The 144,179-nt window shown below is 44.0% G+C and overlaps 1 protein-coding gene across 1 annotated transcript; it reads left to right on the top strand.

Annotated features, from left to right (window-relative positions):
* The first annotated feature begins 91,104 nt into the window (after window positions 1–91,104).
* On the top strand, window positions 91,105–142,399 carry CYC1 (cytochrome c1). The gene is made up of 7 exons (XM_069220903.1): window positions 91,105–91,259; window positions 101,224–101,414; window positions 120,317–120,443; window positions 126,666–126,823; window positions 128,683–128,843; window positions 139,550–139,650; window positions 141,930–142,399. Exons 1-7 carry the CDS (start codon window positions 91,161–91,163, stop codon window positions 142,032–142,034), a joined length of 942 nt encoding a protein of 313 aa, XP_069077004.1. The 5' UTR covers window positions 91,105–91,160; the 3' UTR covers window positions 142,035–142,399.
* The last annotated feature ends 1,780 nt before the right edge of the window (window positions 142,400–144,179 follow it).

The raw sequence follows: 144,179 nt of genomic DNA, 5'->3' as shown, positions 1-144,179 counted from the left end.
AGGCTGATGAAGACAAAATATTTAATTCCAAAACACATTTAAAGTTGATAGCAAAACAATAATTCAAGATGAGCTGGGAGACTTGCTGCTGTGGGTATGTCTTTTGTGGCACAGGGCATGTGATGATTTGAATGTTACTTCATTAGTAAGATGGAGGCATTTAATATTAATAAACATTTCATAGTATTTCTACTGGTAGCCTTGCCAGGCATGCTTGGGTGGTAAATACTGATAATCCTACGTAGGGTGGACATGGCATAATATTAACACATGTTGTAATTACAGTACAGTGAGGAACTACACTAGCAGCTCAGGAGGACTTTCATTGGGCAGAAGTAGCTCTTACTGCAGAAAACGTTCTGAGCCCTGATTTGGGGTTGGCTCGCGACTTCACCCTGAGAAGACGTGTGATTGCTGCTTGAGAAGGGTTTCACCCCCTCAACCAGTAGCCCTGTGTCTTACACCCACTGACTGTGTGTTGTAATATATGTTTCCTCTAATTGTATCCCTCTGGGTGCAGCAATGAAATATCTCTGTGCACCACACCAAAGGGTGTGTGCACCACAGACATGAATTCAAGGTCAGTAGTGCTGGGATGAGTCATTTGCATTTCAGGCCACATCTCACAGTGTATCTAGTCTGTGGCTGATCCCAACCATAACTCCTGGTTGTAAGAAAGGCATTAGATGACCATGAGGCCTGATGTAGCCAATATAACAGAGCACCCTGCAGCTGAGAGCATGGGCACCAGCAGGCATCTCCCTCTGCTTCCTTCTCCTCACTTAAGAAACCCCCTCCCTATGGACTTCTGACTTCTGTGCCCCTGAGCTAAACAGCTTGTTTACACAGCCTGACTCCCCTCAGAGGACTGCGGTAAGATAGCGCATTGTGTTCTGGTGTAGAGGTGGATGAGCTATGGAAAGCTCATGCCACGATGAGCTATGCTTCCTTATGCTTTCTGTCTGCCAATAACCGCTAACCTCATGCACCAAGAATTAAGAACAAAGCATAACTTTGGTGGATCAGAAGACCTGGACTCAATCCCAGCTCTCCTATTTCACCAAATTGTGTGATTCTACCCAAATATGTTATTTATTGAGCCGCCTTTTTTTCATTGTGACACATGAGATGAGTCCTGGATGTGTGCTGTACACAATTCTATTGTGTTTTCATTTAACAGAGTATAATAGTGCTCTGGAGTTGGGCAAGCCACTGAAAGCTCGAGCCAGGCTCGAGTCGTACTAAGGAGGAAATCTTCTGTGTGTTAAAGAAATACACTCTCCTGAAGTTGTTATTTACTTTTAGAATGGAGCTCCAAGGGTGGCCCTTCTCAGCAGTAGGCGCTACGGTAACCTACCTGTCTTCTCACCCCCTTTTGCTAGACATTTAGGGCTCCTCGCCTCAGGAGTTGGTGGGGGGTAGAAAGGGAAAGTTCAGGAAATAGCCCCAGGCTATTTGTGTGGAGGGGTGTTACAGAGAGCCTCTGTTTCAAGCTCCCAGAAGCCCCCGCCCCCTACATATTCCCACCTCCATGGTAACTGCACAGCTTGACCCACTTCACGGAGGGGATGTCTGACCCCCCCTTCCTTCCCAGCTGGATTCCTCGAGCTTCTTGGCAGTGCAGACACCAAACCACACATTAGTTTGCACGCACCAGACTTCCTAGAAGACGTGGGCTACAAACAGTGGCTCTCCTAGTCTCTGAAGCGCATCATGAAAGACTCTAGGCGCTTCCGGCAAGCAGGATGAGTGCATCCTAGAGGGGACATAGGGTGTAACTATTATATGAGGTAGAGAAACAGTTAGCTTTCCTTCTATGATCTCAGCAGCATGAGTCACACATGCTATAGTGTCCCGCTCGTTGGTGCCTGAGGGTTGCACCGGGGTACGGGTTTTAAGCAGGTGACCTTGACTCTGAGTATCAGGTCATCAGGCTGGCTCAGTGTTTGCTATCTCAATAGAAAATCCAGGTCAAACCATATTTACACATCACCCCACAACATCAGTACACATACAACACACCTCCTATCCACATAAAACTTCTCCAAACTTTACAGTTTTTTTTGTTCCCACAATGGCAGATCCTTTCAAGTTATCCTGAGAAATTCTGTTCTATCACCTAACTTCAACACAAAGAGGTTAGTTTAAACCTACTATACCCACAAACACATAGAATGGCACTCAAACCACGTAATTAGCAATGACACCTTAACATCAGACAAGCATTTGAAGCTGACCAATGGACAACTATACACCCCAATAGAAAGAAACAACCCACAGTCTCCTTCAGCACACATCCCATGCCATAATATTCATATTTTATGTGTGATATCTTTACTGTATTTTCTAATAAAGGGTAAAATGAAAACGAGTCACAGGTCCTGCTATGAAGATCATCACAGTGTCCAACAGATTTGTGGTCTCCATCCAGCAGCCTAAGGCCGACCTATCTGTTTTAGTTGGGTACACCTCGTCCCTCATTGGGAAGATCTCAGACTCACTCCCCTAACATCATTGACTAAGCTGCACCCCTGCATGAACATCAGGGCAACTAGGCAGAGCAGTGCATGAGTTACTCAGGGAGGTGGTGTGGGGCAGAGATAAAGTACTCAATGAAGTTTACAAAGTGGTGTGAGGCAGAGATAAAGTACGCTATGAAATATACAAGGTGGTGTAAGGCAGAGAGATAGAACTCAATGAACTGTCCAACAAAAAATAAATCATTGCCCTGCGAGTGGTTTGACTTGAAAAGAAAAGGTGCTTTAATCATGGTACATAGCAAAATACTGCACATGGCACAAAAAGGGCAACATACCACACACAATTACCATGGGACAAAATGTAGGCTACTCCCCGATTCTTATCAGTACAACAATGATTTGAAATACATTACTGTGCCAAGTGCATGTGTGCTTCAACTTTCACATTAAGACTGCAGAGACACCAACAATAATGCTGCCGTTATATGGTTTCACTGAGGTGTGGATGTCCTGATGTCTGTTGATGTTATTTTGGTCCTCACAATCTTAGATGCACACCAAAGTCTTGAACCCTGGTCCTCTCCCACTACCCGTTGCTGGTGGATGGACTGCTCCAGCTTGTGTGCTTCCTCACACAAAGCCCCCAGGAAGCAGCAACACTGTCCTGTCTTGGCCCCGCTGACTTCTGTGCTGTCCTGATAGTGTGGTTGTGTGCTGATGGGCGTCTCCAGTTCGGAAGAGTTGGGGCTGTGAGGGGACAGGTAAGCAGAGTCAGCACTTCCCTTCACCTTCCAGGGGAGGAAGGACAATCTTACTTTTTAGCTCTTAGATCAAGCTTACCACCCAAACAAATAGGGAGCCCATCCCAAGTCGCATCTGAGACCTCATTGGTGGTTTAAACTACAAGAGCTGAATGTGGTTGTGGTTTTCTTTAGAGTCACGCTGTCGCTGAAAGCAGTTATGATTTTACTTTGTGCCTGACAGTTAGAGGTTCCTCTTCTTCATCTGTTTCCTTCATTGTCATGTTTTCCATCCTCAGTTGCCTGATTCATTTCTCTTGTGGACTGATCAAAGGGTGACAAATGTCCCACACACAAGAACTCATTTGGTGAACAAGTTCCCGCACTTGTCAGCACGTCAGAGCCTTAATAAGTAAACTTACAAGGGGACGCATTTAGGTCGACAAACCTTTGGACCACGTTTGGGAACTAACCAGTACGAAATATTTTCTTGGCATCACCAATCAATAGATCAATAAACAATCAATAATAACAATTACTAATCAATAAACATTTAATAAGAATTAATTATCGAACACACCATGACTTCTCAGTCACGAATAACAATACCAGTTTAGTCAAAAGTTAAGATATTTATTTCCCTATTGGTTACAATCTCACATCATGTCTATTAATCTCATTAGCAATAAACCACGCCAAAACAATCCTAATTAGTAATCAAAGCACAACTTAATCAATGCATCGGCTATATTCATTCAGTATTTAGGCACATCATTTATATGAAGCAACTCAGCAGAGTCTCATTAATACTTGATTCAACAAAGCAAGAACTCAGTCATTTGTCTCTTTACACAAGATATTAGTGAACGCCTTAACTAACCTCAAATTAGCATTAGCATGTTGGGCTTCTTGCAAAACATTTTAGTGAACACAAATTTAGAAAACTTCTATACTAAGGCCTCTATCAAAATTGCAGTTGGTACCTAGAAAAAAAAGGCAAAGAGACAATCACAATTAGCATCAGATAGTTACCAATCCAACGGATCAACAAGCAGCGTCAGTCTTCGTCCTCAGGACATCAGTTGATTCACCATCAGCAGAGATAGGATGGGGCAAAATCTCAAGATAGCATAGCTAAGGAATGATCGCTTCCCTCTGATGGAGGTGAAGTAAGTATCAGGCAAGAATGGGGTAGAGGATGGTTTACAGTGACAGGACAATTAAACTAATATATGGCAACTGGCAAAAGATATTCTAGCAAAAGTCTCATAGCAAAGAGAATGACAAATGGCAATGGGAAAAGTCAAAGTTAAAGTGTAAGTGTGATCCCGCTTTCCTCGGGTTACGCCGTTAAATCAAAACTGTCTAACTATTCCCTAATTCCTCATTGGATAAAGTTTGGTGCATTATTATCTCTGTCCAATAATTCGGTAAGCACCTTACTAGAAGTTTCCACAGTTTACAGTTCCCATGTCACGGACTGGTCCATGTTATTGACGTCTCCAACGGTTGGAATGTCAGGTAGAGAATGTTACACTTTGCGCTCCAGTCAGTGTCTCCATTGTCTTCTCCTAGTAGAGTAACCTTGCACCTGTTACAAATTACACTGTTGCATCTAGCAAGAACATCGCCTTGAGCAAGCCGGTTCTCATGAGAAAGAATTTACTACGGCTACACACATATAGCTCTTGGAAAAATACAGCTTCGTGTCCTTCAGGAAAACAGCACATTACACGTTAGAAAATACAATTCAATATGAGGCCAGGCAGTTAGGCCCAAACCTGCGCTAAGCTAAGGCCCTCGTTGTTGAATAAAGTAAACTCTTAACACATAACTCTAATTATGATATACTACTACAAATTGAAACATTATTGCATAAAACTTTGAATTAATAAGCCTTTTCATTAGTCTTCGTGTACATTGGTAGCCACTCCCCGTGAGCACATTTCAAACGTGTGCATTATCTTCTATGTTAACACATTTTCTATGCAGCTTCATTACACAATATTTTGCAAGATTACGTAATTAATATTGCTTTTAAAAGACACACTCCCACACACTCCAGAGTGCAGTGCAAGAGGACCAGGGTCATGAGATCACACCACACAGCCTGATAGTGCAATTCCATCCCTGGCTACATTGGGTCAAAATCCATTGATGCCTGCACAGCTCTTCACTGCCCTCTTCCTCCAGGAAGGCTTTACACTGTGCAGGTATCCTCCTTCCCTCAAAGTGGTTCAAAGCAGCTTCTTCAGCAGGATGCATAATGTCTAGGTTACATTGCCCAGGGGACATGGCAGTAACAGCCTCCAAACCTGGAGTACATAAGTCTATATAGGTCTCCCCAGGCCCTATTGAATCAGACATTTTGGCACCTTGACTTGGGATTTCACCTCAGCATTTATCCTGTTTCCAGGTGCAGAGTTGTAACTTTAGTGCATTTCTGCTTCTGACAAGAACATCTTTTAGGAGACTTGACACTTTAGAAAGATTCCTCAGCCACCTTTCTTAGATCTTCAGATTGGGCAGTAATTGCGGTGAAGCTATGTGTTTCTGCTAAAGGTTGTAAAGGAATGGCACAAAAGGAGAGGGGTCTTCACTATCTGGATTCTACAAAAACCTCTGGGAGAAGAGTGTAGCAGGAAAGGGGCACTCCCTGAATCTCACATGGGGCTGCAGAGTACACCCTCCACCCCTATGAACTTGGAATGGGCCTATTGCATTCCTACTGATACATATCTCTTTGTGATGGACCCATCAACTTCATATTGTCAGCCATAAACATATAAAAATCCCAAAATGGATTACCTCTACCAGTATGCAGCACAGACATACTCCAGGCCAGCTCTGCTTGGGCTACACAAAGCAACTATACCTGCGTCGATCCTATACCCTATTAATGGAGGAAGCACCCTGTTGGAAGGAAATGGCAGAACATTTAAAGCAGGAGAAGTTGGTAGGGAATGTAAAAGGCAGCAGGGAAAAAAGCCTGTTTCATCTGTTACCATCATTTGTTGTCATCACTACTAGTTGTCTCTGTCCCGGACAGATGAGAACAGCTGCTCACTCTTGGTTGGTTACCTATCATTTCACAGAGGATCTCAGTGCAGACACATGGGTGGTCATTCTGACCCCGGCGGTCCAAGACCGCCGGGGCCAGGGTCGGCGGGAGCACCGCCGACAGGCCGGCGGTGCCCCGCAGGGCATTCTGACTGCGGCGGTTTGGCCGCGGTCAGATGCGGAAAACCGTCAGTCTCCCGCCGGTTTTCCGCTGCCCATCAGAATCCTCCATGGCGGCGGAGCGCGCTCCGCCGCCATGGGGATTCTGACAGCCCATACCGCCATCCTGTTCCTGGCGGGTCTCCCGCCAGGAACCGGATGGCGGTATGTGTTGTCGTGGGGCCCCCGTAAGAGGGCCCCACTTTGTATTTCAGTGTCTGCATTGCAGACACTGAAATACGCGACGGGTGCCACTGCACCCGTCGCACCTTCCCACTCCGCCGGCTCAATTCTGAGCCGGCGTCCTCGTGGGAAGGGACTTTTGCACTGGGCTGGCGGGCGGCCTTTTGGCGGTCGCCCGCCAGCCCAGTGCAAAAGCCAAAATACCCTCAGCGGTCTTTCAACCGCGGAGCAGTATTTTGGTGGCGGAAGTCTGGCGGGCGGCCTCCGCCGCCCGCCAGACTCAGAATGACCCCCATGATTCTTGCGTGTGCTGAGGTGAAAAAAGAAATTATGCTAGGCGAACTGATGGTAGGGAAGCAGTCACTACTGAACCATGGAGGTGGTCACATCTCTCCCAACATGAGGCATGATTGTCACTGGCCACTATAGCATTGCAGGTGGGGGAGAGGCCCGGCATTGGTTCTCAGACACGCTCTCTAAGCTAAAAGCAGATAAGTAGAATATCTAATGTCCTCGTCATTACAGCCAGGAACCCTACAGGCCACGTCAACTCTCCCCGACCCACAGTTCAACAAAACCCAAAGGTCTCCTAGAGAAAAATCCAACGCGGTCCCTTCCGTCAAAGAGACAGAGACAAACCACAATTTGCTGTCAAGGTTCAATATCCTCATTGCATGGGATGTTGATACAACACCAACTAAGGATAAACTATGTCCCACCAGTTCTCTATCACGTCTCATCCTGTAATCAATGTTCTATATTTAGGCCAATAGTATTTCAGGATATGTGGTAGACACTTCTGGCTGCTGCAGGGAGTTGCTCGTCCATATTAAGGGGAAGAGAAGCAGGCAGTACTTATAGTCTGTATATGGTGAAACAATTTTTTTTTCTTGTTTCACATCAAGGTGTTTAGCATAACTTTTGCAATAGACAGAATTCTATTTCGAACAGATCACTACCCCCTTAGTTACCTGGAATCATCTTATTTGCCACACAGAACTATCCTTATGGTCCTGTAATGTTAATGGCCTTACCAGTTATAGCCACTGAAAGATGGTATTGAATTATCTGGTCTCAAAAAAGCCGGATGCGGTAATGCTGCGGGAATCTAACCTATCCATCATGGAGGCCAACAAACCCTATCGTCGCTGGGTTGGAATGGTGGTATCAGCATCAGCCCGAACATCCTTCCAAATGCATCTGGTGCATCTACATTGCCTTACAGAAAACCAGGATAACATTTTTTCCGCACAACTCTACTGATAAAATTGTGAAAAAACTTGGTGTGACCCCCAACAACAAATTTGTCTTTGCCAAGCTAGCATGTCAAGACCATTCCTATATTTCTGGCCCAAGTAATGGCCAAAACATGGACATAGCAGATTTTGTGGCCAAATTTAAAAGAGTGCTCACTGAAAAGATAGTGGTTTTCTATGGAATCTAATTGCCAACCACTCTATTAGATGCATGGAGGCTCCTACGTCCTATTTCTTTCATGTCCTTATGGGACAGAGACCCAGATTGATTACTTTCTAGCATCCATAGAGACCCTCCCCAAAATCATGAAATGTGAGAGTGTAATTCAATGCATCTCGGATCATGCACTGGACCTTTAGTTATAGGTACCCAGTAATAAAACTTTGAGAATAGATACACCACAATTCAAATTCCCCAATGAAAAATAGAAACTAGTAGAGTATTTCAAAGGATACCAAACACTAAACAAGCATTCTGTGATGTCCTATCATGCCTGCTGGGCTTCAGGGAATAAGGGTGAATACTGATGAGGGATTCTGCTCCAGTGCAGAAAACTGCCACAGTGAGAGAACACCCACTGGAATCAGAAACCACTGCACTCTCCTGACAATCTTGCATGGATTCCACAGATGCAGCTCTCCAGACTCTTGTGATGGAAAATATACGCTTAACACCATTCTTACAGAGCAAGCGGAGAAAACAGCTCAATTAAGGGCAGCCATATTGACCATTGAGAAAAGGCTGGACATCTATTAGCTTTTCAACTGAAGCAAGATGCAGCTAAATCCAACATTCCTGTCATCTACAATGTCTCCAATGTCCTGACAACCAATCCTAGAGAACTCGCAGAAGTGTTTGCCTCTTTTTATGCAATTTTATACATGGCTGAAGTCTCTGCAGCTGTTACTGCTGAGAAGTGATTTCTGGATGATCTACACCTTCCTACACCTTCCAAAACACACAGGAAGATTGACTAACACTTGTAATGGAACTCTCAGACGAAGAAGTTGCGGACGTTATCTAAAAGATGCTAACGACTGCATAGCAACAACTTCAATCATGGTGGCTGCTCTTTGCTGAGCTCCGCTACTATGTTCCTGTTTTATTCAACCCTGGCTATAGCACAGAGGCTCTGGCAATGTGGTTGTTTCACCACAGACCCACTGCCTTTCCACATCTCGCTGAAGCAAACTGTAGAGACCCGGGTTACCTGAAGGTGTACACAAGCCATTGGCCCTGTGATGACAGCGTGGCTGTAGGATACATGGACGACGGAGCATCAGAGCCAGGCAACTTCTAAGAGCAGCGCTGCTGGAGCTGGCTGTTGTGAGAAGACCTGACCCCCACCATGGGCTGTTGGTCGGGTCCTGGGGAGGAGAAACCTGCGGTTTGACATGGCCCTACAACAAAGAGAGAAATGTGGAGGAGATGCTGCCAGGCCTAAGCCATGCTGAGGATGAGGTCAGAGAGGAAAGTAAATAGCATGGCATCGTAGACCTGGTGAACAGATAATTCAAATCCCCCACTTACTGTCCACCCATGTGTATGCAGGGGACTGGCGCTTGGGGCCACGCAGGCCTAGCGGCCACCTATTTTTGTGATAGGGACACAGGAAATGGTGACAGGCTCTGAGTCCCCCATGAGGAACTCGTGAGAGTGGCCAAGTAGAAAGACCCTTTCTCATTTGGGAGTAAAGTGTGGACCTTTTTTGTTGGGGAGCTGTTGGCGCTGGCAGGATATCTAGTCGCTGCAACAGAGGAGCAGTGACACCTATGATTTGCTGGGGGTGTCTCCATGGCCTCTTCATTTCTCCTGGCTTGTAGCCTCCCCTAGCTGAGATCAAAGGCAGACCCAGTCATGGGTGCTGAGGCTGGTGGAGGAGGTTGTTCTACCACTGGGTTGAAGGCAGATGGCATCACTAAACCAGGCCCTTTTGACCAAGGAAGAGCTGAAAAGGAAAGAGGGTTCATAATACTGGTCTGCCATCTAGGGGCCCCGTGTCTATGATCAGATGTCTCTACTGCACACAAGACATCGAGGTGAGAGAAGAGCATGCAATGCAGGGCCCAATATGCTGGTGACTTAAGTTGTCCTGCTGTCCTTTCCAGCTTGTCCATGCCTTCACTTAGTGATGTACCTTAGTAATAAATCCCTTTTGACTTACTCTGCCTGCCTCCTATGCCCATGCCAGAAGAACTCATAAGCAACAGAGATCAGCGCCATTGGAGGAGGGTGAAGACCCAGTTGTGCACTGCCCTAGATCAACGCTGTTGCTCTCCACCAATGATCATCCAAAAAAAAGAAAACTAGTGTTTGAGACCCCGATCCAGTTAGAACCCAATTTGTTCTAGGAGAGGGTGAAAATTCTGGTACCTCAAATAGATTGAACCATCCCGCTGACAACACACATCTAAAAGACTTGAAGCACAATGAGGAAAGACAAAAATCTAAGGACAAAGTCCTCATAAGAATGCATCAACAAATTCCCTACACTTATTACTGTCCCAGACAAGGAACCTCATGTCAACGTCTGGGCAGTGCGCGCTCTACGGGCGACTGGAATGCAAAGACCCAGCACGTATGAGATGACGCAATTCATGCATTATGTTGATATGCTGTTGTTTAACCTTTTGCATTGCAGAGTTCAATCCTGAAAACTTATTTTTAAGGTGCTTATAAATACTGTTCATTTGCAATGTATTGCTGCAGGCTTTCAGAGTGTGTCAGGGTGTGGTCCCCTTCTAGGGCCTTCTAGAAGCTTTCCCTGCAGCATGCCTGGGTGTGGTTGTGGGCTGGGCCAAGACTCTATAAAAGGGAGCCAGCCCAGCTCCACGTGCTCACTATTCAGAGGTCCCGGTGCAGAGCAGCAGCAACTTCCTGAGCTCCTGTTCCGGTGTCCTACTTTGATTTTCCAGGCCTCGCCCTTTCACTCAGCTAGGTGATTCTTGATTTGGGCGGTAAGACAGAGGTCGGGCTGGGCCCCCGACTCCGTATCAACGATGCTCGAATTCTTGGGGCCTAATTCTTCGTGCTAAAATCTTTTGATTCTTGTGTGTGTGAAAGTGCGCTTGATGTTTATTGGGCATTCACATGCTTACATTGGAGTCGGCTTAACGCGCAATTCTTTACTTGTGTTAAATTCATGTTACTCATTGTGCGTTAGCATTTCCAGGCATTCATATGGTGACATTCGAATCGGCAAGACGCACAATACTCTTCCTCGTGTTTTAACTCTTGACATTCATTGTGCGCTACCAATTTTTGCCATTTTTATGGTGGCATTCGAATCGGCAAGACGCGCGATTAGTTTCCTAGTGATTTAACTCTTGATGCTCATTGTGCGCTACCATTTCCTTGGCAGTTTTATGGTGGCATTCGAATCAGCAAGACGTGCGATTCGCTTTTCGTGTTTAACCCTTGGTATTCATTGTGCGCAACCATTTTCTGTTATTCGCAAGGTTGCTTTCGAATCGGCAAGATGTGCGATTCTTTACTCATTTACAATTCACGATATTCATTGTACGCAACCATTCTCTGACATTTACAAGGTTGCATTCAAATCGGCAAGACGCGCAATTCGCTTTTTGTGATTAACCCCTGGTATTCATTGTGCGCAACCATTTTCTTTGACATTTTCCAGGTTGCATTCGAATCGGCAAGAAGCGCAATTCTTTACTTGTGTATAATCCAAAACATTCATTGCGAGCAACCATTTTCTGGCATTTACAAAGCTGCCCGTAAATCGGTAAAACGCGCAATTTGTTTCCTATGCTTAATTCATGTTATTCATTGTGCACAACTATTTCATGACATTTATAGAACTCTTGTGGAAATCCACGATGTGCGCAATCTATGTTCTGACATTCTAAAGTTCTATTGTGCTAGAATTCTGGATATTGTATTCTATGTGCATGTAGGGTCTCTAGTACAATTCCTATTGTTTTCCAAGAAATGTTTGGGGAGTCTTATCCTCATGTGCTGTGTTTGTTTTGGGACATTATTCAGGAAGGTTCTAGTATCCCTAGAACAGTATGTTTTCAATTCGTGAAAATTCTATATGATACATTGTACTAACCATTTTTGATTCTTTTCCAGGTATCTAGATTTAGTAAGGTCTAAATAGAGTCTTGTTCTAGACCATTCATGTTTTCTTAGTTTTAGGTGTTATTTCATGTTCCGAGTATCATTGAACTCTAGACTCAACAGAGTGTTATTTCATGTTCCGAGTATCACTGAACTCTACGCTCCACAGTGTGTATATTTCATGTTTCAAGTAATACTGAATTATAGGCTCAACAGAGTGTTATTTCATGTTCCGACTGTCATAGAATTCTGGAACTCAATAGAGTATTATTTCATGTTCCAAGTATCATTGAACCATAGATCCAACAGATAGTCTTTATGAATCTAAATGTTGGTTTTGAATCTGATGTTGTGTTGTTTAATCTTTTGCTTCCCACAGGTCTCCTTCCCAGCTGTCCCCTTCCTAATCCCCTCTTTCCCTCTTGAACTCTTTTAGCCTCTGTGATTTATCTATCAGAGTCTTGGAGCTGTTCAGTGGTGGACGTGTTGGGAACGTGCGCAGACCCCGAGGATCTGGTGACTCTGACACCTCATCAAGCGACCAGAGTGCCTACATTCTGCAGACTATCCAAGACTCCTGTTCATCCCCAGTGGAAAAAAAATTTGCAAACCTTTTGTTACTTTACAGTGGAGAGGGTCACAGAGGCTGAGGTGCGGATATGGGAGACTGAGGTCTCCCTTTGCCGTCTTAACACCACAATATCTGAAATGAAAAGACAGTGCATCAACTGGTGGTGGGGGCTGAGGACACAGAAGGGTACTCTCACCACAACAACATCAGAATAGTGATTCGAGAGGGTTGGGAGGGGGTGTATCCTACTCATCACGCACTGGTGAAATCTTGGGTTCCTAAAAAAGATTTCTCCATGTGCTTTGCAGTGGAGCGAGCTTATAGGTCCCTGGCTCCATAGCTCCCACCAGGGGCTCCGCTGCAGCCTACCATCGCCTGCAAATTCAACTTTGCAGGTAGAGATGCCATTATTAAAGCCTCTTGGAAACACAACTAACCGGTGTGTAGTCCCACCCAAGTTATGATATTCCCGGGCTACACTTTAATGGGGCAGCAACAGAGATGCACCTTTCTAGAATACCAAAGAAGAAGATAAACATTGTATCCTCGTAGACCTGTTGAACAGTTCAAAAGCTGCGTGTCTTTTTTTGAGGCAGGAACATGGGGATGTTAAAATGAAAACAATTAGTGGAGCACACGCAATCTTAGTTCAATGAGCCCCATTGCCTTTTTATTGCTGCTGACGGGACACAAAATAAATCAAGTCGCTGTGGTGGAGGTTCTGTGAAATGTGTGAGCTACAGCGGGTGCCATACATCCCTCTTCCGTTCTTATGACTTGTTGCTTCCCCTTGCTGGTATCGCAGGCAGTCTCGGTCCTGGGTGCAGAAGCTGGTGGAGGAGGTTGGCCTGCCCCTAGGACGAAGGCAGACATGCTGTATCTTCTGTGCCACCTTTAGTTGTTTAAAGTGGCAAAGAGAGGCACTGCTCCTTACTCCAGCTTTACACTGAAATGGACAAAACATCATGATATTAAGTAAACAATCGACAATATTCACCTAAATTTCTAATATGCAGATTAGAAATTAAAACTATATTGCATCTGAAAATAAACATGGGTGTATAAACTATCAACGGTAGGTCACATTTGCCTCCCCTCTCCTTTTGTTTGATTTGTACTTAATGTCCTTCTCAGGTCTTCTGGATGAAATGGAGTTTTCCTTGGTGTGCACCCTGAATATCTGGGACACAATATTGGTGGGACAGAATATCAAGGATAAAATATTGAAAACAAATATTGACAGGTAAGTAAGTCTAGATTTTCTATGCCTAACTCCACATATATCCACCTATGCGATACCTATAACTTTAAGATATGTAGATGGTGAGTTAGGAATAGTAAATCTATGCTACCTATATGCACTTATCTTATAATAGTTTGTCCCTCAGTATTCTGTCCTCAATATATTTGTATTTCAATCTTCTAGGTTTTGATATTCAGTAGCACAAACATTTTCCTGTGCACTACACCCAGATCCAGCTTGTCTTAAACTGTGAAGAGACAGCTAAGGTTAATCATCTTAGACCAGCACTACAAGTCCTACATAGGTGGATGTACTAAGGGCCTCATTTACGAGGTCCTTTCAGCACGTTGCACCACCAGAGAGGCATTTTTTGGTCCATCTCATATTTACAAGGCCATGCAAAGCCACCTAGCATGGCTTTTCATGGCCTCATGAATATGGGTGCCTTTCAAGCAGAAAGCTGCATGAAGGGGGCGTTCCATGGGTGCTGCTATGGGTGTTCCCACGCACACCCATGGAATACTAAGGAATCTGACACATTTCTAGATTTACAAGTCTGCGAAGGCGTCAGATTCCCACGCCACCTCAGAGGTTTTTTCGTCTTCCTATGTGTGTCGCATTCAGCAGCAAAACATAGAAAGAAGAAAACACCTCTAGTGATTGTTTTTGTCCAGGTAGGTGTCCTTTCCTGTACAAAAACAATCATCCCCACAATGCAGAGTTTGCGCTAGGCAGCCCATTGTGCAGCACAGGGAGAGAGGACAGAAATGCACTGTATCTCATAGATACGGGGCATTTCTACCCTTTCCCAGTGGCGCAGGGCGGCGCAACAAAGCACTTGCTGCGGTGCCCTGCACCACAAGGCTTGTAAATAAGTCCCTACATGTGCCCTAAAGTCAACCCCTGTAGGATGGCGGGCTTGGTTTCTTAATATTCTCCTATTGTCAACAAGCTATGTTTTGGTAAAAGCTTAGGGGTACAATTTTCATTGATTACTCAGATCGCTAGCAGTATGAAGCATGATTTTTTTTCTGAATAAGCTTTGCATGTTTTTCTTTACTTTGCATAAAGTACTAGCAAATAATGATGTCATCCAAGTTTGAATTAACAACATTATTTCTATATAAGTTTTTGAAGTTGGTTATAAATCACCTACACTTTAACCAAATTGCTGCTGTTAGGACAACATTCAGCATCACATGGGTGAGCGGACATCTTGTCCCATCAACGAGCTCTAGCTCCATTGCCCTCTCGTCGGACCTTTGCATAGAACAGGGTGGCTAAATATTCTCCATTTGAATTTCTGCACTTGTTTACTCAATGTTTTTTTTTGTGCCTTTAAACTTTGGAAGGCTCCCTGAGGTGGCAGAGCTTACAGATTTCAAGGTCTAACATTCTGAAATACTCTTGCTTCTAACCTGAAACTCATATCAAATCGGTTGAATTTAGACAAAAGGTAAAAACGTGCCTTTTTGACCTATGGGTTTAGTTTTTAATGATATTCATTGCTGTGGATGCCTAGTGTTTAAGGGACAGCCACCTCTAAGAAACCCTCTATAGGGTGGATGTGTTTCATGTTAAACAAATGTGGGTTTGGAATAGATGAGCAGACATTTCTAATTTCTACAGTCAGACATCAACACCAGACCCCAATTTTGGGTATCCATCTGTCTCTATGCAAGTTCCTTTGTAAGTGCTGAGTTTGTAAGTTTGCAAATGTATTGCGTGCAATGATGTTCAAATTCAGGGATATCTGAATGAGACTTTCAGCCCTCTCATGAAGATAGATTTTTGCTAACTGTGTTATATCTGTTTCCAGTCCTCCTTTTGTATTATCTGGGCATATATCAGCCAGTCAACAACTTCCAGCTGCATCTCTAGACAAATAACGAAAGGTGAAATGAAAATCAAAATATCTTTAGTGTTATTAATTCTGAGACTAGTTTGTGGGATCCAAGGGCCATATATTGGGTGCCAAGCAGGGGTGTGCAAAGTGTGTAATTCATGTCCTATTTCCCTTTGCATAATTACACAAATGTTCTGGAAAATTACTCGAACTGCAAACCTTGAATTAAGCTGTAGTTTTTAATGTGAAATGTGACCGCAAGACAGTTTTGGCACAAATATGTTTTTTGTGTTTAAACATAGCACTAAATTGAACTGGATCTAAGGGGCAGCCTCTCATGTGTTCATTTATGTTGTTCCTGTGCTCCTACAAAGATATTTTTTCCTGAACAGATGGACAATTATATCCCATAATGCTGTAACTTAAGGCATTTAATGGAAAAAGTGCAATGAGAAATGGTGGGAATTATGCCGTAATCTACATTGTTCCTTGGTTTAGTGTCAAGTCACATGTTGGCTGTGTAATCTGCGTATTGACAAATTGTCTCAGGCAGTTGTTGAAAAACAAACATCCACCAATTGCATGTTGCAGTCTGAAGACACATTAGTATTGCCCAGTTGAATGGTTGCAAATTTGGGCCCAAGGTTTGTGTCTCATGACCAGGAGGATCCACATTGCTTCTTGACAAGGATTTTTGAAATAAGGCGGAATACAACCAAAGGGCAACAACAAACATAGTTTTATGTCAGGCATGTAAATACCATAGCTGAAAGCAACATGCATGTACTTGAGATTTAAATGAACAGGTCCCAGTCAAAAAATTATATTTTCTGTTACAAAATGTGGCTTGCTCCTGCTTTTGGTGTGACTTACTCCTGAATGTTACCGACCTGCTCACAGAAATGAAAGTCCTTAATTACTACATGGCTCTGAATTTACGTCTGGATTATCTATTTGAAATAATCAATAAACTCATTGATGAGTTGAGTTAAATCAAACATAATGTGCACTTTCTCTGCAGGAACTATTCAATAGATAGTGGTGATAAGTATCAATATTCTTATTTTGATAAATCCAAAGATGAGGCTAGTTGTAATATACATATTTGCTCTACACACACTTCAGTCCCTGGGTTCACCCTTATCTACCTGGGGGGATTAAGACTCAAAAGGGAGAACTTCCAGGGCATAATTCTCCCCCCTCGTGGTCTTCTGATCTCTAGTATCCTCGGATACTCTCTGAGTACACCTGGAGAAGAAGTTTTGAATCCTGCGTAGAATATTAAAGCAGGAGGTTGTGGGTTTATGCTGGTCATCCTCCTGGTCAGTATGTGTGGGTCTGTATTGAACCTCCTCTTCATTCTGCAAGGCCAGGGCAGTAGAAAAGCACAATGATATAGTATGGCTCATGCACCAACATTCATTCTTCTATATACATTCTTCAATAAGCCCAGCTGCAGCTTCCGAAAAAATCTTCATATTCAGAAATGAGGTAGCACAGTTATAGGGAGTGGAATATGACACCTACTCAGGAGCATCTTCTGCCTCCATTTGTGGTCTTCATCATACACTGCTAGTCACCCAGCCATAGGGGACCTTCCCTGTTCCTCACACCCCACTATATCTGAGTCAGCCATTTTACCAATATAGTTTTAGCCATTCATTTCTCTAATACATTTCTGTAAACCACATTCATCACAAAGTGTGTTCTGATGCCCATTGTTAGAAATATACAATGCACCAACTCAGACACCACCACTCAGTTCACGTATTTGTATGTAAAGTAGCCAAGAATACTTGTACAGTACCTTGACATTTTGCTCATCATGCAATGTTGTTTCTGATGAGGTTTTCCGCCACATTCTGTGTGGCAGTTTAATTTGTTTTTTCTTTTTCTATTTGTTACCCATTGATTCCGGAGCCTGCTGGAATCCCGTTGGCAAAAGCAACACTTCATCCTCACTCTGGAGGGTCGACATTTCAATAGCCTCACTTCCAGTACAGGAACGCTGCACAAAAATAAAAAAATATGCACTCACATTTGAAGCATGACGTACCTTAATACATGTTCATAATGTATGACTTTGTGGAAAATAGACAGTTTACGACTATGGAATATAGATTGACACAATTTACATTACATTGATGCATTTACAAACTGTTTTGAAAAAGAAACTAAAATGTACAAAAATGAAAAGCAGCTCAAAATCCACCTGTGGATGAAGGCCCAGGGCACTGTATCATACATTAAAGTTATCTACAACTGAATGGATTTTTATTATAGTAAATGTAGGGAAATTGTCATGCTGTCGCTACATCAAAACCATGGTTTCCACACTCCATTTAGTGATGGGGAGACACCAGACAAGACAAGAGAGCGACATCCACCTCTGACCTCACAAACCCTTGATGCAGCAGCTCATCACAGACTGCTCATCACAGGGCCACCTGTCACAATGTCAAATGCCTCTTCCTACATGACACATTATTGTTTTTTTCTATTGTTTGGTGAGTAAATGGGGCCAAGCAGAAGAATGCTGTAAACACACATGGAGCAAACTCCTTGTGCATCAGAACTGCTGTATGTTTTAATTTTTTGAAGAAAAATAATCCTTGCTTTTCTGAAAAAGGAAAAAGAATGTTGAGTGGATCAAACAACATTTAACATTCAGCTTCTCTGAAAAGTGCTTCTGCTGTGTAAAAGATGTCTTCCTAACCGGAATGAGGAATAAGTATCCCTTTTCCAAAAATGCACATTACCTCAGTCTGAGAATTGTCCACTTCAAATGACTCCAGGCAGAGACCTTGTAAAGAGGGGAAAGAGCAGAATCATTGTATAGAATTATTAGTGGAGCAACTGCACCCAGAGTAATCTGGAAGATATTAGTAAAGTACATCTCATTGTCGCTGCGTGACTTTCCTGAATGTGTCACAGAAAACACTGAAGAAACTTTGGGCCTGATGTATGAAAAGTTAGCGCCGCCTTTGAGTCATTTTTTGATGCAAATGCGGCACAAACTTACAAAATATAATGATATTTTCTAATTATAATGAATTAAATTTTAATTATAATTATAATATAATTATATTTTGTACGTTTGCGCCGCTTTTGTGTCAAAAAATGACTCAAAGGCGGCGCTAACTTTTCATAAATCAGGTCCTTCGTTTTTCATAAAAGAAGCACAAATTGGGTTAATGCTGCACATATATATATATATATATATATATATATATATATATATATATATATATATATATATAATAATATATATACATATATATATATATATATATATATATATACATATATATATATATATACTTCTTGCTATATCTTACCATATGAACGTATAATAATAATTCATGGTATGTATTTAAGTATTAAATCAACTATCACATTTAGGACCATATTGTCCAGAGGGTGGAAGGTGCAAAAAATTGGTTTGGCATTTCCGTTTGCACAGTTGCAGCAGCGATTCTCTGATAAAAGTGCTTAGTTAATCCCTTACACATTATGGGCCTGATTCACAAAGGTAAACCTAGATGTAGGAAAGCCCCCTTTTTGGCGTGGTTAGCGCCCACTATTTGCCTGGTTTCTGATATGATTTTGACTGAAACCGCACTGGGTTTCTGCTAACCAGGTCCCCAGTGCCAGATCGCTTTCCCAAAATTGTACAGTTGTTTTTCCCAATTGGCGCAACCATTTCCACACCCTCTTTAAGTCCCTAGTAAATTGTCCCCCTGGTAACTAGGGCCTGCCGTATTAAAGAAGTTCCAAAGGGCTGCAGCATGAATTGTGCACCCCTTAGGGACCTCTCATCAACTGCACACAATGGTGCAGACAATAGCAAAAGCATGACCTGTCAAACATCAGCGTTTGGCAAGTCCCCTACCACTGCATGTGATATTCGTAAGTTGCCCCTATGGAAGGCCATGAGGCAGGGTGCAGTATATCATGTGTGAGAACATATCCTAATGAGAAGATATACCCCTGCTATGTCTTTGTTGATTCTTAGACATAGTAAGTGAGCAGGGAAGCCATTTTAGATACATGTACTGGTCACTGGTCAATACGAGTTCCCCAGCTACATGGTGGCTTCCCTGAACCTAGAGATGTTTGGTATGAAACATCTCGTATTGATAGGCTCTTACTGATTCCAGTTATGGACCTATTAATATATGCACCCAAAACCTAATTGACTGCTGGTGTGTTGACTGACTGTTATGAACCGGCACCGCCACCCTAGACAGGTGTCTGATCTCCCGAGGTGAGGGCCAGCACTCTCGGAGGTCAGGCACAAAGCCTGCTCTGAGCGGAGATGTTATCACCTCTTCCAGGCAGGATGGACATTCAAGAGTGGGAAGCTGCAAAGGACCCACTGCTTTTGTTATGCACCAAAGTCTCTCCAGATGTGCAAAGACCACCCCCTTGTCTTGACCGGCAAGACAGGCAGGAAACTTAGTAAGATGAGGAGGTGCGCCAACATCATGCCAATCCCACCCCTAAGTGTGACCAGCTAATGTGGACAACACTTTTCAAATTCCTCCATCTTGTTTTGGACAGAATTAGTATTCTAGGGTTAGGGTTATGCTCACTTTCCAGTGGAGGTGGTATTGTAGGGGGTGTAGTCGCCTTACAGGTAGGCATCCATTGGCTGCCACCTGGCACTACCTGTAACACCCCTAAATTGAGTATTTAGGTGGCACCTCTGAACCCAAGAATTCAGATTCGAGGGACAAAGAGAACAAGGATGAAGAAGTGTCACTTCGGTGCAAGAACAGTGGGAGAGTTGTGGACTTCTTGGCTCGAAAACCTTCCTGCCTGCATCTCTCGACAATCACTACAGGGTGACTCGTCCTGCAAAGCTGGAGAACTACCAAAGCCTCGGGTAGCCTGCCAGCACCTTGAAAATCGCCACCAGTCTCCCTTGGAGTAGAAGAGCTAATTCTCTGCACTTCACAGGCAACAAAAAGCAGAGTCTGGTCCGCTGCCTTGCAGCTCCCCGGCCCTTTCCGATGCCACAGATGACCAGGAGGAGGTACCCGTGTTCTGGAGGACCATGCCGTCTTCCTACAATGTGTGATGACACTAGGACCCACCAGAGCTGCGCAACACAAATACCTGGATGCCCTTCATCTAACACCAACAGTGAGAATCCAGTCAGGATTCTCATTGCACCAGGACCAAGCAACCATTGAGGGACATCAGCATCACTGAGACCCACTTCATGAGTGGCCCAGCTGTCCTGAATTTTTACCCTGCCAGTTGTTTGCCCCTGACCATGAGGAGCACCTTTGCACACTAGGCCCAGCCGCCCTATCCACTCTGAATCTGAGCCGCCCAGCCTGAAAACCGAAGAACTGGCCGTGCCCCTTTGCTTCAAGACCCCTTGTGACCCAAGCCCCCATTTGGGAGTTCTCTGACCTATCCCTAAGTTCCCCCACCGGTGCAGAAAGAGGGTGCAAACACCTGCCCCTTATGTAATACGGGAGTAACAGCGGTGCAGAAAGAGGGTGCAAACACCTGCCCCTTATGTAATACGGGAGTAACACAGGTGTAGAAAGAGGGTGCCGACACCTGCCCCTTATGTAATACGGGAGTAACACAGGTGCAGAAAGAGGGTGCAAACACCTACCCTTGATGTAATGCGGGAGTAACACCGGTGCAGAAAGAGGGTGCAAACACCTGTCCCTTACGTAATACGGGAGTAGCACAGGTGCAGAAAGAGGGTGCAAACACCTACCCTTATGTAATACGGGAGGAACAACGGTGCAGAAAGAGGGTGCAAACACCTGCCCCTTATGTAATACGGGAGTAACACTGGGCAGAAAGAGGGTGCAAACGCCTGCCCCTTATGTAATACAGGAGTAACACAGGTGCAGAAAGAGGGTGCAAACATCTGCCCCTTATGTAATACGGGAGTAACACAGGTGCAGAAAGAGGGTGCAAACACCTACCCTTTATGTAATACGGGAGTAACACAGGTGCAGAAAGAGGGTGCAAGCACCTACCCTTATGTAATACAGGAGTAACACAGGTGCAGAAGGAGGGTGCAAACACCTACCCTTATGTAATACAGGAGTAACAAAGGTGCAGAAAGAGGGTGCAAACACCTGCCCCCTATGTAATACGGGAGTAACACCGGTACAGAAAGAGGGTGCAAACACCTGCCCCTTCTGTAATATGGGAGTAACACAGGTGCAGAAAGAGGGTGCCGACACCTGCCCCTTATGTTATGCGGGAGTAACTAAGGTGCAGAAAGAGGGTGCAAACACCTGCCCCTTATTTAATAAAGGAGTAACAGAGGTGCAAAAAGAGGGTGCAAACACCTACCCTTATGTAATACGGGAGTACCACAGGTGCAGAAAGAGGGTGCCAACACTTGCCCCTTATGTTATGCGGGAGTAACTAAGGTGCAGAAAGAGGGTGCAAACACCTGCCCCTTATGTAATAAAGGAGTAACAGAGGTGCAGAAAGAGGGTGCAAGCACCTACCCTTATATAATACGGGAGTAACACAGGTGCAGAAAGAGGGTGCAAACATCTGCCCCTTATGTAATACGGGAGTAACACCGGTGCAGAAAGAGGGTGCAAACACCTGACCCTTATGTAATACAGGAGTAACACAGGTGTAGAAATAGGGTGCCGACACCTGCCCCTTATGTAATACAGGAGTAACACAGGTGCAGAAAGAGGGTGCCAACACCTGCCCCTTTTGTAATACGGGAGTAACACAGGTGTAGAAAGAGGGTGCCGACACCTACCCTTATGTAATACGGGAGTAACACAGGTGCAGAAAGAGGGTTCAAACACCTGCCCCTTATGTAATACAGGAATAACACCGGTGCAGAAAGAAGGTGCAAACACCTACCCTTATGTAATACAGGAGTAACACAGGTGCAGAAAGAGGGTGCAAACACCTACCCTTATGTAATACAGGAGTAACACAGGTGCAGAAAGAGGGTGCAAACACCTGCCCCTTATGTAATACGGGAGTAACACCGGTGCAGAAAGAGAGTGCAAACACCTGCCCCTTATGTTATACGGGAGTAACACAGGTGTAGAAAGAGGGTGCCGACACCTGCCCCTTATGTAATACGGGAGTAACACAGGTGCAGAAAGAGGGTGCAAACACCTACCCTTATGTAATACAGGAGTAACACAGGTGCAGAAAGAGGGTGCAAACACCTACCCTTATATAATACGGGAGAAACACCGGTGCCGAAAGAGGGTGCAAACACCTGCCCCTTATGTAATACGGGAGTAACACGGGGCAGAAAGAGGGTGCAAACGTCTGCCCCTTATGTAATACAGGAGTAACACAGGTGCAGAAAGAGGGTGCAAACACCTGCCCCTTTTGTAATACGGCGGTAACACAGGTGTAGAAAGAGGGTGCCGACACCTGCCCCTTATGTATTACAGGAGTAACACATGTGCAGAAAGAGGGTGCAAACACCTACCCTTTAAGTAATACAGGAGTAACACAGGTGCAGAAAGAGGGTGCAAACACCAGCCCCCCTATGTAATACGGGAGTAACACTGTTGCAGAAAGAGGGTGCAAACACCTGCCCCTTATGTAATATGGGAGTAACACAGGTGCAGAAAGAGGGTGCCGACACCTGCCCCTTATGTTATGCGGGAGTAACTAAGGTGCAGAAAGAGGGTGCAAACACCTGACCCTTATGTAATAAAGGAGTAACACAGGTGCAGAAAGAGGGTGCAAACACCTACCCTTATGTAATACGGGAGTAACACAGGTGCAGAAAGAGGGTGCAAACACCTACCCTTATGTAATACGGGAGTAACACAGGTGCAGAAAGAGGGTGCAAACACCTACACTTATGTAATACGGGAGTAACACAGGTGCAGAAAGAGGGTGCAAACACCTGCCCCTTATGTAATACGGGAGTAACACCGGTGCAGAAAGAGGGTGCAAACACATTCCCCTTATGTAATACAGGAGTAACACAGGTGTAGGAAGAAGGTGCCGACACCTGCCCCTTATGTTATACGGGAGTAACTAAGGTGCAGAAAGAGGGTGCAAACACCTCACCCTTATGTAATACAGGAGTAACACAGGTGCAGAAAGAGGATGTAAACACCTGACCCTTATGTAATACGGATGTAGCACAGGTGCAGAAAGAGGGTGTAAACACCTACTCTTATGTAATACAGGAGTAACACAGGTGCAGAAAGAGGGTGCAAACACCTGCCCCTTATGTAATACGGGAGTAACACCGGTGTAGAAAGAGGGTGCAAACACCTGCCCCTTATGTTATACGGGAGTAACACTAGTGCAGAAAGAGGGTGCAAACACCTGACCCTTATGTAATACGGGAGTAACACAGGTGCAGAAAGAGGGTGCAGACACCTGCCCCTTATGTAATACGGGAGTAACACAGCTACAGAAAGATGGTGCAAACACCTGCCCCTTATGTAATACGGGAGTAACACAGGTGCAGAAAGAGGGTGCAGACACCTGCCCCTTATGTAATACAGGAGTAACACAGGTGCAGAAAGAAGGTGCAAACACCTGCCCCTTATGTAATACGGGAGTAGCACAGGTGCAGAAAGAGGGTGCAAACACCTACCCTTATGTAATACGGAAGTAACACAGGTGCAGAAAGAGGGTGCAAACACCTGCTACGTGCTTAGGAGTTCAGTAATCAGAATAAAGATTATGTTTTCCAATAGCACCGCTGCCTGAGGGAAGGTGAGCATAGACCACAGACTACAGACTGGTGATACCTACAAACACAGAACTAAAAAGAAATTGTACATGACTCAAAGAATGGATGGAAACAGAGGTGAAGGCATTATTTGCTGTTTTTTTAGGTGGTGTAAAAAGTGTGTGCCCTGTTTTTGTATTACAATAAATGTGATCACACATTGACAAACATACCGAAAAAATTATAGTTTTATTAATCTTATTAAAAATATTTTGAAGCACTCAATGGGATTGAATGTCTCACCTTCAAAAGGAAGAACATGTGATTAAACCATTCTTTAATTTTACCAGCAACCATGATTTAAAATAGAACATGTAAGTGTACAATATTCATTATGGGACAAATAGTGGAAACTCTAGCTCAGTATGGCTCACATTGAGAGCCACGGTGGTGCCTTACGGATTCTACATCTGGTGGGTCGATGCTATGATGCAACCACAGTGGTTTACCTCCCAATGATGCTACGTCATAAAGAGTCCCTCGCTGCTATGTCACAGCGCTGAGAGGCAGCACCGCTTTGGGAGGGGAGGAGGTCAGAGGGCACAGAACGTTGTCATGTTGGTGGCAAAAGATCAGTGTTAACATTTGGAAGGGGCAGGAGAGGCCATGCTCTGTAGGGCTCCCCATTTCCTCTCTGCCCCTGTGTAACAACTGGATGCAAGGGAAGATGATTTGGGTGGGCCGTGTATAACATAAAATTAAACAAGTGTAAAAGTGAGTGAAAGATGTTTTGCACCTCAGTTTCTGGATGATATCACAGACAACTCGATCTTCACTCTTTTTGTTTATTTGGTGTCTCTCCGAACCCCTTGGTGAATAGCGCCCCCATCATTCACAGTTTCCCATCTATAATTCGACAAATGGGCTTGGATTTTAGTTGCAAATTTTGAGTAGAAAATGCATCTGTCACAGATTCACACACTACCTGGTACTCAAACAGCAGCTCTAGCGAAGATTGACTGGACGATGTGTCCTAATGCAAAGAAAAAGGGAAAAAACTAAATGCAATTTTATCTCTCCGATTTGGTGGATCTCTATAACTGATGTTCTAAATTGTTATCATTATTTTTGTAATGCTGGGGAAGCACAGTTTCTGTCAGAAACAAGGGCAGCCATGACGTTTGAGGATTACTTCTAAGAAACCACTGATCTCTTTCTTATTAATAATAGATCATTTTATTGGCAGTAATTAAAACAATACAATATAAAAAATACAGGTTTAAATATACAGTACAAAAAGACCTGTTCGGTTGCAATTGCCTAGTTTTATATATAGTGTACAATTGGTCAAAGCATTCGGTTGCAAAACCCTCCCTGGGTGTAAAGTTTGATTTTTGGCTCATGATCATGTTGGAGCGTAAATGTTAAAAATGCTTTTAGTGACCCAGACGTCAGCAGAAGGTGACAAATGATGTCTCATGTTTGACAGCCTAATGTAGAAAGTTCCACTGACACCTATTTTAAATGTGCTCATGTTTTCATCTATTGGTGGTCACAATTGTGCCTTCCTTATTAAACAATAAGTTACTGAAACAAAAATGATGTTAAAGTATATTTTAGACTCTAGACTATTTGCCAGTATCAAAACGAATTTGGTTTTCCAATGTTTAATGTGTGATTTATGAGTTTAAAGTTACATGCAAATGAGAATTATGCACTTCTTTGTGATACCTAATGTGATGCATAAACAAAGTTTTACAATTTATAAAGACAATGTTTTACTTCTTCTGATGGTACATTATTAATGCTGAATTCATAAGTGTGCATATCATGTGAGTTTTATTAACAAGTATTTTAATGCATTTTTACATTTTCTTGTGTTAGAATAACTTTGGCCCACAGAGCTCGTATTTTGCAGTCATGTAAAAGTGATGAATCATTTTTCTTAACATGAAGACTTCTTTCAGATTCTTTCTCATGAGAAGCAAAGTGCCATTTGTAAAAGCCTACAGTTCAGTTGTAGAAGAACTGTGTACAATTGCCCAAATGTTTCAAACTGTTTAGATTCACATGGAACTGAGGCGATCCCATAGTAAACCCTGGGAACAAAATGAACTGTTGCGAAAGAATCCAAATGTTTTCACTGTTTGGAGCAGAGACGATCTTTGGCAAGACCTGGGAAATTAATGGAATGTTAGCTAACATTTTGATTGGATGATACCCCTTTTGTGTGACATGATGCCACTAAACTCACAAATCAATTTGATTCATGGGTTTTATATTAAGGATAGACTTTGAAAGTTTAGAACAGTCTCTCTGCAGATCTTCAGACCCCTTGACTCCAGTTCTCTCTTCACCTTTCCAGATGACTGGACTTTGCTGCTGACCTAGATCATTTGCTGATGAAGAATCCTTGAATGTTGTCAATTGGAGAGGTATATCACTCTCTGATTGCCATGGCCCTTTGACATGCCCCTTTTTCTAGAATACAACCTATCATTCTGCCACTCTCACTATTGTTATTTTTCTACCTAGTATTCTGTAGTCCAAGATATATATTTTTTCAAAATATTTTTGTCTCCCTTTTGTATTTTTTCCCTCATGTGTTTGTCCCCACACATGCATTACCCAATTTGGTTAGTTGTAGGTACAACCTATGTCCAGCCCTAAATTTGTGTACTCTGCTTAGTTGAACTTGACAAATGTTGGTACACAAGGACTTGTATGGATGATAGGTCCACACTATTAAGGGCAATTAAATCTGGGGAGTGAGTTGCTATACAAGTAGCTAGAAACTGTACAAAGACACTATCCTTCAAGCTAAATGAAACTGGAAAGCCAATAAATGGGTCTCTATGCTGCCCGCCTTTAGACGTAAAGACTTTCGGACCTTTTGGCGTCCTTTAGTAGGGCGAAGTGGAGCATCATGCCGCTCTTGACTCAAATATTTCAGGGGAGGCATGGATGTATCATTTCTCTCTGCTGAGGCAGATGTTGTAGTACCTCTGATTTCATCTATGAGTCCGAGTGGCCAGGGTTCGGAGTGTAGGGATGTTGTGCCTGATATGGTGGTAGAGGAGTTGTCTCCTGCCCTTGTGCATCATCAGGTTGACTCTGTGTCAGCAGCTGACGTTCATTCAGCTCTGGATTAGATCGCCCCCAACAATGCCCCTGGGTTAGATAAATTGCCAAGAGATTTGTTTAAAATGTTTAGATATATGGTGTTCCTACTTTGTAATATTTCTTAATGCTTTATTGGCGGCACTCCCATTTCACCCACGTGGGCAGGGGATGAAATTATTCCAATTTACAAAAAGGTTTGTAGGTCCTCGCCAGTCATCTATAGGCCAACCAGCCTCATAGATTCTCCACAAAAACTGTTCAGCTGAATTATTTTGAAAAGGTTGCGGGAGGTAATGGCAGATACAGATGTCCTTACCCCGCTGCAAACAGGGCTTTGTGATGGCATTGGCACTATAGACCAGGTCTTCCAAATCTTGTATTTGAAGATTTGTTTTTGTTGATCTCCTAGCCGCCTTTGACCTTGTGCCCAGATGGTCTTTATGGAAAGTCTTAGCGAAGGTGGGGGGAGTCCCTGCATATTTACTAGTGATGATTGTACGGTTACATTCAAACATTCACGCAGAGGTCAGGTGTGGCCCCCAGGGTGACCTAACTGAGCCCATTCCTGTCAACGGGGGTTTAAAGCAGGGATGTGTGCTGGCCCCTACCCTTTTCCTTCTCTACATCAATGATTTAGTTTCACACCAGGCGAAGTGTGGGGGAGACATCCCATCTCTCGCAAGGGTTGCATTCCCTGCACGTTTGTTAGCGGACGACACCCTGATTCTTTCCAGATTGCCTATAGGCCTTCAGAAACTTCTGGATGGATTTGGAGTCTTCTGTAGACAGCAGGGTCTTGAGATTAATCTCAGTAAAACCAAGTACATGGTTTTCAATCCCTGTTCCTCCACTTGCCCGAATCCAGCCCTTAATGGGGAAAGGCTAGTACAAGTTTAAATGTTTGATTACCTGGGGATTACACCATCAGAGCACTTTGATTGGACACCTCAGGTCCAGAAATTTAAACCTAGGTTAGAACAGTACAGTGGGGGCGTTTCGAGAGTCAAGAGATCCTCTGTATTTCGACCCATCTCCCCTGCCCTGAGATGTATAAGTGTCAGGCACTGGGGGCCTCCCTGTATGGTGGTGAATTATGGGGCCGCTTCGATGCTAAATCCCTTGATCTAGTTGAGAATCGATTTATAGGAAGTCTTAATAATCTATCAGCTTGTGCCCCCCGTTTCCACTACAGCATGATTATGCCCTGAGGAAAATTAGTGATTTGGTGATGCTAAAACTTTTGTTGTTTTGGTGGAGATTGTGGGTTGCTCCCGAACTAATCTCACTCTGCAGGGCTTTTATTGAGGTGTTGGGGGTGGCCGGGGCCAATAAGATTCCCTGGATAAGGGCTGTGACAGACTGTTTAACCCAGATAGTGCTTGACGGCCTCTCATTTAGCCCTGATCATTTTATACATATTTCTAAGTTGGCTCTGAAAAGAGCATATTGGCATTTTGTACAGCAGCGGGATTGGAGTCTATCTACTGTGGGTTCAATAACAGCATCCTTTTTGGAGTTTAAAATGGAATATTCCCTGGAATCCTTCTGGACAGGGTTGAGACACCTTATGCCAGGATGTTGCACATTACGTTCCGCCTTGGGATTTTACCGCTTCGCTCCTTCACTGCTGTATGGGGGTTGCACTACTTTTGCTCCAGCAACTACTTGTCCTTTCTGCCCAGACGAGGTGGAGGTGGCCGAGCATGTTTTATTATTTTTGCCAGCATTTTATGAGTGTAGAAAGAAGTGGATATTTCCACTGTATCGCAATCTAGGGCTCAGGAATTTTAAAGATGCCTTTAGAGGTCTCAGAAGTGATGTCAGGAGGTGCTTTGTATTTGCAGTTTCTAGGTTTTTTTGTGTATGTGGAGGCTCAGGAGGAAAAGTTGAGAACTGGATGATTTGAATTGTTTTAATGTTTTTATTTCTTTTAATTTTCCCTTATTTATTGTTTACCTTATGTAAGATATAATATTTGTAGTTTTTATGTTTTTATGCTCTTTTATGGCCGTGTGCCGAAATAAAGATTTCCTGACCTGATCTGATACAATCTGACCTGAGATATGTTTCTGTATCTCAGATAATTTCATTAATGATGTGCCTGATTCTTTTTGAATGCCTAATTGTCTCGCTTGAATTTGTCTCAGTGCTTTGGGCAGCCTATGGCGATTATATACCTTTGCAATTTGATTTTTAAACCTTGTCTTATTAAGACTAACTTTGTGGTTGTAAAATAAAGCTTTGAACTTTATTCCTGATTGGAGTTTTCCTTCCGTGGCCACATTGGTCATATTGTCTAAATTGTTGGGGTGGTGTTGATGTAAATTTGTGTATGGTTCACCACACTTCTTTCTGGGTCAGAAAGTTTGTCAACCTCAGTGAAGCGTTTGATTCCTGCAAAGGATGAAAACACGCTTGCAATCAGGTGACCAGCCATTGTTCAATGCATTTTGAAATTATGTTCATGCGTTCTGTAAATTAGCTGATGCACACCTGTCGTTGCAGCAAAGGTACCAAATGAGCAGATCTGAGAGCAATTCAGACCATCCTTATACAACCACTCATTGACTCGTAGAGCCAGAGACTTCGGCCCCAAAGATGGGTAATTTACTGATTCCATACCTTCCAACCCAAATATTATTCTTCTGTCTAGCCCTACTGCCCAGTGTAACACTGTGTTTGTAAGGCATAACATCTGCTCACCTTCCATTTTCCTGGAAGAAGGGATAATTCCATACCTGACAGATTCCTATTGGGCACAATAATCAGTGACAGCACATGAAGAACCAGAGCTAGGAACCCAAGGTACCATCTCACTACCACAGGCCACTACAATAAGCTGGAACAAGGTGGATCTGAAATTCAAGCTAAGTGATAGTGATGCGGGATGTTTATTGATACATTTGATCTTTGCTCACTTCAAAAGACATGGACGACCAAAGAGTGTTATAGAGTGGAATATAGACATTTTTTGATATGAGATGCAAAGCATAGCACAGTTCAACCCAGGGGTGGCTTATGCACTTGCGTGAAAACTTTGGTAACATGTAATAGAAAGCAAAATGAGCTGCAGACGGTAGGTGTGTCACATTTAATATATTTTGGAGCTGTTTTACGGTTGGTCCAGGCATGTGGTGTGCTAGTTTACCTAATGCGAATCTTAGGCCTGCCTTCCTCCTTTTCAGTTCCAACATGTGGGCTTCATGTTGTCCTAATGTTTCCCCTTCCACCCCTGCGTATTTATAGGGCAGGGTGCTTGAAATCGGATAGCGTCCCAATGTCCAGGTACTTGTGATTCTTGGCTTTGTGTGGACTGATTGTTCGCTGAGGCTGTTCTGTTTAACCTTCACCAAAATGTGCTAGGTACATTACATGCCTTATGCAGGAATACGCAGGTTTCCCATTAGATGGTCTTTTGGCCATCTATATAAGTTTTTAAGAACTTCCATTTTTTCTTCTTCACAACTATTGATGCCTGTCTAATTGCTCTTTTTTATTTCCTTTTTTACCCTAAGATTTGGCTTGAATTATGGTTGTGGGGAGTTCTGGCTCTCTTGTTGTGTCTGCATGGAGAAGGTTTGTGTCCAGTGGACTTTCTCACATGCGCTACAAGACTCTGTTCTTGTAAAGGGACAGGCCAGAAGGTCTGCAGTTTTAGTGTTCATCCATTCAATGAGTTTTACTCCCTCTCTTGCTGAGCATCCTATGCCTTTTGCTTTGATCTCAGTGACAACATTTCCATCAGTTTTGGCTTGGGTCATGGTGTAGTTATTGATTTCAAGGGTATTTTTTGTTTTTTTGGGGGGGGGGGCAAATGATCACTCTCTAACCTGCACTCAATGCACTTAAAAATAAAAACAATAACCTGAGGTCAATGGTGAACTCGATAAATTGGTTCACAAGGTGCATTGACACTAATGTGTAATTGAGGACTGCTTTCAGCTTTGTTGTAATGTGTGAGGATGCTGCCGGCTTGCCAGACAGACAGGATCATGGCAGGTGCATTGCTTCTAGTAAAGTTTGGGCGAGCATGTCGGTTCTTTGTGGTTAGTTTTCAGATTTGGGATATCCCATATATGATCATCTTCTTTTGTTTTTATATTTCTCGGACTGAAATGGAACACGTTGAGGTTAAAGATGCCTGTAATTATGCAATGTCAATTCGAGGTTGAAATAGGGAGATCTGGTAAATAGAATTTAAGCATTTACACTGTCATCCTGAAGATGTTTGCTTAGTGGTGGAGAGTGAGTTTTAACAGTTTCTGACTCCCCGTCATTGGAAAGGTTATTATGATTCCAAAAAGTCATGTGTGGTCGGTATCCAGATTTTTAATTTTGACATTTACGGTTTTCATCACATAAACCACAGGACCACCCCCGACAGCCATCCCTTTTGAGATGATCTCACTGCAGTAGCATTAAATCGCCATGTCCTAGTAGTTCAGGTGCTTCAATTTGCCATGTCTCCTGGAGACATATGATGTCAAAATGTGTAAACTGAGATAGTGCATCATCTTGTAGCTGAAGTTGTTGCCATGGTGCCATCCCAAAATGTTCCATTGCAGCAAATTTAAAGGGTGCTGTTGAGCTGTGTTTTCCTAGTATGGTGGATCCGCCTCTGGAGGCTGGGGCTGCATGACTTTCAAGCCAGCTAAGGTCAAGGTTGGGAATCCAGGTCACAATAAGCAGTGGGAATATTTAAATAACTAAATGGTGATTGTAAGCTCCTTGTCTTTCCTCGTCCCTTACCTCTGTTATTTTTTACCTCTGTGAGTTGCCCAGATTTGTGACAACTGCATTTTTGACTTTGCATGTCTGCGCCTCCTTTAGGCTTGGTCATATTTCTGTGTCATTTTTCCTGTCCTCCTCGCTTTCCAGAAGGTCCCTAGCTTCCTGTTTTATTGCTGATTTATTGACTTCCTTCCAGCATGGCTTAGGTTCACAGTGGTCGTATCCCAAAACCATGAATTATTTATCTATTGGGGAACAAGTGTGCATATCCATGCTGTCGTATGAGACTTGAAAGCTGAGAGTGCTGCCTAAGAACAGAGCAGCATTTTGATATTTTTTCTCTCTCTCGCGCTCTCTCTTTCTCTTGCTCTCTCTTTCGCCCACTCCTCCTTCCCTTCAAAATGTTGTTCTGCTTTGTGCTTACTCACTGACACATTCTGAGAAGGGTGTATTGTCTGCTAACGGTTGCAAATCTGGCCGCTCTCCCTGGAAATGCATATGCTAGTTGTACTTAACCTCTGTCTTGGGCTCTCCTCGGGCCCACGAAGCCGACTCAGAGGATCCACGACTGCTAAGAAAATTAAATAATATCAACAGATTATTAAAGTGTATATATGGGGGTGTGGACGAGCCTGAGATGGAGTCGGATGCATAGTCCAGAGCTCTCATTCTAGCCGGCAGTGAAAGTGGGCAAAATCCTGATTTCGGGCTGAGTGGAGGCCCATTCGAAGAAGCCCTCCCTGCCAGAGCAACACGCAGACATGAAGGGAGTCACCTGAGACCATACACTGCCTGTCTTGGCAGGGTAACCATCCGTCGCGGAGCGAGGGTCAGAACCCTAAGATGGCGGCTGCTCACGCCCGATAGAGCAGCCGCCGGCGGAGGAACTGACCTGGTGGAGTTGTGCAACATCATCTGTGAGCGCGTTGCTGCCCCAACTCGAAGATCTGGTTGGTCTACAGAATGCCAGATTGAAGCCCCTGGTCAAAATTGTCTGGTGGCAGCCACAGGAACGTGATGTCAGTGGGAGTCGCGGCTTTCACAGAAGCCCAGTGCTGAGGTAAGCTCCCCGACAGACGGTTGCAGGAGCTGCAAAAACTGCTGATTCTTTCTCTCCCCCTCCTGAAAGATGAAAGAAGGCCTGCAGCTGCAGGTCGGCCTATGAAAGACACAAAGTGAGGGGGAAGCAAAAGCAATATGGCGGCCGCCTGGTTACTACATGGCCTCCGGCTGTGAGGAGCAAGGAGAGACTGGGGGGGGATTTCTAGTGCTGTGTGAGGCCATGTGTTAGACCTGTCAGCTCTTGGAGTGGCTCCCCCTATCTTTTTAGCTTGTGACCTCCTGTTTTTTTGATCCTGTGCTGAATTTCGTTTTGCTGGCTTTAGGACTCTTGGGACTTTATCACTGCTGACTAGTGCTAAAGTTCAAGTGCTCTCTGTCTAAATTGGATTGGTGATTGGCTTTTCTATGAGTGGCATATATGATTTTTTAGTAAGCCCCCAGAAATGTGCACTGTGTGTGTCCAGGGCCTGTAAATCAAATGTTACTAGTGGGCCTACAGCACTCATTGTGCCACACACATGTGCAACCCTGTAAACATGTGTCTCAGACCTGCCACTGCAGTGTACGTGTGTGCAGTTATAAATTGCCAATTCGACCTAGCAAGTGCACCCACTTTCCAGGCCCAAACCTTCCCTTTTACTACACGTAAGTCACCTCTAAGGCAGGCCCAAGGCAGCCCCCTGGGCAGGGTGCAGTCTATTTAAAAGGTAGGACATGTACTGGTATGTTTCACATGTCCTGATAGTGAAATATGGCTAAATTTGTTTTTCACTATTGCAAGATCTATCTCTCCCATGGGATAAAATGGGGATTGCCTGGAAATATCTTTGAAATGCAGTTTCCCATTGGGAGCAGATAGAGATTTAGAGTTTGGGGTCTCTGAACTCACAATTTAAATATACATCTTTATTTAAAGTTGGTTTTAATATTGTAAGTTTGAAAATGCCACTTTTAGAAAGTGTGCATTTTCTTGCTTAACCATTTTGTGCCTCTGCCTGGCTGCTGAATACACGTCTGGTTTAGACTGACAGTTGGACTGTTTGTGAATTTACACTAGACAGCCACACAAAGGGAGCCTCAGTATGTCCACAATATTCTGGTGGGTCTTCCTGGGCTAGAGTGGATGGGGAAGCTGACAGTTGCACCTGAATAGGGCTGCGCCTGTCCTTACACAAAGCAGTCTGCAACCCCCTAGTGTGTGTCTGGGGCCAGGACAGGTAGAAGACTTTCCTTTGAAGTTTGGCTACTTCAAAGGCAGAATGAGTATAAGTATTGGTTTGCTGACCCCACAACTTCAAAACACTTTTGGACTGAGGACATTCTGTCAGGAAGAAGAGCTGGATAGTGCAGGAGGTACTGCCACTCTGACTGTTCCTTTGCTGTGCTTGCCTGCTTTTTGCTGCTTCTGTCCTGGGAGTGAAAGGACTGGACTTTGCTTTCTATATCCTGCTTTCCAAGATTCTCTAAGGGCTTGAACTGAGCTTGCCTCTTGTTGTGAAGTCTCAGGGACATCAAAGACTTCATCTGCAAGTGCCTGGGCTCCTCTGCTGAGGGTCCTGACTTGCCAAGTGGTGCCAAATCCAGTCCCTGGACTTTTGAAAGTAGAAGCTGGTAACCTGAGTGAAAATCCACACACTGAGGCTGTTGCAGCAGAAAAATCAATCCAGCGCCTGCACTGCGGCTGAAAAATCGATGCAGCGCTTGTCTCGCGGCTGTGAAACTGATGTATTGCCTGTTTCAGCGTGGATCCATCATTGCTGTGCACCTGAATTTTCCAAGAATCCTCGCTGGCCATAATTTTCTTCATCGATGTTGCTCCGCAACCAAGAATCAACACATCTCTAGTCCAGCAGGAAAAGAATCAATGCATCGCCAGCCATGCAGATAAAGAATCCACGCATCGCCAGACGAGCAGAAAAAGAATCCACGCATCGCCTGTCCAGAATGAAAGTGATTGATGCATTGCTTGCTTTTCCGATGTATAACCTTCTTTGCGTCCCGCATCATCTTTGTTTTGACTCATCCAATGTACTCTGTGTTATAAGGATACAACATGGAATCTATGTTCCTGGATAGAACACAGCCACGGGTAGGTCCCTGGATAGAACACAGCCACAGGTAGGTCCTGTGTTGGGGAACGCCGATTCTCATTGACTATGCTTTCCCCTTGGCTTGTGATTACCTATGGAGCTGGATCCTAGATGTGGGACGGTTGACCCTTGCAATAGACTAGCCTGACGTGCAGTTTATTTTTAGTAAGTGACTGAAGTTTAATTAGACTGACAGTTTGTGACACATTGAGTTCTTGAGATTGAATCAATAGAAGTGTTGAGTATAGTTTTTTTGTCCTGATGAAGTGTCGATGGATCCATATGGACCGTTGAGACATGAAACATGTTGGCCCTGTCTTCAGGGGTTTAAGATAGTTCCTTACCCCCTGCCTTCACTTGTATTATGAGAGTGTCTAAACATTATCTCATTCCCCACTCTCCTTTCTGTGTTTTTATTGCTTTAGCCACCACCCTTCCTTGATCATTAAATTGTGGTGTCCTGTTCGGGTTTTGAGCCAATTTTAACCTTTTTGCTCTCTCTCCTACTTTCTGTAGTGCCTGTAGGTGGGCATTGATCGCTCTGTATTTTTTTCATCACGGCACAGAGCTACTGAGAAAAGATCTCCGGCAAAGAGCCCCCTTACAGGGGTGACCGTCAGACATTGCAGCGCCAGTCTGACGCGGAGCTTGCCCGATGATGAAGTGTGACATCCAATTGGATGTGTGAGGGCACTTGCTTCTAGCATAAGGGTTGCCCTGGGCTCTTCTTATTCTCTGGGGAACAGTGTATTTGTATTTGTATTAAGTAGATTTGGGAGGCCATACACTGGACCATTAATCTCCCTTTCCCTCATTTTTTTGATTATAATGTCATGCACCTCCTGGACTATGGAAATCTACGCTTCAGCGAGTGGGAACAATCCTGACTGAGGAACCTTCTGCACAAACAATAGTGGGGGGGGGTTCAATTTGGTATTGGATATTCACCTGGATAGGACTAGCATGAAAGTGGAAGGGGGATGATAAGGGGTAGACTGGAGTCCTTTGTGTAGCTATTGGGCCTGTGTGATGTTTGTTGAGCTCTACATTGACATGAGAGGGGAATATTCATTCTACTCCGACTCCCACGGAGTTCACTCCCGAATGGATTATTTCTTCATAATGAGTGATCTACTGTCTAGATTTGGAGAGGTGAAATATCTAACACGTGGCATTAGCGATCACTCTCCACTGAGGGTAAAATTAACCCTTGGACTGTGTACTCCCCGGGGTGGCCAGAGGGTGGAGAGGTGGAGACGCGGTGTCTCATAAATGAGGAAATGGTTAAGAACCTGGAGCAGGCTTCTCAACATTATTGTGCTGAAAACGGAGAGTCGGTGCAAAGTCAGATAGTCCTGTGGGATGCATACAAGGCTCCTATTAGGGAGGGGTACTCATAGCAAAGGGGGTCAGGGATTGCAGGAAGCAGAAAGAAAGACTGACTAAAATGGAAGAAAACTTGCTGACCCTAGAGAGAGCCTATGCGTCTTCTCAGACCCCCAAGGCGAAGACTGCGATGGTTCAGAATCAGGAGGAATACAGCTTGGTAGCTATGGAATAGTTTAAGACAATGTGCCTAGAGAAACAGAAGCGCTTATATGAGGCTGGTAATAAGGCTGGAAAACTGCTCAAATAGATTAGAAGCCGAAAAAAAGAAGGTATGTTTATAAGAGAGTTATGCATGTTCGCCCGGATGTGGGCGTGACATGCGATAGTCAGGGCATAGCGGGGGAGCTGGAATTGCAACTTGCTAGCTTCTACGAATCACAGTTGATCATTCCTGAATGGGAAGTTTTACGCTTTTTTAAGCTATATAGCAGATTGCCCTACGAAAAAATGTGATTTGCATCAGACGTCTGACTTGGAGGCGGACATATCAGAGGGGTAAGTCTACTTGGCTATGAGTCAATTGCAAACAGGAAAGGCTCCCAGTCCTAGTGGGTTCCCAGTGGAGCACTTCGGCAAACTTTTGTCTGCCCCGTGTGCTGCCTTTGAGTAAGTGTTTAAGACAGCGGAACTCCAGGTTAATATGCGCTCAGCAATAAGCTAGGTGTGAATCCTGTCACCCAATATCACTGTAAAATGTATATCTTAAGATCTTAGCTAAATGTCTAGCAAACAGATTGAGGAAGGTGGTGGTAGCACTAGCACACCCAGACGTGAATGGGTTTATACCTGGTCTCTCAAACACACTGCATCTCTGCAGACTCCACAATAATTTGGCCTTGGTGGAAACTTCCGCCATCGGCCGAGCTATAGTTTCATTGGATGCAAATACGGCTTTTGAATCGGTAGACTGGCTGTTTCTTTTCAGAGTCCTGGAGAAAATGTTTTTTAGCCCCAAATACTGGAGATGGATCTGGTTGCTCTATGATGATACCCTTGTGCAAGAGCAAAGGTTAATGGGTGCACCTTCTTTGAGTTCCGACTGTACAGGGGCATGATACAGGGCTGCACTCTTTCGCTGATGCTGTTGAAACTGGAGATAAAGGGTCTTGTGGAAATGATATGGGTGGTTGCACAGATTTGGGGGTGGACAGGAAGCTTAGAGGGAGAGGAAGGAACATCCTTGTATGCAGACGGTATTTTGCTATTCTTGACTCAAGTGCCTGCAACACTCCAGAGGTTGCAAGACATCTTTCAGGTCCTTGGACAGGATTCAGGGACTGCTATAAACTGGAATAAATCCTTATTGTCCCCATTAGATGTGGGGTATCGTGGCCAACTATTGGCCCCTTAGAGTGGAGAGGACACAATTTATATATCTGGGGATCTGGATCACCAGAAGCCTGGAAATCATATTATGATGCTAATCTGGCCCCTCTGCGGGCATGCCTTGACCAGGATGTAAGGCACTGGCAGTCATTGCTGATTTCCCTGTTGGGAAGGGCGACAATGTTTAAGATGCTGGCCTTCCCTGCTTTCTCTATATGCTCCAGAACACACACTATAGAATACCAGCCACATTCTTAGCACGGGTTGATGCACTGGTGCACACCATGCTACAATGCAGGGTGTTCACCAGTGGTGCCATGCATACTCAGGCGGTGTACTGGCGATGGATTGGTGATGGAGGGAGACGGCTGTGGTACAGAATAGACTATGTACAATGGCAGTGGCTACAGAATAGAGGTAAGTGACACACACACTGTACCTTAGCCATATGTGTCGCCCTGCACTATACATTTCACACATACCAGATACACACCATCATCCATTACAATTCCAACACAACACATACATGCTGAAAACATACATTGACATACATCCATAGCACAACATACACACACCATTGACACTGCACCCACACAGAACACAACCTCAACAACTAACCCCACTTCCCACTCAGCTATAAAAACACACACACACAAAGGCACCACTACACACATCACCACAATGTCCACCACACAAAAACCACAACACTTAGGCCCTCATTACAACCCTGGTGGTAAATCCCGCTTTCCGCTGTGCAGAAGACTGCCAAAATACCGCTGCGGCCTCGGAATTCCACTACAGGTATTATGACCCACAGCTCGGAATCCGCCACAATACAGACACCCACACAAGTCCGCCACACCAAAGGTCAGTGATAAACTGGCGATACCAAAACCGACACCGCCACGCCAACAGGAATACGTCCACACTATCACGACCAACGAATCAACGCAGCGGTCATTCAACCGCGGTAATCCATTGGCGGTTACACACCTCCGCGCTAAAAAAACACACACACTTACAAAACACAACCACATTGGACAATTCGAAATACACACACCTGATACACATACACACACCACACCCACACACCCAATCCAATATAAAGCACACACTCACATCACCCACAAACGCTTACTACCAAAATTGTAAAGAAGGACAGGGAGAGAGAGAGACTACCTAAAACAACACCAGTATCCACAGACACACAACACCATCACTTACACAACATCCACGCACCTCAAACAACACCCCCAACACATCCCCTCACACATCACAACAGACACCACCTCACACATCACCCACACCACATCATGGCACCCCAAAGACACCCCAGGTTCTCTGAGGAGGAGCTCAGGGTCATGGTGGAGGAATTTGTCCGGGTAGAGCCACAGCTATTCGGATCACAGGTGCAGCAGACATCCATTGCAATGAAGATAGAGCTATGGCGCAGAATTGTCAACAGGGTTAACGCAGTGGGACAGCATCCAAGAACACAGGATGACATCAGGAAGAGGTGGAACGACCTACGGGGGAAGGTGCGTTCCGTGGTATCCAGACACCAGATTGCTGTACAGAGGACTGGCGGTGGACCCCCACCTCCTCCCCCACAACTAACAACATGGGAGGATCAAGTCTTGGCAGTTATGCATCCTGAGGGCCTCGCAGGAGTAGCTGGAGGACTGGACTCTGGTAAGACATATTTTTACTACTTTATCCCCCACACCCCACCTGCATGCCATCACATACCGCCACCCTTACCCTCACACCCATCACCCCAACAACCCACAGATACCTCACTAACACAACCCACACATCCCAAAACCAAGCCCTACATGTAACACCAATGCATGGACACCCATCACCAAAGCATGTCCAGTACAGAGACTCACTCATGCCCCAAAATCACCAATCACACAAGGACCAAGCCAATAATGCAAGCACAGGAGTACAGGGTCACTCACCCATTGCTCAAGGTGGCACACACAGATACAATAACTATGCATTTACACCCCAACAGGACCCCTACCCAACGTCACCGGACAGGAGGTGCCAGTCCTCCCACAGAAGAGACCCACAGTGATGACAGCAGCTCTGCACGCCTGGATCAAGATGACCAGCCGGGCCCATCAGGGACCTCGGCTCCCCTGACACAGTCACAAACCACCACAGAGCCTCCCCCTCGGGAAACACCAGCACAGCACACACCCAGTGGGCCCATTCCTCTGTCCCCAGCAAACGTCAATCAGCAGTGTGTCCACCACTACAGGGAACCCAGGCAACCCCACTAACACAGGACAATCAGGGACCTGGGGGCAGTGGGCACACGGTTCAGGGGACAGAGGCACAGGATAATAGGGAAGCTGGGAGGACTGCTGTGCGACAGGGGGAGGACAGGCCCAGGGAACCCACTCTCCACGAGGCACTCTCCAACATCATGGGAGAATACCACCATTCCCAGGAGACCATGGGCACAGTACTGGCCAAGTTTCAGGAGACCCAGCGGCTGCAGGAGGAACATTACCTGGGGATCAGGGAGGACTTGAAGTCCATCAACACCACCCTGGTCACCATCGCAGGGGTGCTGGCAGACCTTGTCAACACCATGAGGGACACAGTGGCACACCAACGGGCCCCTGACACTAGCCTGGACGATGAACAGCCCTCCACCTCCGCCGGCGCTAGTGGACAGGAGGCACCGCCACAGGAACAAAAGGCCACCAGCACCCCACCCCCTGCAGGTGGAGAACCACCCTGCAAACGGTCCCTGGGATCCAGGAACAAGACAGAGAACATTGCCAAGACCCCCGCCAGGAAATAAGACCCTACTGAATGTCACCTTTCTGTCCCACTATGTCACCCTGTCCATCCTTAAACTGCCATTGCTCCACTTCCTATGCCCCTTTGGACAATGCACCTGTGAAACAAATAGACTGGGCTCTGCCATGGACATACCTCCACCATCACCCCAGCCCATTTTACCACCCCCTCCACTTATTTGCACAGGAATAAACACACTTCAATCACAAAACAATCTGGAGTCAGTCTGTGCCTTCACAAATGTGTAATTGCAATATCTATGGAATATTGCAATGTCAATTTACTTGTTCACATACCAATGTAACACAGCTGTAGGCCAGGAGTAAATATAGCAGAGGGCACAAAGTGGGACCTACATCTGTAAAATGGAAAGTCAAAGTGACAAGTCAGGGACCATACACTGAGTGAAAATGACAGACTTATGCTAGCTCCAACAATAGTATGAGATGTGGGAAGCAGTGACATCTTCTTACCTGTGTCTCACTGGAAGTATTGCATGATGATGTTGTTTCGGTTGTCGATATCCTCTTCTTCTGCCTCCTCTTCTTCACTGTCAACAGGCTCCACAGCTGCCACAAGACCACCATCTGGCCCATCCTCCTGCAGAAAAGGCACCTGGCGTCACAAAGCCAGGTTGTGCAGCATACAGCAGGCCACGATTATCTGGCACACCTTCTTCGGTGAGTAGTATAGGGAGATGCCTGTCAGATGGAGGCACCAGAATCTGGCCTTCAGGATGCTGAAGGTGCGTTCGATTACCCTCCTAGTTCGCCCATGTGCCTCATTGTAGCGCTGCTCTGCCCTTGACCTGGGATTCCTCACTGGGGTCAGTAGCCATGACAGGTTGGGGTAACCAGAGTCACCTGCAAATGTCGAGGGACAACTGTTAGACACACACTAACCCTTAGGGACAGCCCCATACCCAGAAACCTATGTCAACTGTATTGGGACCTTGGCCTCACCTATTAGCTACACACGGTGCCTCTGGAGTTGGCCCATCACATAAGGGATGCTGCTATTCCTCAAAATGTACGCGTCATGCACAGAGCCAAGATACTTGGCATTGACATTGGAGATGTACTGGTCTGCCAAACACACCATCTGCACATTCATAGAATGGTAGCTCTTCCGGTTTCTGTACACCTGTTCATTTCTGCGATGGGGTACAAATGCCACATGTGTACCATCAATGGCACCAATGATGTTGGGGATATGTCCCAGGGCATAGAAGTCCCCTTTCACTGTGGGCAAATCCTCCACCTGAGGGAAAACGATGTAGCTGCGCATGTGTTTCACCAGGACAGACAAGACTCTGGACAACACGTTAGAGAACATTGGCTGGGATATCCCTGATGCCATGGCCACTGTTGTTTGAAAAGACCCACTGGCCAGGAAATGGAGTACAGACAGGACCTGCACTAGAGGGGGGATTCCGGTGGGATGGCGGTTAGCTGACATTAGATCCGGCTCCAACTAGGCACACAGTTCCTGGATTGTTGCACGATCAAGTCTGTATGTGACCAGGATGTGTCTCTCTTCCATTATCTACAGGTCCACCAGCGGTCTGTACACCGGAGGATGCCGCCATCTCATCACCTGCCGCAACGGACGTGCTCTATGGAGGAGAACAGCGAGCAGAGAGTCATCCAACACTGAGGTATCACAATGTCTTATTTTCAGAAACGTTAGTAATCCGCAATGTGCTGGTATCTGTCTTTATTCCCAGCCTAGATAGGTGTGACGCAGTTAACATCCATCCCATGTGGCCTCCTGAAATGGCGGCTGCCTGACCTGTAAGGTGGGACAAGAGGATATGAGGTAACTGCGCTGGTGTTGTACACCGTCGCGGTGGGCGGTCGAAGACTGCAGTGCAATTCTGCATTGGTTAACATTGGTCCCTATGGGTCCCGGGAGCCAATGACGATGTACGAGGGCGGTGACGGTACGCACCGCCGCGGACGTGACTGCCATTTTCTGTCCGTTCACTCACTTGATACCTGATCTTCAACAGGAGAGGACCTACACTGCAAGTGCTGCTGTGACCTCAGTCTGGAAGCGACAATGGCTCATGTGTCTGGGAAAGGGCCCCTGCCTTCACTTCGGAGGAGTAAGAGAAACTAGTGGATGGGGTCCTCCCCCAGTACACACAACTGTACGGTCCTCCAGACAAACAGGTGAGTACACTGTGAGCATGCTGCATGGGCAATGCCTGTTTTGAGTGGTGTGGATGGAAGATACATGGGAGAGGGGGCTGAGGCCTGCATGTGCGGATGGGGAGTGTATGTGCGTCAGGCCAAGGGTGGGACCTGGGAGGCAATGAGTATGACGGTCCAGGCGGGTAAGTCATTTCCTTTCCCGCTGTACCATTCCTCTAGGTCAGCGCCCACCAGAAGAAGGGTATTTGGCGTGCCATCGACAAGGACGTCCGGACCCTGGGGGTCTACCACAGACAGAGCACCCACTGCCGGAAAAGATGGGAGGGCCTGCGCCGCTGGAGCAAGAAGACGGCGGAGGCCCAGCTGGGGATGGCCTCCCAACGTGGGAGGGGTGCCCGTCGCACCATGACCCCCCTGATGTTCCGGATCCTGGCGGTGGCCTATCCGGAGTTGGATGTGCGCTTCAGGGCATCACAGCATGCACACTCATCAACACACAAGAGTGGCTCAGGCAAACATAAGCACCACACATCCCACAGGCACTCACACAAGCACCATCCCCATGCAGACACAGCAACATCCACTGCCTCCACTGTGTCCCCCTCCTCCACGTCTTCCTCCCTCCCTGTCTCATCTCCACTCACACCTGCATGCACTACATCCTCAGCCACTGCCTCCATCACCAGCACGCCCATCAGCACACACCACTTACGTGCACTTACCAACCCCACCACCATTCACATATCCCCAGAGTCCTCTCCCAGTGTGTCTGTGAGCCCTCCTCCCAAAGTACACAAACGCAGGCACACACCCACCCAACAGCCATCCACCTCACAACAGCCTCAGGCCCATGCACCCTCACCCAAATTCAGCAGACATACACCTCCTATAACCACTACCTCCACTCCCAAACCCCCTCCATCTTCCCGTCCCAGTGTGTCTAAAAAACTCTTCCTGGCTAGCATTGACCTCTTCCCTACACCTCCCCCCCGTCCTTCTCCTAGGGCCAGGCTTTCCAGGTCCCAGCCCAGCACCTCAGCCACCAAATCCCCAGGTACAGTGGTGCCAGCAACTGCGGGGTCATGGAGTGCACCACCCATCAGGGCTGCCAGTGTGCCACGTAGCAAGGGCACATTCCGCCACCTGCCAAGGTGAAAAAGGTGCCCACATCCCAGAGGGAGAAGCCGAAAGTACCAGCCCCAAGGGCTCAGCAAAAACCAAAGGGGATAGTGGCAAGACAACTGCGGCACCATCAAAGCTGGGGAAGGGCCACAAGCTGAAGAGCAGGTCAGGAGAGAGCATGGTGGCACCGACTGAGGGACCAGTGTCACACTTTCTGTCCACGACCACGCCAACCTGTACGGCGGCGAACACCGCTAGCTGCCCCACCACCACAACCGCCACCTGCACCGCCACCTGCACCGCCCCTGGCACGTCTACAGCCTTCAGATGCAGTCCCCAGCCTCTTCCCCAGTGGGCAGCTGTCCGAGCCTGTAGGAAACGTCCTGCTGTGTCCCTCTTCAGGTGCTGACCCATGCACCGGCGCCAGCACTGTCAAAAGCACCGCCGCAACAGACACCGTCACAAGCACCGCCACCTGCACCGCCCCCGGCACGTCTTCAGCCTTAGCAACAGTCCCCAGCCTCTTCCCCAGTGGGCAGCCGTCCGAGGCTGCAGGAAACGTCCTGCTGTGTCCCTCTGCAGGTGCTGACCCATGCACCGCCGCCAGCACCGCCGCAAGCATCGCCGCAACAGACACCGCCGCAAGCTCGCCACCGGCCCCGCGGTTCCCTCGGACACAGGCACCACCGCTGACATGGCTACCATCCCCAGTGGTCAGTCGTCTGAAGCTGGAGGAGAGTTCCTGGACTCTGGGCAGCTTCCATGAGGCATTTCTTCCATCACTGTTTACACCTGCAGGTGGAAGGCGCAACCGGAGCAGTGTGGGGTATGTTGCTGCCTCCATGGCGTATCATGCTACCTGAACCTCGCAAATCTCGTGGCACGCACACCCAGGTGAGGGAATTTTACCAGCCACACTGCACGTGGAGCACTCTGGGCACCAGGCCCCCTCCAGAACCAGTGGAGAATGACATCCACCACCTCAGTCCTTGGCAGGATGAAGCACTCTAGGCACCAGGCCCCCTCCAGAACCAGTGGAGAAAGGCATCCACTTGAGGGACTGTGGCTTTGCACTCCCCAGGATAAAGCAGTGAGCAAACCACCCACTGGAGAGACTTGAGAGACGGTGGCTTTGCACTCCCCAGGATAAAGCAGTGGGCAACCCACCCACTGGAGAAACTTGAGAGACTGTGGCTTTGCACTCCCCAGGATAAAGCAGTGGGCAAACCACCCACTGGAGAGACTTGAGAGACTGTGGCTTTGCACTTTCCAGGATAAAGCAGTGGGCAAACCACCCACTGGAGAAACTTGAGAGACTGTGGCTTTGCACTCCCCTGGATACATCAATGGGCAGCAGTGGCATTGTGCGTTCATCAGGCTGAGGTGCCCCCCTCCCCCTCCCCCTGAGGTGCCTGTATATTTTCGATCTGATGCCCCAGGAGTGTTCTCTCCGTTTCCAGTCAGGTATCATGTGTGGGCCTCGCTCATGCATTTTGGGCCCAGTGGTCCACGGACAATGATTAGTACACTATCCGGACTTGTGTAGTTGATGTACATATTTGTATATACTGAATTTTGACTTTGGAATAATGGATTTTTCTTGATTACAATGGTTACAATCATTTATTTTTGTCCTTGCATTCTTCCAGGGGGTTGCATATGTAATGTTGCTGCATGTATTTGTGTGTCTGTTGTGTGTGAGGGTGAGGGTGGGGGTGTTGCGTGTTGCGTGTGTGTGTGTCACTCTCTTTCCTTCCCCCCCTGTGTTGTAGGTGCAGTACTCACCGTGGTCGCCGCCGCCGCCGTTCGTACTGGTAGAAGAGGAGGTAAACCAACATGGGCAGTACATGTGGTTCAGGCTCCATGGCATCCTGGTTCCTCGTTGGAATAGCGTTGGTTCCGCCCCGGAAAAGGTGGCGGATAGGCCTCTTGTAATAGGGTGGGCTGTACTTTGTCTCCCGCCTGTCTGTTGGCGGTGACCGCCGCGCTGTTTGTTTCTACCGCTGTGGCAGTCGGAGTGTTAAAGTGGCTGTCTATGTTGGCGGTTTCCGCCACGGTCGCAATCCCATTTTTTTTTCCGCCAGCCTGTTTGCAGTATTACCGCCGCTTTAACACCGACTGCCAGGGTTGTAATGAGGGCCTTAGTTCCTGCTAACCAGGACCCTAGTGATTATGCTCTCTCCCATTAAACTTAGTTTCTTGAACCACATACACCCCACATTTGGCTTTCTGCTGCCCCCATGTAAGTCCATAATATATGGCACTCAGGTACCCAGGGCATTGTGGTACCAGGGGATCCTCATGGGCTGCAGCATGTATTATGCCACCCATGGGAAGCCCATGCAAAGTGTATCTGCAGGCCTGTCATTGAAGCCTGTGTGAAAGGGTGTATGCATCCTTTTCACTACAGGTCACTGCACCAGGTCACTGTAAGTCACCCCTATGGTAGGCCCCCCTAACCCAGACGGCACGGTGTGTGTGGGAAACCTTGCATAAGCGGAGGTACCCCTATGAACTCCAGCTCCATTTTCAGGGAGAACGGGGACGCCATTTTACACAAGTACTGGACATAGGTCGCTGCCTATGTCCAGCTACATAATGGTAACTCCGAACCTGGGCATGTTTGGTATCAAACATGTTGGAATCATAACCCAATACTGTTGCCAGTATTGAAAGTATGATTTCATGCACTCTGGGGGCACCTTAGAGGACCCCAGTATTGCTCCTTCCAGCCTTCTGGAGTTTTCCGGGCAGCCCCAGTTGCTGCGACCTCTCAGACACGTTTCTGCCCACCTGCTGCTTCATCAGTGGTATGCTTTGAAGGGCACATTTGGTGCCCTCCATGCATAAACCAGTTTACACCGGTTCAGGGACCCCCAGTCCCTGCTCTGGCGTGAAACTGGACAACAGAGTGATCACTCCCCTGTCCATCACCACCCTAATTGTGAGTCACAGGGTGATGTATGGCTGCTTTGTGACCGCAACTGAAGTCGCAAACAATCGCAGTTACCACCAATTTCAAATCCCTTTCCCTTGATGAATGGATGCAGAAATGTTTTTTTCAGAGCAGGCAATAGCACCACGGACTACTGCCTGCTCTGAAAAAATGAAAAGAAAACTTTTCATTTTCTTGTTTGAAAAGCAGTCACAGACATGGTGCTGTTCTGTCCCCAGCAGGCCACCATCTGTGAGAGTGCTGCCATCCCCAATGGGGTCAGAAAATGCGACCTACCTTATATCTCATGAATATTGATTAGGTAGGTAATTTGCGACCCCATTGGGAATTGCAAACAGTGTACATTGTTTTTGTGACTCTCAATTTGTGACTTGCAAATAAATCGCAAATTGTGAGTCGCAAAACTCACAGTTGTACATCTGACCCTCTGTGTCAGTACATATATCATATAATTGAATAATGCAAATGCCCAGAATAAGGGGCCACTAATTTAGTTATGCTGTTGCCATTATTGCAGGCTACGTGGATGGTGTCAATTCATGATATTTCTTATTTCTAAATATGTACTTATTTGCTAATGAGGGACAAATAAATATGCGTTTTCCATGACTACAGCAAACAACGTTTCAGAAATTAGCAATGTTGCAGAATTTATACTCAAAATGACCATGGCAAAGCACCATGGGAAAATCAATTCACCATGCCACTAGTTGTTTGCTGTCTCCCAGAAGCAAGTAGATGATCCAATTACAATGTGTGTAAAATCCTCTGCATTCTCTTTTATCATTGCAATCTAGCCTCTGATTGATCGACTAATCTACGGAGAAGAATTTTTAGTTTTTTGTTAATGTTTCCAATGCTATTGCAAGACACCAGGCTCTATTCCTACTGTGTATTTAAGAACCACATTTACATTTAAAGCACAATATATATTTCCCTCACTCCTACTCACCTGGGCACGAAATAACAACAAATTAACAAGCATTTACAATTGCAATGGGTCTTGCATTTGCTCGAGTTAAAGCTATTAGCGTTGTAAACTCCTAACTGGACTTTTCGTGCTACATAAACTGAAAATGAAAAGTAAAACAGTTTCACATAACTAACCGTACTTTTCTTGACACAAACTGAAAATGAAAAGTAAAACAGTTTCACATAAGCGAGCTGATGGCCGCCATGAGTGCAAAGTAGATACACAAAAGGAAACAGAAGTTCGCTTGCAGTGAAACGTATCGGCAGAAATGCAATCATCCATGTATGTGGCAAAAGTGCAGTTATCCATGTAACCAGGAAAAGTGCAAATATCCATGTAACAGGGTCGATGTCATGTGAAGCGCTTGATTACTGCCCAGCGGGATCACGCTGCCTAATAAATAAAGAGAACAAATAGTCCAGAAACCGAACTGAAAACATGGAGCCTTGTATGTTTTCAGCAGTTGGCCGGTATGCTCGAGGCGGGCTAAACACCGGAAGAGGCATGACGTATGCATGCCTTCCACTAATGAAATCAAGCTAATTTTTAAAAAAAGCAAGCCCATTAACTAACCAAAATGATGGGCGAGACATGGGCATGGTTAAAAGCCCACAGAGAGATACCACCAGGGACAGGGTGCTTTGTGTTCGACCCTAAAAATGCATCCAACACTATAAATAAGGACTGTTCATTATCAACTTTCTTGCTGCTTGTGTTATGTACATATAGAGCATCTAAACTAATTTGCTGTGATTTAATGCACTTTGGGCATTATTTTATTGTAATTAGATTTATCTGTATGTAATATTTGTGCACAGCCCTCTCTGAGGCAAGTGCAAGGTGCTTGCATTGCTGTCTATTTTGTCAATTACTTTCCCGCAGGTCAGTGCTAGGCTATGGGTGAAGCAGTTTATCTAATTGACATTTTGATTCTTGTTTAGACAAACTTTCCACAGCGCCAAAGGATTTATAAACTGAAACAGTGTTTCTTTGACAGCAGCTGTCTATTTTCATTTTATTTTCATCCAGCCCCAGCTACCTCTTAAACCAGTTACACTTGTTACTTTTTTATAAACACTTTCACTCTGAGAATAAAGGGTTCAAATCCTGAGGTCTCAATGTTCATGTATTTGTTGTTATGTCAGGTTAATTACAACACGTCTCCAAAGTGCAACAAATGTATTTGTAACACTTGGGCAAGGAGGTTGTGCTGTTTGCATGTAAATGCTATTCTTAATTGTGGCTTTAGAAAAATAAGTGAAATGGAAACTGCATTTTGGTTTGTGGCCAAATTGTTATGGTTTTATTCTCTCAATCCGGAGATTGTTCGAGCACGTTTTAATCACTGTGCACATTGTGTGTTTTTCATTTCCAAGGAATTGTTGCTTATTGTTGGAAAATGGGTTATTGGTAAGGGCAGGTAGGTACCTACACCTAGCAACAAGCCACTAACCTCCACCTAGGTACAGTTAGGTCTCAATAAATTAATCCCAGCTCAACCCTTGGTAGCTTGGCAACGAGCGTCAAGGCTTAATTTAGGAGACAGTGTGTAAAGCATTCAAATATCACAAAACAGTATTTAAATAAAACACAGGAAACAGTTTAAAAATCCAAAACCAATTTATAAAAATAGTTTATATTTTTATCTTTAAAATGACACAAAAACTAATAAGATTGGTTCAGGGGAACCGGAGATATGAATTTTTAAAGTATTATTATTTATCTAGCGCTTAGAAACAAAAAGCGCCAATCGGGTTATCTGGTTGCACCAGGACCGGGGCAAAGTCAAAGTTTCAGGCCGACCGCGATGGAGCCCTGCTCGGCTACAAGTCGCGGGAGGCCTCGGTTAAAAAGTTACCTTCTGACTTAGTCTCTTTTTTGAAGTTTTTCTTCACCGGGACGAACCTGCCAGTTGAATCCGACCTCCTGGAGCCCTTGTCCAGATACGCGAAGTGGGTTTCCTCGGTGGAGATTTTTACCTTCGGACTTAGTCGTTTTTTCGAGATGAAAATCCTTTGACCGGGGTAAACCTGGATCTTGATCCGACGTCCGTGGAGCCCTTCTCGGATACGATGGCTGGGAGGTCCCGGTCAACTTTTTACCTTCGGACTTAGTCTCTTTTTTGGAGGTTTTTCTTTACTGGGACGAACCACGAAGTCAGGCCGGGTCGCGGTTGAGGCAAGCCGGCTAGAATTTCCGCGGCGGGTCGGTCCCTCTCTGGAGCTTTTTTTCAAAAATTCTCAAATCTTTTCCAAACTTCTGGGGCTTCACCCAGATGTTCTTTTAAGGTTCTTTTGGGGTCCACAGCTCACCCCAAGGGTCCAGAAGTTCTGTGATGGTCCTTGGGGGGTGCGGACTTCAACTCCCAGAATGCAACTGGCGCAAACTCCTTTTTGGCCACTTGGCAGTGGTCAACTGGTCTCTTTTTTCAGGAGTTGGTGCAGGGGACTCTGGATAGCAATTTTTCACCTGTAGCAAACAGGGAGTCCCTCCTTGAACCAGTTGAAGCCAGGCAAAGTCCTTCTTGTGGTGAAGCCCAAGTGTGCAGCTGGTGCAGTCCTTCTGAGTGCAGGTTCCAGGTGCAGGCCAGGGGTCCAGCAGGGCAGTCCTTCTTCTCCTTTAGTTCCTTCTTCTTGAAATTTGGTGGGGATCTGAGGTGTGGGTGCAGGTCTGCCAGTTTTATCCTTGCTCCTGGGTGAAAAGCAGGGGGGTCCTGGTCCTCCAATCAGGTACAGGGTCGTCCCCCTGTGATGACCACTTCCTGGGAAGTGTGGCAAAAATCCATCCCAGAAGGCAACAGTCTCTAAAAATCCAACATGGATGAATCTGAATTTTGGAGGTTACATCTGCCTGAGCCCACCCACTGGTGTGGCTAAAAATCATAAACACACCCCTCTCCTGCCCTCTCCTAATCTAATCAAGGGGGCACCTAGTTGTCTGGGGTTGCAGGATGTGGGGGTGTTGCTGGGTGCTCCAAATGTCCTTCTCTGCCTTTGAAGACCAGTTTGGCAGCCCTCCCCCTTCCTGCCTCACCATCTGCTGAGGGGAGATTCTCTCCCCCAAGCACATTCCTTTGTGTGAAGCCAGGCCACTTCACACCTCATCAAGGCAGCTTTGACTAAGCTGCTGCAGGCTGGCCAATCAGACCGCAGCAGCAAAAACAATGCAGAGCTGAAATTGGCAACTTTTGAGGTAAAGTCTAAAACTCTTTACCTGAACAAGTTATATTAAATCCAACAACTGGAAGTTGTGGGATTTATTACAACAATTAATTTGATACCAAATTCTTGGTATGCAACATTTAAGGAGACTTTAAAATTTAAAATAAAGTCTCCCCATTCTAGCCTATGAAGGCCATTTACTTCAATGAGGGAAAAACGAATTTGGCTGTTTTTACCTCACCAGGGTTTATAAATCTATTTTTATAAAGTCCCTGCTTATAGTTACATGGCACCCAGCCCTAGGGGCACATAGGGCACACCTTAAGGGTGACTTATATGTAAAAATAAGGTAGTTTAAGACTTTGGAACTACTTTTAATTCCAAAGTCGAATTTGCATATAACTTTAATTTAAAAGCAGCCAGCAAGGCAGGCCTGCCTTTAAAATGACACTGGGCACCTCAGCAATGCACCTAGGTGTGCACCACCTATGCTGTGGTCCCTAAACCTACATGCCCTACCATATACTAGGGACTTATAGGTAGGTTAACTTAGCCAATTATAATTAGCCTAATTTGCATATCCATTTTACACAGAGCACAGGCCCTGGGACTGGTTAGCAGTACCCAGGGCACCATCAGAGTCAGGAAAACACCAGCAAAAAGGGGAAAATGGGGGCAAAAAGTTAGGGGGCCTCTGCAATCAGCCCTGTTTTCTCACACAACCCCCCCCCCCAGCCCACACGCCCAGGAGACTCAGCCCAACCCTGGGAGAGTCTTCCTGGCTTGTTAGGCGAGGAAGACAGTGAAGAAAACTGGCTGTCCCTTTGCAGGGCCTACTCTGCCTTACATCCTCCTGTCAGGGTCACTCCCTCTGGGTAGTGAACCCACCCCAACAATGAAAGGACCCATCTCTAACTGAAACTTCCCTCCAGGAGGGTCTTCCTCCTCTCTCTCTGCCAACTTGGGTAGTGAGGTGCCCACCTCCCCTACTCCAAACTTTGCTAGGGCAACACCTAGCTTAACCAAAGAGGTCACCCAACACTTGAGCAACCCCACCATGACCAACAGGGTCAGGGGGCCTACTTTGCTATTGGCCCTGGGGTCTGCCTCCCAGGCCAAGTACAGTGCTGCCAGGAAGGCTAGCACCCAGCAGAGGCTACTGACAGCTGTCAGTACCCAGAACCACACCCTAAGCTCTCCACTGACAGGTGGCTGACCTGCTTTAAGGGCAACTTTGGGGTCCTGGCACTCCTCTTGCTGTCTAGAGTGGGGGGCTACCACTTCCTGTGGCAGACACCCTCCTTCCACTCTCCCTTCTGTCAGTGCAGGGGCAACACCCTGCATCTGGACAGCTGCCTGACTACTCAGGACTTCCTTGGGGTCAGGGGAGGCCTCACCAGTGCCAACTCTGGGCTCCCCCCCTACTGGGGCAGAAGGCCTTTGGCTCCCTGGACCTCTCTTTAAGAGTGGCCTACCCTTCCTTTTCTTCTTTCCTTTTCTTGGGGACTTCTGTCTCCTAACTGTAGGGACTGACTCCCCAGGACTTTGGTTTGGGGGGGCGCCCTGGGCGACCGCCCCATCTGGGACCAGATTCACCTCTGGGAGGTCATTGCCCAGGATACAATCTAGGGGGAGGTCAGCACTGACTACCACCCTAATCCAGTCAAGGATACCCTCCCTCTCTAGGGACAATATGGCTACAGGTTTGGAGGTGACCTCCCCTGTGGCTATCCTGACTTTCTTTGTCTCACCTGGGACATACATGCCTGGTGTCACTAACCGGTCATTCACTATAGTGTGACTGGCACAGGTGTCCCTCAGGCCAGTGGTAGGGATCCCATTCACTTGAATGTGGTGGAAGTGCCTACTCCCACCCTCAGGGATCACCAGCTTACCATCTGGTCCTGTCTCCCAGCTCAATGCTAGAAGGACTTCCTCATCTGAGGAGTCCTCCTCTATGGCTACACTGGACAGCCCAGTGCTAACCACCTTCTTTGGACAGGCTGCATCTCCTCTGAAGTGACCTGTCTGCTGACAGTCAAAGCAAGCCCTACTGTCCAAGAGCTTTTTTAACCCTGGGTCTCCCTGTCTCTGCTTGTCAGAGTGGGAGTGGGATTTACTCTCCTCCTTCTTAGGGTTCTGGGGTACAGAGGGAGTCTCTGTGGTGGGCTTACCACCTCCCTCCTTAGGTTTTTGGGGACCTGCCCCCCCCTTCTTGGAGTCTCCCCCCTGGGACTTGACAACCACCCTGGTTCTCAACCACTCATCAGCTGCCTCCCCTAACTCTCTAGGGTTGGTCTGCTTAGAGTCCACTAGATGCTGGCGTAACCTTTCTTGGGTACAATTGGTCAAGATGTGCTCTCTCATGGTCAGATTGTATAACCCCTCATAAGTATCTACTTTGTTACCAATAATCCAGCCCTCTAGTGCCTTTAGTGAAATGTCCACAAAGTCAACCCAAGACTGGGTACTGACCTTCTGGGTGTCCCTGAACTTCATTCTATATTGCTCTGGGGTCAGACCAAACTTCTTGGCTAAGCACCTCTTCATACTAGGGTATGAATCTGCCTCCTCCCCCCTTAAGGTCAGAAGCCTATCCCTCCCTGAGTTGGGGACCAACTCCCACAAAAGGGAACCCCAGTATTGAGGCCTAACCCTTCTCATTTGGAGTGCCCTCTCAAAGGCCCCCAGCCACTTATCTATGTCATCCCCCTCTACATAAGCAGGAACCACCCCCTTGGGTAATCTGGGGCAAACTCCCCCACCCATGGACACCTCAACTTCTCTGTCGCTGCCACCATCTCTTTTCTCTTTGTTTGCCCACTTTTTCTTTTCTAGGGCCAGCTTCTCTGCTTCCAAAGCTATGAATGCTAGCTGAGCCTCCAGTTCTCTTTGTCTGATGGATGGGTTCTCTCCTCCTGAAAGGACCCCCTTCCCACCACTAGCTTTGGATCTGCCCCTAGTGACTGTATTTACTGAGGACCGTTCTTCCTCATCCTCACTTGGGATCAGATGCCTTCCCTCCCCTGAGAGGTTAGAGTTAGCATCCTCCCCTTTTTCTTCCTCCTCTGGAGCTTCCTCTGTGCCTAGCACTTGGGCCTCAGCCCATGCTGTCAGGGATTTAATCAGGATTTGCTTCCTGAAATCAGTGGTTGCAGGCAACCCTCTTTCAATACACAACTCCCTAAGCTGGACTACTGTCAGTGTGGGTAGGCTAGCCAGATCAAGCTCCATGGTTCCCTAGTTTTGTGTCAACAAAACCTTTTTGCAAAAATTGGAAACAATAATTTAGAAAAATTACAAAAATTCAATAATAGAAATTAATCCAAATTAAAAATATATATATATTTTTTTTTAAATAATTTTTGCACTAAGACTATTTAAAGGATTTTTAATTTGTTTTACTTAAAACTGTAACGTGATACTGAACACAAGTACAGGATCCCACCGCTGCCATCAAAAATGTTGGAAAATGGGTTATTGGTAAGGGCAGGTAGGTACCTACACCTAGCAACAAGCCACTAACCTCCACCTAGGTACAGTTAGGTCTCAATAAATTAATCCCAGCTCAACCCTTGGTAGCTTGGCAACGAGCGTCAAGGCTTAACTTAGGAGACAGTGTGTAAAGCATTCAAATATCACAAAACAGTATTTAAATAAAACACAGGAAACAGTTTAAAAATCCAAAACCAATTTATAAAAATAGTTTATATTTTTATCTTTAAAATGACACAAAAACTAATATAATTGGTTCAGGGGAACCGGAGATATGAATTTTTAAAGTATTATTATTTTTCTAGCGCTTAGAAACAAAAAGCGCCAATCGGGTCATCTGGTTGCACCAGGACTGGGGCAAAGTCAAAGTTTCAGGCCGACCGCGATGGAGCCCTGCTCGGCTACAAGTCGCGGGAGGCCTCGGTTTAAAAAGTTACCTTCTGACTTAGTCTCTTTTTTAAAGTTTTTCTTCACCGGGACAAACCTGCCAGTTGAATCCGACCTCCTGGAGCCCTTGTCCGGATACGCGAAGTGGGTTTCCTCGGTGGAGATTTTTACCTTCGGACTTAGTCGTTTTTTAGAGATGAAAATTCTTCGACCGGGGTAAACCTGGATCTTGATCCGATGTCCGTGGAGCCTTTCTCGGATACGATGGCTGGGAGGTCCCGGTCAACTTTTTACCTTCGGACTTAGTCTCTTTTTTGGAGGTTTTTCTTTACTGGGACAAACCACGAAGTCAGGCCGGGTCGCGGTTGAGGCAAGCCGGCTAGAATTTCCGCGGCGGGTCGGTCCCTCTCTGGAGCTTTTTTTCAAAAATTCTCAAATCTTTTCCAAACTTCTGGGGCTTCACCCAGATGTTCTTTTAAGGTTCTTTTGGGGTCCACAGCTCACCCTAAGGGTCCAGAAGTTCTGTGATGGTCCTTGGGGGGTGCGGACTTCAACTCCCAGAATGCACCTGGTGCAAACTCCTTTTTGGCCACTGGGCAGTGGTCAACTGGTCTCTTTTTTCAGGAGTTGGTGCAGGGGACTCTGGATAGCAATTTTTCACCTGTAGCAAACAGGGAGTCCCTCCTTGAACCAGTTGAAGCCAGGCAAAGTCCTTCTTGTGGTGAAGCCCAAGTGTGCAGCTGGTGCAGTCCTTCTGAGTGCAGGTTCCAGGTGCAGGCCAGGGGTCCAGCAGGGCAGTCCTTCTTCTCCTTTAGTTCCTTCTTCTTGAAATTTGGTGGGGATCTGAGGTGTGGGTGCAGGTCTGCCAGTTTTATCCTTGCTCCTGGGTGAAAAGCAGGGGGGTCCTGGTCCTCCAATCAGGTACAGGGTCGTCCCCCTGTGATGACCACTTCCTGGGAAGTGTGGCAAAAATCCATCCCAGAAGGCAACAGTCTCTAAAAATCCAACATGGATGAATCTGATTTTTGGAGGTTACATCTGCCTGAGCCCACCCACTGGTGTGGCTAAAAATCATAAACACACCCCTCTCCTGCCCTCTCCTAATCTAATCAAGGGGGCACCTAGTTGTCTGGGGTTGCAGGATGTGGGGGTGTTGCTGGGTGCTCCAAATGTCCTTCTCTGCCTTTGAAGACCAGTTTGGCAGCCCTCCCCCTTCCTGCCTCACCATCTGCTGAGGGGAGATTCTCTCCCCCAAGCACATTCCTTTGTGTGAAGCCAGGCCACTTCACACCTCATCAAGGCAGCTTTGACTAAGCTGCTGCAGGCTGGCCAATCAGACCCCAGCAGCAAAAACAATGCAGAGCTGAAATTGGCAACGTTTTAGGTAAAGTCTAAAACTCTTTACCTGAACAAGTTATATTAAATCCCACAACTGGAAGTTGTGGGATTTATTACAACAATTAATTTGATACCAAATTCTTGGTATGCAACATTTAAGGAGACTTTAAAATTTAAAATAAAGTCTCCCCATTCTAGCCTATGAAGGCCATTTACTTCAACGAGGGAAAAACAAATTTGGCTGTTTTTACCTCACCAGGGTTTATAAATCTATTTTTATAAAGTCCCTGCTTATAGTTACATGGCACCCAGCCCTAGGGGCACATAGGGCACACCTTAAGGGTGACTTATATGTAAAAATAAGGTAGTTTTAGACTTTGGAACTACTTTTAATTCCAAAGTCGAATTTGCATCTAACTTTAATTTAAAAGCAGCCAGCAAGGCAGGCCTGCCTTTAAAATGACACTGGGCACCTCAGCAATGCACCTAGGTGTGCACCACCTATGCTGTGGTCCCTAAACCTACATGCCCTACCATATACTAGGGACTTATAGGTAGGTTAACTTAGCCAATTGTAATTAGCCTAATTTGCATATCCATTTTACACAGAGCACAGGCCCTGGGACTGGTTAGCAGTACCCAGGGCACCATCAGAGTCAGGAAAACACCAGCAAAAAGGGGAAAATGGGGGCAAAAAGTTAGGGGGCCTCTGCAATCAGCCCTGTTTTCTCACACTTATCATTTAAAAATGCAGCTTTGGAGGGGCGGAGCCAAGTGCCGTGGAAGATGGGTGGGAAACAGGCCAAAAGACATTTCTCCGATCTCAATATATATCAGGAAAAAAGGAGAGTACATGTCGGAGAACGGCAGGATGGCATTGGATACAAGATTTATGGACAATTCGCTCGGCAATTGAATTAAATGCTGAAAGGTACGACGATCGGTGAGGCCAAAAATGGCAGCGTGAGCTTTGTCTCAAACTCCGACTGGTACAGTACACTTTCTTATGCATTCTGGAACTTAAAATCGTGTGCGCTTCTTATCTTGTTACATCATGCAACATTGGAACTGTCACGAGCTGCTTCTGGATGATCTCCGATCTGACTGATCATATTGTAACATAGCTCGACGTGGAATACGATGGAGATCATGCTCGCGGCTTAGCTGTAACAAATAAGCGTGTGCGCTTCTTGCCTTAAGGTATCATGCATCGTAATCGTCATGCGCTACCTGTGGATGGTTTTTGATTTGACTGATTATATCGTACTGTAGCGCGTTACGGAAGGCGGCAGGATAATATGCACTTGGCCTAGAGGAAACAGTAAGACGCTCCCTACCTCATTGTGTCAAGCAGCATCGGAACTGCTATGTGCTATCTTGGGTACTGTCCGGTTTGAATGATCCTACCATAATATAGCACAATTTGGAAGACACAAGGATAGCATATGCACGGCTTAACAGAAACAGTATAATTGTGGCAAAAGTTGACTGCAATCTACATGGTGGAAATCACGCTCGCTCAGGGAGACGGAAATTGAAGTTATTTATTGCTTTTTTCCTCTTTTAATGTTATTCTGCATGCATATAACATGTCATCAAGATGGAAATTATATTGAAATGGGAATGGAATATATGCTGCAATGTAGATACTACAACGGTGAACAAAATCAAGCTCATTGTTAGAATAGAAGTATTAAGTGACTAGGCACCCATTAAAAACAGAACTTTGGAAGTAGATTGATTTACTCCCTATGTCAGAACCTAAAGTAGTAAGGCAATTGTCAGATAGTGCAGCTTTATTATCAAACCCTGACGCCACTGACTCCAAATGTAAAATGGCTGATTCTACTGAACTACCCTCAGCAGCTATGGATACAATTTTGAAAGAACTATTAGACATAAAATCATCCATTGCATCCCTGGACAATACAGTCTCTACAAATAGTATGGAAGTTCAAGGATTAAGGAATGATGTTATCAAATTTCAATCCCGCATACAGACAGTGGACAGCCGGATTACGAATATTGAATCCCGCCTCAATAAGACACCTGACACAGGTCAGGATATTTGGTACCTACAGCAAAACATTATTGATTTAGAGGACCGAAGTAGAAAGAATAATCTTAGAAATATAGGTCTTCCAGAACAAAAGAGAAAGATAATATATTAGACTTTTTTACCACTTTAATCCCAACTTTGACGAACATCACTTTCACAGTGCCTTTAGAATTTCAGAGAGCTCACCGTGTTCGAACACATATAATGGACCACGCTACAAGACCTCGACATATTTTAGCCTGCTATTTACGACATCAACAAACCCATCAAATTATTATGGCAGCAAAAGCGCACAGTCCATATGAGTACGAACATTCTCAAGTAATCACCACAGCAGATTTTTCAGCACCTACTAATCTCAAAAGGAAACAATTTTAAATGTACATTCTAGACAAAAGAAAAGAGACATAAAATATGGTCTTCTGGAACCGGCCACTATGATTGTGACTTTTCAAGGGAAAACCAAGGAATATTCAGATCCTCATGACTTGGAATAATTTTGTAATGATTTAGATGACAAGGATTCAGAGGTGGAACATAAGACTCACCAACAAAAGAATCTTCCCCATCTACTACTCCAGATGATGCGGACCAAGGAGAATGGGAGACTGTTCAACGTCACTGGTCTCATGGTGGTAAACCTAAAGCCTGGAAAAAATATCAACCAAGAGATAAATCTAGATCACCCTTGAAACCTTGATCATGGTTAAAATATTAATCATATGCAATGATATTTTGCCTTTTTCCTCCTTAACTTATATTTCTTCTTTATTTTCCATACCTCTCTCTACATGACTATATTTGCTCATGCTATCAGATGTTCTATTTTATATTTGAAATGGCACTAACACCCTCTTCTCTGCTCACCTCTCTGCAACACATTTGTTTACCTCCCTAGTTCAAAGTTTTAGTTGTTAAGTGTACATAATTGTGTTATCACTTGTGTTGGACAATTTATTTTGTATTGATAGTTCATATAAATAATAATTTCTTATTTTAATATATTATAAATATTTTACTTGATTTGGTATTCCATTTTTAACATTCATATACACTGACAAATTTGGAACTGTATCATTTCATAATTTTTTCTCTTATCTTTTTTTAATATTCTTTCATATCATTATAATTTGGATTGATATTGTTCTTTTAGTCTAAATACGTCAGTTTATAAATTGCAACCCTTGAATGTTAATGGCTTCACACATTTTATTAAGAGAAAGAAGATAGTTAATTTTCTTGGCAACAAAAAACAGATATTGCTTTATTACAAGAAACTCATCTTATTGAATCAGAAAGCGAAAAATTGAAAAGAGATTGGATTGGTCAAGTAAAACATGCTAGCATAACCCACAGAAATTCTAATAATGATGATACTCCTATTCGTAAATGTGGGGTAGCTATTCTTTTTCATAAAAACTTACCACTTAAAATTATTCAAACATGGTTAGATGATGATGGTAGATATGCATTTGTTAAAATTTGTGTTAGAAATTCCTTTATGATTGTAGGCACGATATCTGCACCCAATGATTCCAAAACGATCTTTATTTCTAAGATTAGTAGATTATTGTCTTCTTTTGGATCTACACGAGTAATAATGGGGGAGATAGGAATGTTAACATAGATCCATTCATTGATAGATCAGGCAAACCAGGAATTTATCATACAAGTGACAGACATATCTTAAAAGATCTTATAGAAGATTTTGCATTGCAGGAACCATGGCGTCTGCTACACCAGACGACAAAGATTATACGTTCACACCCTGTTCACATTTAATTCGCTCTAGAATAGATTATTTTCTAACTTCATCTACAATGTTACAATCAATGACACATGCTGGAATTATTCCATGTAGCCTTTCAGATCATGATTTGATGGATGTACATATTAATATTGGATTAACACAGACTCCTAAACCTAATTGGAGATTCAATATCTCTTCATATAAAATACCTCAGGACAAATTAAATCTATGTCAACACATTGAACAATTTCTTGACGAAAACAAGAATTCAGTTACAGATGTGGGTATATTGTGGGGTGCTGGCAAAGCGGTCATTAAAGGAATGATTATGAGAGACTCATATATTCTTAAAAAACAATTGAATAGTGAAAGGATATTATTGGAAGAGGAGGTTATATTACTCACGAATGATTATACCAAAACCGAATCTCCTGAGATTTAAAAAAAAATACCTTCAGCCAAATTCAAACTTAATAATTTGTATACTTCTCATGCCGAAAAATGTCTGTTTTTAATTCGCCAACATAATTATGAAAAGGGGAGAAGGCTGGAAGACTTCAACCATATCAATTACTCCAACAGGAATCCTCCAGAACGATATCTGCTATTAAAAAATTTTCTAATGATCTATTTACACTACCAACAGATATACTGACACAATTTCAGACCTGTTATGAAACACTTTATACATCATTGAACTGTGAATATACTAAAGAGAAGGATGACTTTTTCACTAATTTAAAAATCACAAAATTAACTCATGACCCGAAATTAAGGCTGGAAGGGCACATAACAACAGAGGAAATTACAAAAGCTATTGCCTGTCTAGCTACAAATAAAGCTCCCGGGGAGGATGGCTTTCCTATCGAATTTTAGATGCTTACAAAAGCTCAAATAATTCCATTGTTACAAACTTTTTTTCTCCAGAATTTCTGTGAGCACGTATTACTGTAATTCTTAAACCTGGCAAAGCTCTGTTAGAATGATCTAGCTACAGACCTATCTCATTAATAAATTCTGATATTAAAATTCTGGCTAAAATACTTGTGACTCACTTAAATGCAGTTATTACATCACTTATCCATTCATCTCAAGTCAGTTTTGTTCCATCCCAATCCTCTTCAAACCATCTTCGAACAATTCTACACTTATTATGGCAATAAAACAGAAGAAAATGTTATGCTATCCCTAGATGCAGAAAAAGCTTTTGATAGAGTGGAATGGGGATATCTATTTCGGACCATGAATAGAATGGGTATTGGTACAGACTTTATTACTTTAACCAAAGGAATGTATCAATCTCCAACTGCCGCGATTACTTGTAATGGTTTCACATCTTCCTATTTTAAAATTCTTCGTGGTACCAGACAAGGATGTCCACTTTCTCCATTGTTGTTTCTTATTGCTTTAGAACCTTTAGCTATTGCGATTTGACAAAATATTAATATACAAGGTATCGCTACCCCAACTGGAGACGTAAAAGCTTTTTATTATGCAGATTATATTTTATTAACAATATCTAACCCGGATTCTTCAGTTAAAACTTTGATCACCGTTTTAAATCAATTTTCGATATTCTCCGGGTATAAAAATAATTGTTCCAAATCTGAAGCCCTACCAATGAACAATAGTACTACACCAACCTCACTAGGTAATTTCCCATTTAAATGGAAATCTTCACATCTTAAATATCTTGGGATTCTACTCAATACTGGGTTGAAGAATGTTATGATGGATAATTTGACTCCTAATATAAATAAACTTAAAAGAGATTTCATAAAATGGTCTCAATTAAATCTCTCATTATGGGGTAGAGTACAGATTATTAAAATGAATACAATCCTAAAATTCAATTATGTGTTCAGCATGTTATAACTAAGTACTTCATCTTTGATAACCCGCTTTATCTGGGGAGAAAAGAACTTGTATAAGTAGTTCAAAATTACATTCATCCACTTTAAAAGGAGGCCTAAGACTTCCACATTTGAAAAATTATTGGATAGCCCAACAGTTGTTGCATTCAACATATATGATATCCACAAATGATAACACACCCCTACGGGTGAAATTGGAACAGTTCTTATTGAAAACTACTACTCCCATGGCTATTTAATATACCAAATGTCCAAAATATTCAGAATTCTCAAATCCAATCATCTATTCTTCTCAACTAGCATGGTAAAAGGCCCATAAACGTATAAAATGTAACACCTATATTCACTTAAATGCTCCAATTTGGAATAATTCTGCAATTATTTATAAGGGTAAAGAGCCTAATTGCTTCATCTGGATAAATCATAAAATTATTACCCTATCAGACCTATACACACTGAATAACTCCTTGAAATCATTCTTGCAATTACAAGAGACAGATAAACTTCCGAATTCACAATTGAATAATTTTATTCTGATATTGTCCATTTTAAACTCCAAAATAGACCTATAATACAATCATCTATTGCTCGTTATATTTGTATATGGAAGAATTTCAAAGGTACGGTATCCAGTTTATATTCTATACTAATTGATAGATCCTTTTCAGATGATACATCTGAAAATTTAAAAACATGGTGGTCCACACGACTTAATATCACCTTTTCAGATAAATACTGGGCTTAAATTTTGGAAAATTATAATCAGGGCCTTCGTGATGTAAGATTAAAATTTCATTGTTTTAAAATACGCCATTGTTGGCATTAGTCACCCTCTAAACTTTATTCCGCTAAACTTAGTCCAAACTCTGACTATTGGAGATGTCATCAACCCAATTGCGATATTGTATACGTCTTATGGGAATGTCCTGAGATTCAACAATTTTGGACACAAATAGCAAAATATTTAGGAACAACAATACCTAATATCTCGTCTCAATCACCCCGATTGATTTTATCACATGATACTTTTGGATTGAGTAGCTTTACTCCACAAATGTTCAGATGATTATCTACGGCAATTAGTCTGGCAAAAGTTAATATATTACGTTTTTGGAAATCTAATGTTTTACCAAAGATCCAATACTGGTTGAAGGATATGTTTGAAATTGCGCAGTTTGAAAGAGTGATACATAAACTAAATGATAACTTAAAACAGTTTGGTATTATCTGGGGCTCTTTCCTATATACGTTTCCTATAATTTAGTCGGCTGTCCATTTTTTCTTTATTTTTTTATATGTTTTGGGAAAATATATTCAAACAGGAAATCGTTCAAATGTATCTTAATACTTTGTTGTGAATATTCTTTTTCTTCTTCATATTTAATACGGAAGGATTACGGAAATTCTTTATTGATGCACTTTGTTTTTTAACTATTTGATGTACATTTTATATAGTTAATGAGCAATTTATGTTTATATCTGTTTATAAAATTTATAAAGAATTGAAACACACAAAAAAGCAGCTGTGTGGGTTCCACCCTCCAATGGTGGAGTATTGTTGTTATGAATAATAATAATGAAAGCTGTGATCTAAGAGGAGGATGGTGTTGGGCCTGGCCTCCTAGGTGTGGTTTTCCACAACTTTTTACCTTCAGACCTCCTGTTTTTGTTGACTTCGTTTTTGCTGGCCTTAAGACTCTAACTTTACCACTGCTAACCAGTGCTAAAGTGTTTGTGACTTTCCCTAAAGTAAGGGAACATTGGTTTATATCCAATTAGCATAATAAATGTACTTTTACGTCTCTAGTAAAGCGGCGCTACATGTGCCCAGGGCATGTAAATTAAATGCTACCAGTGGGTGTGCAGATTGGTTGTGCTACACATTTAAGTAGCCCTTAAAACTTGTACCAGCCCTGCCATTGCAAAGTCTGTGTGTGCAGTTTAAACTGCCATTTCAACCTGGCAAACTAAACCTTTTACCAGGCCTAAACCTTCCTTTTTAATACATATTAGTCACCACTATGGGAGGCTTTGATGGCCCAGAGGGCAGGGTGCAATTTATTTAAAAAGCAGGACATGTACTTTTAAGTTTTACGTGTCCTGGTAGTAAAACACTCTTACATTCATTTTTCACTACTGCAAGGCCTATTTCACCCATAAGTTGAGATAATATTGGAATTGCCTTATTACATTTCCGAAGTGTATTTTCCAAATTGGAAAATATATCAAGTTCATGTTTGGTATCTCTGGAATGACAATTTAAAATCCTATCTTATGGTGAAGTTTGATTTTAAATAGCAATTCTGAAAATGTCATTTTTATCAAGTTAGTATTTTCTTTCCTTAGCCATTTGGTGCCTGCAGCCTGTGTCTGGTCACATGACTGGGAGTAGCTGGTAGTTGAGCTTTGTGTAATCCCCCCTAGACAGACACACACAATGGGGGGATTAGGTGTGCTGGATGGGCTAGCACTGTCAGGATGGGTGGGAGGAGCTGGGCTTAGCCCAACTTACACTTGAATAGGCTGTGTCCTGCCTCCACCTAAAGGGCTGCATACCCCCTGAAGTTAGTCTGGAGCCAGGCCCAGGAATGCAGGCACCTGTGCACTTCAAAGGCATTCATCTAGAAGCTTCTCCACACTTCAAAGGCACAACTGTGTATAAATACAGGACCTCAGACACCGGCACTTCAGTACACTCCTGCACCGTTGCATACTCTGCCAGGAAGAAGGACTGCTGTGCTGCTACAAGGATTGCTTCTCTAAAGGAGCTGATGCCCTCTTGGGTGGGAAAGAAGAACGGGACCTGCAACTTCATCTTGAACCCAGGACCTCATAGGGCTGGTCTGCTGCCATCTAATTTGATGAGCTCAGAGACATAAAAGGATCCCCAGCCGACACCTGGACCCAGCTGCAGCTAGCTTCTGACCCCCAAGGGGTGCCTCTCAGGTCCTGGCCCCTTAATGTGCCTCACAGGCTCTTAAATCAAGTTATTGGGCTCTTCATGACCACGATTTGTCCTGTTTGCGCCAAGACTGCAGCGCTTGCATCAGAAATAAGTGCTAGCCATACTAGTCTGTCTATTCGCACCCCAGCATCGACCACTTGAGAGGGGGCCGATGATACAAAGCTCCAGCCTGCCTGCCCACGACACCCGGCCTGCTCTTCACGCCATGCCAACAACCAACCACAATGCTCTTGGTCCCCATGACCCTTTTTGGTGCAAATGTGACTCTTGGCACAAAACTTGAGAAGGGAAAACCTCAGTGGGACTAATCTGGGACTGTATTTGAACGGTGCACCATCACGGTCCGCCTGAAGTTTTGACTTTGAACCGGTCCAGCGCAGTCAAATAGAAGTGACTGGCGCTTTGCGCTTTTAGGTGCTATTTTCCGCTTTATGCTTCAAAAATTCATAACTCTGGTTCTACTGATTGATTTTTGTTGTTTTTGGTCTTGCTCTATTTATTAAATTAAGTTACATTTTTTAGCTTGGTGTGGGATCTTTTTATGTGGTGTTTTCAATGTTTTACTGTTTGAAATGTTGCACATATACTTTACACACAAGTTAAGCCTGACTGCTCTGTGCCAAGCTGCCAGAGGATGAGCACAGGTAAATTTGGGGTTTGTTTGTGCTTTGCCCTGAGAAGGATTGTGGCTGCTGCTTGACTAGGGCTCACATCTCAGTCAAACAGCAACCGAATTTCTCACAGAAGGGATAGTCAAGAAGAGCACTTATGATTTCCTGGGTACTGCTGTGGCTAATCCAATCAATAACAAGTACTTTGTCTACCCTTGCAGGAGCAAAAATGAATGAAGAATAAGCATATGTTGCCCATTAACAATACTCATGGGAATGAACATAATGCTGATTGTGGCTGTTCAACTCTTTAATGTGAACATGACTTAAAGTCCCTATGGCAGGACCGAATTATAGGTGCACCCCATGTTTTACCCAGGTTTGTTGTATATGAATAGTGTTAGAAATGGGGTTTTTGGTTGGCAGTCAGGTTGCCCTCTGTCCAAGCAAGAACCCTCACTCTAGTCAGGGTAAGTCACACACAATCCAAAATCAGCCTGTGCTCACCCTCCGGTAGCTTGGCACGAGCAGTCGGGCTTAACTTAGAAGGCAATGTGTAAAGCATTTGTGCAATAAATCATACAACACCATAGTATAACACCACAAAAATACACCACACAGTGTTTAGAAAAATATAGAATATTTATCTGGGTAATTGTAGGTCAAAACGATCAAAGTTGCAATACGAATTTGTAAAGATATCACTGAAAAGTGATATTAAGTGTCTTTAAGTCTTTAAAAAGCAATAAAGTGTCTTTCAAGCACAGAGTACCTGGTTTCTGGTGGGAAATCTCCTCAGAGGGCCACAGGAGAAGAGATGCGTGGAAAAAGGGGTGTGTGCGTCGATTTCCTCTCAGCACACACAGACTTGCGTCGTTCTTTTCCACGCGGGGAAGTCGGGCGTCGTTTTCCGGCGCGCAGACAGTCTCTTTTTGTGGATCGTGGGGATTACCAGATGTCCCGGGTCTATGCGTGGATTCTCCTGCTTATTTTCCGGCTGCGCGTCGTTCTGCGGGGCTGCGCGTCGAAGTTTCGATCTCACGGTAGGCGTCGCGTTGATTTCTCCTTGGAAGTCGGGCGGCGTTGTCCTTGCGAGGCTGTGCGTCGAAATTTTGGTCTCACGGCAGGCGTCACGTCGATTTCTCCTTGGAAGTCGGGCGGCGTTGTCCTTGCGAGGCCGTGCGTCAAAGTTTCGCACTCACGGTAGGCGTCGCGTCGATTTCTCCTGGAAAGTCGGGCGGCTTTGTCCTTGCGAGGTTGTGCGTCGAAGTCTCGATCGTCCCGAGGGCGTCGCGTCGATCAGCGTCGGTGTGCGGCGTTTTTCTCGCCGCGAAACAAGCTGTGCGTCGAAATTTTCGGCGCACGGAGCGTCCAAGTGAAAGGAAGAAGTCTTTTTGGTCCTGAGACTTCAAGGAACAGGAGGCAAGCTCTATCCAAGCCCTTGGAGAGCACTTTCACAGCCAGACAAGAGTTCAGCAAGGCAGCAGGGCAACAGCAAGACAGCAGTCCTTTGTAGAAAGCAGACAGGTGAGTCCTTTGAGCAGCCAGGCAGTTCTTCTTGGCAGGTTGTAGTTTCTGGTTCAGGTTTCTTCTCCAGCAAGTGTCTGATGAGGTAGGGCAGAGGCCCTGTTTTATACTAAGTTGTGCCTTTGAAGTGGGGGTGACTTCAAAGAGTGTCTAAGAAATGCACCAAGCCCCCTTTCAGTTCAATCCTGTCTGCCAGAGTCCCAGTAGGGGGTGTGGCAGTCCTTTGTGTGAGGGCAGGCCCTCCACCCTCCCAGCCCAGGAAGACCCATTCAAAATGCAGATGTATGCAAGTGAGGCTGAGTACCCTGTGTTTGGGGTGTGTCTGAGTGAATGCACAAGGAGCTGTCAACTAAACCTAGCCAGACGTGGATTGAAGGGCACAACAAGTTTTTAGTGCAAAGAAATGCTCACTTTCTAAAAGTGGCATTTCTAGAATAGTAATATTAAATCCGACTTCACCAGTCAGCAGGATTTTATATTACCATTCTGGCCATACTAAATATGACCTTCCTGCTCCTTTCAGATCAGCAGCTGCCACTTCAACAGTGTATGAGGGCAGCCCCAATGTTAGCCTATGAAGGGAGCAGGCCTCACAGTAGTGTAAAAACGAATTTAGGAGTTTTACACTACCAGGACATATAACTACACAGGTACATGTCCTGCCTTTTACCTACACAGCACCCTGCTCTAGGGGTTACCTAGGGCACACATTAGGGATGACTTATATGTAGAAAAAGGGGAGTTCTAGGCTTGGCAAGTACTTTTAAATGCCAAGTCGAAGTGGCAGTGAAACTGCACACACAGGCCTTGCAATGGCAGGCCTGAGACAAGGTTAAGGGGCTACTGAGGTGGGTGGCACAACCAGTGCTGCAGGCCCACTAGTAGCATTTAATCTACATGCCCTAGGCACATGTAGTGCACTCTACTAGGGACTTACAGGTAAATTAAATAGTCAATCATGGATAAACCAATCAATAGTACAATTTACACAGAGAGCATATGCACTTTAGCACTGGTTAGCAGTGGTAAAGTGCTCAGAGGTCAAAAGCCAACAACAACAGGTCAGAAAAAATAGGAGGAAGGAGGCAAAAAGTTTGGGGATGTCCCTGTCAAAAAGCCAGGTCCAAAAATAGGTAAAATCCAGGTTCACAAATCCTAATGAAAGAGCCACTAGGTCCAAAATGAGAGCAGAATGCCCTAGTCCAATTATTACAACTAAATCAGATTTCACCCAGATTCCACATGCAAAGATTGCCTGTCTTTTGAGCAGAGGGAGTAAGGATTCCAGAAGGGATGGTGACAGAGCCCAGGCGTCAATCCAGAACAAGAAGTTGGACACTCTGGGTCCACTGACAAGAACCTTGTGCCTGGTGGAACAGGCAAAGCCCGCAGTAGAGCCTCTCCAGCTAAAGGTAATTTCTAGGTGGGCCTGAAGGGCTGTATGCTTTTTTGGGAGGGGGATTCTGTACTTTCTTATGAAAAGCCTAAGGGGGTTTCCTGAGAATAGACCCATATCTGGGGGGACGTGTTGGGTCTGAGGTCGGACTGAACAATGAGGGATCTCTATTTGACTACTATTTTATTAAAGAAATTTGATGCTATGTACAGGATATTGTTTTGCTGGATAAATCCCACTCCTCCAAGATGAGAATGTTTGATCAGGTTTCTCCAGGGGCTGGTGGATATAGGAGCCACTTCGTTGGGCATGCAAACCACTTCAGACCCTACTTCTTTCATCATCCATTAAAGCAATATTTCCAGCACCTCTTTAAAACAAGGCTCTACAGTGACCGTAGGTAAGGCACTTACAAAGAGGGTTGGAATACTGGAGTGGTTCCTTCAGATCTAGAGGCAGAGGAAGAAATACATTTGCGGTTAAGTCATGTAGATACCTGTCATGTTTTCTCCATCACTAGATCTAGTGTTACAATGAGATGGAAGTCTCTACGGATAGGGGACGGATGTGGCACCAGCTCAACTGGAGAAAGATGGTCCATAGAGGGAGTTGTCAATGCACTTAAATTGTTTAGAGCTTCTTGCAGGCTCCTTTACGGTCAAAAGCTTTATCACAAACAGAATCAGCTGTGCAATTCTCCTATGCATGGACAATCTGACCGTGGTCAAGTATATAAACAGATTCCAAGGTAGGAGATTGGAATTGCTAGCGGAATTGGCCCGAGCACTGTGGGAAATCTGTTTCCATCTAGGGCTATCTAGGGTTATCTCTAGAGGCAGAGTATCTTCCTATATCATAAAACATCGTGGTGAACTGGTACTCAAGGAGCATATACAACATTAACAATTGGTCTATAGATTGCAGGTTTTTAGAACACTGTGAGGTCTGGTGATCCTTTAATATCAACCTGTTAGTTTCCAGGCTGACAGCTTAATTACAGCTTGAGAATGAATTCAGAAGTGGTCTTGATAGCACCACTGTGTAGGTCACCACTTTGGTACGCCTCCTTTCTGGACCTCTCAGCAGACTGTCTAATTTGCCTGCCATTCTTTCCACAACTATATAGGAGTGCTCACCGCCAATATTGCAATCTTTTCCTACAGGGCAGTCTGACCCTAGTAGCATGGAGCCTTCCAGGTTGCATACTGACATGCCAGGAGTTTCAGAATGTGCCTAGCTATATCAGGGCTTCCCGGACACAGGTCATAGTTAGGGCCTATAGGTCAGCTGGGGAAGTATGGACAGGTTTGTGTGTGGAATGGAATATTGATCCCGTTTCATCAGATGTTGCAGTGTTCTTAAATGTTTCATAATCTTTAGTTGCTGGCCAGAAATCCTACATGACTGTTAATGAGTACAGGTCAGCTATATCAGTGGGGCATCAGAAAGTTCAAAGAACAGCGGTTGGGGAACACCCTTTAGTTTGCAGACTTTTGAAGGGCAATGTGCAGATCCTCCTAGGCCTAGACACCCTACATTATGGTATGTAATTTTACTTTTACATTTGTTCTAGTAATTGGAGGATAATGACAAACTCTCTTTAAAATGATGTCTGCCAAGTTAGTTATGTTGTTGTGCTTGCTGTACATTAGAAGAGTGTCAGATATTAGATATATTGATACGTCTTTGATATATTCTTCTCCAGTGGGGGTTCATTTTAGTATCACAAGGCGTAATAAGAATGCGTCCACCTCTGTAGAGTTCCCAACACTTCATTAAGATCCCAGATTGTGTGTGGTAAAGTGCCTTACACATTAAGTGCAGGTAGCAGAAAATATGAGAACATCCACCCCATAATTATTAATTTTATTTTGTGAGCCATTTATGACAGTGACTTCAACGACTTTCAGGAGATGGTTTAAAGGGGTGATGGCCGTGGCTGGTTTGGATAAAGGGTGTTTTCAGGCTCAGTGCTATGGATTCAAAAGTCTTTTGGACTGGGGCTAGATTATAGGTCATCCTTAAATAGGCAAAATGGTTCATGGTTTTAACATTTAAGACTTTTTTACTGTAACCCAATTCAGCTCTGAGTATCCTTTGACCTTGCAAAATAGACTCTCTTGGTCTGTAATAACATTGCTGATTCTCCTAGCCAGTTGGTGAAAGTTCTGATTTCATTAAAACAAAGGAGGTTAGCTGGTAACAGATTCATTTGGTTATTTGGTTACTCCTGACAACTATTCTCAAATCTTCCTTTACGTAACCCTAAAACAGTGATTCGCTAAGGAATATTTCTTCTCTCTCTTCACAGAGGAAAGGGACTTTTGAAAAATGAGTCATTCACTGCTTGTCTTATAAATAATAATGTGCTGTAATTGGCTTGCGACTCTTGCAGCACTTATTTTTCAGCATTTGAGATTTCCCGACAGCAAGAGTAAAACAAACACACAAATCAGAAAGATGGTGAAAGAGAAAGATGGAGAAACCATCTCAAAGGGAGAAACCAGGAACCTGCAAGAGTGAGATAAAGGGGCAAGGAGTATCTGGTTGTGGATTGAAGAGGCGTGAGGTGAACTGAAGAATGTGCAGCTTTGGAATTGGGTGCACTGACGTTTAATTTAACTTTTTCTTTTACAAATGAAGCGCTTGCCCAGCTTTATTTGTCTTGCCACTCGGCTTCTGCCTCACCACCAGAGCTGCTAAATGTACTAGGAAGCAACATAGGAAAAAACACTCACTGCATCCTACCACACGCATTAGTTTGTCCACCCACCAACATTGCAAAGCAGTGTTTGCTTAAGATGTTGAAATCTTACTGTATGTATGCATGTACGTATATATGTGTGTGTGTCTAAATGTACATATATAGAAGTATATGCACATACATACACATCTATATAGTTTATAGGAGGCCCCACCACCCACCAGTTTTGATCTGTGATCCAATGTGTGCTGCCCCAAATCCACTTCGAGAGATGCCACTGCAACTATGCATGCTTGACCATACCATTCACCCTTTGCAGCACCTTGGAGGATAAGATTTATTAATGTGGCTTCAGGCATGAGAACACAATTTAAAAGGGAGGCTTCAGAATCTTTTAACCCAGAATTAACAAATGTACTTTTCTGAGCATTTGTGATGCCATATCTTTAAAGCATATATTGCTTTGCTAAATATTTTGTGCAGATACTGACTGGTTACCTACCTGTGTGCTCATTTGAATCACTAAATATATACATCAGATCTAGCATGATATCATATATTGCAAAGTGTCATTGTTTTGATAAAAGGCCTCCATTGTGTTATACTAATCTCTCGGTTGTACAATTGTTAGCATGCAGTCTGGTCTGACAGTTGCTGTTAGTGCCAGGAATGCAGAACAGCTGTTGGTGTCTGTAATAAAGCAACAAAGCCAGTTAAGCAAGGAGACTGGAAGGTGAATGGGTGAGAAACCATTTGTTATTCACCAAAGGAGGTGTGTTAAGAACTTAGGGCCAGATGTAGTAAGCCGTTTGCATGTTGCAAACTGCAAAAATCGCAGTATGCGGCATGCAAACGGCCGAACGCGATGCTCATTCCTAAATTGCGAGTCGGTACCGACTCGCAATTTGGGAATGCGACTCACAAATAGGAAGGGGTGTTCCCTTCCTATTTGCGACCGCATCGCAATTCAGAGTTGCTTTGTGACCGCGAATGCGGTCGCAAACCAACTCGCAGTTACCACCAGTGTCACACTGGTGGTAACACATTCGCAAAAGGGAAGGGGTCCCTATGGGAACCCCTTACCCTTTGTGGATGTCGAAAAAAATATTTTTTCTGAAAATAACGAAACCGAATGGTTTCGGTTTACTTTTCATTTTGCAACTCGTTTTCCCTTAAGGAAAACGGGCTGCAAAATGAAAAAAAAAACTGCTTTATTTATAAAGCAGTCACAAACATGGAGGTCTGCTGACTATAGCAGGCCACCATCCCTGTGAGTCCAGGGACTCTGTTAGACTTTTCATCCTTGGTGTGGTCTCCCTTAACTTTTTGCCTCTGTTCCCCAGGTTGTTGATGTGTGCTGGACTCTGATTTTATTGTTTTTGTTACTCTGGGCACTTTGCCACTCCTAACCAGTGCTAAAGTGCAAGTGCTCCTGTTTAAAATGTGTACGTAATTGGTTCTCCATGATTGGCATATTTGTTTTACTGTTAAGTCCCTAGTAAAGTGCACTAGAGGTGCCCAGGGCCTGTAAATCAAATGTTACTAGTGGGCCTGCAGCACTGGTTGTGCCACCCACACAAGTAACCCTGTAATCATGTCTCACACCTGCCACTGCAGTGTCTGTGTGTGTATTTTTACTCTGTAAATTCGACTTGGCAAGTGTACCCACTTGCCAGGCCTAAACCTTCCCTTTTCTTACATGTAAGGCACCCCTAAGGTAGGCCCTAGGTAGCCCCAAGGGCAGGGTGCAGTGTATGGTTAAGGTAGGACATATAGTAATGTGGTTTATATGTCCTGACAGTGAAATATTGTTAAATTCGTTTTTCACTGTTGCAAGGACTGTCTCTCTCATAGGATAATATGGGGGCTACCTTTAAATATGATTAAAGCGTAGATTCCCCTAGAGAGTAGATGGACATGTGGAGTTTGGGGTCCCTGAATTTAAAAATACATCTTTTAGTAAAGTTGATTTTGAGATTGTGCGTTTGAAAATGCCACATTTAGAAAGTGAGCATTTTCTTGCTTAAACCATTTTGTGACTCTGCCTTGTTTGTGGATTCCCTGTCTGGGTCAGTTTGACAGTTGGGTTGTTTTTCACCTCGCACTAGACAGTGACACAAAGGGGGCTGGGGTGTAACCTGCATTTCCTGATTAGCCATCTCTGCTAGGAAGGAGGGGTGGAGTGGTCACTCTCATCTGAAAGGACTGTGCCTGCCTCTGACAATGCCGGCTCCAGCCCCCTGCTGTGTGTTCACAAGTAGGTGTGAGTCCCCTTTGAAGAAAGGTGACTTCAAAGACTAAAATGGGTATAAGAAGTGCACCCAAATCTATAGACTTTAGAAACACTTCTGGAACCAAGAGGAACCTCTGCCTGGAGAAGAGCTGATAGTTGAGGAAGAAGTGCTGCCCTGCCTCTGACTGTGCTTTGTGGAGCTTTCCTGCAGTGCTGCTTCTGCCAGAGTAAGAGGGCAAAGACTGGACTTTGTGTGCCTTCCATCTTGTGAAGAAATCTCCAAGGGCTTGAGTTAGAGCTTGCCTCCTGTTGTTTGAAGTCTCAGGGACAGCAAAGACTTCTCTCTGCCAGCACCTGGAGTCTCTGGAGAGACTCCTGCTCTGACAAGTAGTGCCCTATCCAGTCCCTGGGCCCTTGAAAGGAAAGCTGGTGGAAATCCAAGGAAATCGACTTCGGACGACTTCGGACCGACGCCACTGCTGAATCCGGTAACGCCGCCTGCATCTGACGCCGTGACCTTCGCTGGAACGCGACGCTCTTCGCAGGCCCGACGCCGCAGCAGCCCCGCTGAAGTCCGCGACTCCGTGGAAGTCGCCGCACCACGTCGTGACCGACGCCGCTCGAAGTGCGCGGATTCAACGTTTCGCACAGACGCCGCGATCCCCGACTTCGCGCATCTGCTTGTTTTCACTCTTCACCAAAGGTACTGTACTAGGGGGTCTACACGACTCCGTGTCCGGCGCTGCTGGAGTCGGCTTGTTGGGAACGACTCCGTCACAACGCCGTGTTAACATCTCATCGAAGCATTTTTGTTTCTAAGTGCTATTTTTGAGTTTAATCTTTAAAAATTCATAACTTGACTTGTGTATGTCGGATTTTTGTCGTTTTGGTCTTGTTTTGTTTAGATAAATAATTCCTATTTTTCTAAACCGGTGTTGTGTCATTTTGTAGTGTTTTCATTAAGTTACTGTGTGTGTTGGTACAAATACTTTACACCTAGCGCTCTGAAGTTAAGCTTACTGCTCTGCCAAGCTACCAAGGGGGTAAGCAGGGGTTAGCTGAGGGTGATTCTCTTTTACCCTGACAAGAGTGAGGGTCCTTGCTCTAGGGGGTAACCTGACTGTCAACCAAAGACCCCATTTCTAACAGACTCGCTATCGGGTCGCAAAATGCGACCCACCTCATGAATATTGATGAGGTGGGTCTTTGCGACCCCATAGCGAGTCGCAGAAGGTGTCTGAGACACCATTCTGCATCCAATTTTGCGACTTGAAAATTGCGAGTCAGTCAGACTCGCAATTTGCAAGTCGCAAAATTGGGTTTTCCTACTTCTGGCCCTATGACCTAAAGCATAAAAATCATTTCACATCATTTGTGCATGCCATCGCAAAACACGAGGGGTGGCACACCTTTACAGACTCCTTACTCAATGGTTTGCACAATTTGCATTGCCATTTGTAATGGAATCCTGAATTGCAAAGTACTTTCATGAGGTATAAATTCCGATTTTTCATTAATAAAGTCAGTTATGCTGGTTTTGCAAACGTAAAGTCTTTTGTGCACGAGTCCGATACTCTCAAAATCTTTGCCACAGAAATGTTCAAGACTGCATGTGACATATTGCACCTGTGTATTTGTCAAATAAATTCAAAACATTGCTTTGCTTTTGTAGTATAAAATAATGTTTTTTAAATGGTCTTGTTTAGTTAAGCAACTTTAATGAACAAATATTATACTTTGTTGCATCTAGTTGTCATTTGCCTGCACCTTTCCCAATTATGTTGTAAGCAGGATGACCAATGACATGATAGAAGGGCAGCATGCAATCGAATTGGATTTGATTCCACACCTAGGTTACTTCGAAATTAAAGTAGTTGTTTTGGAGTATAAAAGTGATGGGTGAGTGAACCAACAAGTAATCTTTCATTATATAGTAGTCAGCATCTAGATTTAAAATTCAACATCATTTAGAGTTTGGAGGGTGGCGGAAGCCACCTGCCAAACTCTTTAGGATGGGCCATCGGAAAACTCACCAGAACATTGACCCAAGCTTGTAATCGAGCCGGTGGCACTGTTGCAGTGCGTCGGGTGCAACAGCACCCGTCGCACTTGTCACTGCCCATAATTCGGGCAGTGAAAAGCGCGACGGGCTGTCAATGGGGGGCCCTACAATGCCCATGCCAAGTGCATGGGCAGTGCAGGGGCCCCCTTGGGGACTCCAGCACCAAATCTCTGCCAGCATTTGCATGGTGGTGGGACCGCCATGCAAAAGCTTGTGGAGAGAGGACTCGTAATCCCCAAGGCAGCGCTGCCCTGACGGATTAAGACCACCGGCACCACCAGGCTGTCGAATGGTGGCAGCCTGGCAGTGCCAGCGGTCAGACCATGGCGGCTCCACTACGGTCATAATGTGGAGGCTGGACCTCTGCTTTGGCGGCACCGCAGCACCTCCTCTGCGAGTCTGGCGGTCTCTGGACAGTGAGACTCGTAATGAGGGGCTATATCTATGCATTAGTCTGCATAATAAAATCTCAAACTAAATCCCAGTCAATCCCAGCCTCCTCTATCCTGTTAGGATTTATTTTGAATCACCTACTGCAAACTGCATGGCCTATTTCTCTGACCTTTCCAATTAGCCATTGTTATGTTTTTTGCGACTCCTCCTCCCTCTCCAAACACCTTTCTAGAATGGGAGTCAATTTCATTAAAATCACTCATCCTCCAAATTTATCAAAATATACCGCAAAATATTCCAAACATATCATTCTAAGGGAATTTTCTGGAAACTCTGATTGCTAACCAGCACACTGTGTTCAGGAGGGATTTCTCAATACCGATCAATCTTCTACTTTTTACTCACAATAATCCCTGCCCCCGATCTACCACTGTAAAAAAATTGTTGTCCAGAGATTTTCATTTTTTATTTGTGGTTTGGATCATTAGAGAAGTAATTTGGCTTGGGAAGACATTGCTGATCCGGGCCCAATTGTTCTGGATAACATTTTTCAAAAATGGCAGATGTGTTGTAGTGATGACGTAATATTTCAGGAACCATGAGACCTATAAACTTCATTTTGGTGTCAAAACATGGGTTTTGGTGGTCAAGTAGTCTTATATAGACAGAACTAAACTCTTCAGAGCAACCCTTCCGACATTTATCAAAATGGCAGCTATAATAGAGGAAGAAGAGACATATAGAGAAATTAAACAAATAATAATGGTTTTTAATCTTTTTATGTATACCACAAACAATGTTTATGATCTGAATGTAAAGATAATAATGTTCATCACTTCTGTTTTAGACACATTTTCATAGTTCACTTTATTTGTTTCAGCAATCACTTGTTTCGGCAATCAGTTAATAGTTCACTTCATTTGTTTCAGCAATCACTTGTGGTACATTTGCAGAGAGTTGAACATCTGATAAGAGCATATCGACAGGGACATCTTTTTGTAGCACAGGTTCTGCAAGTACATGTACTTGTAAGTTCTGTGGGTAGAGGCTTTAGAAATCTCATAGATTTTGGCATCCCATCAGTATCTTTCCAACTTGATTCACAGGGATCTTGCTATACATATGCATGATACAAAACATTTACACATCTTCTGATCAAGTAGAACGCTCTTTTAATGTGTCCACGCACAGAATATGACGTCGGTGGAAGGTCACTTAGTGGGACCGATCTCTTAAACTCACTGTACCGAAGAGTGACAGTCACAACTCATTTTCCACACATGCCCAAGGTATTTTTCGACATATTTAAAGTCACATTCTTCTTCTGTCTCAGAAAAATCCTATTAGAAACTTCACAGGTTCTGCAGTTAAAGCTCCAAGCTTTGTTCCAGTTTTGCTCATACTGTCATCACCTGTAAGAATAGGTGCCTTGATAAGAACACTGGGCATCTCACGGTCAAGTTTCTTGTAAAGAATATAAAGCAGGATTAAGGGGGTCATTATGACCCCCGCGGTCGGTGCAATAGTGGAGGTTTTACCGCCAACAGGCTGGCAGTACATACCTCCACTATTATGACATTGGCGGTTTGGCCAAAGCCAAACCACCAAGTTAACACACCGACCACCACGGCGGTAACGACCACCGGGCTAGAGACTACAGTCTCCTGCCCGGCGGCCGTCACTAGGCCACCCATGGCATTTTGACCCGGCCCACCGCCATGGTTTTTGAGGTTTCTGTACCGCCACGGAAACCATGGCGGTGCCAGGGAATTCCTTCCCTGGCACTGATTAGGGGTCTCCCCCACCCCCTCCCCAGACTACTCCCCTCCTAACCCCCCCCACATATACACACATACACACGCATACACACACCCATACACACATTTATCCATGCATGCATACATTCATATAGACTCACAGCAACACTAACGAACATAATTCCAGGCACACATGCAATCACACGACAAAACATGCACGTACACAAACATCCACCTATGCACACACGCATTACACACGCATGCACGCATTCAAACACAGTCACACAAACCCCCACACGCGCACACAACACCCCCCAGCCCCCTCTCCTGTCGGAGAACCCGACTTACCTGCTTGCAGGGGGTCCTCCGGCAGGAGACGGGACGCGGCGCAGCTGCCAGCAGCAGCGTCCGCCAGCAAAACACCGCCAGGCCGTATCATGGGGCATGGTACAGTAGGCGGTGTTTTGCTGGTGACCTTACCGCCATCCACCACCATGACTGTAGCCGGAATTCCACCAGCCTTCTGGCGAAATTCCGGCTATGGTCATAATTCGATGGACGGCAGGTAGCCATGGCGACGGTATGTTGGTGGCCGTCACCGTGGTGGTAGGCGGCATATGCCACCAATGTCATAATGAGGCCCGTAATGTCTTTTCTCATCTGTTCCATAACGTATCCATAACTCTGACAATCCGTGACTTATAAACATTGCAACAAATCAAAGTAGCGCGATAATAACATCTGTGTCATTTGACAGTAAAATGACTCGACTGGAACCATTTTGAACAGTGCACTCACTATGTGGCACAACACGGAGATCAGCTTCCTTCAATTTGCTGTTACGTTCTTCAACAATATGGCCTGTATCTTCTGAATATCTCTCTGCAGGCACCAACTCCTCATTGACAATCATTCTACTTCCAATAATTGGATATTCAGTGTTCACTGAAGCATCAGCAATGTTTTGGCGGGTTAACATCTCCAAGTTCATTTTGTTCAATGTTGATGACCAGAATTTACCAAGTTGCACAGGTACAGGTGTCAAATTTTTGATGCAGGCAGGGTCAATTGTTTCACTTGTAGACATTTGTTCAATTCTCTTACATTCCTTTCAGATAGTTCAATATAACTGTCAAAGATAATGTGCAGTTCTTCCAAGGTGCACAGTGACTTTGATATTTGTATAACAGTCTGAATGACCTCTCCGAAGTTTTTCATGAATTAAGTCTTGACCATTCGCAATTGTGACATATAGTCCACAACAACAGCAGTTTTCAATGAGTACACCTTTTCGAACTGAAATTATCTAGGTGAATGGGTTTTTTCGAGCTCTTGTACAAATTTGTGCCTCACTGGTTTGGTTACAGCATCTCCATCAAATAATGCGTTTTTTGGAAGAAGACCATACGACAGAATGTCATTGATAAAGTTACCCCTTTCTTTTGCTACATCCATCTTTCTATGTACTTGTGAAAGTTGTTTTTTATAACCTGTTTTGTAGTGGCTGATTAGACAAAACTCTTACTATGGCCGTTAAAGCGTGGAAGTTTAGGTTTTGTGATTAGGTCAAACAGCTTTTTCTCTTTCAATACAAATCTCTCCTGCTTCAGTTCTGCCTATAATTTTGATCCATGTGCCAGGACATCTGATAGACGAACCTTAATATTGTTATCCACATCTTGTTTGGTCACAAAGTTGTGTAGTTGCACAGGCTCAGTCATTTCAAAGGGGTTTTCTTGCTGCTGCTTGAAATGAAGAAGTTTAAAGAAAATGTTTTTTAAATGTTCCCCTCTCTTTCCCACAAGTTCTCAGTGAGGATCAGTTTCATGAGGGTCCATTAGTTTTGAATTTGTAATCCACCTGAAAACATTACAAATAGAAAGGACTTCATCGTTGAGCAATTCTCTTGGAACTTTTGTATGATCTCTGGATCATCTGTTCCAGTTTCACATCTGGAGCCATAGCATTGAACCTTCCCTCTCTGTCTTTCACCACAAAATGTATTTGGGTGAATTTTCTGTATAGGTACTGTTTTTCCACCTCTAGCTTCTTCATTCTTCCAAATAACAGGAACTATATCGCAGGTCGTTTATGCAATTGAATTCGCGAAACACAGTAATCAGTGATTCCACAGTCTTTACGTGCATCTCCCAATCACCTTCTAGATCAGCATGCACCAAGTTTTTCACTAGGGCTATCATGTGTAAAACATTTCTCCAGTACTTGCAAAGTTCTGATTTTTCTTCACATTCTTTGACAAACTCTACAAACTTGGTTTTCAGATTTTCTTATTTTGAACTGAGTGTACTGAACATTGCCTGGCTTTGCACTATGTCTTTTGAATGGAGTGCACACTGTGCCTTGTACACACCTGAGATAAGATATGCAAAACACCTAATTTGTCATTCTTGTTCCAGTAAGCATTCCAACACAATGTTTCTATAGCTTCAGATATGATGTAGTGCTTCTGCTCTTATCTGGTTTTTAGCACTTACATAACATATCAAGAATGCACTTCTGAGTTCAAAGAAGACTTTTATTGTTGTTGATTCTTCCCCAACCGCGATTTTTTGAATGACGAATCAGTAGATTTCAAGCACACGTTAATGAAAACAAAATATATCAGTTTGCAATATACACAGCAGGTTATATTTATAAGATATGGAATGCAAAGCAAAACAAATACTTCACCGTGTGAGAAACTATTTACAGCTTCATCTTTCTAGGGTCTGCAAGCTGATGACTCCCTGTCAGCTGCGAGAAAGAGATTTATCTACCCACACGGGATGCTGGCAACTGGCGCCTAGTTCCAGCACAAAGTCAGGCAGATTCAAATCTAATTCTCTGAAGCCTGTGACATTCGTTACAAAGGTGTGCCCCCTCCTCTCAGACTCGGGAAAACTACACAAGCCTTTGGAGACTGGCCAGATCTCAGAGACTGCTCCTCTTCCCAAGCTCAATCAGAGAGAAAAACAACCAATGTACCCTCTCTTATCAGGTCTAGTCTACTGTGAGAAGAAAACAGCTTGGTTCATCTTGTGCAAAAACACAGCTTGGAAAAATACAGCTTGGATTCTCAACTGCAATGTCTAACTTCACGTTAAAGGCAATAGGCAGCTAACCTAAATATCAAATGCAATGTCTAATGTCATGTCAAAGCCAATAGGCAGCTGATCTGAATATAAAATGCAATGTCTAATATCATGTCAAAGCCAATAGGCAGCTGAACTGAATACAGCATGTAATATCTAATAGCATGTCAAAGCCAATAGGCAGCTAGACTGAATACATCATGTCAAAGCCAATAGGCAGAATACAGAATGTAATGGCTAATGCAGTGTCAAAGCCAATAGGCGGCTAGACTGGATACAGCATGTCAAAGCCAATAGGCAGAATACAGAATGTAATGGCTAATGCAATGTCAAAGCCAATAGGCGGCGAAACTGAATACAGAAAGTAATGGCTAATGCCATGTCAAAGCCAATAGGCGGCTCAACTGAACAAAACATACAATGTGCTACTGGTGAACATTGAGCAACAAATATGCACAGTGGTGAAACACAAAGTCATTGGTCAAACAAAATTAATCAAATGGCAGGACATTCCGCCCTTTGACCAATGAATTTTTGTTTCACATATCTCTTGTTTCAAAAAAAAAAAAAAAAAAAAAAAACATCAGCACAGAAAAACATTATCAGCAAATCAGATTTGAATGATCAAAGCAATACCTGTAAAGCAATAGAAGTGGATTAACATATAGATCTCATAACCTTTCACATCAGATACATCTACACAGAAAAAGCTGCAACTTTTATACTCTGAATGAGATGATAGTGTCTCTAATTCAACAGTGTTAGCAATTTGATGTGGCATGAGTACTACTCATGTAAAGGTGCACGGTCCACCTGAAAGGTTTGCTGGAAGGTAAGCAAAAGTCAAAGTTCCATACGAAAGGGAAAAAAAAAACACAGCTTAGTTCCAGTGGAAGAATGCAATCAAACAAGTTGAACTTGAACTGAAGGCGCAGTTTGCGCAAAATGGATCCATGGTGATGGCACTTTACTCAGCCAGGTTCAGGTTGGGGGTTCGGTCCCTTCCCTGACCCCACACACCGGAAGGGGGACCACACAGCACACTCAGGGACAGTGGCGAAACGTGGTAGGATCTGCAAAAGAAACAAGTATGACTTTTCTTGCAAATAACATTTGTCATTTGAACTGTACCCTTCCTCTTCCTTTCCCTGTTTTATAATCAGCAGGACGTTTTGGGGGCCCTTTGTTATAATTTCTGCAGGTTCTGGAGGATCACTTGGGGCTTCAACCCACACACCAGCACTGAAGTTTTTATCTGCTGCACCACAGCTTCCCTTTTCTTGCACTGTCAGAAGGGCTGGGGCAGACTCATTCTTTACCAAACCTCCATTCACTGCATTTTTGTCAAGTTGGGCCATTCTGTCTCCAATTTGTATGAATGAATCAGATTCTTTTCTAGGTATCAGCATAATTTCGATTTCTCCTTGGTAATTTGCAGCAATCACTCTCCCTAAAACATGATCAATTTGCCATTTCTGTCCTGGTAACTTTCCTCTCCCCAACTGCTCTGTGACTGCTTGCATGACAGATTGCGCTCGTGCGTGCTGCACAGTTTTTATCAAATCTAGGGGAATGTGCATCTCTCTCATCTCTGCCCACCTGTAAGTGGCTTTTTCTCTCAGCTGTTCACATTTCTGGGGCACCCACTTAGCCATCCCCACTAAGGCAGAATTCTGGGTGTACACTTCTCTCTCTGAATTTTTCTCATTAACATCTGCAAGGTAATTGAACCAGTTAGGTGCAAGCCATGTGGAAAAACAAACAGCTAAAACATTACCAATGAACCAAGAATCAGCGTAAAAATGACACATCTCACGTAGCTCTTGCTTTAAAATCTGACACACATTGTACAACGCTGTTCCTTCTCCTGCGCCATAAAACAACATTTCAGTCAATGAATCATTAGTAAAACAAACATGCTTTTTATCTTCAGTGAACACGAATTCAAATGGTGCACACAATTTCACTAGTGACTCTTTTACCTGTGGTACTCTAGCCCTGTCTTGCAAGTACCAAATCCAATGTATAATTCTAGCTAGGGGCACTATTTTCTTCCCTTGTTTTTGAATTACATGTACATCAGTTTTTACCTCTTGCACTGCGCAGAAAGCTAAAGTCTGCATTATTTCATTTGCCAAATCACAAGCGCGCAGCTGCATATTATTTTTTCCAGTGACCATATACCAAAGTGTTAGGATTTCACTCAAATAGGGGCTATTCTGTTTCCAAAAATCAAACAAGCTAATGAAACTCGGTGTCTCTTGCTTAATACAAACAGTAAGAAGCTGTAAAATCTTTCGTTTTACTTGTGCATTTTGCAACGGTAACTCGTAAATCACATTCTGAGCTCCGTCGTTCTCGTCCGTGTTATCAGTTAAGGAATGCGCTTTGCCTGCCAAAAACCCTGGCTCACACAAAGGCTCAGAGCAGCTCAAAGCTGTCTTAACCCCCTCATTACTGGAATGGAAAAAGAAAGATTCTTCTAAAACAGCATTTTTATAACTTTCAGCATTATCTTGAATTAATGTATTCTGGCTAATTTGCTCACGTAAATTCTCATTTTCATGTTCCAACTGCCTACATTTCTCCTGCATTTCTCTGTAAGGAGATAAAGGTATCCAAACCTTTCTGTCATCATTACTTCCAAAAGGCACATTTTCTAAATATGCTTCATCACCATAACAAATATTTCTCAAAGGACCCTCAGGCAATTTAGCTACACATGCATTTTCAAACATGGTCTGCCGTGCTTCTGTAATTCTCCAAACAGAAAACAATTCACAGTTTTTCATAGCACCATCGGGCAGTTTAACAACACATGCATTTTCAAACATGGTCTGCTGTGCTTCTGTGATTCTCCAAACAACAAAAAACAATTTCTGTAATTCTCCAAACAACAAAAACAATTACACTTTTAAAGTGTGCACGTAGAAATCCACTAATTCGTCAAACCCCTTGACCGGCCCTTAACGACCTCTTAACGACCCCACTTCTGGTACCAAATGTAGTGCTTCTGCTCTTATCTGGTTTTTGGCACTTACATAACATATCAAGAATGCACTTCTGAGTTCAAAGAAGACTTTTATTGTTGTTAATTCTTCCCCAACCGCGATTTTTTGAATGGCGAATCAGTAGATTTCAAGCACACGTTAATGAAAACAAAATATATCAGTTTGCAATATACACAGCAGGTTATATTTATAAGATATTGAATGCAAAGCAAAACAAATACTTCACCGTGTGAGAAACTATTTACAGCTTCATCTTTCTAGGGTCTGCAAGCTGATGACTCCCTGTCAGCTGCGAGAAAGAGATTTATCTACCCACACGGGATGCTGGCAACTGGCGCCTAGTTCCAGCACAAAGTCAGGCAGATTCAAATCTAATTCTCTGAAGCCTGTGACATTCGTTACAAGGGTATGCCCCCTCCTCTCAGACTCGGGAAAACTACGCAAGCCTTTGGAGACTGGCCAGATCTCCGAGACTGCTCCTCTTCCCAAGCTCAAGCAGAGAGAAAAACAACCAATGTACCCTCTCTTATCAGGTCTAGTCTACTGTGAGAAGAAAACAGCTTAGTTCATCTTGTGCAAAAACACAGCTTGGAAAAATACAGCTTGGATTCTCAACTGCAATGTCTAACTTCACGTTAAAGGCAATAGGCAGCTAACCTAAATATCAAATGCAATGTCTAATGTCATGTCAAAGCCAATAGGCAGCTGATCTGAATATAAAATGCAATGTCTAATATCATGTCAAAGCCAATAGGCAGCTGAACTGAATACAGCATGTAATATCTAATAGCATGTCAAAGCCAATAGGCAGCTAGACTGAATACATCATGTCAAAGCCAATAGGCAGAATACAGAATGTAATGGCTAATGCAATGTCAAAGCCAATAGGCGGCTAGACTGGATACAGCATGTCAAAGCCAATAGGCAGAATACAGAATGTAATGGCTAATGCAATGTCAAAGCCAATAGGCGGTGAAACTGAATACAGAAAGTAATGGCTAATGCCATGTCAAAGCCAATAGGTGGCTCAACTGAACAAAACATACAATGTGCTACTGGTGAACATTGAGCAACTAATATGCGCAGTGGTGAAACACAAAGTCATTGGTCAAACAAAATTAATCAAATGGCAGGACATATGATGAGCGAAACTTGTAATGAACCAACATACCAAGTTGCGCTCAGTATTGACTAGAAGGTTTTGCTTCCAAAGATTTCAGCCTCAATAAGTGCATTGTCTATGCCACATCCACTGAGATCATTTCCTAAACACCGTAACATAACTTTTGTGGAAAAGGCCCATCATTGACTAATGATCATCAAATTCTACTGGATGTCTCATACAAATGTCAGCTACAATATGGAAAACACCTTCAAAGCAAACAATTGGCAGGATAGGCTGGTCTTCTTCAAGCTGAACACACACATTTCAGAATTTTTTTAGAGCTGTGTGTACTGTTGCGTATTTTGTGACTGGAGATGGTACTACTGGTAAAAACCAAACCTTCTTCAGTGGGACGGTATTCTGGGTGATCAAAGCATGAATTCCAGCCCACAGAGGAACTGACTTTTCTTCATCCTTCAGTGCGCACCAAATAAGAGATTTGATAAATTCAGTTAAATAAGCTTTGCAGACCGCAGCATAAGGTAGAAGAAGATCCATGTCCTCGGACACTTTGAAACTTTCTGGTAGACTGGGACTTGTTGATGGCTTCTATTGATTTTGCACACATTGGCAAGGCAGTTGGGTCATAAGTTTTCAGCTTTGTTTATGCCTACAGCTGACACAGCTTGTTTTCCAGCTGCTACTTCATTGGTACAGTCTTGAAAAAGCACCATGGCAGTATCATGTGTGCTGGATGTTCCAGATAAAGCAGAGCTGTCTTCGAATCAAAAATTATCAAGAGCAGCAATTGTAAATCCTATCTTTGTAAAGTGACTTGGAAATGGTATGCTTTCAGATTCACAAAATTTTACAGCATGAACTGCTAACAAGTTCCTGCTCTGTAATATGTCATTATAAAAAGTTGATACACCAATCCTATTCATTGAAATGATTAGCTCTCTACTTTTGCACTTGTCAAAGATTGCATGGGCAGTGATCATGTGAAGTGAAGTTTTCTTTTTGCTGTGATGTAATTCATAAACCATGATTTGAAAAAGACAGTACATTTGCACAGCACAAGCCTGCCGGTTGAAGGGATTGTCTTCCACTTCTTCGCTTACATCTTCAAAGCCATCACCAATGTTGTTGGCTTCTGTTCCAAACTCAAGAACTTTAATTTGTAACAGTTTTGCTTTGCTGGTGTTAAACAGTGATGTAAAAAATGTTAGGACATCAGGCATTCTTGTTGACTCCCATGATTTACGGAGCTCTGAGGCATCATACTATTTTTCGTTGAGTCCAAAATCTAAATCTTTAAAGATGTTTCTTAAAATGGTTCCTGCTGATTTTAAAGCATCCTGTGATCTTATTTTGGCAGTAAGAACTTCAGGAGTCAAATCAGCTGAGAACACCATAAGTGTCTAATTCTTTTTGTTAGACTGACAAAAATGTATTCTGTGATTGTACATTCTCACCAGGAAAATTGTAATTTCATTATTATGGATCAATATAGTTGCAGCAATGTTGACCATTATTTCTCTGATCTCACTGAGTGTGAACCCATAGCCAGCACTCAATAGTGCCTTTAAAACTTCATTTGCTGTTTTTCAAAGTGTGCAAACTTAACTGAACGCTGGTGGTAACGTTGCTGCTGGGAGATCATTGTACATTTATATTTTCGAATGTATGCACGCATGCAGTTCGGGTGGACATACAAATCCGCTGCAAATACATTCTCCCTGTTTGCTACAACTTTCTGCTCTTTTTTCCCACTCTCCTGCGTCTCCCACCTCCCCAGCACCCCTTCCAGGATCTATTTAATGGAGGCTGCAATGCGGTCACGCAGCTGGTGTGCCAAAGGCAAGCCCGTCTGCACCTGTCTGTGCCTGGACCACGCCAGGTACTCTACCACTGAGCTTTGCTCTTTAGACACCGGATGCAACAACAACTGCTGGCTGGCATTGCCCCGCTCCAGAGCAGGACCTTTCAACTGTCGTCACTGCTGTTTCATCTCCATGCCAACACCAAATACCCCTCCAGTGTCCTTCTCTTCGACAAGACAAAACGCAGATGAAAACAACTTGAGAGAAGAAGGCGCACCAGCAAGAACAAAAATGACAGAGTTGCATTTAAATCAGCTCTCAATGACCATCACCGGCAGATCAGTACAGCAAAGAGGGAGGCCCTGACCGTCCCAATCGATACCCTCGCTAACTGAACCAAGGAACTCTTCACCCTTCTCAGAGAGTTCACCTGCCCCACAGCCACTGAAAACACCATCCCCGCATCACGAAGCTCTGTGACGTACTCGCTGACCATTTCCACAACAAAATAGCAACAATATATAAGAACTTAGATTTTTTCCCTCATAGATAAAGTGCTAATGCAATTTTACTTCCGTACACCATACTAGAAGGGAGAGGGAAATTACCAGATACCATATAGTAACTTAGATCAGGTGCTTTTAGGAAGACGTTAAAGGATGTACTTATATGTATTGATGTGATAATGTATTGTCTACCTTATTTTTTTGAAAGAACCATGTACATGGGTTTTTGATAGTCGCATTTTCTGCAGCCCAGCTACTCGCAGACTACATCCATTTTTCTTCCTTTCCCTTCTTCCCTGTTGGTTGAGACTGACTTTGACCTTGTTGGGTTTTCTCAATCGATTGGGAGGTTGGGACCTTACATCTTGCCCTCGGCTCACTTCAGCAGAAAATCCAGGTGAGATTCTTGATACTCCACGACCGCTTGCTTCATAATCCCCAACACAACCGTCACTCCCTGAAGAAAAACTTTGCTATGTCAATCTGTCTAGAAGTTACCACAAACCTAGGCCCAAAAGAACAATTCAGACACTAGATGACAATCTTAATCAACTTATCAAAAGTTATGGGAACATATTGTTGGAAAATGGGTTATTGGTAAGGGCAGGTAAGTACCTACACTTAGCAATAGGCCACCAACATCCACTTAGGTCCAGTTAGGTCTCAGTAAATTAAACCCAGCTCAACCCTTGGTAGCTTGGCAACGAGCGACAATGCTTAACTTAGGAGACAGAGTGTAAAGCATTCAAATATCACAAAACAGTAATTAAATAAAACAAAGGAAACAGTTTAAAAATCCAAAATCAATTTATAAAAACAGAAAATATTTTTAGCTTTAAAATGACACAAAAACGAATAAAATGGGATAAGGGGAACCGGAGATATGAATTTTTAAAGAATTAATGCTTTCTAGCGCATAGAGGCAACTGGCGCTCAAAGGGTTTAAAAAGGTCACACTGGAAAGGAACACAGTCCAGAGTTCAGGCCACCCACATGGTAACACTGTCACACTTACTTTCAGAAGTCTTTGATTCAGGAAAGTGGTCCACAGCACCAGCCAAGGGTTCGGAGGCTCTGGTGTGCCTCTTGAGGTCTGGGACTACAACTCCCACAATGCACCTCTTCAACTTATGGAGTTGCTCCAAACATCTCCAAACTTCTGGATCTTCTTCCAGAGGTCCTTTTTGTGTCATTGAAGTGTCCACAACTTGATCAAAGGTTCCAGAAGCTCTAAGTCGCTCCTTGGGAGTTGGGAGTACAATTCCCAGAATGCACCTGGTCAGAATCCTCAAACTGTCACTTGACACTGGTCAGCTGGGCTCTGCTTGCAGGACTTGATGCAGGGGACTCTGGGCAGCTCCTTTGTACCTTTAGCAAACAGGGAGTCCCTTCTTGAAGCAGTAAAAGACAGGTAAAGTCCTTTTAGTGGTGAAGCCCAAGTGTGCAGCTGGGGCAGTCCTCCAGAGTGCAGTGTCCAGGTGCTGGTCAGGGGTCCAGCAGGACAGTCCTTCTTCTCCTGTAGTTCTTCCTTGTTGGAATCTGATGGAGATCTGAGGTGTGGGTGCACGTCTGCCAGTTTTATCCCTGCTCCTGGGTGACAGGGGGGTCCTGGTTCTCCAATCAGGTGCAGGGTGCTTCCCCCTGTGATGACCGCTTCCTGGAAAGTGTGGCAAAAATCAATCCCAGGGGGCAACATTCCTCAAAACTCATGGCTGAAAGTGATTTTTGGAGGTTACATCTGGCTGAGCCCACCCACTGATGTGGCTAAAAATCCTAAACACACCCCTCTTCTGCCCTCAAGGGGGCACCTAATTGTCTGGGTTTGCAGAATGTGAGGGTGTTGCTGGGTTGCTCCAAATGTCATTATCTGCCTTTGAAGACCAGTTTGGCAGCCCTCCCCCTTCCTGCTTCACCATCTGCTGAGGGGAGATCTCACCATCTCACCCCCCCCCCCCCCCCCCCCCCCCAGGCACATCACTTTGTGTGGAGCCAGGCCACTTCACACCTCATTAAGGCAGGCTGCCAGAGGCTGGCCAATCAGAGCATAGCAGCAAAAACACTGCAGGGCCGATGTTGGCAACTTTTCAGGTAAAGTTTAAAACTCTTTACCTGAACAACCTGGAAGTTGTGGGATTTATTATAACAATTAATTTGATACCAAACTTCTGATATCTGTTACTTAAGGGGACTTTTAAAATTAAAATAAAGTCTCCCTATTCTAGCCTATGGAGGCCATTCGCTACAATGAGGGAAAAAACAATTTGGCTGTTTTACCTCACCAGAGCTTATAAAACTATTTTTATAAGGTCCCTGCTTATAGTTACATGGCACCCAGCCCTACGGGCACATAGGGCACACCTTAGGGGTGACTTATATGTAAAAATAAGGTAGTTTAAGACTTTGGAATTACTTTTAATTCCAAAGTCAAATTTGCATGTAACTTTAATTTAAAAGCAGCTAACAAGGCAAATGCATGGGTAGCCTAATTATCGAATATTCTCCACTGAAATGTAAGAGTAAATGACCTGGGCCTTCCCTCCCATGGTTGTCAAAGAGTCTGTTTACCATTAGAAATCATCTGAGGAACAACATATCAAACATCTTCAAAGCTAAATCTAGCCACATTAAATCAATGCTTGATGTCGCTACAAATCACCCAAACCTACTTTTTGATATCATCAATCGAACTTCCACTCCTCCATCAGTGCAGTCTCCACATCACCATCAAACTATGAAGAGTTTGTAATCTACTTTGCAGAGAAAGTTAAGTCTGTTGAGCAATCACTTCTTTCAATATTTTCTATCCCAGATGATAGCATGCTGACCAGCACAGCACCGAGGAACTGGTCACACTTCAACACAGTCTCTGAGTCAGTTACTTGAAACTATAACTAAGGTCAACCCTTCCATTCACATTTTTGACACTTTTCCTAGCACACTGAACAAGTAAATGTCTGAGATGCTGCTACCACACTGGACCTTCCTTCTGAACTCCTCATTAAAACAAGGTATTTTCTACAATAGTCTCAATATCAGCCAGATATTCCCCATACTGAAGAACCAAGCTCCTACATCAATGACCTGAACAACTTTAGCCCCTTTTCAACACATTTGACAGTAGAATGTCACTCATACGCCAGTGGGAACCATAGACATGTCACACATAAGCAATCAGAAAACGTTGCAGCCACGCCCAACAGCCTTTTGCACAACCTCTTGTCTGTTCACATTCAAAAAAGAAATCAGAATTCTAGTCGAGAGACACTTTGGTTAAAGTAGGGTTGCTTGCATCTCCTATGTTGACATGCCCTTTCTTTCCTGTCACAAAATGTTTAAATGCCTGCCAAGTTTCCCAGGTCCATGAGTGATGTGTTGCTCCGGTTCAGGGTATTTTTAATTTGAATTTCGGGACTTGTAGTCCCGTAATATAATGGAATGAACAAGACTACAAGTCCAAGACTTCAAGATTTAAAAAAAAAAAAACGACCTAGTTTATCACGCCACAATCCGTTCAACCCAGTACATTTTGCTATATAAATACCGTACAAGTAAAAATAAATTTAAAAAACGTGTGTGTGGAAATGGACTGCTTTGTAGTAACCAACTATCCAAATCAGTAGAAGGCATTTGATAAATATGATGATTTCAGTTGAACGTCTTTCTTGTGATTTCTTTGGTGGCTTCTGTAGTAAGGGACTTTGGTGCCGTTTCAAGATGGCCACTACCTTCCCTTTACAGTGTCCATCTTTTGTTATGCTGAGCTTGCTCTCCCTTGTCCTTTTTCTCTCTCCTTGGCGCGTCGCTTCCTTCCGTCCTTCCCACGTCCGATGCCGGCCCCAAGGTGAGAGTCCTGACGTCACGGGAAAGCCAAAGATGGCGGCGGTGGCGGTCAGCCTGGCGGCGCGGAGCTCGGTGCAGAGGGGCTTCCTCAGGGTCCCCGGGGGCGGGGCGGCCTGGTCCACGCAACCTAAGGTGAGGTCTCCCTGAGCAAGAGGTGATGGGCAGTCAACGGGCCGGGGAGATTGCAGATTCGTGCACAACTTCCTTTGAATGAAGGTCACGGGGAGAGAGGCAGAGGCCTGGGGTCAGGGGAGGACTTAGAGCCACGATGGAGCGCACCTTGCTTGTGTGCACAGTGAAAGATGTCTGGAGGTGGCTGGTCTGGTGACTCCAGCAGAGTGGCTGGTCTGTAGTGATGTACAGGTGGAGCTTCTGGGTCCGACAGACATTTCTCGTTGACCCATGTTGGGCGTGCAGTCCGATTCCTGACCGCCCAGGACTTCGAGATCTGAACACGGAGATAAAAAGCGAATGAACAGCGTACTCGGTGGGCTAAAATATGATCCATGCAGGTGCTATCACCGGCTGTAGGTTAGTGATGATGTGGGGTTAGGCAGTGGGTGTCTGTTACTCAGCTTCGGTATTCTGCTGCTATAGGCTTCTCAAGTCTCATTCACAGGGAAGAAGTATCACACATTTGGATTTCTGTTTCAGCTCAGTTTCACATCGAGCTGAATGTTAGACCTTGTAACGAAGACTAGATAGAACCTGACCTCCAAATATTGCTCTCCTCGTAATGCAGTTTTCAGAGCCATGCCCTGTGAAGAAACCGTATGCAGACCCTTCCTTTGATGTAAGGCGTATCTGTGGGCATAGCCTAGTTCTTCGCAACTACTGGGAATATACACGTTGTTCGCATGCACCCTGGACACTGCTATACATTATACATTCAGTGAAATTATACGTCATGACTTTATTTTAGTGACTTTTTGCTTGTGTTTGTATTTTTTTTTATATGTGTTGTCAATTGTGTTTACTATTTGTCACTGCCTTCAGTGGTTGTATTGCCTCACTTTTTGTGAAGTTTTGAATTATGCTCAGCAGTATTTCTGATTACCTCGATTATAGGTATCTGGGATTGCCAGTGAATATTCTGACTGTGGGTGGCAACAGTTTGGAACTTTAATACAGAATTCATCAATACACTAGAACTAGACTGCAAGGTAGTGGAATTCCTATAGCCCGACGCCCAGGACATATTGTCTGGGGTCAAGGACAACAAGTTCCTATTTATTTTGTCCTTGAGACAAGAAGTCCCAACCGCCGCAACACAAACCCTTTGGCTGCCAGTTTGCCATGCCACATTATGGATCAGTGAAGGGCATGGTCTACAGCAGTGGTTCCCAATCTGTGGTCTGGGGGTCCGCGATTACTCAGAAAATTAAATATTAACTGTTTAGGTCCCCAGATTTCATTAATGACTCAGTTGGGGGGTGGGGGGTCCCTGGATTTTAATAATGATTCAGTGGGGGTCCCCAGGCTCCAGTAATAAAGTGGGGGTCCACAGAAGTCAAAAGGTTGGGAACCACTGGTCTACAGTAAAGGTAGCACCTGTGTCCATCTGTTAATTATGTTTGAACTTGTATTTATGGTTTAATAATGTAAAGCCTCTATTATTAGGGTGAGTGTACCCTAAGGAAATGTTGTGAGCTCGGACAGCACTACTGAGAGTAGTTTCAGTTTGCAAAGTTGAACAATATGAGGCAACGTACAATGCTCCCAGAATGCTTTCTGATTAGATGCAAATATTTGCAGAAGCTTGAAAGCCATATTGAGGATTATTTGATTTCAAAATCAAGATGTTTGTTAAAAAATGCAAAAAAAAAAAAAACATCTTGCCAAGGTGCTGTGAAATTGTAGGTACCATTTCTTTGAAGCATAATTTAGTAAAATGTTTTGATGAATGCTAGTATTGATAAAAAGTATGTTCAGAATGGAAAAATCAGTGCAACCAGTTCCAACAAGATTATGGGAAGCATGAAAATAAACAAGCATGGTCAGTCACAAGGTTTGACATTGGTCATCAGCCTTTCTGTTTTGTCAGTGTGTGTCTTGGTTGACAAAATTTGTGGGAGCTGCCATGCCCTCACTAGTATAATTTGTGGGAGCTGCCATGCCCTCACTAGTATAACAGACATTGACAAAAGCAAAAATATGTTTTGGTCTCAAAAAGCACCCAATGCCGCAGGAGTTCCTAGCATTAAACAAAACTACTTTGTGTACTGATAAGTTCCTTGTGTAACAGCACATTACTGTTACTCATAATGAAGCCAACCAATAGACCGAGATAGAGAGAAAGGACTGTAATAACAAGCATTTGCAATACACTGGGTCTCGCATTTGCTCGAGTTAGAGCTGTTAGCGTTATAAACTCCTAACCGGACATTTCTTGCCACATAACTTGAAGATCAAAAGTAAAACAGTTTCACATAAGCGAACCGATTCACAGCACCACCGCCACCATGAGCATCAGCGATAAGGAGACACACAGAAGGAAAAATAAGTTTGCTCGCAGTCAGACATATCAGCAAAAGTGCAATTAGCGATGTAACAGGGGGGTGATCGCCAAGGCAGTAACGCAACCTCCCCCAAGGAGGGACAAACGTAAACCATTTACCAATGTTATCAAAGGGTTTTTGAAGGATAAGCCCACGAACGAGTGATAGCGATGGGCGAGAGGTGGGCATTGTTAAAAGCCCATATACATACCAACAGGTCAGAAAAGCAGCGCATGCCCACTGCTATGCTCCACTTAAAAACAAATGCTCTTGGTTAAAACCAAAATTTAGGGGCCTAATTCCTAAAGGAAGTCACACAAGTGCGCCCATTATACATGTCTTTGCATTAGTGCAGAGTTACGATTCGTGAATTACCAAGGATTTACAGAAGTAGGCCAGGAAATGGTACTCCTAGAAAATATTTGTGAACTACCTTTTAGCTCAAGGAAATATCTATGTCTAGATTCGCGCATGCAAAAATCTGTTGAGCATTTACAAGTTCACTTTCCCTCCAAATAACCCCCCCCCCCCCAAATATCAGAAAAAAAATTCTAATCTTTCTTAGAATGGAAAACAATTACAGAAGAGCTGGTAAAAACCCCAAAAACATGCAAGTTAGTAGATTTGCACAGACTCAAAAGGGCATTCCACGCCTGGAACGATTGCTTACGGCTATCTACTGCCTCCGTATTTACATCTGTGGAAAGGTGGCAAAATAAGGTATTTGCTAGTATGCAAACCCTACTTTAGTATAAGCCCTAGCATAATCAGAGAGACTATCATCAGAGCCCTTATATAATGAGAATGTGAGTGGGCTGACAGGATACCTTGGATTTGGTAGGCTCATCCGCATTTCAATGACGGTAGTGGTTTTGGCGTGGAGTAATTCTTCAATCCTTTGTATAGGTCTGGTGTGCTTAGATAAAGTACACCATGCTCACATTTCCCTCTTTGTTGGTCTTCAAATAACATCCCTCTTCCTTAGCTAGCATGTTATAATCCAGTCTACACTGGAAAAACAATGTTGTGGTGGTGTTCTAACCCACTCGCCCCTTTCTTCCCTGGCATGCCCACCGGTCCCTAAATCAGCAGCAACTTTCAGCATAACAGACCACTGCTATTGTACGAAGATTCCATTTAGCACTTTATCTTTCAGCAAAAGGTTGGCCTCCAAGCTCAGTAAGTGCTGTTGCTGGTCTTTGTCTCTGAAAAGGTGACTGCATCGTTGATGCCTCTTATTGACTAGCATTGTGTTGCTGCTCGTTGTCAGGGCTTTAGGTTTGGTAAGTTGACCTGCACTGCCCTGAAAGGAGCAAAGCTGTCTTGAATGAGAGGAGCGAAATCAAAGCCCAGCCACTTAGAGATACTCTTATCAGGGATAGAAATTGAATGTTTTTCTCTCCAGAAGAAACCATTTGTTTCCATCTTTCAAATGTAAAACATTAAGGGGCATATTTATACTCCGTTTGCGCCGAATTTGCGTCGTTTTTTTCGACGCAAATTCGGCGCAAAACTAACGCCATATTTATACTTTGGCGTTCGCCGCGTCTAGCGCCGAAGTATGAGGAATGAGCGTCAATTTTTTGCGTGAACGCCTTCCTTGCGTTAATGAGATGCAAGGTAGGCGTTCCCGTCTAAAAAAATGACTGCGACGCAAATGCGTCATATTTATACTCCCGGGCAAAAATCACGCCCGGGAGTGGGCGGGGCAAAAAACCCCGCATTTGCGCCTCTTTTTAACGCCTGGGTCAGGGCAGGTGTTAAGGGACCTGTGGGCTCAAAATGAGCCCATAGGTGCCCTCCCCTGCCCCCAGAGGACCCCCCTGCCACCCTTGCCCACCCCAGGAGGACACCCAAGGATGGAGGGACCCACCCCAGGGACATTCAGGTAAGTTCAGGTAAGTATATATATATTTTTTTTAAATATTTTTTTTGTGGCATAGGGGGGCCTTATTTGTGCCCCCCTACATGCCACTATGCCCAATGACCATGCCCAGGGGACCTAAGTCCCCTGGGCATGGCCATTGGGCAAGGGGGCATGACTCCTGTCTTTGCTAAGACAGGAGTCATGTGAATGGCGTCTGGGCGTCGTAAAAAATGGCGCAAATCGGGTTGAGGCGATTTTTTTTGCCTCAACCTGACTTGCCCCATTTTAAGACGCCCTAACGCCATTTTCCCCTACGCCGGCGCTGCCTGGTGCACGTGATTTTTTTCCGCGCACACCAGGCAGCGCCGGTCTGCTAGCGCCGGCTAACGCCATTCAATAAATACGGCGCCCGCATGGCGCTTCAGAATGGCGTTAGCTGGCGCTAAACTTTTTGACGCTAAACTGCGTTAGCGCAGTTTAGCGTCAAAAAGTATAAATATGGGCCCAAATGTTACCACTTCAAAGCCTGTCTGTAGTTGCTCCTTTGCATCTAGGTTCAGCCTATACATAACTTTAAAAATGTTTAAGCTCAGGTTCAAACACGTTCTCACTAAAACTTCATCAGCGTCAGTAAGCAGAGAAGAGTGTGTCGCATTTGGTTGGTAGAAGATATTCAGAGAATAGATGAGTACCAGAGCATAAATGGCGGAGCTGGAAGAAACGAGTCTCTGGCTTTATTGAGTAATGTAAAGCAGGTGGAAGGTGTCTTTTGTGTTAATGTGACTTCTGTCTCTTGGGAGTTTTAGAAGATTTATACCTAACACCAAGTTAATCATTCACGATGTGTAATTGAATTCAGTAAAATGTCACTGTCTAGATCGAGAGGCCTGATTATCTTGACGATTTTTCCTTCAAGGTTATAATGTGAAATGCATATTTTTGTATTACATAAGTGAAACATAGGTTGATATTAAGTAGTGTTAAAAGTTGTTAATGCACCAATAAAAAAAGCATTTACTCAGCATAATGTTGAGCTCTTAGTTAATATATTTTAGTTCTGCAATATGCTGTTTGTTTGCCCAGTTCTCAAAATGTTACGGTGCTAAGTTGCAGCCCTTGCTTTTCTGCCAAAGCAGCTTTCAAAGGAAGATTGAGTGTGCAAGCAGAGTGTACTTGCTGTGATTTTTTTTTTTTTTTTGTTTGGTTGTTGCACCAATTGCGGTGTGTGTTTGTGGATAGAAATTGTTGGAATTCTTATTAAAGTTCTTTTACTTTTTGAGAAACCTGTCAGTTTTTCTCAATTTATTGTAAATATTTACAACGTATGTCCATGTTATATATTTCTTATTCAATTAACGTTTTTTTAACAAACTGATGCAGTATACAATGATAAACTATCTATATTTAAAAAAAGAACATGGTTTTCTTCCAATCAGTCTGTAAGGATATCCATTTTCTTTTTTTTTTTTAAATATATATATATATATATATATATATATATAAACATTGTTGTTAGCATCTAAAACCGATGTTTTTTCCGGTTTTCAGGCATATCCATTTTTTGACATGCCTAATGGAAAAAAAACTGGGACTTGCAGTAATTTACACAAGACTAAAGAGTAGTGTAGAGAATTTTCAAATTGCTCTCAATTCTATTAGTTTTGCACAATGGCAACTGCATAAAGGCTTTTTTGAAAACCAATATCCCACTATTTAATCCACCAAATGAAACACTTGACATTTTGGTAAAAGCATATTATGGTCATACCATTCTGTTAGAAATGCGCTCAGATGTGCAGCTTCCCTGAGGTAATAGAGCTAAAGACTTACTGCATGCAAAATTGGGCAGCAAATTTACTATATGCTAGAAAGATTGTTTAAGATTATAGGTGACATTCTACAACTGCATGGGGTAAAGTGTCAGTTTATATCTCAAGGTCTAGGATAAAATGCAAGGTTTAGAATGTGGAGAATACGTAGTATGTATCCAGTTAGCAATAAAGAAAGGGTTCAGGGAAGAGGACTGTTGGGAATAGCTCAAAAAGAGCCTTTGAAACACATTGAAGATAAGCAAGCGTTTAAAGCAGTCTGGAGATTGTCTACCCATAGAAAACGTAAACTACAGGTCCACTGGAAAGTAGGCGAAGAGTTATTGGAGGAAGCATAAAGAGAAGGTCTGAGAGTGAAGAGGGCATGGACTCACCATTCAATAATTTTCCAGAATATTATATTTTCTAGTTGCCTTGAAGATGAGTTACAGTTCTATTAAAGACGCTTAGTGGAAGATGATGCATTTTTATTTCCCATCAGGAGCAATACAACAATAAACTACAAGACCAACAAAATGATGCAAAACTCTAGTCACACGGTTTAAAATAACCAAATATGTCTATAACAAATGTGTTCCTCAAAACCAGCTTTCTTTGTACTGCAGCCAGTGGGCAGGCTACCTGCTTCTTGCAAAACCATCTGCACCCTATAGCTCCGCATTGCTTCCAGTTCCAAAAATACTGTAAAACACAATTATCATTCCAGACCTCATCAAGCAGACAGCCATTATCAATTACACTGAAAATACACATCATTGCTAAACACAAGTCAACCAATATAATGTTTCAACAGTCTTGTAAAAAAAAAAACTTATCAGCATTCAGGGAGGGCAAATAATTTAACGTGCCATGAATGGGATGGGATAATCTTTTCGTCCCTAATTGAAGCACTACAGCTGAATGGAAGGACCTGTAATTCCCAGACCTGCTCTCCAAATAAAATTTAGGAACAGTTAATGGGGGGTTTAAAATCAAGACTGACAGATAGGCGTCCCTCTGGGGCCAACCATCCATTTCTTTTCTCTTGGGCTGCCTCTCAGTTGGTGGACCCCTTTAATCTTAAAGTGCCTGTAGACCCAGCCACCCATTAAACTCCCTTAAATTGATGAATTAGGGAAGGCATCTGGCCTTGTCTTTTACTAAGAACACATTACTTAGATAACCGCTTGAATGAATAAATTACATTCCTGATTGCCTCTTTGACCTCCAGTTCCACCATGTCCTGATCTGCCAAAGTCACAAGGTCCTTTTGAGAATTGGATAGGCTTTGCTTCTGCACTAGGAAACCGCAGAGCTCTATTTTTATTCCCTGCATTGTTTGAAGGAGACCGGTATCTGAGATATTTTGAGCCACACCACTGTTAAAGCAGCCTCTTCCAGATCTTGCTTTAGAGGGGAATAAGTGGTTGGACATTTTGACTTAGCAGTCTTGGAAATGGAACTGCCTGGGGCTGAGTGAGCACCCTCGAAACATTCTTAGTGCCTCCCCTGCCCCTTCAAAACTCCTGTTGAGTGGTGCCACTTCCTGGCTCTGGAGGATCCCTGGTCGGAGTCTACTGATGAATCTGAAATGAGGCTTCCAGTGTCAGTGGAGGACCTGACCAGCACCTTGGGTTGGTGACAAAGAAGGAGCACTGCCACATAGCTGTTGCTCATCAGGCTGCAGGGGATGCTCCCCTTTCCTGGCTGGTAGTTCCTTGCACAGTTCGTTGAATGCACCTTCCCCATTTGATTCTTCTGGGCCTGCCCGGCTTCACAGGGCCCCACTGGCACCCTCTATGTGCATTGGACCAGAGGTGTCCATCAGGCCCTGCGTGGCTGGGTCAGGGATACTCTCCAGTCTTCTCATGGTGACCTCCACCACTAACTCTAACTCCTACTGGCCTTTAACAAAATGACCCACCCTGAAGGCAATGTTGGGGGTACATCCTGCAAGACTCCTGCTCCTCCTCCTCCCCATCATCTAGCAGGTAATATTCATGGCCATTGGGCACGGCTGGTGCAGAGAGTATCTGTTAGGGGTAAAGTTGTGAAGCCAACTGCTTAATGATGTTGGTCCAGCTACTATCTACTCAGTACTGGGGGGAGGGGAAACCCAACTTGCAGAACAAATGTGAAGATGTGGAAAGAGCACTATGCAGCTTAAGAGAATCGCTGGCGCTCTTATGTGGGCACACATATAAACAATGGACTTGTGCACCCATTGAGATGAGTAGAGCTGAAATACTGAGCTCCGTGCCACTTCTGCAGGGTGGGTGCAGATGCCTTTGAAGCATTGGTAGACCATGCACATTCCTCTTTTTACCCCGCCTGACACCACTGAGACTAATCTGAGACTAATCACTGATGCAGGAATTATCAAAGAGGTGCACACAAGCACAACCTGCAGCTGCACTCTGGAAGGGTCAGTGTGCAAGAGTTAGCTGATATAGAGAGGGCTTGTGGTTGATCACTAACAGTTTATACAAATGACCACAATAAAAAAAAAGTAGAAAGCAGCACATAAAGAGGAAGTTGGTAATGAGGGACGTAGTCGTATGTACTGCTACAAGCATTATTGCTAATTTTTTTATTGTGTCCTGTCTTTTCTTGCGTCTTTATTTATTTTTTCCCTTTGGAATTTTATTGTTTGTATGGCTGCTGCAAGAAAGTAAATAAAGAATCTTGCACAATTTGCGCCTCTGAACCTGTCATAGAGTTGAGGTTTAAGAATATCATTATGAGAAAGTATCACAACATGTCTATGTGCAACTAAAACAGTTGTAGATTAGCTGCCTGGCGTGGTAGCTGATCCTGACTTGAGTAACTTACTTACCCAGACACACAAGCGCACCATACTAATTATTCTCTTGGATGTTAGAACAAGAAGTTCACTTTAGACAAAAAAACAGATGTCTGGGATGAACTTGCTCCATTTTATATGATAACGTAGATCCTGTTGTTTCCGTTCAGCTATGCTAACTCCTTCTATGAAGGACTTGAAAAATGTCTGGCACATAGAGGCAGAACAAAACGTGTTGGTAAAAAAAAAATTCCACACTTAAACCGTTGTGCTAGTGCATGAGTTGGCCCGAATTCAAACAGAATAAAACACTCATCACTGAATACCAAAAATCTGTATTTAATTCCACTGGTAGGAGGGTGACTCCCATCAGTCTGCCAGTAGGTCCATGGTGTGTGAGTATACACGTGTGTGAGTATACACGTGTGTGTGTATAAATGTGTGTGTATGTATATATATATATATATATATATATATATATATATATATATATATATATTCCAGTGCATTTGTTCATAATTACAGCATATGTACAAGATAGAGTATCATACATTATGCACCCCCCCGCCCTTTACTGACACCTAACGACACAGTGGTTGCGCGGTATTTACCATACTTCCCGCCATTGCGGTCGTTAGCACAGAAGTAGCAAAAAAAAATGTTGCACTATTGTGGTGCTTTGCTACACTAGTGTTAAATTTTTATGCCAGTGCAGCAAAGCACAGGGAGGCCTATTGAATATAATGGGTGTGTCATTTTAACACCTGCTCTGAGCAGGCGTTAAAAATGACAGAAAAAAATGTCGCAGTAAAATATTGTAAACTTTACTGCTCCACGTTTTTTGGGCCTCTCTGCCCTGGAACGCACCCCTGCGTACATTATTATGCCTGGCGCAGGCATAATGTGACGCACGGAGTCGCAAAGTGGCACAACTTTGTTAATATGGCACAGCAAAAAAGCAACATTGGTGCTGCCTTAGCGTAAAAAAATGTCCCTAAGGTGGCGCAACAGGCTTGTAAATATGCCCTATGTTCACTCTTTCCAGTTATCTTTTGGGAATTTTGATCTGGGGGCAGTAGTACAAACCAGTAACCTTCTTGTCTTTTACATTACTTTTCAGGCTACCATGTCGTTTTCCAGTCTGTCCAGAGGCCGAAAGGTGGCCCTCTCCACCCTGGGCGTGCTTGCTGCTGGAGGGGCTGGCTTAGCCTTGGCTCTACACAGATCTGTAAAAGCCAGTGACTTAGAGCTGCATCCCCCAAAGTATCCCTGGAGCCACAACGGTGCTTTCTCTGCCTTGGATCACAGCAGGTATAGGAATACTATAAGGCATCACATGGTAACTACAGTTTGGGGTGGCAGGAGGCAGTGGGAGCCCAGACTAAAAGGTTATAGTAGTTGGGCTAGAATAAGTGGGGTTGCCACTGGAAATAACACTGTGGACTATCTGGTACTCCATCAGGGTACCATAGTCCCCTAGATTTCCACCTTTAGAAGAGCTGCTGCTAACAGAACTCAGCGATTTTGAAAGCATGCTGCAGAGATTTTTATACCTTTTAGTGCCAGCTCCACCTTCTTTCCTATTGAGTTAACCAAAATAAGAAACATAGAGTTTAATATTCATCAAATGGAACACATCAGCTTCAACATTTGCAAAATCTCCTCTTGAATGCTTGCATTATTTAACCCATATACTCTCAGGTTATGATCATGAGGTTACTGCTGCCTTTGAGGGCAGCCTAAGCCCCCAACCCCTGCAATATTTCCATATAGATGCATCCTGGCATTACGTTATGCTTCGAGCCCATAGGCTGAACAGCTGTTATTGCTAAAGCAATATCCCCTTTCAGGGGATAGGCTTTTCACCTGCACTTGGCCTTTAAGTTTGTGGAGGGAACCCCAAGACTGCCACCTCCGTTTTGTGAGCTCAGCTTCTCTGCGCCCCAATACAGCCCGGTGAGCAAGAGCTCTAGAAGGCTGGTAAGACCACAGATTTTCTGTGTATTCTTGTTACTTGTGTTTAAGAAAAAAGAAAAAAAACGTTTTTGTTCCCCTACCTGTGTCAGTTTACATTTGGCCCCCTGTTTTTCTGCAAACTTGGTGCCTTTAAACTACTATTTTTTTTAAAATTAATTTTTTTACCTGCAACTGCTTGAATTTTCCCTCCTAGTTTTTTTTCTTCTGTTACAAAGACTTAAGCTACCCCTCTTATTTATTTGTTTGAAAAAAGGCACCATACACCTCCGTGACTAACCAGAGTGTGTTTAGGATACTGCTTAATCTGCTCTGTTGTTTAAACTGTTTGGAAAGTATATGCACCACTTGTTTTTTTGACTTGAACAAGTCATATATTTGAGTGTGCGACAAGCAGTATTTCAATGTTTGCCAATTTTTCCCTACCTGAAAAGTAGAATCTGCTAGCTTGGAAGTATGGATTGTGTCTGTCTGTCTATGCAAGAAGATTCTGAATAGAGGTGCCAAAACCCTTCCTCCGGGGCCTGGGCTTAAGGTAACTTGCCCCTTATATAAGTTTCTGTTGGTTGTTGCATTTGTTGTTGTGATTGGTTGTTGGAGCTAGTGTTTCCGTTGGCTTAAGGCCTTAGGGTTTGTGTTCTGATTGGCTCTAGGGCTAGGGTTTCCTCCTGAAGTAAGAGTCTATGGTTTGCATTCTGATTGGTGATAGGGCTAGGTTTCCAATTGGACTGAGAGTTTAGAGTTACTGTTCTGATTGACTATCTGGGCTGGGGTTCTGATTGGTAATAGAGCTAAGGTTCCAGTTGGACTGCCCTTTCATACTCATAACATACCTCCTTTTATAATGACAAAACCTATACTCAGCCTTCCATCACACCATCCACAAACACCCTCCTCCTCTTTTTACCAATTACATACAGCTATAGATTCCTTAAACTCTAATCCATCACACATATATTACCTCTTCCAGTGATCAAAGTTAACACAATCATAACTCTTGTCCATCCCCTCTTAATCACAACATACACTCTTCTCCAAAACACAACACCACCCCCTACACTTTTCAAACACCACTCACCAGCAGTAACTCAAATACAAACCCTTCGCAAAAACAGTGCATCCATGTCTCCCCTCCCTACTCCACAAAAACAAAACACTCACGCAGGCACATCAAAATCACAAACCCTTTCAACATACTTTCCATCACACCCACTACCACCCTCCTGGCTACACAAATAATGCAAATCCAAAACTAACTTTACTACATCATTCACATTCTTCACGAACATCTACCACAAACACCCCACATCACGCACCTCTCATCCATTGCACAATTTAAAGCCTTACAATATGATCTACATGCTCCACCCCTAACCCATACTCCTTCTACCCTAAACAGCTGTAAAAAAAAGATACAACGTTCCGGCCTTCACAGTTAAGCATCACCTCGTCTATTACACTGCAAGGTCACTCTACAAAACAACACAACTCCCCATCTCGCTCACAAACACATGCAGACCCAACAAAATGTCTGCTGGACGAGGAACACATCATTGAATAACTATACTGTTGAGACCCTCATACAGTTAATTTCAACACCAATGACATCTGCTACAAATTCAAAAAATACTGCTAACTTCTCTAACAAAACAAAATCACCATCACACAAAATCACACCACAAAAACAGTATATTGAACAAAATATATACACCAGAGAACACCAAGATATAGTCCAAACCATAAATGACAAAAGTCCATAAAGATTCTTCTTCTTCTTCCAGTGAAATCTTTAATTCTGATGAAAAAATTAGAATAACAAAACAGCCAACACACACGTGTTTCGTCCAAAGGACTTTTTCATGGATGTAAAATTTAAATTTAAAAGCCAAATGTAATAATGTGGATACCATACATAGCATTGACATAAAAAAAATACAAAGAACAAATATGTGATATGGTAAAAATACGAAAGAGAAAAACGAAATAAGGAAAGGTGGTGGAAAATAGAATAAGTAAAAGGGCAAGTCAACAGGATCCAGCTATGTAAATCGGAAGACCCCTCATGTGGAAAAGATCGTCTCTAACACATACATACGAGCCCATGTGTGTCAAATAAAAGATTGAACCTACAAGTAAAGAATTGGTCAGAATTAGACACCACAGTTAAGTGCACATATGACCATTTAACTAGTAGAGTGCAGCGCTACCAATAAATCACCCATTAATACATGCGTGACGAGAGCGGCAAAGAATGCTGAAACTAGCGAAAAGAAGTCAACATACCGATTTTACACTGTATGAGGATGAAGTCAAATGCATAAAGGTAGATAAATCAAAATCCAGCAAAGAGAAAGTGGCGTTCAGAAGTAGAAATGAACCAGAATATCACTGTAGCGTGGTTTCACAAGAAGAGTCTCAGGACATCAAAATATGAAAAACATAATCAAATGTAGAAGGCCATGATAAGCCCGCAAGGAGCTAAGAAAGAAAAAGTTTTTTTTGTTGTTGTTTTTTTTAACTTAAGAAAAAAAGTGGCCAAAATTAACATAATAAATGTGCAAAAGAACAAGGCAAGGTAACTATACTAAAGGAAAGATCAACATGAATGCGGAATCAGCATTCCATTTTTTGTTTTCTTGATTTATTTATTAAATGGAGGACGAATGAGGCTCACAAAAATAGGAAATACTAAATAAGGGGGGGAGGAGCTCATAACCCAGTAATAACAAAGTTATGGGGGAAAAAAAGGTAAGTAAATGAAGAATAAACATGCGTGTGGTCTGTAGCATTATTCGTAAAAATGTCAGTTGGAAAGAACACTAAAAGCGTCCCATGCTAATCCTCTAAAAACCTGCACAATGGTAATGTGAACAGGAGGTAATCAGGGGATGTGTGACAGCTATGTCGATAATAGTGAAAATACAACCGGGCTAAGCGATAGCCACAGTGTGTAAAATAATTCTAAATTCGCCGATGTTTCTAAGCGAAAAGCTCGAACGAGCAGGAGCCAGATAGCGTAATCCGGTTGAAAAATGTGTAACAGCAAAATGTAGTTTGGACCCAGTAGAGGCCAAGCAGTATGCAAAGTACTATAAAATTGAAATCCAATTAGAGGTGGAAGAGCATTTGGACTGTCAGCTTACCGTTGAGATGCAAGTGCGTGCGAGTACTTCGATAGTTGATCCGCGTATGAAACGTGAGCGGTCAAATCGAACCCTCTTAAAAGTGGAATGTGATGGAAATCGACAAAGGACAAAAGAGGGAAACACAAAGCCCCATAAGTCTGAAAAGTCGAGCGCCATATTGGAAAGGAGAATAGCAAAAGGGGTCAGGATATAATATGAAGAAAAGACAAGTTGCTTAGAAGAAATTGAAACTAATAACTGTAGACCTGAGCAAAAGAAAAAGGAAAAAAGGGGAGAAAAACAGTGGAGAAAAGTCAAAGAAAAAAAGGAGAAAATAGTCAATACAGAATATACTTATTGAGAATCAAGATCGGTAAATCAGTGAACCAAACAAAACAAATAATTTTTGTTACAATTGTTACCGGTATCTTCCATCCCAGTGCATTGGGAATATAGTGGGATGACAATGGTGTGTGACAAAAACATATCAATACAGAATGCATGCTCTCAAGATGGGTCGTATTGACACATTTGATCGTGTGACACAATCTCTAATAAAACATAGATAATTATACATACACCATGTTCATAAGAATACATGAAGGTCCTTGTCTGTATTTAGGCCCTTCTCCACGGCTCTAAGTTTCTGGATCCAACTACTCTCTAGGCGTCTAAGAGATGCGGTCTTATTGTCACCTCTGGGAGGGTGGTTATTGTATCTATGACATGTATAGAGATGCCTAAGACTTCCCTTTGCCCATGCATGTTATTGTAATGTATGGCAAAGGGATAGTTAACATTGTTGGAACGGATAGCTCGAACATGTTCTTGGATCCTTTCTTTTAGTGGCTTGATTGTGTTTTCCACATAAACAAGTCCACATATGCATATAACACAGTAAACAACAAAGGTAGTGTTACAATTGAAATGTTTAATCCTATGAACACAATTGGTGTTATATTGAAAGGATACTAGCTTATCTTTGACGTAACAGCAGATATTACAATGGCCGCATTTAAAGGATCCCTGTGGTGGTTTGGGTATTCAAGTATTGTCAATCACAGGAGGTAAGAAACTGTGACAAAGATGATCTCGTAGTGTGCGACCTCTTCTAAACGTGATACTAGGTTTTTCAGTCAAACCCCCTTGTAGGGTACTGTCAACTAAAAGCAAAGGCCAATGTTTTCGTATGATTTTGGAGATTTGGGTGCTTAGACCACTGTGTGTTATAATCAAGGACAGTTTCTTCTAACTTTTAGTTTTCCTATGGTTGAGCAGTAAATCAGCTTGTTTTTGTTTTCTTGATCCTGTTATTAGCCTGTGCAAGGGTATTGGGATTGTAACCTCTTTGTCTGAAGCGTTGGTTCATATTTTGAAGTTCTTGCACGAAAATATCATCCTCACTGCAATTACGTCTGATCCTTGTACTTTCTCCAAATGGGATTGATTTGATTTGTGAGAAAGGATGTGAACTGGTAGCATGTAGAATAGCATTGCAGGCAGTGGGTTTTCTAAAGAGTTTAGTACACAGTTTGTTTGATGTATAGTGACAAGTCAAGAAAATTAGCTGTTGTAGAACTTGACTCAAACGTAAACTTGATATTGTATGTGTTGAGGTTCAGGTATTGAAAAAAAGAGTTCAAAGAGAGTGTCACCTGACCCAAAAATGGTGGATGTCATCAATATACCTCCCCCAATATAAGATGTATTGTGTAAACTCTGATGGGCAGTTTTTCCACAGGTGTATTTTCTCAAAGTATCGCATATATAGGTTGGCGAAAGATGGAGAAAATTTCACCCCCATAGCTACTCCCTAGGTTTGACGATACCAACTGCTATTGTGTAGAAAAATGTTGTTGTCCAAAACCATACACATGAAATCCATTAACATATTAGAATGTGAGAGAAAGGTAGTATCTCGTTTGTCTAGATAACGTTGGATAGCCATCAGTCCTTCCAATCTAGGGATGCTAGTGTAAAGGGAGGCTACATCCAAGGTGACAAGTAAGTGACTCTCTGTCCATTCAAAATCAATAAGCTTGCAGAGAAGATCCTTGGTGTCCTTGATATAGGACAGAAGATTTTGTACAAAGGGTTGGGGGGAAATATCAATATATTCTGAAAGTTCTTCTGTTGGTGAACCTATTCCAGAAATTATGGTTGTACCTGGAGGGAAATCACCTGTCTTATGGATCTTGGGTAGAATGTATATGCATGGTGATGTCGGTGTGGAGTTGTAGATATACCGATACTCAATCTTGTTCGAGCCAAAACTGTTATGTTTTGTGTACACAATTATTTACCTCTTGAATGGGATTATGATTAAGTTTCTGGTAAGCAATGTTGTCCTGGAGTTGTCGATCTAACTCAGAGGTGTAATACACCTTATTCATAACAACAATGTTTCCACCCTTATCCGCTTCTTTGATAATTATATTTTGTAATTTTGTCAGAGTATAGTGCTCGCCTTTCAGCTTTAGTAATGTTATGTGTGATGGTGTTACAACCTATGTGGCATTGATCCTCTAAATGACAAAGATCCGCAGTTACCTTTCTATAAAAAACATCAATCACATTGTCTGATGGTATAACAGGTGTAAATTTAGAGGCAGTTTTAAGGCCACTAGGTAACCTCATGTCAGACCATTTCAAGATCTTTTACAATCTCAGTTAGTGTTGGAAGACAGCCTTCTAGGTGACATAGAACATGATGCAGTGCAGAGTGTTAGCAGCCTCAATAGGGGTATCCTTCCCTTGAAAGTACTTGAAAAGTTTACATTTTCGTATGAATTTATAAAGACTCACATGTAGTTGTGTACAGTCAGGTAAAAAGGTCTGGACGAAACCTAGACCTTTCCTTAATATATTTAGTTGTTCTGTGCTAAGGGTGAAATCTGATAGATTGACAATTGAAATTTCATCATTAGTGTCTGCCAAAAGGTAAGATTTATTAGTCGCTACTGTTGATTGCGTGATGTTGATCTTGTGGTAACCCTATCTGACCTCTTTTTTTTGTGTCTGGTCTTACGATTTTTTCCCCCCGTCTGGTGTTTCCTTTCCTTTGTTTGTTTGTACTTGACCCTTTCGTTATCTTTCCAGCTCTAATAAAAAAGGTGACTTATAAGACGAAGCAGATGAGGATGGTTGCATAAGGTCCCCAGCCTCTTTACTCGTGATACTAGAGACACTAGAAAGATCTGTGTCACTAGTTGATGCAGTTGAAAAAACCTGCATCAAAAACAATACAACTTCTAAACTGCCTACTCCTAAATGCTCTATCATTCGCTAAAAACAAGTACCACATCTGCGACCTACTCACTGACACACAACCTGGCTCACTCTTAATAACTGTTTCATGGTTGGGAGATGACATGGCCCCATTGTTGCATGAAGCTGTTCTTCCAGGCTATCAAACCATCACACAAGACCTCATAGGCCAAAAGGATACAGACTGTCTCTTCTATTCAAACCAGCTGTAAATCTCAGCAAAACAGATAGCATCTCCATACAAGGTTGTGAGGCCCTCCTCACCAGATGCAACCCTACACCAACTTCCTCCTCCTTTACAGACCACCACCTAGCAATTCAAAATTCCCCAGACACATTTCTAGACACAGTTTCAAAGCTTCTAACACTTTACTCCAACCTACGTGTTCTGGGGGACCTAGACAGTTGGTTTGACAAACCCAGTATGCCCCATCCAAAAGTTATCACTGGCCTAGTCACATTGAACCTATATCAGATTGTACACAGTCCCACACACATCACTGGACACTTCTAGGTGTCATTTTTGCAAACCCAGAACTAGTTACTTTTCAAACCATTACACAATTCACATGGTCAGACCACCACCTGGTTACTTTCAGGCCTAAAACACCACACAACAACACACCCTAGACCGCCTTACATACATCTACCTATCGACCATGCAAGAAACACAACTAACAGCCAACGCAGGCAAGTCTTGAAACCAATTCTGTTCAACAAATTTACAAGTGGCCACAGGAAGCTTTTGATATCCTAATACCCTTAAGAAAAAGTAAACCGGACAAAAGAAAAAAACACCTTGGAGAGATACAGAATTAAAAAAGATTAAACAGATCAGAAGGCTGCAATGACCTACCTCAAATCAAACATCATTCACGACAAACTTCAGCTACTCAGACTTAACAGAATATACAAATCAACAATCAAAAACCTAAAAAAAAAATACTACTCAGAATTCAAAATGCTGTATCTGCAAATAAAGAATTTTATAAAATTCTCAACACTTTTCGAAAATCTAAATGCATGAGAGGAACTCATCCCATTATTCAAAATTTTGCAGACAAACTGGCAAATCATTGTACAACCAAGGGAGACACATTGGACTCCTATTTAAAACAAAGGAAAACCACCAATCCATTTCCAAAGATTCCCTCCAAGACTAAGCAAACGCAGCTTCTGCACTCCTTCAAACAAATATAGAGTTAATTTATGGCTCTGGTTAAAGCAAGCAGGCCATCTGGCTGCCCATCTGACCCTGGTCTACCACACATCTTCAGGAATCTGCATTTTTTTTTTTTTTTTTTTTACCTCTGCCGCCACACTAATAAGAAGAATCCTCAATAATATTTAACTACAGAAATCTATCCTGGAGATCTTTAAAAAGGCATACCTACACTGTTATTAGAGAAAACAAACCTGGATACACAGGACCACAACAACTACAGACTGATTACAAATGGTCCTTTCCTGGGCAAAGAACAGCTTTCGCCAAGATGCCACAACCCATTAAAGATAACTCCATACTTTGACTACCAAACTGGATTCTGCCCAGGAAGAGGCACTGAAACTGCCCTCATCGCCATCTGGGATGATCTTACAAACACAAGAGACCACAATAAAGTTGCTGCCCTATTTCTCCTTGACCTCTCAGCTGCCTTTGACACAGTTCAACATGACACTCTAATACAAAGACTCTGTAAAGCTGCATAGAGCGGACTCCTCTCAGTTGGATCACACCACACCTCCAAAACAGAACTAATGTCATCCATACTCCCCCTATCTTGTCCAAACGCTTCTTCACAAAAGCAGAGGTCCCTCAAGGCTAAATCACCTCACCCATGCTTTTGAACATCTATGTCATTACCAACAACGATCAAGGAATTTCATCTCACATGCTACAACTATGCAGAAGAGACACAAGTACTCCTTAAACTAGAATGCCCTAAAGACATCACAAACTCGCAAATCTTCATTTGCCTCAGAGCTGTTTATCAGTGGTTGACATGGGGCCTTCTCAAATTGAATGCTTTCAAAACTGAAATACTCACATGTGACAATAGGAAAAATGATGACCCACTCTGCGCCTGGGCTGACAATCTGGGCCACCTACTAAACGATCTAAGGAAGGAAGAAACCTTGGAATTACCATGGGCTCCAAGTTAACAATGAATGCTCAAGTGGACAAATTGGCAAGATCAAGTTTCATCCCCATGAAAACTGGGATGCATCTTCCCCCCCACCTCAGATTCCCACTTAGGTGTAGACAACTATCTTTCTTGTACTATCTTCCTTGGGTTACGCCAATGGCTTCTACCGTGGATCATCTCTACTATGAAGAAAAAAAACTACACTACAACGCACTCAGAACTTGGCTGCCAGGCTGCTCCTCCGTGTAAAGCCACTAACCCATGTCTCCCCTGCCTTGAGGGCCCTACATTGGTTGCCAGGAGGTCCACCTTCAAGGTTCACTGTATCACCCACAAAGCAATACATGGGACAGGACCCCTTTTCATCAGGAATACAATCACCAAATACATTCAACAAGGAAACCTCTGCTCAAGATTGGCACCCTGCCTCAAAACACCACCATACAAGAAAGACAATAGTTGGTAGAGCTTTCTTTGTTCAAGCGGACAAATTATGGAATTCATTATCCCCAAAATAAGATCCACGGAAACTATCTTATCTTCAGAAAACTGCTCAAGAGTTGGCTCTTTCGTACATAACCACCATACTCAAAAACAGCAACTGACTGCATATCCCTGTGTATGTAAACTTGTAATAATTTGATTGTGTGTATATATCTAGATATGTTTATTTCTTCGTACAGATACGTATACTAACAATTTTACCTTAAAATACATACATACTCTTTCGGCCTGTTTAACAAATGTATATTTCACTTCATTTATATGTATGTATTTGTTTATGTAGGTGTGTGTGTGTGTATATATGTTCGATGGCATATGTAGCTGCAGATACACATGTTGTGCATTATCCTGCCATCTAGTGTTAGGCTAGGAGTGTTACTAGTTGTTTTTCCTTCGAAGAAGTGTTTTCGAGTCACGGGATCGAGTGGTGACTCCTCTTCGGTTCTATTGTGCATGGGCATCGACTCCATCGTTAGATTGTTTGTTTTCTTTCCGCCGTCGTGTTCGGACGTGTTTCCTCTCGCTCGCTCTGAGATTTCAATTTGGAAAACATTGTAAAACTCTTTTCGTCGGTATTGTATCCATCGGGTTTATAATCTTCCATCGACACATCACTACCATTGGGAAAACAACTTTTTCCGATTCTGTCCTCTGTGCCACGCGAAGTACCCGTACACAGACTAGCATCTGGTTTGCAAACTCTGCTTCCGCCAGAGCATCGGGAGAGAACTGCGAGGCCTGTCAATCCTTCAGATCGAAAAAGACTCTTAGGGACTGAAGAGTGAGAAGACTCGAGATGGCGTTGAGGAGCGGTGAGCATCTCGATGTAGAAGAGGAAGAATTGATGCAGACCGCAGTCTCTGTCCGAGAGTCCGAACAGGAATCAGACAGTCAGACCAGTCACAGCAGGACAACATGTGAGTACGTCTGCCCCTGCACCCTCACAAAAGAAAAAGCACAAGGCCTTGGTGTAGGAAGTTGGCTCTGTATGTGCTATTTCAAAGTAAGGAATAGCATGCACAGAGTCCAAGGGTTCCCCTTAGAGGTAAGATAGTGGCAAAAAGAGATAATACTAATGCTCTATTTTGTGGTAGTGTGGTCGAGCAGTAGGCTTCTCAAAGGAGTAGTGTTAAGCATTTGTTGTACATACACACAGGCAATAAATGAGGAACACACACTCAGAGACAAATCCAGCCAATAGGTTTTGTTATAGAAAAATATCTTTTCTTAGTTTATTTTAAGAACCACAGGTTCAAATTCTACATGTAATATCTCATTTGAAAGGTATTGCAGGTAAGTACTTTAGGAACTTTGAATAATTGCATATATACTTTTCACATAAAACACAAATAGCTGTTTTAAAAGTGGACACAGTGCAATTTTCACAGTTCCTGGGGGAGGTAAAGTATTGTTAGTTTTTGCAGGTAAGTAACCCACCTACAGGGTTCAGTTTTGGGTCCAAGGTAGCCCACCGTTGGGGGTTCAGAGCAACCCCAAAGTTACCACACCAGCAGCTCAGGGCCGGTCAGGTGCAGAGTTCAAAGTGGTGCCCAAAACGCATAGGCTTCAATGGAGAGAAGGGGGTGCCCCGGTTCCAGTCTGCCAGCAGGTAAGTACCCGCGTCTTCGGAGGGCAGACCAGGGGGGTTTTGTAGGGCACCGGGGGGGACACAAGTCCACACAAAAATTACACCCTCAGCAGCGCGGGGGCGGCCGGGTGCAGTGTGTAAACTGGCGTCGGGTTTCCAATGGGAGTCAATGGGAGACCAAGGGGTCTCTTCAGCGGTGCAGGCAGGCAAGGGGGGGGGGGCTCTTCGGGGTAGCCACCACCTGGGCAAGGGAGAGGGCCTCCTGGGGGTCACTCCTGCGCTGGAGTTCCGATCCTTCAGGTGCTGGGGGCTGTGGGTGCAGGGTCTTTTCCAGCCGTCGGGATTTTAGAGTCAGGCAGTCGCGGTCAGGGGGAGCCTCGGGATTCCCTCTGCAGGCGTCGCTGTGGGGGCTCAGGGGGACAACTTTGGTTACTCACAGTCTCGGAGTCGCCGGGGGGCCTCCCTGAGGTGTTGGTTCTCCACCAGTCGAGTCGGGTCGCCGGGTGCAGTGTTGCAAGTCTCACGCTTCTTGTGGGGATTGCAGGGGTCTTTAAATCTGCTCCTTGAAACAAAGTTGCAGTCTTTTTGGAGCAGTGGCGCTGTCCTCGGGAGTTTCTTGTCTTTCTTGAAGCAGGGCAGTCCTCTGAGGATTCAGAGGTCGCTGGTCCTGGGGAAAGCGTCGCTGGAGCAGGGTTCTTTAGAAGGCAGGAGACAGGCCGGTAGGTCTGGGGCCAAAGCAGTTGGTGTCTTCTTTTCTTCTGCAGGGGTCTTTCAGCTCAGCAGTCCTCCTCTTCTTGTAGTTGCAGGAATCTAAATTCTTAGGTTCAGGGAAGCCCTTGAATACTAAAGTTAAGGGCGTGTTTAGGTCTGGGGGGGTTAGTAGCCAATGGCTACTAGCCCTGAGGGTGGGTACACCCTCTTTGTGCCTCCTCCCAAGGGGAGGGGGTCACAATCCTATCCCTGTTGGGGGAATCCTCCATCTGCAAGATGGAGGATTTCTAAAAGTCAGTCACCTCAGCTCAGGACACCTTAGGGGCTGTCCTGACTGGCCAGTGACGACTCCTTGTTTTTCTCATCATCTCTCCTGGACTTGCTGCCAAAAGTGGGGGCTGTGTCCAGGGGGCGGGCATCTCCACTAGCTGGAGTGTCCTGGGGCATTGTAACACGAAGCTTGAGCCTTTGAAGCTCACTGCTAGGTGTTACAGTTCCTGCAGGGGGGAGGTGTGAAGCACCTCCACCCAGAGCAGGCTTTGTTTCTGTCCTCAGAAAGCACAAAGGCTCTCACCGCATGGGGTCAGAAACTAGTCTCTCAGCAGCAGGCTGGCACAGACCAGTCAGTCCTGCACTGAACAATTGGGTAAAATACAGGGGGTATCTCTAAGATGCCCTCTGTGTGCATTTTTTAATAAATCCAACACTGGCATCAGTGTGGGTTTATTATTCTGAGAAGTTTGATACCAAACTTCCCAGTATTCAGTGTAGCCATTATGGAGCTGTGGAGTTCGTTTTTGACAGACTCCCAGCCCATATACTCTTATGGCTACCCTGCACTTACAATGTCTAAGGTTTTGCTTAGACACTGTAGGGGCATAGTGCTCATGCACCTATGCCCTCACATGTGGTATAGTGCACCCTGCCTTTGGGCTGTAAGGCCTGTTAGAGGGGTGACTTACCTATGCCATAGGCAGTGTGAGGTTGGCATGGCACCCTGAGGGGAGTGCCATGTCGACTTAGTCATTTTCTCCCCACCAGCACACACAAGCTGGTAAGCAGTGTGTCTGTGCTGGGTGAGGGGTCCCTAGGGTGGCATAAGACATGCTGCAGCCCTTAGAGACCTTCCCTGGCATCAGGGCCCTTGGTACCAGGGGTACCAATTACAAGGGACTTACCTAGGTGCCAGGGTTGTGCCAATTGTGGAAACAATGGTACATTTTAGGTGAAAGAACACTGGTGATGGGGCCTGGTTAGCAGGGTCCCAGCACACTTCTCAGTCAAGTCAGCATCAGTATCAGGCAAAACGTGGGGGGTAACTGCAACAGGGAGCCATTTCTTTACACTTGGGTACGTCACTGCCGGAAGGCCATGGCTCGGCCCGAAAAAGACTGTCAGTGACCAACTTCACAGTTCGGCACCGGAAAAGGCCACTCCTCAGAAAACATCTGAGACAACAAAGAGCTCTGTTTCCGATTCCATTAAACACCACTATTCGGAGTCGAAAATTAGAAAACCAGTTTCGGAGGCGATACCTTGGTCGTCCTCGTCTTTTTCGGAGCCGAAAAGGCCAACTTACTCTGAGGAGCATGGACTTTCAAAGAGACTTAAAGAAAGCCACATTACCTCTGAAGAAGGGGTTAGAGCTACAACCAGTTCTAGAAGTTATGGATGAAAGGCAATCCAGGATCCACATCCATAAGGAAACAGGGAGAATTATAGCAGCACCTACTTTAAAAACAAAGAGGAAGCTAGCTTTTCAGTAGGAATTGGGCACTATGCAGCCTCCAGCTAGGAGAAACCACCACCTCCTCAGTCTTCTCCTCACTCTCCTCCTCATTCTTCACCCCTGCCTACCTCTCCTACACCAGTGCAGTCACCCACTCATTCTTATGACCTACAGGGCAATGTGGATCCATGGGATCTTTGAACCAGATCCCATTCAAAGTAACGATCTTGACAGCTATTCCTCTAAACCATCACCACCTTAGGATAGTACTGTCTATAACCAAGTCATAGCTAGGGCTGCAGCATATCATGGTGTTACCATGCATACAGAGCCCCTAGAAGAGGATTTCTTATTTAACACACTGTCCTTAACACATTCTAGATATCAATGCCTCCCGATGCTCCCAGGCATGGTAAAACATGCTGATTTAGATTTTTAGTGAACCTGTTAAAGCATGCATCATAACAACGAGGATATAGAAAAAATATAAACCTGCACCCTCTGACCCTGATTATATCACCCATCACGTACCTCCTGATTCTGTGGTAGTTAGCGCTGCCAGGAAGAGAGCAAATAGTCAGTCATCAGGAAATGTACCCTCTCCTGATAAAGAGAGCAGGAAATTCGATGCTGCTGGGAAAAGAATTGCATTCCAAGCAGCTAATCAGTGGAGAATAGACAACTCACAAGCATTATTAGCTCGATATGACAGAGCCCATTGGGACGAGATGCAAGACATAATAGAGCATCCCCACAAAAAACACCAGAAAAGGGCACAACAAGTAGTGGAAGAAGGGCAAGCCATTACAATCAATCAAATAAGATCTGCCCTAGATGCAGCAGATACCGCTGCTAGGCGTGTCCACACTGCAGTCACTATACACAGGCATGCATAGCTCCGATCTTCTGGATTCAAGCCAGAAATACAACATGCTGTGTGAACATGCAGTTCGACAAAGAACACAGACCTCAGAGACAAAGCCACCCTACCAACCGCAATACCAACGCAGTACTTTTAGGGGTACATATAAAGGACAATACCCTGGAAATAGAGGGAAATTTCAGGAGGCCTCTAAGCAGCCTCCACAGCACCCAAAACTGTGACTTCCCGCATTCCCTCCCACTCCACACCTCTCCTGTGGGGGGAAGACTACAACAGTTCCTCAAAAATTGGCAAAATATTACCACAGACAACTGGTAGCAGATGCCATCCTAGCAGCTTGAAAACCTGATACCAAGTTAGTCTATGCTGGGCTATGGTCTAGATTATTATTTGTGTACGAGGGCCTAAACATCTGCGCTTTGTGCTTTTGTTGGTACAGTAAGATTTGTCAGTCGCCACTGTAAAAAGGATATTTGGCTGCCCTCTTTGACTTGCTGGTCAACCTTCTTTATTTAGATCATCCTTAGTTATGGGTTTCTGAAGGGCTTGTTATATTTCTGGTCGCTGTACCCTTTGTTGTTTTACAGTGGTATTTAAATGTGGTGTTTATCCTTTCTGATAGTTCTGCCGTTCGAACCACAGTTCTCTTGTTTACTGAAAAGACTATTCTTTCTCCTTGAAGGAAATCACTCCTGCCCCTAAAGCCACCAAAATGTAGGGTCTGTTAGTTCTCTGTTCAATCGCTGTGTTTTTTCCTTACCCAGACAAGCTCATGCTCCATATCTGCCAAACCTTTCTGCTGAAAGGCATAACCTCCTTTCTCATGGGAAGTCTTACGGACATCATCTTTCTTTCATCTTCTTTTTTACCAAGAAACAGGCACAGTTATACAGACTGGACCCTCTGTTGCTCTCTTAATAGATGGACCTTATGAGTCAGGCTAGTGTGCGTGATCAGCTCTTTCTGTGCATTGCTGGAGCCAAGAAAGACAAATCCGTAACCAAGGCAACTTTCTTAAGTTGGGTCATCCTTTGCATACAGTTTTGTACTACCTCGGCCAAGCATTGCCCTCAAGCTATCAGCTGTGGCAGCTTTTCCTGCTCTTACTGTAAGTCTCTCAGTGGCTGATTTTGCAGGTGTTCGCTTGGGCTTCCTTGCATACCTTTGTAAAACATTGTGGTCTTTCAGCTGTCACATTGATGCGTACTTTGCAAGTGCTGTGCTGCTTAACCCCCTTAGTTCAATGACACTGCTAAGTCCCAGCTCCCTTTACGTTTTACTTTGACTTTTTCCTTCTTTAAATGATCAGTCTGCAGGAAGAAGTATCCTTCAGAAGACGCATTCCATAACAAGATTTTTGGTGGGAACTACATAATTCTGCAGATTCCTCACTGCATTCCCTCCCTCCTTTGGTTAGTTAGTGCAGTTAATAAGGTCTCGGGCATGCAGTTATCTCTGCTGTTATAACTTTGATTTGATTTATTTTTTCCTCTCCGAACGCTTTAATCGGGTGTTTAGGAAAGGAAGTAACTGACATAAGTGCACCAAACCAGTCCCATATTAAGTCTGATGTTGTATACTCTGTGGTTGGAGCTGTGGCACTGAAATTTACAAGAAGTGATGGATGTAATGCTTGAGTTAATCTTAGCCATTGGCAAATACTCTGGCTGCATCCTAGTCCATTGTTATTTTGCACACCAGGCTACTTCAGTTTGGGCCCAGCCATATGCAAATCAGACTTGGCCCTGCTCCAGTTGGAACAGTATAGCCAAACCTAAGCAGGGCAACCTAGGACCAGGTTTGCCCTGCTTAGGACTCCTCAACCAGGTATAGCTTGGTGCCAGTGACACTGTGCACGGGACCCATGTCCCTCCATAGTTGAAACCGGTTCTGGGTTACTTGTTTTTTGGTTCAGGGAGGATCTTGCCCTGCAGTTCAAGCTAGACTGTTTGCTAAATTTGTTTCATTTTTGCACCTTAAATATATTTCTTTAACAACAAAGAATCTGGGGTTATATTAGATGTAGAACGACTGGAGAAATAGCCCTCCAAAATTAATTAACTTGACTTTGTTCTTCTTAATCTTTGTGCTTGGCTGTTGTTCTTAACAGAATCAAATTTATCTAAAAAAAAAAAAATTGCCTTGGCTGCAATTGCTTTGCCTATGTGACAAATCCCACTCTGTTCTGGTTAGTACGGTGTAGTATGTTTCTCTGCCTGCAGCAGAAAGCCCATTTCTTCTGGTTAACATTCCATGTCTAAAATTATTTACTGATGTGCTTTACCTCCTCTTGTTGTCCTAATTCATGATGCAGTGCCATCAGGGCCGGACAGGCGGTACCAGGCATTTAGTGTGTCTCCTTGAAGGCTGGAAGGGTGGGGGCCGGTTTTGCAACAGTGCTGTAATATCAGCCCCCAGGAATAAAAGCAGTAAGCCAGCATAATCCACTCACTCTTGTTTCCAGCCTCCCGGGGCCAGCCAGTGCTTCACACTTGCACTCAACTGCTGTTTTATTGGGGGCTGGTCTGACACTGCTGCTTTGGGTTCCCTGTCCGGCCCTGAGTACCATCCAATGTTACAAGCTTGTTTCTTACTTATCCATGTCTTGTTATACCTTTGGAGATCATTTTGAGTAGGTTAAAACTGCCCATGTTAGCCTTGCAAAATCCCCTTTATAGTGAATTTCAGTTATTTTTTCCTTAAATCGGTCTTCTGTTGCTTGCTTCTCTTAGGCTTTGATACTTAAGAACTGCAGAAATGTGTGACAGTCAGAGTTGTGCCTTTTTGTTTTCTTCAAGGTTTTCTACAGCTTCTTGTATTCCAAGGCATGCACTGTCTTGTCACCCTTCAGCCCTCGGATTGGGTTCGAGATTTTCATTTGTTTATTTGATGTTAGTCCTGATACATACAACACTTACCAAATCATCCCCCCAATTGTATGAGGGCCTCAATGAGTCCTTGCATCAAATCTGACAGCGGAAGCAAGCAGCGATTGCTTCTTTAGTTGGTTATATATTTTCTCAAAATGCTTTTCATGGTAATTATAAAGCCTTGCCATATTTCTGAACACTATACCCTGTTTTCCTGACCTAGGTCCACTTATGTGCTGTGCACGGCTTTTTCAACGTGTTATCTATTTGGGCTTTTAGCCACGCCCACCTCATGCCCATCACTATCTCTCGATCATGGGCTTGCCCTTCAAAAATTCTGTGTTATCAGTGGAAAATGCTTTACGTTTGTCCCTTCTTGGGGCGGTTTGGTTACCGCCTTGGCCATTGACCCTCTTACATGGCTAATTGCACTTATGATGACACATTTGACTGCGAGCAAACTTCTTTTTCCTTTTTTGTCTCCTTCATGCTCATGCCCTGACGCTTTGAATCTGCTTGCTTATGTGAAACTGTATTACTTTTCATTTTCAATTTATGTGGCAAGAAAAGTCTGGTTAGGAGTTTACAATGCTAACAGCTCTAACTCGAGCAAAAGCGAGACCCATTGCATTGCAAATGCTTGTTCTAATTGCAGCTCTTCCATCCTTAATTTATGTGCTTAATTGCATGTACTGTGAGTAACCCCGCAACATGGTATTTCTCCTACCTTTCTAATTTCTAGATTTATCAAGGTATGAATTGCAGGGTTGGGACTGATCAACAAGGTCCCATTACTTTAGACAGCAAAGCACCCATGTCAGTCACCTGTACTTTTCTCTTTTCAAAGTCAATAGTGGCCTTTATTAGCCTACACTGTCTAATGAAGCAATACCTTCCACATGGTGCCCTTTTGTTTGAGTAGCAAGTAGGTGGAAACCGCTGGCCCGACTTGCCACTTTGTTGGATTGTACCTTTTATTGACTGGAACACACATCTTTACACTGATGCCCTGTGCTAAATGTACCCTTTCCAGTATGTAGCATCACCAAGCTTGAATATAAGATAAGATGAGATATTGTTGCAGAGACTGAAACGAGAACTATCAGGACTGCCTTCAAAGCCAGAGGCAATTCCCCAGCTGAAGAGAAGGCTCCCACTTCATTGTAGGACAAACTGATCACCATAGGTGGCCCCAGATGGGGTTGCAAGTCCGTTCACACATGCCCTAGATGGCATGCTTTGTTTTCTAGTGTTTTTTTATTCAGCAGTGAGCTATCACGTGCCCTCCTGATGCATGCCTTGATATTCTTTCGCTTTTAAGAGAGCGAACATAGTGATTCTCTGTGCACTTTGCAAATGCATTATTTCAGTTGTTTTATGATACACAACTAAGTCTGGTTTCTCTTCTATTGCAGTGTTCGTCGTGGTTACCAGGTGTACAAACAGGTGTGTGCTGCCTGCCACAGCATGGAATACCTGGCCTTCCGAAATCTGGTGGGAGTCAGTCACACGGAAGCAGAAGCAAAGGCTTTAGCAGAGGAGGTAAGAGATGCCAATGATTTCTTGGCAGTAGTTGGTGAAAGGTATACTGGTGTACTGTTACTGTTTTTATTTTTACTTAACATTTTGTAGCATATTGCTGCAGTTGGTGTGATCTTGTTGTGCCCTTTCTTGTGGGTTTAGTTGACGGCCACAGCACAAATGCATGGTGGAAAATGTGTGTACAGAATTGTAATGAGTGGGTTGTACAAGACGCAGTGGTCTACGTAATACTAGGTCGGTAAACCTAGTGGCCTTAGTGAAGGAGCGAACACTACATTTACAAAAGGGAAGTGTCCATTAACTTGTGATAGGCCCCAAATAGTAGTGATCGGAGGTTCTGGAGTAGCCTGTTTGGGTTGTATATGTACAACATGTCTTGCAAATGAGACCCTTTCATGAAAGAGCAGTGGCTTTTCTAATGTCTTCCTGCAAGTGTTTACAGTATGACGGCTTCTATTTATGGTTTTCTTGATAGGATGGTATAGATGGTAACACATGCCAGTCTCGCCTATGCCTTAAATGGTAAGGTTGAGGTAATACCATATGGTTGTTATCTCAGGCATGTTTTCTGGCTCTCTGTACTGTTTATAGAGTTTATTAGAAAGTGGTCTTAACTTAAGACTTTTTTTTTTATCCTTAGGTTTCTAATGTAAAATGATGTAGATTTTGCAGCATGATTTGTAAATGGATTTTCAAGCAGTGCCTTGTTCCGCCATCTAGTGGTTTGGCCCATAATTGTCTTCTTTCCTTTTGTTTGTGAGTGTCCTCATTGACCACCTTTTGGTGTTGTACGCCCTGTCTGCGATGTCAAATGTACGTTCCAGAAGTTGCAGTGCATTGCCCCCAGCTTCATATTTTTTCCCCCACTCTGGTTTGGAAGCAAGGCAGAGGAGCCCCGAGAGAATGAAGGAAAAGCGACAGATCGTCAATAAACACATTGGAAAAAGTCTTAATCAAATATCCCCGAAGGCCCTTTGCACTGATGGGAAGCAGAAGAGGGGTGAGACCTTTTTTCACATACGTAGCTCGGGAACCCGTGGCTGGAGAATTTAGATAGGCAAGGCAGCAAGAGGAAATGGAGAATACACCCTTTACATTCTGCCCCCAACTGCTTTCACAAATGTGCGCAGAAAGATCTGCACAAGATTTGTAATATGTGCCTCTAAAAGGGCCATGATGCAAATAACTGAGAGGCATGTGCAGAGTTTCAGCTAAATATACTGAAGGTAAAGTGGAGACACTGCTATGTGCACTATGCCCTGGTTGAGACCCAAGAAAACTGCCCTCCCTGAAAGAGTTGGTCCTGTCCAGAGACTGATGAGGGAAACATCCAAGGTACTGAACTGGTATAGGGAGGAGAGTCCCACGCTGAGAAAGATGTGCTCGGTGTCAACAGGCTGGAGACAGCAAGGAAATTGGCAAAGGAAACCAACTGCTAAAGGTAACACAATGGTCAAAGCTCTGACTCAGTTTCCTTGAACACCACCTCAAAATGGAAATGCTCTGAAATGGAAGGATGGCAAAAACTAAAGAAGCCACACTGGTCCAAAAGCAAGGACACACCTCCTGAACACCCCACAGCTCTGGGAGGCTCTCGGGAAGGAAAAGGAGGCAAAGGCCCAGGTTCACCTGCCCCAGAAAAAGAAGGTCCTGCTGCCAACTGGTGCTGAAGGTCCTGCAGAAGAAACATTGGCTCAAGGCTGAAATGGCAGTGCTCCTTCAAAGAAAGAAGGACTTTGACAAGTCCCTGAAGGGCTTCCGATCATCACTCAAACCCTCAGAGCCAAAAGAGGGAAAATGCAGACAGCTGGAGATCAAACCCCTCTCGCCACCACAGCTTTAAGAAGAGCAACAGGAGTTTTCCGACTAAGAGGACAAAGACTCAACCTTTGAGATGCACTAGCAGCAGGAAATAGGTATGGCAAGAGCTCTACCCCACGTGTCAAGAGGGGGGTGTTGCTATTTAGCCCCTCAGGGTCTTCCCCACCTGATGACTTCAGTCTATAATGTACTCATCAAGAGGGCAGTGGACACTCACGTGGTGCAATTAGAAGAGGCAATGGCGGATTCCTGTTTCATATTAGAGAGATTGATTCCCTCACAAAAGAGGAAATTACCTCTCCCATGTTGCCAAACGTAACCAGAGAAAGGACGCCTTTCGGCAGCCAGCCACTTCCAAGGTTGTGACCACCAAGGTCAAGAAATAATGCAAGTACTGTTCACAGGACCCCATCTGCAGTAAAAAGAATGCAGCTGCGACTCAATCTTCATGGCAACTCTGAAGAAAGAGATAATGCATCCACATCAACAGGGTCCCCATCAGATTGGGAGTATGAAAGGATGGAGCTGGTGGAGAGGAATATGGAGAGAGGGGCAGCAAACTAATGGAGTACTAATTCCATTGACCTTCTCGACTGCTGTGGCCATCAACAGAGGGATGAGAGAGGGCCTCATTCAGCACCTCCATGAGGAGTACAAAAACAGGTCTGGGACTGTTAGGAAGACAAGATCTTTCACAGTAACCTTAAGCCAGTCCCTTGACGCAGCAGGCAGAGGAGTACTGTCACAGCCCTCCAGATGCACGACTGGCTGAGTGTTTAGCAGTGTGGGATGGAGTTACAAGCCTCCTCTATCAACATTCACTTCATAGCAGCCAGCAGTGGACAACACTCTACAACAAATAAAGGACAACGAGACCGCAAAAGCTGGGGAGTATTACAATTCCTGTAGTCTTTCAAGCAAGGAAGCATGCCAGCCAAAAGACCGCCAAGCAGGGGAACCTTCCAACATGCTACAGCTCCACAGCAACCAAACAAACACAGCTCTGACTGTGTACCAACAGTGGCCGTACCAGGCAAGAAGGCTCTTTCAAAGGAGGGAGGGAGTGGAGGCGCATGTAAGTGACTTACACGGATCTCATGCCTCACTTAAAAGGCCAGTAGCTGGAACAATAGGGGTATTCCACCCAAAATGGAGGTCAACACTTTGGACAAATGGAACTTGCGAAATTTAACTCTGCAGAATTCCGTAGAGTTACATAAAAACTCCTCAAGATTCCGGAGTTCCGCCATGGGTGGGAATAGGCATGGCGCTGCTCGCACTGTGATTTTAGCACCTGGAACGTGCTGACAAATCAACATGAACTGCACCATGCGGCGTGCCAGAGGGTGCAACACCTGGAATTGATTTTGCTGCCACTCAGGTAGATTTGTTGCATGTGCGACTGCCTTCTGACCACGACTAGCACATTGGGAAAATCTCATTGGATGTCCTCCTAGTGACTGAATATTGCACTAGGAGACGCCAAGTGTTGCTCTGCCACTCACTGTTTCAGAGCCACATGCAAGAAAATATTCTGCCATGCGGCGATTGGTGGAATGTTGCTGAAACAGTCTGCAAAATTCTTCCTGCTGAACAGAATAATTGGCCCACCCCTATCAAATTCAAGGCACAGCTACTTCATCAAACTCATCAAAAGACCTCCTTTGCTGCCACAAAGGTAAAGGTCATAAAGGAAAAACTCCTGCAACTATGCTGGGCAGTAAAGGGGCTAATAAAAAAAATAAATAAAAAAAAAAGAAAGCTATACTACAGAGAGAGCTCCCGTAAAAGAAATCCGAAGGAGGGTTTACTTATCTATCTTCACCGTGCCAAAACAAGATCTGACGTTGAGGCCAATTCGGGATCTCCCATATCTAAACAATTTCATTTAAACTCCTTGTGTCAGTGACCATGTCGCAGGTCATTCCACTTGTAAAGAAATAAGACTACATGGCCAGGCCAGATCTGAAGGATGTCTGCCTACACATCCCAATGAATCCATGACAAAAGCAGTACATCTCATTTGTTATGAATGAGGCACACAAGAGAAAGTGCTGGCCTTTGGCATAAAATCCGCTCCAAGGGTGTTCACAAAATGCCTCGCAACGCCAGCCACACACCTCATGAGACAAAGCATACATGTCCACCCATACCTAGACCACTAGCTAGTAAAGGTAAGTAAAAAATGCATATGCCAACCAAATGTTCAGACTGTGATGGGGACACTACACAAGCTGAATTTCTATGTGAAAATAAAGAAGTAATCCCTACACCCAGAACAGGAAGGATTTCAAAGGAGCAACACGGAACTCAAGAATGGCAAGAGCCTATCCAGAACCCAGGAGAATCAAGGTATTATCAGAGCAAACTCAGCCACGACAGAAAGGACAGTCTTAGACAGTGAGGACAATAATAAAACGAATGGGTATGATGGCGTCATGAAACCAGGTCATACTACAGGCAAACTACATATATATGCCCAATCCAGGAGTGGGTGAACAGCAGATGGTCACAGGCCACATGGAGTTCAGAGGATCTACTGGTTGTCACAGAAAGGATTCAGAAGGAGATACGGTGGTGGAGCATGCAAAAGGTTTCTTTGGGGAGACGTTTCAAGCTACCATCACTAGGGACTCTTACTACATAGGATGGAGAATGCACATGGGAAGGCTACAGCTCGGGGGCCTTTGGAGCGCAGCAGAGCCAGTAAGACACACAATCCTGTTGGTACTCAAGACCTTTTTCCTTTCACTGAAGGCTTGTCAAGCACCTGCAAAGGGAAAAGCAGTGCTGATCCAGACCGATAATACAACTACAATGTTCTAGCTCAGCAAACAAGAGGGGACCAAATGCTACCTACTCTCAGAACTAGCAAAGAACACCTGGAAATGACCCTGACCCCTTGCTGTGGGTTACTTCAAGATTTTCTTCTCTCTCCTAGTCCTTTAGTACTAATGTGGCTGTGCAGTCCTACACTGATAAAACATCACTCCATATGAAATTGTTTAGATACTTAATAAGTTCATTAGTTGAGACTGCGCAAGATGCTTAATAATTATTTACGTCAGGAGTTTGTAGCAGAACTTAACTTACTTGGGGTTAAAGTTAGTTCTCTTCTATTACACATTTCCAACATCCAGTTTTAAGCCACAGTTTCCTTGCATGCTTTAAAAAAACATTATTCCTCTTATTCAGTTTGCATAGAGCAGCACTGATGAAGGCAGCTGTTGACACGAGGAAGACTTCAGTATTCTGTTTATTCAATTGCTGAGATCTTCAAGTGCAGCTGTCTTCCTGTTTGTCAGGGCTAGGCCGAACAACCCATGTCGCCTAGGCTAGTTACTCTTTACTGGCTTAAGTTTGTCCGTGTATTCAGACTTTTCGTATGGTATCTGACGCACAGCATCTTTATTTAGAGCTCAGTAGTTGATCTAACGAGTAATTGTCTCCTCCGTATTGTGTGGTTGAAACTTGCATCCAAATGCAACATGTCCCATGTTGCAACAGTTTGCATACAGTGATGAAATGTCGAGTGTTGCTCGGAATTTGGTTGTAAAGTTACTGGAGGCTCTAGTTAGGGTAAAGCAGAAGCGGGTCCTCCACGAGAGCGGAGGAGCATCACCCCACTAAAAAAAAAAAAAAAAAAATTACGTTTTTATTACCATTTTATTTTTCAGCAACCTGCCCTGAACAGAGTGTGAGTGCGCATGTCCCTTTGGCCGGCCGTTTTGCAACAGCCAGTCAGACATGCGCATTTTAAGCTTCTCTAACCAGCCTTCTTAAGACATTGGGTTATAGAAAGCATAGGTCTCCAGCGCTTATAACAGCCCTGAAAGAGGCCGTTCCCTCCAATCTGGACGCTTGTCTTCTGTTGAACAGCAGAGCCAGGATTGGTTAGTGCAGTTTCCGGGGTCCCACGTTGGAGCTTCGAGAGACATGGGGGATGCCATGTGGCAAACCAGGAAGATAAGTGCCACTTTTTAAAATTGTGAATACAAGCCAGCGGCCACTCGGGTATAGTACACAATTTCTAGCCCAGGATAGATGCCACTAATGCTGGTAAGCGTGAAAAATATCTGGTTTCAGCATAGTCCTTGATACAGCAGTGTTTCACCTAGTCAAAGATGTGTGAGTAACTAGCCTTTGTTCTATTGTACATGGGCTTATGATCAAATTTTTTTGGGGCCCGGATTATACAAGTATGGTAGTTTCATCTTGCTGTGTTCTGTATTGACTCCTTACGTGATATGGCTTATGCCTGTCCTCAAAGTGTAATTCTGTGCCTCTGGTTATTAGAAGGTAAGCTGCATGTTTACGACCAGGAATGTACCCGGGGTGTGTACAGCATATTTTGTGTTGCTTTTGCATCACTGTGTTCTCACCTGTTGTCTTCTGTTTCAGTGTGAGGTGGTAGACGGCCCTAATGAAGATGGAGAGATGTTTACCCGGCCAGGCAAGCTGTCTGATTACTTCCCCAAGCCATATTCTAATCCGGAGGCAGCCCGGGCAGCAAACAATGGGGCATTGCCCCCTGACCTGAGCTACATTGTCAATGCTAGGTATGTTTCCTCTAAAAGCACTTAGCTTTCTTGTTTCTGATGCCAGCTCCAGCAAACATCAGACTTCTGCATTTGTGGTGGTTAGATTTTTTTCCTGTTCCTGCTTAAGATCCTCATCCGTAATCTGGGGCCAGATGTTGGTAAGTACGGGTTTGCGACTCGCAAATTTCGAGTCGGAGCAACTCGCAATTTGCGAGGCGCAAACCCATATGCAGGATGGTGTCTCTGACACCATCTGCGAATCGCAAGGGGGGTTGCAAAGACTCACCTCATTAATATTAATGAGGTGGTTCGCAATTTGCGATTCTCTGCACTCACAGGGATGGTGGCCTGCTGGAGACAGCAGACCACCATGTCTGTGACTGCTTTTTTAATAAAGCAGATTTTTTTTTTTTTTTTTTGTATTGCAGCCCGTTTTCCTTAAAGGAAAACGAGTTGCAATACACTCGAGAAAATGAAACCATTCGGTTTAATTTTTTCAGAGCCATTCACAAAGGGGATGGGGCTCCCTTTTGCGAATGGGTTAGCACCCACTTCACATGGGTGCTAACTGCGAATTAGTTTGCGACCGCGTTCGCGGTCACAAAGCAATTCTGCATTGCGATGCGAATCGCAAATAGGAAGGGGAGCACCCCGTCCTATTTGCGAGTCGCATTCCCATTTTGCGAGTCGGTAACCAAGTTACGGACTCGCAAAATGGGAATGAGTATTGCGATGCGCGTTTTGCATGGCGCAAACTGCGAATTTAGCTGTTTGCGCCATGCAAAACGTTTCGTACATCTGGCACTTAGAATCATACATTCCAAATGAGTGTTACTAAGAAAGAAATCAAGCTGTCATTTTTAACCTATGGATGGAATCATTGGCCCAGCTGCAGAGCAATAGAAATCACATTGTGAAACGTGTAACAGGTTGCCACACTCAGACCAGTTATAGGAAGGCAAATCAAAAGTAATTGGATACAAGATCAAAGCTTGCAGGCAGACTTAAATAGTCCAGAGCCGGAGAGAGCAGCACATCTGCCTGCAGCTTGCTGACCATTAAAGCAGTTACCATAATGAATTCTATACATTCATTGCCTGCAGGTCATTGCTGGATGAAAAAGTTATTGACTAGTAAGGTTTTCGAGGCCTTAATTATTGAAAAACTAGTTTAGATTGCAGTTATTTTTAAATGAAATTCGTTATGGCGCTCTCTCTCTAACCTCCTCCCATGTAGGTTTCTGTCGCTCACTTTCCCTGTTCCTCCATTCTTCATACTCGCTTTGTGAACTCTTGGATTTCTGCCTTCCCTCCCTCTCTCCCCGAACCCCATCGCTCTTTCCAACACTCCTTCGTATCTTTGCCCCACATCTCCATCATTCCAACTTGATGTATTTGTCTTTTGTCCCAACCTAACTGAGCTCTCCTCCCACCAGTCTAACCTCTTATCCACATTAATTTGAATGAGAGAGTAGGGACGTTTGGAGGCATCCTGCTGCTGTTCGTGTGACATGGGAATACTTGGGAGTTGGATATTAGGTCCACAGACCTATGCCGTGGTAGGCAGGTGAAAGAGGAGAGGCCAAAGTTAGTTCATCGGGCTTTGAAGCTGTCTGAGATTCGAAGGAGGCAGGGTGGTGTTTCTGTTCTTTTCATTGTAGCTGACCTGGACGGTCGATAGTATGAAAACAGCATGCTTCTTTCAGATATTAATTCTAAGCCTACCTTGCTGATTTGCATATTATTGTACTATGTTGGCATTTCCCTGTTGGTCTGATTTCACAACAAATGAGTGTATCTTATCCGTAGTGCTTTCATTTGTATTTTCCTACTGCTCTTTTCATACCACTTAATATATATATATTTATTTTTTTGCAGGCATGGTGGTGAGGATTACGTCTTCACTCTTTTGACTGGCTACTGTGATCCTCCCACAGGGGTCACCATGCGAGAAGGACTGTATTACAACCCCTACTTCCCTGGCCAGGCTATTGGCATGGCACCGCCAATCTACAATGAGGTCCTGGAGTTTGATGATGGTGAGCAGGGACTTCTGAGGGGGAGGGGGTGTGTATGTTAGATTACTAGATGACAGGTATGGAGTATTTTCGTTACTGTAGCATCTTTTTGTCTGATCGGGTCTTTTCTGTTTGATATCTGTAAATGTCCACATCATTACATCAATATCGAACCTCTTTCTGGTAGCACTCCCTTTTTATTTCCTCATGATGTACTTCATTTTGTACCAGTGTGAATAACTTGCACAACAAAATCTCCACTTGAAGAGTTCAGTGTCTTAAAAGAACAAGCATTCTGTCCGATAAGTTAACTGTCCTCAAATCTTGCAAAGTAGGAATTGTTAATGCTTCTTTTAACATTTCACGAGGAAATGTCCTCTCAGTTGCCAGCAGTTGCCATCATGTGCTCATGAAGACCTCTTCCTGAATCTTTCACTGGAGCAGGTATTGAATCTTCAGACGTTTCACTTGTAAACAGTTCTCGGTCAAACACTCTGTAATATTTATTGATTGTTGCTGTGCAGTTTCTGTTGATGTTGAAAGATTTCTACACAGGAGTCGTTGCTTAGGAGTCTTGTTTCTCCTCATTTCTCTCCTTTCCCTCCTTAACATCAGTTTCTTTACTCCTCTTCCTTGATGTGTCCTCATCCTTCATACTTTCATACTTCCTCTTTCTGTCATTTTATTCCTCCTTCCTTCTTCCCTTCATCTTCGACACCTCTGCTTCCTTCCTTATTACTTCCCCCCTACCTCCTCTCTTCCTTTCTCTCCTTCCTTCCTCGTCTGGGTTTGCACAATACCTCAAAGTGTACCCTGATTCGACTGGAAGCAGGTGCAGTTAGGAAAGAGCAATATGTCAATTAGTCACTTTAGTTTTTCTCTGGCTAGTGTGTGTAGCTAGAGAATGGCAGAAGCCCTCTCTCTATCCATTAGAGGATAGGCACCCTCCACCCAGGTACTCGGTGGGATATTCACAGAGGGCAGAATGTTTCCTACCAGTTTTAAATGAAAATTACAATTTCACTGCCATGGAGGTCTGTTTATCTGTTAGTGTTCCCTTATCCAGCAGGCTAATTCACTCTGATTTAAATTTCTGATCTCCCCCGTTCAGTGGTCAGGGCTCTGAAAAGATCTAATTTCACATGTACGTTCCCTGAAGGGTGCCAAGCAGGTGTTTACTGTAACTCTCGGGTCCCATGCAGCCTGTTCAGTGGCATACTGTGATCTACAGTATAAAGGCAGGCGCAGCATAGTAGGATTTCACCAAGCAATTCCTTGTTTTGGGCTTGCTGAAGCTCACTACTCAGCACAGCAGCTGGCCAGTGTAGCTTATTCAGTTGTCCAAAGTTCAGAAAGCACTGATCAGTTTGCTAGGTGAGCCGATGATTTTGGTCATCGCCCTAGTCACTGAGGTCATTTGTGACTTGAACCTTGATCATTAGATGAGACAGTGATTTATGTTCCATGCAAGGGCCTTGTAGAAGCTGTCATAGGACCCTTACCATGGGGGTACGACTGCAGGTTTTTGGACAGCAGCACCAAAATGTGTGAATGACTGAGTCGTTCCCTCATGGTTGGAGACTGTCGGCCTAACCATTTTGGCTGGCTAGCAGCACCTCACCCAAACCTCGGAAGTAAAGGTGATTTGTGGCAGCCTAGAACATATGACTCTCCTCAGGAAAGTTGTGGCTGGCATATCTTGCTCTCTTCTCTCATTTGCACAAGTCTCACACCAGTAAAGGTAAACAAAGAGATGCAGGACAGTTTTCACTGTATTTATTGGAAGGACTGCATTCTGTGATTTAAAAAAAAAAAACTTGAGCTGTGATTAGGAGGATGGAACATATCACTGTGCTGATTGTAACCAACAGTGAGGAACAATTAAAGTCCCAGCATCCTGCAATAAACATGTCTACAAATTCCTATCTACACTTCTTAGCATCTATGTGAGAGCATGGCAGTGATAGCCCTTTCTCTGCCCCTACTATTCCCTGGAAGGCACTCCTGTCCCTATACCTGAAAAGTGGGGTCTGCCCATCACCTCCTTGTTTGGCTGTAGAGACAGGTATGAGGTCAGCAAAGCTGCAATGAAGTGGCACACAGCATAGGACGACTCTTCTGGCTGGAATGACCTTTATAACCTCCTGTTCGATGGCATCTGTCGCTGTAGATACGCATGTTCTGCAATAGCTCGCCATCTGGTGTTGGGCCGGAGTGTTACAAGTTGTTTTTCTTCGAAGAAGTCTTTCGAGTCACGGGACCGAGTGACTCCTCCTTTTGTCTCCATTGCGCATGGGCGTCGACTCCATCCTCGATTGTTTTTTTTCCGCCATCGGGTTCGGACGTGTTCCTGTCGCTCCGAGTTTCGGAACAGAAAAAATAGTTAATTTCGGAAGATTTTCGTCGGTATTGTTGCGTTCGGGATCGGCATACTTACATTCAACACCGCATCGAAGATCGAACAGCTCCGGTGCCCTTCGGGGTAATTTTTCGATCCTCCGTCGGGGCCTGGTCGGCCCGACCGCGTGCTGAAAAACGCCGATGGAACGGACCCCGTTCCGTTTCTGCCCCAAATGCCACAATAAATACCCCTACACAGACCAACACTTGGTCTGCAACCTGTGCCTGTCACCTGAGCACAGCGAAGACACCTGCGAGGCCTGTCGTGCGTTCCGGTCCCGAAAAACACTCCGAGACCGTCGAGCCAGAAGACTTCAAATGGCGTCCGCACCGACAGCCCGACGGGAGTTCGAGGAACAGGAAGAGGAAGGTACCTTCTCGATCCAAGACTCAGACTCCGAAGGATTCGACGATACACAAACCGTGAGTAAGACGTCGAAAACCACACAAAGAAACATTTACAAGGCCCAGGGGACGCCACTGCCACCAGGCCATGGCTCAACCCATAAAATCGGTGACCGACCGTCGGCACCGAAAAAGGCCCAAACAGTGCCGAGATCGTCCGACTCCGGTCGAGACACCGGCACGCAGCCTTCTCGGGACCGAGAAAGTGCTGGAGACAAGCCTCGACACCGAGATGCCGGTGTGGACACGGCTCGACGCCGAGACAGCGGCACCGAAACAGATCGACGCCGAGAGGTTTCGGCCCCGAAAAGGAAAAAAGTCACCTCGGAGCCGAAAAAACACGCAGACACTGTTTCGACGCCGAAACAAACTGCAAGCGACCCAGCTTCAGGCTCTTATACAGAAGAGCACTCGCTAACCTCCCAAATGCAGAAGCATAGGTTTGAGGAAGAGCTACAAGCAACTGATGCGGACCATACGCAAAAGCGTATCTTCATTCAGCAGGGGACAGGAAAAATAAGCACCCTTCCCCCCATTAGGAGAAAGAGAAGGTTGGAGTTCCAAACGGAACAAGCACCACAACCAAAAGTGGTGAAAAGAGTTACACCACCACCCTCTCCTCCGCCCGTGATTAACGTTTCACCAGCACAAACGCCATCACACTCCCCAGCTCACACCACCATGAGCCAGGGTGACCAAGACCAGGACGCATGGGACCTATACGACGCCCCAGTGTCAGATAACAGCCCAGAGGCATACCCTACAAAACCATCTCCACCAGAAGACAGCACCGCGTACTCTCAGGTGGTGGCTAGAGCAGCACAATTTCACAACGTAAGCCTCCACTCAGAACAGGTCGAGGATGATTTCCTGTTCAACACACTCTCCTCCACCCACAGCTCCTACCAAAGCCTGCCTATGCTCCCTGGTATGCTCCGGCACGCAAAAGACATATTTAAGGACCCGGTCAAAAGTAGGGCAATCACACCAAGGGTGGAAAAAAAGTATAAGCCGCCTCCTACAGACCCGGCTTTCATCACAACACAGCTGCCACCAGACTCTGTTGTTGTAGGAGCAGCTAGGAAAAGGGCCAACTCTCACACATCTGGAGATGCACCACCCCCAGATAAAGAAAGCCGCAAGTTTGATGCAGCTGGTAAAAGAGTCGCAGCACAAGCTGCAAACCAGTGGCGCATCGCGAACTCCCAGGCACTACTTGCGCGCTATGACAGAGCCCACTGGGACGAGATGCAACATCTCATTGAACATCTGCCCAAAGACTTCCAAAATAGGGCAAAACAAGTGGTTGAGGAGGGACAGGCCATCTCCAACAACCAGATCCGCTCCTCCATGGACGCTGCAGATACAGCTGCACGGACAATTAATACATCTGTAACTATCAGAAGGCATGCATGGCTCCGAACGTCTGGATTTAAACCAGAGATTCAACAAGCAGTTCTCAATATGCCTTTTAATAAAAAAGAACTGTTCGGTCCAGAAGTGGACACAGCGATTGAGAAACTCAAAAAAGATACGGACACTGCCAAAGCCATGGGCGCACTCTACTCCCCGCAGAGCAGAGGGAATTACAGCTCATTCCGTAAAACGCCCTTTCGAGGGGGGTTTCGGGGTCAAAGCACACAAGCCAGCACCTCACAAGCCACACCGTCCAGTTACCAAGGACAGTATAGAGGAGGTTTTCGGGGACAATATAGAGGAGGGCAATTCCCTAGAAATAGAGGAAGATTCCAAAGCCCCAAAACCCCTACTACTAAACAGTGACTCACATGTCACTCACCCCCTCCACACAACACCAGTGGGGGGACGAATAGGTCATTATTACAGAGCATGGGAGAAAATCACTACAGACACTTGGGTTCTAGCAATTATCCAACATGGTTACTGCATAGAATTTCTACAGTTCCCTCCAAACATACCACCAAAAGCACAAAATTTAACAACACACCATTCCAATCTCCTAGAGATAGAAGTGCAGGCACTATTGCAAAAGAATGCAATCGAATTAGTGCCAAACACACAAATAAACACAGGAGTTTACTCACTGTACTTTCTGATACCAAAGAAGGACAAAACACTGAGACCAATCCTAGACCTCAGAGTAGTCAACACTTTCATCAAATCAGACCACTTCCACATGGTCACACTACAAGAAGTATTGCCATTGCTAAAGCTGCACAACTACATGGCAACTTTAGACCTCAAGGATGCTTATTTCCATATACCAATTCACCCATCGCACAGGAAATACCTAAGGTTTGTATTCAAAGGAATACATTACCAATTCAAGGTACTGCCTTTCGGATTAACAACCGCACCAAGAGTCTTTACCAAATGTCTAGCGGTAGTCGCTGCACACATCAGAAGGCAGCAAATACATGTGTTCCCATATCTAGACGACTGGCTAATCAAGGCCCATTCGTTAATAGAGTGCTCAAATCACACAAATCATATCATACAAACCCTCTTCAAACTAGGGTTCACCGTCAATTTCACAAAATCCAAGATTCGGCCACGCAAGGTACAACAATACCTGGGAGCCATAATAGACACATCAAAAGGAGTAGCCACTCCAAGTCCACAAAGAATTCAAAATTTCAACACCATCATACAACGCATGTATCCAACACAAAAGATACAAGCAAAGATGGTATTACAACTCCTAGGCATGATGTCATCATGCATAGCCATTGTCCCAAACGCAAGACTGCACATGAGGCCCTTACAACAATGCCTAGCATCACAGTGGTCTCAAGCACAGGGTCACCTTCTAGATCTGGTGTTAATAGACCGCCAAACTTACCTCTCGCTTCTGTGGTGGAACAACATAAATTTAAACAAGGGGCGGCCTTTTCAAGACCCAGTGCCACAATACGTAATAACAACAGATGCTTCCATGACAGGGTGGGGAGCACACCTCGATCAACACAGCATACAAGGACAATGGAACGTACATCAAACAAAACTGCATATCAATCACCTAGAACTTCTTGCAGTTTTTCAAGCACTAAAAGCTTTCCAACCAATAATAGTTCACAAATACATTCTCGTCAAAACAGACAACATGACAACAATGTATTATCTAAACAAGCAGGGAGGGACGCACTCCACGCAGTTAAGCATGTTAGCACAAAAAATTTGGCATTGGGCAATTCACAACCAAATTCGCCTAATTGCACAGTTTATACCAGGGATACAAAATCAACTCGCAGACAATCTCTCTCGAGATCACCAACAGGTCCACGAATGGGAAATTCACCCCCAAATACTGAACACTTATTTCAAACTCTGGGGAACACCTCAGATAGACTTGTTTGCGACAAGGGAGAACGCAAAATGCCAAAACTTCGCATCCAGATACCCACACAAACAATCCCAAGGCAATGCCCTATGGATGAACTGGTCAGGGATATTTGCTTACGCTTTTCCTCCTCTCCCACTCCTTCCTTACCTGGTAAACAAACTCAGTCAAAGCAAACTCAAACTCATATTGATAGCACCAACTTGGGCAAGGCAACCCTGGTACACAACGCTGCTAGACCTATCAGTGGTACCCTGCATCAAATTGCCCAACAGGCCAGATCTGTTGACACAGCACAACCAAAAGATCAGACACCCAGATCCAGCATCGCTGAATCTAGCAATCTGGCTCCTGAAATCCTAGAATTCGGGCACTTACAACTTACCCAAGAATGTATGGAAGTCATAAAACAAGCAAGAAGGCCATCCACCAGGCACTGCTATGCAAGTAAATGGAAGAGGTTTGTTTGCTACTGCCATATTAATCAAATACAACCATTACACACAACTCCAGAACATGTAGTGGGTTACTTGCTTCACTTACAAAAATCTAACCTAGCTTTCTCTTCCATTAAGATTCACCTTGCAGCAATATCTGCATACCTGCAGACTACCTATTCAACTTCCCTATATAAAATACCAGTCATTAAAGCATTCATGGAGGGCCTTAGGAGAATTATACCACCAAGAACACTACCTGTTCCTTCATGGAACCTAAATGTTGTCCTAACTAGACTTATGGGTCCACCTTTTGAACCCATGCACTCCTGCGACATACAGTTCCTAACCTGGAAGGTGGCATTTCTCATCGCCATTACTTCCCTGAGAAGAGTAAGCGAGATTCAGGCGTTTACTATACAGGAACCTTTTATACAACTACACAAAAATAAAGTCGTCCTAAGGACCAATCCTAAATTTTTGCCAAAGGTTATTTCACCGTTCCATCTAAATCAAACAGTGGAACTTCCGGTGTTCTTTCCACAGCCAGATACCGTAGCTGAAAGGGCACTACATACATTAGATGTCAAAAGAGCATTAATGTATTACATTGACAGAACAAAGAACATCAGAAAGACTAAACAACTCTTTATTGCATTTCAAAAACCTCATGCAGGAAACCCAATTTCAAAACAAGGTATAGCCAGATGGATAGTTAAATGCATCCAAATCTGCTACCTTAAAGCTAAACGACAGCTGCCCATTACACCAAGGGCACACTCAACCAGAAAGAAAGGTGCTACCATGGCCTTTCTAGGAAACATCCCAATGCAAGAAATATGTAAGGCAGCCACATGGTCTACGCCTCACACATTCACCAAGCACTACTGTGTAGACGTGTTATCCGCACAACAAGCCACAGTAGGTCAAGCTGTATTAAGGACATTATTTCAGACTACTTCCACTCCTACAGGCTGATCCACCGCTTTTGGGGAAATAACTGCTTACTAGTCTATTGCAGAACATGCGTATCTACAGCGACAGATGCCATCGAACTGAAAATGTCACTTACCCAGTGTACATCTGTTCGTGGCATCAGTCGCAGTAGATTCGCATGTGCCCACCCGCCTCCCCGGGAGCCTGTAGCAGTTTGGAAGTTACCTTCAATTATTTATATATGTATCATCTCAACCTTAAATAAGTGCATACTTAGTCACTCCATTGCATGGACACTATTACTACAATTCAACTCCTACCTCACCCTCTGCGGGGAAAAACAATCGAGGATGGAGTCGACGCCCATGCGCAATGGAGACAAAAGGAGGAGTCACTCGGTCCCGTGACTCGAAAGACTTCTTCGAAGAAAAACAACTTGTAACACTCCGGCCCAACACCAGATGGCGAGCTATTGCAGAACATGCGAATCTACTGCGACTGATGCCACGAACAGATGTACACTGGGTAAGTGACATTTTCATTGTCCTGCGTGGTGTTTTTATAAGAAAACGTGTGTTCTGAGAACAGGCCTTGCATGATAATTTGTATAAGTGTCGAAGGATGACTCCACGCTCTTGTGGCAGCAATGCTAGATAAACTATTAGGTACAGCCTTGAGCAGAGGCACAACGTAAAATGCGTGCAATGAACTAATAATACTTTGGGGAAAATAGCGGATGATTAGAAAAAAAATAAAAAAAATCCCACCTAAATGCAAGTTATGCTAAAAGGAATATATTTAATAAGTGTGTAACTAGGTAAAAGGGCACAGGCCTGGGCTAAAATAAGTCTGCCCAAGCAAGGTGCTAAAATGAACCCGTGACAAAGCTTCTCTTTGAGCCTGCAGCCTATAAATCACTTAAGTAATTACCAAGTTCTTAACGTCACCTCTTTATTATGAGTTAACTAGGCTTTTGAAGGCCACTGTTGATGAGTTGTACTATTTGAAGTAGTCTCATCTGTGTTTGGGCTCTTTTCTCAATAATTATACTGCAGTGTAGTGACAAGGTCTTCTAACTGGCCCAAGTGGGCTTCTGTGAAACACTTTTACTATTTATTGGAGATCATGAAATGGTAACAGTTCATCAGGTTTGGTAGTTGCTGATTTAGTGGTAACCAGGCTGTCTTTCAGCCATGAGTAGCTGTGAATGATGCATTTCAGAACTGCTAGGGCCTCCTAATTATGCACCAACGATTTTCTGACAACTGGCATTACACCCCTTGTACAGGTGTGGTCTCTGCGCATGGTTTGTGAGTTCCCTGATCTCGGCTCTTACATCTTGGTCCCGGCTCCCTTTTTTTAGTTCATTATCTTTCTCCGACGTAGTTTTAGAGTGGCTAAATTCACCTTTTTGTGATCTGGGCAAAGCATTTTCTGAAATATTTAACACGGAGGGCCTAGTGCAACGATGAGTGCCATGGAGCCTCGCGTTGGCTGAGGACAGCTGCCCTGTGGGCCGGTTCATAGAGCCGCTCGCTTGGGGACCGAGGTGCAGATGGAAGGGACCGCCTCCATCGCTCTTCGTGCACTGCATATGTGTGGAGTACCCAGTGCAAAATCTTAAGTAGACGACCTAATTCTGGGTCGAGCTACCTCGCTTCGATCTACTGACAGTCACCGCCTGAGCCAAGCTTTTGTCTCCATTCGGGGCTCTCTGCTGCCAGGCCGGCAAAAGGGACGAGTGTGTGGGCCTGCGGGTGTCACCTCTGCCACATTCCACCTGGCATCTCTCTCCAGTGTGCTGTCCCATTTTCAGACAAACCTGAAACTATTCCCTAAACCAGAGATGCCTTTCCGATGATAGGCTGGAATAGGATCAGCAGCATATGTGGATAGTCAGATATTTGAAATGGTATTTGTCAGATGTCTTTGTGTGGTCACTTTTAAAATATACCCAAACACTAGATGGATTTTGTGTGGTGAAACGATTAATTCTAGGTCTTTCTTTGGAGTTGCAGGAGCCAAGTTCGATATTTTGTCCTTCACGAAGTGGGAGAATCTCTCTCAGTGCTGTAATTTATTCAGAAAAAGACTTCGGGGTATTTAGTACATCTATAGGTGGTAAAATACTTCTGCCATTTAAAAATGAAATCGGAGTTGATCTTGGGTCAGGATTAACTGTTTGCCTTTTGGCCTAGAGTATGTAGGGTGCTTGTATTTTTTTCATCATTCGCTGCATAGAAGTTTGAGCTTCTCTACTATTTTGGTATATTAGCCGTTCTAAAACTCTGATACATCTCTGTAAAGAATACTAAAACATGACAAAGTACCAATCCATTTCCAGTTACAGAACTGAGTGACCCCTCCAATTACTCTGATTTTATTTTTGCCTTTGCACGGCTGCCTTTGGCTAAGTTCATGCTATACAGATACCAAGTGTAGACAGAGATTTCCAAATTTTATTTTCTCCTTTTGGGAACCCTTGGTTAAACGTTTTATTTTAATTTTTTTATGTCCTTATTTAGTTTAAGCAAGGCAGGTTCAAGTACTACCACTGAGTGGGCGTCAGTGTCTCACAATCTGACCTTTATCTTTGGTGTTCTCATGTTTGAGGTTTTGTAGAATGGAAGATAGTAGGGGGACCAGCAAGTGGTAAGATGAGTCTGCTGATATCGGGGCCTGTTGTGAATGCCTTGTTTGGAGCCCTTTATATGGATGGGTGTTGAGCACCACTGATCTACGTCCCTGTGCGGCGAAAACAGGACAGTTCAGGTAGAGTTCTCAGTAGTATCTCTAATGAAAGTTGAAGTCCCTAGGAAGTTGGGTTCCAGGAAGAACTAGATTTTTTGTGAAGACTCTGTAGTTAGGTAGGATGTGCATCTCAAGAGACCTTTGTTAATGTTAAGTTCCTCCTAGGGTTGGATTGTGCGCAAGGTCATATAAGAATACCGCTTGATGTGAGTTCTGCCCTACAGCACTGTAAAGATAGACGTGCAACTAAGTACGGCCAGTGCGTTAATTGATTGCATGGCTTGCTTCACCTGGCAGTGTTCAAACGGTGAGAGTGCTACCTCCTATCTGATGTGGAACCAAGTGGCCAAAGTCAATAGCCCACAAACAGTTCTAGTAACATGTCAGATCTGTGTCCATGCAATTTAATCAAAAGTATTTCTGGGGGTATCTGCTCTGAAACATATTAAATTGTGAATCTTGTTTCCCATACTCTGTAGGCACTACAGCCACCATGTCTCAGGTCGCTAAGGATGTATGCACATTCCTTAGGTGGGCAGCTGAGCCAGAACACGATCAGCGCAAGCGCATGGGACTGAAGGTGAGCGTGAAGTATTGTATTTCAGTGAAAGCATGGGGTCATTCCGTATTTTCTCTATAGATTTATATGTTCGGTGGCATGTGTAGCTGCAGACACACATGCAGTGCACTGTTACTGCCATCTAGTGTTGGGCTCGGAGTTAACTCCCAAGTGCATTTCTGTAGAAATTATTAGTCTGGTGTTTTGAAAACGTACAACAAAAAGTGAACAAACTCACTATAAGTTCACATATTTTATTCAAGTAATGATACGAAATAAAGTGAATCAGTGCTTGTATATGGCACTGATGTTCAAAATTTGGAAGTAACCCCTTTTGAATGGTACTAAATATCTCTGTGAAACATGGACTGCCCATTTGCATGTTCTTGTGGTACTCTGAAAGCAGGTGCCCGATGCATTTATTGAGGTTATTTATATGGCGCAAGCCTAACCCAACGAGCAATAAACGACTTCAAAAGAAACATGATGTAATTACATTGACCAGATTCAGTGAAGTAAAAGCCGCCCGATGTATAACGACGTCCGGACTATTTACTATGAAAAATCCTGAAGCGAAAACCTACTGGGGCTTGTACTCCTGTGGGGCTTGTACTCCTGTGGGGCTTGTACTCCTGTGGGGCTTGTACTCCTGTGGGGCTTGTACTCCTGGTAGGAGGGTGCACAAGGCTGCGTAAGCATGAATCCTAAGTTCTGTTGTTCATTTTACTTACAACTGCATATATTGATAGGGGGTGCGCCACTGAAACCACTGCTACCCAGTTTTTTCTAATTATTGTTTTTAGAAGGTACTGACCATGATGAAAGGGTCTGTATTGGTACATTGCACGGAGGATGACCCATATGAATCAATAAGCTTGTGGGGCGTTTTATTATGTCATAAAACCAAAGTCTGCTTAACACTGTTTTTTTTAAATCTAAAATGTAGCTGCCCTATTCGGGACATGCAGAAAAATAGAACAAGACACAATAATTACTGAGCCCGGAATTTTCAAGTTTGCCCTTATAAATAGAGCAGATTATTGTTGGCAAAGATTAGATCTAAATAGTGGTCCACTTTGTGAATTGTACTGTGCACTTGCTTGGATACATTTATCATCGAGAGTAGATTCTCTTGCGCACCAGTGCTGTCTCCATAGTCTGTCCATATATTGAAAATCCATTTAAGAATGACTCACCAGTGCTCAGGTTATAGCAGTGCTGGTAGCCTGAGTTGTAGCATGGCTGACTGATGACAGTGGACGGGGTGTAATTGGTGCAGACTAAATTGACTACTGCAGTTCTGTGCTGGAGTTGCCATTTTATGGGCCTCAGTGCTCACATTTTAGGAAAGGCCAGGAAATTACATTGCTGGCTCCGCCAGAAGCCTGGCTGGCAGGACTTAGGAAAATTGACCAAACAAATACTGCTGGCAAAAGATGGCTAAAAGAATAAAGGTAGGCAGCACAAATTAAAAGGAGTGCAGTCACCCTTGTTGATACAAGGAAAGAAAATTAAGGTAACATAAACAGCTACCCAGGAATCTCAAAAGATGAATGGCTTTAGTTGGAAGATTTTTAGTTTAGTCTGTAACAAAAACTGGAGTGAACGCATGGAATGGTTTGCTTGAGCGCACAAGGCTAATCCCAGTTGCCAACAATAGCAACTGACCCTGGACTGGGTTCCGGAGCAGTGTGCTGGTTGACATAAAGCTCTTTGCTACTTTGTATGGGGTAGCAGGTGCTTTATAAATTAAACTGCAATATAATAGTGTGTCCTTTTTGATAACTCCGAAAACTGATTTATGGTACTTAGCAAGGAAAGGTTTCTTGGTTGCTTCTGCTATCAAATTACGTTTTGGTGGGAAATTGTACCTAATTTTGATGTATTTTCTTCCCTGTAACTCCTTTTGGCTCTGATTACCTGCTTTTTTATACTTTCATGTCTTGTAGCTTGAGAGTTTAATTTATCCAAACTAGGAGTTGTATTTTCCATCGACAATGATTGCTCAAACCTCTCCCTGCTCGCCCACTTCTGTGGCTGTAGCACTCTTGGGTGAGGTTCCCCTTCCTGAGATTCTTAATTAAAGCAGCCGCCTGAAATCTGTTTGCACCTTCTGTGTGCATCAGTGCTCTGACAATGGAATGTCAGGTGTAAGGTCAGAGGGTGAGATGTTACATTTGTGCACCTTTTTGATGTCTGTCCAGGGCATTAGCAAAACGTTTATCACTAAAGATGCCATGAGGTTGAAAAGTGCTATCAGGAATTTGTAATCTTTTTTTACTTTTTTTTTATTTTAACAGGTTCTGATGATCGGTGCCATACTTATCCCTATGGTGTACTATTTGAAGAGACACAAGTGGACCGTAATGAAGAGCAGGAAGATTGCATACAGGCCGCCTAAGTAAATCGCCCAAAGCACACCACCTCAGCACTCGAATGCCCCGTTACTTGGTGTCCTATGCAGTTTGCTACACCACCGTGGTGCAGATGACTATTTAAAGCCCTTTACCTCCATCCAAATCCCCGAGCCGGAGGCCGCAGTCACAAGGAACTTGCATCTCTTAATATTATTATGGTTCATGGCTCTGCTGTTTTTCTTCTTTGATCTTCACCAGTGTTGTCTACAGGACCCAGTCACCACCTGGCTTCGAAAAAAGGGACTTGGGAGGAGGAGAGAACGTGGGGGTCAAAGACAAATTGATTGTGTTCTCCTTTTGATTCTCATAAGAGGGAGGCAAATAAATTCAAACAGTGTCTTTTAAATCCAAAATGGCAGACAAATTTGCCCTGCCTTTTATTTCACAAGCTAGTAGAATTAACTGCTTCTGTATGGAAAAGTGGCCATTTTAAAGGATGCATGTTATCTGCATATGTAGTCTTGAAAGTCTGACATGCATGCTGAATATACCGCAGTCTTTTTGGCTCTTCTGCTTCCAACAGGAATTTCTTAAGTAAATTGTAACCCATTTGCTCCCTAATACAAAACTGAAGAAAAGTTTGTTTTTAACAAGGGATGTTTTCCTCCTCGTCAATGAGGAGCACTGTTCAGTACCGATACAATGTGCCCACGTAATCATTTTGTATAACTTTACATTATTAGTTAAAAGGATTGTGGAAAGGAATGGGGCTGAGAGCTGACACACTTGAAAGATAGATGACCTACGCAAGACCTACTCATTCTGTAACATCTGGTTCGGGTCTTCGAATTGTGTTTTCACGTTAAGCCTTTTATTGATGAGTTGTACAGTTATTCTCAAGTGGTGAGACCTGCTTGCAGAGATGTAGCACGTCTCATAACTGATTAAATCAAATTGCTGTTGTTCAGCAGCTGGTTGATGTGAAACTACCTTGTCAAAACTGTAATTTTAGGAGGTAGGTTTTTCTGTGCTCATCATACACCATCCTGTTTAACCAAGGCTTTGGCAACTTGAAATGCATTTCGAGCGTACCGTTGTATATCTTCATGATACTGCTAAGAGAGAAGTCATATAATGAACAATATAAGGTCTTCATTTTTTTCGGGTTCTTTCTGAATGTGAGAATCTGTACTACGCGTGAAAAGAGCACAGTTTTTCACAAGCAAACAGTATGCCATCGGTTGTCACAGCGCTATATGTGTGCAGCCAGTGCTGGCCACGTTACAGCGTTTTTTTTTTTATATTAAACTTTAAGAGCTGCTGTGTGACATGTCTGAAAAACATTGACGAAACCAATAAAATTCGTATAGGCGAAACCTATTGGCTTTGCCAATGCATGTTCAATTTCAGCACGGTACCACGCTCATTGAATCAGTTTACAGTGTAACTGGTCCAAAATAAGCTTCTGCACTGAAGCTTTATTGTAACCGCTTCTCTCCTCCACCTGCCGTGCAATCCGTGGTGGTAAAGGACCAGAATATTTTAATGTGTTTCTTTGTTCAAGTCTAAATAAACCAAGAAAAAAAAAATCTCCTCTGGAAGTGACAACGCCACGGTCAGCCCCTTCATCCGGCCTCAAGCAGCCTTGCCCTCTCGGTACCCAACGGCTCATGACCACACCACACCACACCACACAGCACAGCTACTGATGTGAGAGGCCTGATGAAAGCACAAGCGTCTCAATTTAGGCCAGAATATATAAAATAAACTTAGATTAGCCCAGACTCGCCTTGCCCCATCCAAAAACACTAGATTAGTGCGTCCCTTCTCTGAAGGGTTGAACTGCAGCGGTCAATGGAGTTCTGTCTCACAGCAGCATGCCCTTCTGGTGATTAGGCGCTAAAGTGAAGCGCTCTCCTCCAATCACGGCTCCTACATTTTTCCTACGGACGGTATTCAAGGCCCTTCTCAAAAGAAAAACACATGTAGTCCCTGAGGATTAGCAGCTTCTGTGGGGGGAAGATGGGAGAGGCCACGTTTATTCATGAGACATTTTGTTGCTTTAATGTCAGCAACAGGGAGCAGGATCAGGGTAGATCATTTATACAGGATTTACGAGAAACATAACAAGGCTTTGCTTCATTACAGATGCACATGATGCTAAATGTTATCGATCAGATTACCACGAAAGAG

Source organism: Pleurodeles waltl, chromosome 2_2 (genome assembly GCF_031143425.1).
Source record: "Pleurodeles waltl isolate 20211129_DDA chromosome 2_2, aPleWal1.hap1.20221129, whole genome shotgun sequence".
Classification (NCBI taxonomy): Eukaryota; Metazoa; Chordata; class Amphibia; order Caudata; family Salamandridae; genus Pleurodeles; species Pleurodeles waltl.
The sequence above is the reverse complement of the archived record's forward strand: the minus strand, read 5'-3'. Positions and strand labels throughout refer to the sequence as shown.

What these genes read in the sequence shown, in the direction of transcription:
- CYC1 (XM_069220903.1), top strand. Translation starts at nt 91,161, where the DNA reads ATGGCGGCGGTGGCGGTCAGCCTGGCGGCGCGGAGCTCGGTGCAGAGG. An exon ending in TCTGCCTTGGATCACAGCAG is followed by an intron (nt 101,415 to 120,316) that starts GTATAGGAATAC and finishes CTTCTATTGCAG; the next exon opens with TGTTCGTCGTGGTTACCAGG. An exon ending in AGCTACATTGTCAATGCTAG is followed by an intron (nt 126,824 to 128,682) that starts GTATGTTTCCTC and finishes ATTTTTTTGCAG; the next exon opens with GCATGGTGGTGAGGATTACG.